The sequence below is a fragment of the Cottoperca gobio genome, chromosome 11 (assembly GCF_900634415.1).
Source record: "Cottoperca gobio chromosome 11, fCotGob3.1, whole genome shotgun sequence".
Lineage (NCBI taxonomy): Eukaryota > Metazoa > Chordata > Actinopteri > Perciformes > Bovichtidae > Cottoperca > Cottoperca gobio.
Genome location: NC_041365.1, coordinates 18,070,530 through 18,214,708, shown reverse-complemented (window position 1 = coordinate 18,214,708; position 144,179 = coordinate 18,070,530). Strand labels below are relative to the sequence as shown.

The 144,179-nt window shown below is 40.1% G+C and overlaps 7 protein-coding genes across 12 annotated transcripts; 3 read left to right on the top strand and 4 right to left on the bottom strand.

Moving 5' to 3' along the window:
• Window positions 1-29,733: 29,733 nt before the first annotated feature.
• On the top strand, window positions 29,734-37,037 carry LOC115015906 (E3 ubiquitin-protein ligase RING2-A-like). Of its 2 annotated transcripts, none has more exons than XM_029443531.1 (7): window positions 29,734-30,042; window positions 31,287-31,388; window positions 31,837-31,997; window positions 32,564-32,788; window positions 33,476-33,796; window positions 34,492-34,744; window positions 35,729-37,037. In XM_029443531.1, the coding sequence occupies exons 2-7, from the start codon at window positions 31,311-31,313 to the stop codon at window positions 35,888-35,890; spliced, it is 1,200 nt and encodes a 399-aa protein (XP_029299391.1). In that variant the 5' UTR covers window positions 29,734-30,042; window positions 31,287-31,310; the 3' UTR covers window positions 35,891-37,037. The 2 variants fall into 2 exon arrangements, with proteins under 2 accessions (XP_029299391.1, XP_029299392.1); XM_029443532.1 differs by having other exon boundaries at window positions 29,736-30,042; window positions 32,564-32,779.
• Window positions 37,038-37,486: 449 nt separating this feature from the next.
• Window positions 37,487-40,364, bottom strand: rps18 (ribosomal protein S18). The gene is made up of 6 exons (XM_029443540.1): window positions 40,289-40,364; window positions 39,149-39,247; window positions 38,905-38,991; window positions 38,409-38,510; window positions 37,991-38,082; window positions 37,487-37,608 (listed from the first exon to the last, which is right to left on the bottom strand). Exons 1-6 carry the CDS (start codon window positions 40,289-40,291, stop codon window positions 37,533-37,535), a joined length of 459 nt encoding a protein of 152 aa, XP_029299400.1. The 5' UTR covers window positions 40,292-40,364; the 3' UTR covers window positions 37,487-37,532.
• Window positions 40,365-40,573: 209 nt separating this feature from the next.
• Window positions 40,574-61,548, top strand: vps52 (VPS52 subunit of GARP complex). Of its 2 annotated transcripts, none has more exons than XM_029443526.1 (20): window positions 40,574-40,712; window positions 43,780-43,861; window positions 44,249-44,301; window positions 44,671-44,746; window positions 45,053-45,120; window positions 46,140-46,315; window positions 46,398-46,548; window positions 47,322-47,422; window positions 49,048-49,180; window positions 50,136-50,193; window positions 53,054-53,187; window positions 54,671-54,826; window positions 54,970-55,088; window positions 57,581-57,704; window positions 57,804-57,899; window positions 58,752-58,859; window positions 59,034-59,099; window positions 59,478-59,589; window positions 60,047-60,165; window positions 60,474-61,548. In XM_029443526.1, exons 1-20 carry the CDS (start codon window positions 40,617-40,619, stop codon window positions 60,618-60,620), a joined length of 2,175 nt encoding a protein of 724 aa, XP_029299386.1. In that variant the 5' UTR covers window positions 40,574-40,616; the 3' UTR covers window positions 60,621-61,548. The 2 variants fall into 2 exon arrangements, with proteins under 2 accessions (XP_029299386.1, XP_029299389.1); XM_029443529.1 differs by having other exon boundaries at window positions 40,655-40,712; window positions 43,783-43,861; window positions 60,474-60,620.
• Window positions 61,549-61,559: 11 nt separating this feature from the next.
• igldcp (Ig-like domain-containing protein) lies at window positions 61,560-68,172 on the bottom strand. Its single transcript, XM_029443538.1, is given in 8 exon segments — window positions 61,560-62,564; window positions 62,674-62,727; window positions 63,870-64,048; window positions 64,655-64,745; window positions 65,358-65,400; window positions 65,402-65,718; window positions 66,656-66,699; window positions 68,051-68,172. Coding segments are annotated over 8 exon segments (840 nt in total). The 5' UTR covers window positions 68,077-68,172; the 3' UTR covers window positions 61,560-62,478.
• An 8,782-nt stretch (window positions 68,173-76,954) lies between these two features.
• LOC115015908 (uncharacterized) lies at window positions 76,955-79,803 on the bottom strand. Of its 2 annotated transcripts, none has more exons than XM_029443537.1 (4): window positions 79,733-79,803; window positions 79,405-79,474; window positions 78,224-78,557; window positions 76,955-77,792 (listed from the first exon to the last, which is right to left on the bottom strand). In XM_029443537.1, the coding sequence occupies exons 3-4, from the start codon at window positions 78,554-78,556 to the stop codon at window positions 77,283-77,285; spliced, it is 843 nt and encodes a 280-aa protein (XP_029299397.1). In that variant the 5' UTR covers window position 78,557; window positions 79,405-79,474; window positions 79,733-79,803; the 3' UTR covers window positions 76,955-77,282. The 2 variants fall into 2 exon arrangements, with proteins under 2 accessions (XP_029299397.1, XP_029299396.1); XM_029443536.1 differs by having other exon boundaries at window positions 78,224-78,645; window positions 79,733-79,775.
• Window positions 79,804-81,709: 1,906 nt separating this feature from the next.
• LOC115015907 (uncharacterized) lies at window positions 81,710-90,912 on the bottom strand. 3 transcript variants are annotated; one of them, XM_029443534.1, is made up of 8 exons: window positions 90,767-90,912; window positions 89,476-89,730; window positions 86,972-87,235; window positions 84,575-84,643; window positions 83,970-84,002; window positions 83,775-83,888; window positions 82,859-82,915; window positions 81,710-82,774 (listed from the first exon to the last, which is right to left on the bottom strand). In XM_029443534.1, exons 1-8 carry the CDS (start codon window positions 90,840-90,842, stop codon window positions 82,584-82,586), a joined length of 1,059 nt encoding a protein of 352 aa, XP_029299394.1. In that variant the 5' UTR covers window positions 90,843-90,912; the 3' UTR covers window positions 81,710-82,583. The 3 variants fall into 3 exon arrangements, with proteins under 3 accessions (XP_029299394.1, XP_029299393.1, XP_029299395.1); XM_029443533.1 differs by having other exon boundaries at window positions 89,476-89,733; window positions 90,767-90,903; XM_029443535.1 differs by lacking the exon at window positions 83,970-84,002 and having other exon boundaries at window positions 89,476-89,733; window positions 90,767-90,903.
• A 17,345-nt stretch (window positions 90,913-108,257) lies between these two features.
• On the top strand, window positions 108,258-131,412 carry atf6b (activating transcription factor 6 beta). The gene is made up of 17 exons (XM_029443530.1): window positions 108,258-108,592; window positions 114,557-114,636; window positions 115,837-115,918; window positions 116,565-116,624; window positions 116,715-116,794; window positions 117,412-117,598; window positions 118,283-118,438; window positions 118,537-118,706; window positions 119,328-119,507; window positions 122,187-122,269; window positions 122,462-122,656; window positions 124,683-124,790; window positions 125,487-125,586; window positions 125,890-125,957; window positions 126,328-126,427; window positions 126,721-126,805; window positions 127,310-131,412. The coding sequence occupies exons 1-17, from the start codon at window positions 108,520-108,522 to the stop codon at window positions 127,597-127,599; spliced, it is 2,097 nt and encodes a 698-aa protein (XP_029299390.1). The 5' UTR covers window positions 108,258-108,519; the 3' UTR covers window positions 127,600-131,412.
• Window positions 131,413-144,179: the final 12,767 nt, after the last annotated feature.

The window sequence follows — 144,179 nt, the reverse complement described above, 5'->3', positions numbered from 1 at the left end:
TGGTCTCATGTCAACAGATTATACATCATGTTAGTCAAAGTGCTTAAAAAGTGCATGACATAAGATCTGTTATCATAAAATTCTAATTGGAAAGACTATAAATTAAAGCATGTTCACAATTAGGACGTCAAACTCAGATATATACATGGTAATTAATGAAATAATAAATAAATGCATTATTAATTAAGTTAAATTCTTCAGTCTCTTCATAAAAGATACTTAAAGTGTTTACAGTTTCTAAAACTGGGTGGTATTAAGTCCCTTGTCCAGTTCTTAATTCCAAATAACTGCAGTAACGACTGCAATGACTAAAAGGAAATTTGTTTTGTTGATGACTGCAGAGGAGGCAGCTGTAGTAGTTGTTGATGGGGCCACTGTGGTTGCTGCCGGGACCACTGTAGTTGCTGCTGGGGCCACTGTAGTTGCTGCCGGAGCCACTGTGGTTGATGCCGGGGCCACTGTAGTTACAGCTGCGGCCACTGTGGTAGCTGCTGGGGCCACTGCGGTTGCTGCAGGGGCCACTGTGGTTGTTGCCGGGGCCACTGTGGTTGCTGCTGGGGCCACTGTAGTTGCTGCCAGAGCGACTGTGGTTGCTGCCGGGGCCACTGTAGTTACAGCTGCGGCCACTGTGGTAGCTGCTGGGGCCACTGCGGTTGCTGCCGGGACCACTGTAGTTGCTGCTGGGGCCACTGCGGTTGCTGCCGGGACCACTGTAGTTGCTGCTGGGGCCACTGTGGTTGCTGCTGGGGCCACTGTGGTTGCTGCCGGGACCACTGTGGTTGCTGCTAGGGCCACTGTAGTTGCTGCCGGGACCACTGTAGTTGCTGCTGGGGCCACTGTAGTTGCTGCCGGAGCCACTGTGGTTGCTGCCGGGGCCACTGTAGTTACAGCTGCGGCCACTGTGGTTGCTGCTGGGGCCACTGTGGTTGCTGCTGGGGCCACTGTAGTTGCTGCCGGAGCCACTGTGGTTGCTGCCGGGGCCACTGTAGTTACAGCTGCGGCCACTGTGGTAGCTGCTGGGGCCACTGCGGTTGCTGCCGGGACCACTGTAGTTGCTGCTGGGGCCACTGTGGTTGCTGCTGGGGCCACTGTGGTTGCTGCCGGGACCACTGTAGTTGCTGCTGGGGCCACTGTAGTTGCTGCCGGGACCACTGTAGTTGCTGCTGGGGCCACTGTAGTTGCTGCCGGAGCCACTGTGGTTGCTGCCGGGGCCACTGTAGTTACAGCTGCGGCCACTGTGGTTGCTGCTGGGGCCACTGTAGTTGATGCCGGAGCCACTGTGGTTGCTGCCGGGGCCACTGTAGTTACAGCTGCGGCCACTGTGGTTGCTGCTGGGGCCACTGTAGTTGCTGCCGGGACCACTGTAGTTGCTGCTGGGGCCACTGTGGTTGCTGCCGGGGCCACTGTAGTTACAGCTGCGGCCACTGTGGTTGCTGCTGGGGCCACTGTAGTTGATGCCGGGGCCACTGTGGTTGCTGCTGGGGCCACTGTAGTTGCTGCCGGAGCCACTGTGGTTGCTGCCGGGGCCACTGTAGTTGCTGCTGGGGCCACTGCGGTTGCTGCAGGGGCCACAGTGGTTGTTGCCGGGGCCACTGTGGTTGCTGCTGGGGCCACTGTGGTTGCTGCCGGGACCACTGTAGTTGCTGCTGGGGCCACTGTAGTTGCTGCCGGAGCCACTGTGCTTGCTGCCGGGGCCACTGTAGTTACAGCTGCGCCCACTGTGGTTGCTGCTGGGGCCACTGTAGTTGCTGCCGGGGCCACTGTGGTAGCTGCTGGGGCCACTGCGGTTGCTGCTGGGACCACTGTAGTTGCTGCTGGGGCCACTGTGGTTGCTGCTGGGGCCACTGTGGTTGCTGCCGGGACCACTGTAGTTGCTGCTGGGGCCACTGTAGTTGCTGCCGGAGCAACCGTGGTTGCTGCTGGGGCCACTGTGGTTGCTGCCGGGACCACTGTAGTTGCTGCTGGGGCCACTGTAGTTGCTGCCGGAGCCACTGTGGTTGCTGCCGGGGCCACTGTAGTTACAGCTGCGGCCACTGTGGTTGCTGCTGGGGCCACTGTAGTTGCTGCCGGGACCACTGTAGTTGCTGCTGGGGCCACTGTGGTTGCTGCCGGGACTACTGTAGTTGCTGCTGGGGCCACTGTGGTTGCTGCTGGGGCCACTGTGGTTGCTGCCGGGACCACTGTAGTTGCTGCTGGGGCCACTGTAGTTGCTGCCGGAGCCACTGTGCTTGCTGCCGGGGCCACTGTAGTTACAGCTGCGGCCACTGTGGTTGCTGCTGGGGCCACTGTAGTTGCTGCCGGGGCCACTGTGGTAGCTGCTGGGGCCACTGCGGTTGCTGCCTGGACCACTGTAGTTGCTGCTGGGGCCACTGTAGTTGCTGCTGGGGCCACTGTGGTTGCTGCCGAGGCCACTGTGGTTGTTGCCGGGGCCAATGTGGTTGCTGCTGGGGCCACTGTGGTTGCTGCCGGGGCCACTGTGGTTGTTGCCGGGGCCAATGTGGTTGCTGCTGGGGCCACTGTAGTTGCTGCCGGGGCCACTGTGGTCGTCTGTGTGTTGCCTGAGGCTGTTCAGCAATGCCATGGATTGATCAGTATAACATTCAGATTTTGATCCTACATTTCAAACTTATTTCTATAGCATATTTTATTGGGAATTAATTACTTAAACTTACCAACACACAGAAGCAGGAGGACACAGATCTTCATCATAATTATGAGAAGGTGTTTTTCTGTTTAAAAAAGATAACATTTGATTTTGTTTAGATTAATTTTAGTAATGACGACAGTGTTTGCTTTTAGAAATGTACTAATAAAAATCTTTATTTGAACTACTTATTGATGTTTACAAGTCTTTTTCTTAATAGCTAAATTATTCAAATGTTGCATCATGTTGTTATTGAAAAGAGAAGGACATACAAATTGTATTGTTTGTTAATATTATTATTAATAATAATAATAATTATTATTATTATATTATTATAATCTTCAACTTGTGTACGAATTATCAGTGATTATTATTAATATTACTATAACGATAATTATTATGGATAATTAAAGAGCGACAAGAAACACAACTTTCATTGATTGATTCTTATTCTTATTCCTATTTGTATTATTAATTATAATAATATAACAATCACCAATGATTATTTGTGTAAGAAATATCAGTGATTATTATTAATATTATTAATATAATGATTTTAATTATCATGGAAAATTACATTGTAATTAAAGAGACCAGAAACACAACTTGCATTGACTGAAATTGGACAAATATTCAGTATTGACATACTTACAGATTGCGTCTCAGTCGTTGACTTGTCTTCACTGCAGTGACTGAAGTTGTGATGTTCTGATTCTCAGCTGTTCAGTATCCTTTGCAGTTTGTTGGTTGATGTCCTCCAGTTAACAGACAGTAGCTTTTATATCCACACAAAGCAGGTAAGATGACATCAGGCTCTAAAGAAAGACGTACAGGATGAGTAAGAGGAATGTTTTCCCTTTTGAGGGTGTGGTCACCCTTTCATTAGATCAATCAAACGTCTTTTTATGTTTCCTATATTTTAAGGAAACCGGCTCAGTAAAATTCTACTTGGATATGATGTTGGATTTGATGTTTTTGGGAGGGATTGTTGTGGTGTAATTGTAAAGCTTTGGCGTACGTGCAGATGCGAAGTATCTACGCTTCTATATCTATAAAGATTGGCAAGTGAGCTCAGGGGTAAAAACGGTGGTAACATTAGTACTTGTGACTCGTAGGTTGTAGCGTGTAGCTGGAAACTTCAGTGTCACATTCACAAATAGGAAGATTGTGCGTCTCTCTATCAGACGTTGTGAAACTCTGAGTATCTTTTTAAAGGACACATTTGTTGACTTTAAAGACTGTTTCAATACTTCTAAAAGAAAGAAATAATACCATTATAGTTAGAGTCACTCATTTCTAGTCTCGCCGTGCACTTCCTGTTTTATTTTATACTTTCCTCTTGTCCCTCTTTCCAGATCCCTTTACTTCCTTCCTTGGTGTGATTGTCTCCCTGATTGTTTCCACCTGTGCCCTCTCACCTCATGTTTAAATAGTCCTGTCCCCCACCCCCCTTGTCTTGTGCCAGTTCGTACTTGTTCAGGTGTCGTGGGTCTAGTCCAGTGATCAGGTCAGGTTTTTGTCAAGTTTATTTTTCCCATGTGGCTCATTGTTAGAGACTTTGTTTTGTATTTAGAGTTTGATATCCTCTTAGAGTGATCTTCTGTTTAATACTGTGTTTAATTAGTTGTCCTCCTTGTGAGTGATTGTTTATTTGATACTTTGTTTGTAAATCCTCCCAGTGAGCGCTATTGTTTAGTACTTTGTTTTCAGTAAAGTATTTTATATTGTTACTTTACATCCGTCTCGGAGTCGTGCATTTGAGTTCACGTGTCAATCTTGTGACAGAGTTCCGTTACACTTGTGTTTGACCAAAATGACATGTTTCTGATGGCTCCACCGTTCCATCAAATGGAAATACTCAACATGTCTTGTGCATCATTTTAGACCTGACATATTTGATATTTTGGGAAACTTTATCTCTAAAAGTCACACAGTGAGTTTGGTACATAGCGGTAAAACGAGCTTAAAAACAAACAGAACTGATGTGGCAAATAAAGTAAACATTGTAACATTTTATATGACCGTCACATTTGAAAGTGACTCAGAAGTGTCGGTTGGTAGAGAAGGACAAACAGGAATGGTCGACGTCATGCAGCATTGTCCTTTTGGTAACCTGTACATGTAAAGGTAGTGACGTGATCGACACCTTGTTTCCCTAGGGCTATGAACAGAGCGCGGACTGAAGAATAGTTCTTTGTACTAATAATAGGCTCTCTTGTCAGAAAATATGTTGGGTGTTTTTACCACCTCAATCACATGCTGGATCTATTTGTTATCTACCAACGCTGTGGTCAAAGTGTTCTCGAGAGATACTGAACCACAAATTGCTCTCGCTTGAACAGCTGTGTGAGTGTCCTGATGAGCTCCTTGTGTACCAGCCTCTGCCACCAGAGTATGAATGTGTGTGACTTGCTGAATTTGACTTTGAGAGTCACAAAGACTAGGAGCGCGCTGTATAAATACATTCCATTTACCATCTTATCTGAAACTAAAGCAGCTGCTGGGACAATAACCAAACAGTCTTGTCTCAATGCAATGTTTAGACTCAATGCAACGTGTTCCTATAAATGTAACTTAAAAGTCTTTCATCAACACTGAACCCTCGATGAAACTGAGCCACAATTGTACCCAACAGGTTTCATGGGAGTTTTGTAGTTCCACATCTACAAATTCTGACTTTTTTTCAAGTTGTGACGTCAGTAAAACCCAGAGAAAATATTTAAGTGGTTCAATGATGAATATAAAAAGGTATCGTGTACATTGTGATGTTGCTGAACTAATGTTCATTATAAATGTGATGTTAGTATGAATATAGAAGCATTGTTTTGATGATTTTATTATTTTGAATAGTTAGTTGAAGTATTTCTGAAATGCTAGACCATAAAGCAGTCATGTTGTCCTGTAGATTTATTATTATTATTATTATTATTATTATTGTGATTTTGTTTGTTTTCTAATTTGAAGTAATGGTGCCAGGATTACATTAATTAAAATAACGAACGTTTGATAGCGAACATTTCTATAGTCACATAATGTTTTATACTGAATGTGTCTGCAAAGCGCTCACTGAATTGTTTTCCTAGAATATATATTTTACAGCAACTAAAGCATAATTTACATCTTTATTGTTGCCAGAGCACATAATCCATTGTGTGTGTGTGGTAATAGTGTAAAGCACTGGGGTTATAATGTAGAGATTAAATGCACTCTGCATTAAACAGCTGCTGGTGCTTCTATCCTACAGAGCTTTGATCATCAGAGCTGAAGGAGTGCCCTGTCTTTGGTAACATCACACTTTATTGAAGGTAGAAGAAGTTCAGGATGATATTTTCCACTTGACTGTATTCAGAAGCTAAACTTAACATATTTTGTTCATCCCAGCCATGTTCACATTTAATATTAATCTCCGTGTTCATACCATCCCTTCTCAAGTATTTGTGACAAACCTTCTAAAGCAAGCACACCGTTGGCTTTTCTGTTGTTGTGGTCTGGCAGACATCAAAAGATATTTGTTGGGACAGGCGTCAGATATGTTCTTCAGTGATGAGTGCTGTGCTTACTTCCTGAGACTTGAATTCTACATTTGGAGAACATGTTGTCTTTTTATAAATACATTAGAACAAATGCATCAGTAGTGCAGATTCAGGGTCATGCTTCAGTTTACAAGTGTATCACTTGGTTTAAACTGCTGTTCACAGGCGAGAGGGATTATGTTGTGAGGAGCCCTCCCCTCACAACACAAATGTCGGTAATTTTATTTACTCATTTGACATTGTGCTTTTATTTTCTTGGATTGAAGAACCACTTTTTAGATTTGTCCTGACTATCTTTCTGTCCTTGGCCCTCTGGCCATCAGGGGCCTCACTCGTGGGTTTGCCAGAGGTTGATGTCCACATGATCAGTGGCTCCTGGGCAAAGGCTCCATTATCCTCAAGTGGTCATCCATTCTAGTTCATACAGATGGAGCGAGTCATGTCATCTTCTACACTATGCCAACATTTGTTTCACTTTTGAATTGTAAAGGTTGTGTTTCACAATTTATTTTCACAACAAGGCAGCTTCTACTTAATAAAAAATGTTTTGTCACCTTCAGGAGAAAGGGGGGGGGGTGCCATGGTTTAAAATGTTTTGGAATCACTGCTCTTGTATTTCTGGTTGGTCCAACTTTCAGATGCAGTGGAAGTTTTTTCAGAACAAAATCTCACACAAACAAAATTTGCTAGTTTTGCGAGACTGACAGGAAACATAATCTGGATTTATATATTTTGTTCAAAATCTTTACTTTAGAGAAATTCTTGTGAGAAATTTTATTTTCTAAGGATGTTTTAGCACCTCAGAGCCAAGACTGCAAAGATGTCCAAAGACGAAATTTATAAAAAACAGTCCAGTCCTGATTTTTTAGGATGCTGATGTAATTGCAATATATCTGGGTCAAGACTTTGTCTCATGTCATTCTTTCTTTATTCTCTGCTCTACTCTCTAATAAAGATTATAAAATGTAAAAAAAAAGAAACTAATAAAATCAAGCATTGGAGTATAAAGATCACACCTTGTACATTACAGTTCATATTTAGCTGACACTTTTGTCCAAAGCGACTTCCAAGTGCAAACAATCATGAGGATACAACTCCGAACAGCAAGAATCTTGCAAGTACATAATCTTCAAATTGGTGAAATCATTTCAGTGCAGAAAAATAGCTTCAAAGTGCTACATACTAAAAATAAATACCTTTTTTTTTGTTTTATTGGTCAAGGTGCTGTCAAAACGGGTGGATTTTATTTGAGGTAGAGGGTGTGAAGACTTTCTGCTGACCATTTTGGAACCAGGACAGCAAACAAGCGGGTTTTATTTGAGGGGTATCTGGGTCGCACTCAGTGAGGGAGTAGCGAGCCAGTAGACAATCGCCAGAGTTTTGAAGCAGATTCGGGCCGCCACTGGTAGCCAGTGAAGGAAGCGGTGTAGTGTGGGAGAACTTGGGTAGGTTGAAGACCAGTTGGGTTGTTGTATTCTGGATGAGCTGTATAGGTCGGATGGCACATGTAGGCAGTCCAGCAACGAGGGAGCTGCAGTAGTCAAGGTGTGAGATGACAAGAGCCTGGACCAGAACCTGTGTCGCCTTTTGAGTCAGTAGGAGACGTATCCTCCTGATGTTGTACAGAGTGTGTCTGCAGGAGCAGGTTGTTGCAGCAATGTTGGGACTGAAGGACAGTTGGTCGTCCAGTGTCACACCCAGAGTCATTGCAGTCCAATTCGGGGAAACGGAGGTGTTGATGGTAAGGTCTTGGAGGGGAAAAGACAGAATCAGTTGAACTGATTGTCTTTTCCCAGATCTGAAACCCAGGTGGAGGCACGGATATTTACAATTAAAACTCGTTTTAATTGTAAATATCTTAAGAATGAAAGCTGTGGTAGGAGAAGCCATGAGAGTAAATGACAGATGATCACACATGGTCACCAGGTGGCGTTGTAGGACAGTGAGAGACACTAACAGGCATCAAACCTTTCTTCATCCCCAAGAAGTAACAATCACAAAAATAAACACTAAATTTAGACATTTTTTGCAGTTCACTACAAACTGCATGTGTGAGAGATTATATTTAATTACATTTCATCCATCCATCGTCCACCGCTTATCCGGGATCGGGTCGCGGGGGCAGCAGCTCCAGTAAGGAACCCCAATCTTCCCTTCTCCGGGCCACATCCTCCAGCTCCGACTGAGGAGATATAATCTCTCCACCGAGTCCTGGGTCTTCCCCGGGGTCTCCTCCCAGCTGGACGTGCCTGGAACACTTCCCTAGGGAGGCGCCCAGGTGGCATCCTTACTAGATGCATCTCTTTTCGTCACAACGGTGCGGTAAAGTGACTGTAATACCGCCCCCGCTGCTCCGATTCTCCGGCCAATCTCTCGCTCCATTGTCCCCTCACACGCGAACAAGACCCCGAGGTACTTGAACTCCTTCACTTGGGGTAATGGCTCATTCCCTACCCGGAGTAGGCAATCCACCGGTTTCCTGCTGAGAGCCATGGCCTCAGATTTGGAGGTGCTGATCCTCATCCCAACCGCTGCACACTCGGCTGCGAACCGATCCAGTGACTGTTGAAGGTCACAGACCGATGATGCCATAAGGACCACATCATCTGCAAAGAGCAGCGATGAGATCCTCAGGTCACCTAACTGCAACCCCTCTCCTCCACGACTACGCCTCGATATCCTATCCATGAAAATCACGAACAGGATTGGTGATAAAGCGCAGCCCTGGCGGAGGCCAACATTCACGGGAAACGAGTCCGACTTACTGCCGAAGTATCCGGACACAACTCTTGCTTTGGGCGTACAGGGATTGGATGGCCCTCAAAAGTGACCCCCTCACCCCATACTCCCGCAGCACCTACCACAGTATCACCCGGGGGACCCGGTCATACGCCTTCTCCAGATCCACAAAACACATGTAGACCGGATGGGCGTACTCCCAGGCCCCCTCCAGGATCCTTGCAAGAGTAAAGAGTTGGTCTGTTGTTCCACGACCAGGACAGAATCCGCATTGTTCCTCTTCAATCAGAGGTTCGACTACCGGCCGAACCCTCCTTTCCAGTACCTTGGAGTAGACTTTATCAGGGAGGCTGAGAAGTGTGACAGGGATGGCTGAAAAGCTCCGCCGGAGGTGTGAGTTAAAGATCCCCAGGACAGGGGCTTCCTCCAGACGTTCCCAGTTCACCCGCACTACCCGTTTGGGTTTACCAGGTCTGTCCAGAGTCTTCCCCCACCCCTTGATCCAACTCACCACCAGATGGTGATCAGTCGACAGCTCCGCCCCTCTCTTCACCCGAGTGTCCAAAACATGCGGCCTCAGATCAGATGATACGATTACGAAATCGATCATTGACCTTTGGCCTAGGGTGCTCTGGTACCACGTGCACTTATGAGCATCCTTATGTTCGAACATGGTGTTTGTTATGGCCATTCCGTGACTAGCACAGAAGTCCAACAACAAACGACCATTCAGGTTTAGATCAGGGAGGCCCTTCCTCCCAATCACGCCTCTCCAGGTGTCTCAATCGTTTCCCACGTGTGCGTTGAAGTCTCCCAGCAAGACTACGGAGTCCCCTACTGGAGCCCCCTGCAGGGCTCCATTCAGGGTCTCCAAGAAGGCCGAATACTCAGAACTGCGGTTTGAGGCATAGGCACAAACAACGGTCAGAGTTTTCCCCTCCATAACCCGAAGGCGTAGGGAGGCGACCCTCTCGTCCACCGGGATAAACTCCAACGTAGCGGCGCTCAGCCGGGGGCTAGTGAGTATCCCCACCCCGGCCCGACGCCTCACACCTTGGGCAACTCCGGAGAAGAATAGAGTCCAACCCCTATCCAGGAGTACGGTTCCAGAGCCAAGACTGTGCGTGGAGGTAAGCCCCACCAGATCCAACTGGTAGCGATCCACCTCCCGCACTAGTTCCGGCTCCTTCCCCCACAGAGAGGATGACGTTTCACGTCCCCAGAGCCAGCCTCTGCTGCCCGGGTCTGGTCCGTGGAGGTCCCTGACCATCACTGCCACCCGTGTGACAGCGCACCCGACCCCAGCGGTTTTTCCCATGAGTGGTGGGCCCACAGGATGGATGGATGGGAGGCACCACGTAGCTTCTTCGGGCTGTGCCCGACCGGGCTCCGTGGCAAACCCGGCCACCAGGCGCTCGCTGTCGGGCCCTCCCTCTGGGCCTGGCTCCAGACGGGGGCCCCGGGCTTCCTCCGGGCAGGGTCTTTCCTTTCCCTTTCTTTCATGAAGTCGTTTTTGAACCATTCTTAGTCTGGCCCCTCACCTGAGACCAATTTGCCTTGGGAGACCCTACCAGGAGCACTAGGCTCCAGACAACACAGCTCTCAGGTTCATAGGGACACACAAACCTCTCCACCACGATAAGGTGATGGTTCCCAGAGAGGTAATTACATTTCATTAAATATCATTATTTTACATTATCTCTAATTACATTTCAGATAATGTAAAATAATTATATTTATTTCAATGTTATGTAGGCACATGGTCACAGGACATTTTTTGGTTTTCATATGATTTAATCTAAGAGAACGTCTTAACACTTAACATTTTTTATTTTGAAGAAATTGTCAGATTATATTTTAAGAGAAAATTTTCCCCTGATTATGCTCACCATTGTTGGATTTGACATCATTTAGATTTAACTCATTAAATCTGCATGTCCAATTCTGCCTTTATAATACACTCTTAACTGTAATTGAATTATACAAATAGTTGACACTCTGTGAACTTGACGATTGCCGACGATTGTCTTTGTTTTTCGAAATGTCACGTTTCACTTCATTCCGTCAATCCACTGAGTAATGTAACGTAATGAGTTCAGCCAGATGTATGTCGATAACTTAGTGACATATTAAATGTGGGTTTCATCACAAACAATGGTGTACGTACAGTATTACTAAGTGTGAGTTGCCTGCATTGTTCTGATAAAAACAGGTGTGCCTTGTGAACCACACCCTGAGCACAGCAGAGTCAACAAGGTGCAGCTACTGTTGGGGTACTGCAGTTTTTGTTTTCTTCTCCACCCACTTACCAGAGGTAGGAAAAGTATTCAGATCCTTTACTTAAGTAAAAATACTAATACTCGCTGTAAAAATTCTCCACTTCAAGTTAAAGTGCTGCATTCAAATCCTTACTTAAGGAAAACTATGGAAAGTATCAAAAGTAAAAGCAACCATTATGCAAACTTAACTTTTTGACAGATGAGTGCCTTGGCCCTTTCTTCTTTTTCATAATTATGTTACTTCCAACAGCACCTGAGTACAGCAGAATACCATGAATGTCAATAGCGCTGTTACATAACTTGATGCCGGTGAAAGTGAAAGCAGGCCTGAAACTGCTTTAATTAAATATGTAAATCAGCTTTGACATTTTGACGTCTCGCAGGTGTGTTTCTGTAGAGACAAGTGACCTCGCAGCACGATGTGGACTACAGCCCCGGTTAACATGCCCAGTGAACACGGATGGATCAGCCCCACATCAAGATTATAAAACAACAGTGTTTTTTGACCGGCTCTCACAGTTTCAGCAGTTAATATTTGTGATTAATAAAGGATTACATATTTTGTTGCTGTGTTTGTTTTAGGGAACCTTGCTCTGCTTAGCATCATGCCTCACAACACCCCTCACTTTAATTTACAGCCTCTTGTGGCTAATTGCTTAATTTGAGTTTCAACATTACATATTCTTCAGGTACTAAGCACATGACCTTTACAAAATGTTGTATATCATTTATGGTACAATTTTGTACGGAGCAAAGATCTGGATTTTACACGACATAACTATTATATCCATGATCGTATGATTTTCATTGTATTGTATTTGTGACTGTGTTTCTGTGGACACTCCTTATTGTGTGTACTATGTGATTATATGTTTATTTGTTGTTGCGCGCACCGTAACAAGTACTGCTGTTATGGCAATACATTTATGAATCTTAAATCTTGATTGCTGTCACAGATGTCATTGATAAGTTAACATAAAATAAGCATTGTTGATCTTTGGCATTTACACAAAATAATCTTTGTCACTTAAGAAATGTGGCTGGAAATGATCAAATCGTAAACTTACTGCTTAGTAATTTATTTAACAAGTGGATGTTAAAACATACACACAATCTCGTCACCAGAACTTTACAAGTGGAGGAGGCTTTGAAACACCTTTGTCACTTTATAATAATAAGTTTCCTGTGTAGGGAAAATAGAGAAAAAGAGAGACCAGAGACAAATACACTCAGTGGCCACTTTATTAGGTACACTTGTATAATCCAATACAATGTTGGTCATCATTTTTGTTATTTATTTTACTAAACCATTAAATTATTTTATATTATTTTTCATCCTATGCTAACTCAACGAAACACACTCACGCACACGCACACACCACATACTACACGCCCATTAGTCTGAACCTATGTTGTATTCTTCGCTTAGGGCTCTTGTTGTTGTGTCATTTGTCTTTGTCTTACTTTGTATGTTCTCTTTTGTCTGTTTTGCATGTACTTGTCTACACTTGTACTGTAATCAAAACTAAAAAACAACAGATAAAAATAAAGATGAAACAAGGAAGCTACATTGTGTCCTCGGGTGTGCACAGAGTGTCCTTGGCTGTGCTCTGTGATCAAACCAATTAACATCTGTCATACCATACCATTAGCTGAAATATTCAACGGTAGTAAAATGCCAAATTAATGTGTCAGAACACACCTCACTTTCAGTGATGGCCATTGAAAAGTATTTGTATTGTCTCATATACAAGAGCAATTGAAACGGGTAGTTTTATCCTTTATGTCTAGGTCTCCAGCGTCACTCATGTGTTGTGTTGTAAATGCCACATGACCTCTGACACAGGCCACCCGCCTGTCTCATGGAACAAAAATAATCTAAAAATAACAACTACAATTTTGTGTACAGTAAATTGCCCTTCTCAATCAAGTAGCGCCTTCTTTCAAAAATAAAATACACTTGGTGACGCCACAAAGGCTACGTCCATATTTTATACTGTCTATGGACTGCACCTTGGCCCATAATATATTTTTTTAAATATTATATAATTGTCTCTAAATGGAGCACTTTAAGTAAACCTGCATATGTGTAATGTAATGTAATGTTTTCTTTTATTACACAAGCTTTTTTCATTAACAGTGCTCAAGCATAACATCAACTGGACTAGGGACAGATTTAGATATTCAATGTGATATGCACATTAAAATACACAACGAGAAACTATTGTAAATTAGGTAACATGTAAGAAATCTACACTGTTAAATGACAATATATCTTTGACACAAACAGCTAACAGGATAAGCGATAGGCAAAAAGGCTACACTGCATTCAGGTGCTGGTAAATCCTGAAATTCTGCGCTGTCTTTTTGTTGTTCTTCTCTTTTTCTTTTTTTTACTGGGAACAGTTCACCCATCATGAATACAATGTTTGCTGCTCTCCACATATATAAAAATGAATATTCAAAAATATTTCATGGTATTTGCAGATGCAGTAACGGAAAACAAATGTGTTTTTTTGGGTAAAGCTGATGTTTTTAGATTTACCAGACTTCTTTTATTGATATGATTGGACGTGGTCCTGTGATCAGATCGTCCTTAGCAACGGTTTGTTATACATAGCAGCGGTCTGCTGTACAGAAACAAACCGTAGAATGTTGAAATTGACCAATCAGAATTGAGTATTCAACTAAGTAATTTTAGTAATTAAAGTAATTTAATAACAAATGCTACAGAAAGCAAGATAAACAGTATATACTCCATAAATTGAAGTAGAAAAACCTTGTATTTCAAACTAACGATTCTCGTATAGCGTGAAAGCAGATGAACGTCAAAGCAACTGACATTAACTGACAGAACTGACAGTAACAGTCATACTGACTGGATGAGTGGACACATACGGATGACCTCCTCAATATGCGACAATCACAAATTGTAAATAATACAGTATGGCACTGCGCTACAAAGCAAGAGAAATAACAAAGTTCAAACTAGCTAGCAAGCCGCTAACAGCACAATGAGCAGGGCTTAAAGATAAATTATGGAATGTTAACATTATGATTAGTGTTTATCAATTTCATTTGTTCACAAAACATTCAACACAAAATGAAAGTGACTTTTAAAGTAAAGTTTTGCGTTTTCTTGTAGACTGCAACATTTTTAGTCATATAGTTACTGTATATTATTTAGTCTTCCCTTCTTCCCTCTTAATACCAAGTTCACCAAACTTACCTAAAATAAATTATATATTAGGAAATATTCTCCCCTTTTTGTCGTGTGTCAATTCTGATTCAGATTGATTTACTCTAGACATCTATGGAGCTAAATCCAGGGCAAAAGTTGTGATGGAGTACAAACAGTGGAAAAAAACAGCAATATAAAGGTAAACAAGCTGGAATAGAACAATAGCACAAACTAAGTGATTTAAAGAGAGGCAAAACATTATTTAGAAAAGCTTCTTATTCTTGGGTTATCTGTCTGCAATAAGTAATCTGTCATGTAAGTTTAAACATAGACTGATGGTTTACAAAGTCATTGGTACTCCATGCAAATCAGGTTTTTTAAAGTTGAGATATTTTATTATAAAACTAAATGATCAGACAAAAGTATCAGTTTCCCTTAATGTTCATGGAGACAGAGGACACTTGGATCCAGCTCAGTTGTGCCTGCCAAAGGAGTGGCTGCACGGGTAGACACAGTGTACTTAACTACTGAACAAGTATAGAGACAAAGAAACACAAAAAACACAGTAACTGCCGCCTGTTGGACAATGTCCATTAAACAAATGACTTCATCTTATACAAAAAAAGAAGAAAAATTCATGTGATTCAATGAAAGTCTTATCTTTCTTCAGCGAGCTGTCAGGAGTGTATCAGCAGTGACAGAAAGGAGAGACATGCTCTGGGAGTCAGTATAAAAACATCTGCTTCGTTTTTTGATGTTTCAATACTACATTTATAGGATGCAAAGAGTATTTGTAAAACAAGTTTAATTGTTACATCAATGTACATATAATATATTTTAATTTCTATTATTATTAGTGTGTTTTTTTTTACTTGAATAGAAAACATTTTCTTAATCCATTAATGAGCTAGATTAACTGTAATGTAATGTAATTAAGTTAAGATGATGTTTTAAATGCCCCACATTTACACTTTCCTACAAAATCCGATTGCTGTTATAAATGAGTTGAGTGAATGACCATTGTGACCCTGAGCAAGGCACTTAACCTCGAGCTGTCCCTGTAGTTAGTTCACTGCAAGTCGCTCTGGATAAGATAATGTCGTTTCTTCTAGGAGACAGGGTTGAAACAAGTTTGCTGACATTGATACACCCTCTTCCAGTCTTCTGAGATCTCTTCTTTCCCTCTTATCTTTGTCAGAAGAAGGATGAAAAAAGAGCAGTTCTGGCTACAAAAATAATTCATGAAACAACGAACATTTTATAAAATGAGACACAAGGTATCCAAGCTATTTTTAACTTTTAAATTATCGATTTTTTAAACTATTAAAATGTTCCATTACGATGACTACATGAGGTACCGTTTAAAAGTAAACGTGTGTTGCTGACATTACAATACCAAAACAATACATTTCTTAATTACTGGTTGAGGTTATTTTCTAATGGCTTGTAATGTCACTCGACTAGTTATGCATCTCTGTTAACAACTCCGAGTACACAGACAAGCATCAGCATCTCAATGACATGCCTGTGGGCTTCATGTGAAGAGAAAAGGAAACACCTTCATCTAGGAAGGGACAGTATGTACGGTCTATAATCATGATAATTATTAATAATTACTCATTAAACTACCGTGACGTGAATTTTTCTTATATAAAGACCGAGAGACAGAGCAAAGTTAAACTCAAGAAGAAGAGAGATACAGCAAGTGACACCTCGGACACTGCATCATTTCACTTTACTTGACTTCACTACAACATCTGAGTAAGTATTTCAATTTAAAATCACTTTGCTTTGTAAAACATCTGATTCTTATCTGATTAAATGTTTTATTCTTATGATTAAGCAATTATATGTTTTTGTTTTTTTTATTTAGTTTTTATATAATCTATGTGTACAATTGTCTAAGTAGATGTTGTTGCTGATGAAAATAAGCATAGAGGTGAGATGATAATATGCTTTTTTCATAAAAATGTGTGAAGGGCTTGGATGGCTTCATTAGCCCACAAAACCTATTTTAAATAATTTTTTGTAATCTTTGAAATACACAAATCTGGACTTTCTTTGGTGAGCTTCTTTTTCAAAATTCCCTTTAATTTACTGAACAAATGTTTTGCCTAAGTTTTGTAACTAAACATGTCAAGTATTAATGTGAGATAAAGCATATCTACCAATATTCGTGTTTCAACAATTTTAGATTTTTTTATCATAAATAATTTTAACTTAATTTCTTGTTGTGTTTAAGAATAGCAAACATTTGTTGGGTCTAGCTTTTCTGATGTGAGAATTTGCTGTCAGTCTACTGGAAGGCATTACTTCGGAATCTTTGTCATTTCTTACTTTTAAGAGATTTTATGCATTATAACCAAATCTTTGTCATCCCCCAAATCCTAAATACAACACCACAAGAGGTGCACAGGGAGGGGGCTGTCTAACTTTTCCTTACATATTTGGTTGAATATTTATCGGATTAGAAGGAATTGAAACATTTCTAAATCTGTTGCAATTAATTTTTCATCCCTTTGGCCTGTATGAAAAGTTGTCTGTCTGTAGGGCATTGGGATTTTTTAAGGATGGCCGTGTTGTGTCCCCCCTCAGTCATTACATTCAGTGTACACAACTACAAAAGGCTGATGAGATTTCTGTTCTTCTTTGATGTTTTCTAAGTGGTCTTTCAGCCATGCATTTTGTGCAGCTGCTGTTATAGCACTAACATACTATGAATTCATAGCACCACTCATATCAGGAGCGGTCGCTTTGATTGTTGTCTCTTTTGCTTTGGGTGTAGCTGCAATAACAGTATTAACTATTACACCTGTGATTGAGAGCTCTGGAGGTGTGGGTGCAGGAAATGAAGACAGCAAAGTGTTGTTGTATTCAGTCTTCTTATAGAGGTTAACTTAACTCTCTTCAGACAAACAAAACAAATATTTAAATATTATATATTTAAATCAATACCGAAATCAAATCTTCTTTTGTAACACAACTAAAAAACACCTTTTCTCTCTGTACACCTCAGTCATTGTCCCTCGCCCATTTTAGCTGCCTCACTAGGGCAATCGGCTCATATGGTTGAGCAGGGCAGCAAACCTTGTCCTGACTGCCCTGCTGACTGTGGGTTTTGTAATCTGGTGGTTTGTAGTTCTTGCTGCATCCAACGGGAGGGAATGTATCTCATATCTATGACACTACCTCTCATGACATCACACACCCTTAAACTTGCAGAGCTTCCTTTAGAACTTTCTAGTACTAATGTAAACCACAGTTACTCACTTCAACAAGAAAGTATCACTTTTATGTCCACCTGCAAAGGAAATGGGCCAATTTAATAGAAGAGGAAAGGGTAATAAACATTATTTTATAATAAACAATGTTTATTTTCAAATTGAATACTTTTGATACTTATACAGGGACCGAAAAATTAACCCTCAAGAGAATCCCAAAAACAATACTTTTTTCTCAGCATCTTCCAGGATTTTTTCATTGTATTGCCACATACTATGTTGCATGTGCTTATAAACTACAAACAGTGAAACCTCAAGATATACCCTAAGAGGAAGGAAGAATGTTAATATTTTGCTAACAATCTGCATGCAAAGATTAAACATTTAATTTCATTTTATTTCAGGAGATGATCATATCTAGTTTTGGAAGAGAAAGCAGAGGAGAACAGAAACTAATCAAAATGATCATCAAGACCGTTATGGTTGTCATTATACTTATTGGTAAGTAATAACAGTATTATATTTCAAATGAAAACAACCACGACATGTGATAATATATGACGGAATTCAGACCAAACTCTTCATTTGAAACAGCATCCTACAGTCAGCCTGCTGATGGAAGCCTGAGAGACAAGTGTCCCACAAGAACAACTACACCTACAGCACCAACTACAATGACAGCAACAACAGGACCATCACTAGCATTAAAAGCAGCAAGTGCAAGAGCAACAGCAACAGCAGCAGCAATAGCAGCAGCAGCATCAGCAACAGCAGCAACAGCAGCAGCAGCCAGTACTGGACCCCCCGCTGTAGCAGCAGCAGCTGCCGCAGCAACAGCTGCTACAGCTGCACAAGACGCAGCAATTGCTGCTGCAGCCGCAATAAACGGCTCCCTATCACCAATAATGGCAGCAAAACAAGCAAAACAAGCAATAGAAGCAGCCAAGCTAGCATTAAATGCAACAAGGAAAGCAATTGAAACAGCAGCAATAGCAGAAGAAATAGCAGAGGCAACGTCAAATGCATTGGTTGCAGCAGATAAATCAGCACAGGCAGCAGAAATGGCTGCATCTGCAACGACAGCAGAAGGTGCAGAGGCAGCTACAGCAACTGCAGCAGAGGCAGCAGCAGAGGCAGCAACAGCTCTATCAGCACTACAAGCGGCATTAACAGCAAATAAAAACCAAACAACTGCAGAAAATCCAGAAACACCCATAATGCAACTATCAGTTGTAGCAGCAGAAAAAGCAGCAGAAGCCATTGCAGCTGCTGCAAACACAACAACTGAAGAAACAGCAGCTAAAAAGGCAACAGAAGCAGTTGAAAGAGCTATGGAAGCAGCAACAGCAGCAGTAGCAGCAGCAGCAGCAGCCGTTTCTGGAGCAACGACTCAAAGGCCTACACCTACAGCACCAACTACAATGACAGCAACAACAGGACCATCACTAGCATTAAAAGCAGCAAGTGCAAGAGCAGCATCAACAGCAGCAGCAATAGCAGCAGCAGTATCAGCAACAGCAGCAACAGCAGCAGCAGCCAGTACTGGACCCCCCGCTGTAGCAGCAGCAGCTGCCGCAGCAACAGCTGCTACAGCTGCACAAGACGCAGCAATTGCTGCTGCAGCCGCAATAAACGGCTCCCTATCACCAATAATGGCAGCAGAACAAGCAAAACAAGCAATAGAAGCAGCCAAGCTAGCATTAAATGCAACAAGGAAAGCAATTGAAACAGCAGCAATAGCAGAAGAAATAGCAGAGGCAACGTCAAATGCATTGGTTGCAGCAGATAAATCAGCACAGGCAGCAGAAATGGCTGCATCTGCAACGACAGCAGAAGGTGCAGAGGCAGCTACAGCAACTGCAGCAGAGGCAGCAGCAGAGGCAGCAACAGCTCTATCAGCACTACAAGCGGCATTAACAGCAAATAAAAACCAAACAACTGCAGAAAATCCAGAAACACCCATAATGCAACTATCAGTTGTAGCAGCAGAAAAAGCAGCAGAAGCCATTGCAGCTGCTGCAAACACAACAACTGAAGAAACAGCAGCTAAAAAGGCAACAGAAGCAGTTGAAAGAGCTATGGAAGCAGCAACAGCAGCAGTAGCAGCAGCAGCAGCAGCCGTTTCTGGAGCAACGACTCAAAGGCCTACACCTACAGCACCAACTACAATGACAGCAACAACAGGACCATCACTAGCATTAAAAGCAGCAAGTGCAAGAGCAGCATCAACAGCAGCAGCAATAGCAGCAGCAGTATCAGCAACAGCAGCAACAGCAGCAGCAGCCAGTACTGGACCCCCCGCTGTAGCAGCAGCAGCTGCCGCAGCAACAGCTGCTACAGCTGCACAAGACGCAGCAATTGCTGCTGCAGCCGCAATAAACGGCTCCCTATCACCAATAATGGCAGCAGAACAAGCAAAACAAGCAATAGAAGCAGCCAAGCTAGCATTAAATGCAACAAGGAAAGCAATTGAAACAGCAGCAATAGCAGAAGAAATAGCAGAGGCAACGTCAAATGCATTGGTTGCAGCAGATAAATCAGCACAGGCAGCAGAAATGGCTGCATCTGCAACGACAGCAGAAGGTGCAGAGGCAGCTACAGCAACTGCAGCAGAGGCAGCAGCAGAGGCAGCAACAGCTCTATCAGCACTACAAGCGGCATTAACAGCAAATAAAAACCAAACAACTGCAGAAAATCCAGAAACACCCATAATGCAACTATCAGTTGTAGCAGCAGAAAAAGCAGCAGAAGCCATTGCAGCTGCTGCAAACACAACAACTGAAGAAACAGCAGCTAAAAAGGCAACAGAAGCAGTTGAAAGAGCTATGGAAGCAGCAACAGCAGCAGTAGCAGCAGCAGCAGCAGCCGTTTCTGGAGCAACGACTCAAAGGCCTACACCTACAGCACCAACTACAATGACAGCAACAACAGGACCATCACTAGCATTAAAAGCAGCAAGTGCAAGAGCAGCATCAACAGCAGCAGCAATAGCAGCAGCAGTATCAGCAACAGCAGCAACAGCAGCAGCAGCCAGTACTGGACCCCCCGCTGTAGCAGCAGCAGCTGCCGCAGCAACTGCTGCTACAGCTGCACAAGACGCAGCAATTGCTGCTGCAGCCGCAATAAACGGCTCCCTATCACCAATAATGGCAGCAGAACAAGCAAAACAAGCAATAGAAGCAGCCAAGCTAGCATTAAATGCAACAAGGAAAGCAATTGAAACAGCAGCAATAGCAGAAGAAATAGCAGAGGCAACGTCAAATGCATTGGTTGCAGCAGATAAATCAGCACAGGCAGCAGAAATGGCTGCATCTGCAACGACAGCAGAAGGTGCAGAGGCAGCTACAGCAACTGCAGCAGAGGCAGCAGCAGAGGCAGCAACAGCTCTATCAGCACTACAAGCGGCATTAACAGCAAATAAAAACCAAACAACTGCAGAAAATCCAGAAACACCCATAATGCAACTATCAGTTGTAGCAGCAGAAAAAGCAGCAGAAGCCATTGCAGCTGCTGCAAACACAACAACTGAAGAAACAGCAGCTAAAAAGGCAACAGAAGCAGTTGAAAGAGCTATGGAAGCAGCAACAGCAGCAGTAGCAGCAGCAGCAGCAGCCGTTTCTGGAGCAACGACTCAAAGGCCTACACCTACAGCACCAACTACAATGACAGCAACAACAGGACCATCACTAGCATTAAAAGCAGCAAGTGCAAGAGCAACAGCAACAGCAGCAGCAATAGCAGCAGCAGTATCAGCAACAGCAGCAACAGCAGCAGCAGCCAGTACTGGACCCCCCGCTGTAGCAGCAGCAGCTGCCGCAGCAACAGCTGCTACAGCTGCACAAGACGCAGCAATTGCTGCTGCAGCCGCAATAAACGGCTCCCTATCACCAATAATGGCAGCAGAACAAGCAAAACAAGCAATAGAAGCAGCCAAGCTAGCATTAAATGCAACAAGGAAAGCAATTGAAACAGCAGCAATAGCAGAAGAAATAGCAGAGGCAACGTCAAATGCATTGGTTGCAGCAGATAAATCAGCACAGGCAGCAGAAATGGCTGCATCTGCAACGACAGCAGAAGGTGCCGAGGCAGCTACAGCAACTGCAGCAGAGGCAGCAGCAGAGGCAGCAACAGCTCTATCAGCACTACAAGCGGCATTAACAGCAAATAAAAACCAAACAACTGCAGAAAATCCAGAAACACCCATAATGCAACTATCAGTTGTAGCAGCAGAAAAAGCAGCAGAAGCCATTGCAGCTGCTGCAAACACAACAACTGAAGAAACAGCAGCTAAAAAGGCAACAGAAGCAGTTGAAAGAGCTATGGAAGCAGCAAGCAGCAGCAGTAGCAGCAGCAGCAGCAGCCGTTTCTGGAGCAACGACTCAAAGGCCTACACCTACAGCACCAACTACAATGACAGCAACAACAGGACCATCACTAGCATTAAAAGCAGCAAGTGCAAGAGCAACAGCAACAGCAGCAGCAATAGCAGCAGCAGTATCAGCAACAGCAGCAACAGCAGCAGCAGCCAGTACTGGACCCCCCCGCTGTAGCAGCAGCAGCTGCCGCAGCAACAGCTGCTACAGCTGCACAAGACGCAGCAATTGCTGCTGCAGCCGCAATAAACGGCTCCCTATCACCAATAATGGCAGCAGAACAAGCAAAACAAGCAATAGAAGCAGCCAAGCTAGCATTAAATGCAACAAGGAAAGCAATTGAAACAGCAGCAATAGCAGAAGAAATAGCAGAGGCAACGTCAAATGCATTGGTTGCAGCAGATAAATCAGCACAGGCAGCAGAAATGGCTGCATCTGCAACGACAGCAGAAGGTGCAGAGGCAGCTACAGCAACTGCAGCAGAGGCAGCAGCAGAGGCAGCAACAGCTCTATCAGCACTACAAGCGGCATTAACAGCAAATAAAAACCAAACAACTGCAGAAAATCCAGAAACACCCATAATGCAACTATCAGTTGTAGCAGCAGAAAAAGCAGCAGAAGCCATTGCAGCTGCTGCAAACACAACAACTGAAGAAACAGCAGCTAAAAAGGCAACAGAAGCAGTTGAAAGAGCTATGGAAGCAGCAACAGCAGCAGTAGCAGCAGCAGCTAGCAGCCGTTTCTGGAGCAACGACTCAAAGGCCTACACCTACAGCACCAACTACAATGACAGCAACAACAGGACCATCACTAGCATTAAAAGCAGCAAGTGCAAGAGCAACAGCAACAGCAGCAGCAATAGCAGCAGCAGTATCAGCAACAGCAGCAACAGCAGCAGCAGCCAGTACTGGACCCCCCGCTGTAGCAGCAGCAGCTGCCGCAGCAACAGCTGCTACAGCTGCACAAGACGCAGCAATTGCTGCTGCAGCCGCAATAAACGGCTCCCTATCACCAATAATGGCAGCAGAACAAGCAAAACAAGCAATAGAAGCAGCCAAGCTAGCATTAAATGCAACAAGGAAAGCAATTGAAACAGCAGCAATAGCAGAAGAAATAGCAGAGGCAACGTCAAATGCATTGGTTGCAGCAGATAAATCAGCACAGGCAGCAGAAATGGCTGCATCTGCAACGACAGCAGAAGGTGCAGAGGCAGCTACAGCAACTGCAGCAGAGGCAGCAGCAGAGGCAGCAACAGCTCTATCAGCACTACAAGCGGCATTAACAGCAAATAAAAACCAAACAACTGCAGAAAATCCAGAAACACCCATAATGCAACTATCAGTTGTAGCAGCAGAAAAAGCAGCAGAAGCCATTGCAGCTGCTGCAAACACAACAACTGAAGAAACAGCAGCTAAAAAGGCAACAGAAGCAGTTGAAAGAGCTATGGAAGCAGCAACAGCAGCAGTAGCAGCAGCAGCAGCAGCCGTTTCTGGAGCAACGACTCAAAGGCCTACAACTACAGCACCAACTACAATGACAGCTGCAGCTTCAACATCCACATCAATAGCAGCAGCAGCAACAGCAATGGCAGCCTCAATGGCAGTAGCCGCTGGCACAACAACATCCGAAGCAGTAGAAAGGGCAGTAAGAGCTGCCCAAGTAGCAGCTATAGCTGCCACATTAGTAGCAACAGGGAACGCACCAGCAACATTGGCAGCACAAGCCGCCAGAAATGCAGCAGACGCAGCAGAACTAGTTGCAATAGAAGCACAATTAACAGGGTCATCAGACATAGCAGATGCAACAATGACAGCAGCAGTAGCAGCAAGAAAAGCAGCAAATGCAGCAACAGATGCAGTTAAAAAAGCAACACCAGAAACAATTACAGCAGTTGCAGAAGCTGCTAAAACAGTGGCAGACGCAGCACAAGGAGCATTGGAAGCATTATTAACAGTCTCTGCAGAAGAAGCAGCAAAATTGTCGGAGCAAACACGTTCAGCTATTGTTATAGCACAAGCTGTGGCACATATATCAGAAGCAACAGCATTTACAGCAGAAATAGTAGCAGAATCTTCAGCAGCAAACAACATAGAAATAATGGCGTCAACAGCACTAGCGACAGCAAGAAGTGCAACAGCAGCAACAAATGCAGCAGAAGCATTACTGCCAAAGGCATCTCAAGGGACAGTCACAAATGTAACCCCAAGACCAACTACTATAAATGCAACATTGACCAATACACCAGCACCAAATGGTAATGGAGCAACACCAGTGGTAACAGTACCCATTATAGTAGCAGCAACAACAGCAGCGACAGCACCAGGAGCAGCTAATCGTTCTAATCTTGCATTAGGGCCGATAACGGCTGCAATAGCAGCAGCCTCAGCAGCCTCAACAGCAGCAGCAGCTGCTGGACCAGAAGCAAGAGTAGCAGCCGAACTTGCAATAAACGCTTCAAGAATAGCAGCAAGTGCTGCCATAGAACTTGAAAAAGGGTCAATAACAGTGGAGATGGCAGCAGATAAAGCAAGAAAAGCAGCTGAAGCAGCAAACAGAGCAGCACTAGCAGCAATACAAGCAGCAGCAGCAGCATCACCAGAATCAGCACGACTACGAGCAGCACAAATAGCTATATTAGCTTTAAAATTAGCAGACGCATCACAAATTGGAGCAAATGCAGCAACAATGGTAGCATCTTCAAATGCACTGCCAGGAATACTTTCAAAAGTTGCACAAGCTGTCAAAACAGTGGCCACAGTATCAGAAGAAGCAGCAGCAGAATTACAAACATTTTTATTAAACAACACAGGGTTAACACTAGCAGAGGAAGCATCAATTACAGGTGCACAAATGGTGGCGGAGATAGCAAAAGCAACAGCAATGGCAGCATTATCAGCAGTAGAGGTACCATCACAAACAACAGGACAGGCGGCAGCATTAGGAGCAGCAGTAGCAGCATCAGCAGCAGGATCAGTATCAGCATTAGTATCAGTAGCAACAGCGTCAAGTGCTCCCTCTGGCAACGTGGCAACATCTTCAACAATAGTATCTGGAGCTGGAGCAGGAGCTGGAGCAGGAGTTGGAGTAGGAGCTGTAGCGGGAGCCCCCTCAGCAACTGCAGCTGCAATCAACAACAAAATCAATCTTATTTCTGTCACAGTGGCTGTCATAGCTGCCGTGCTTCTATAAAAAACGACATAATACAGCTACATCCGCATGACAGGATTGATGGACTCATAGTTTACCTGTTAAATACAAAGATATAGTTATTATCTAAATGTTTTATTTTACTCATCCAATTTATCATGTGTATGTCTAAATTATGAATCAATAATTGTTTTTAAAATGTCAGAGAAGGCAGGTCAAAGAAAGGAGAGGAAGGGTCAACTACTCTAAATCTGGGTACAGTGATCAAAATTTGAATTACTTTCTGTAATCAGTAACAGTGGCAAACGTGACTGATATTTAATCTTTTAAATTGCCATAAATTATTCTATTTATGTTATTTATTGTGTGCATGTGTTAGATTGTACAATAAGTGAACAACAGAAAACAATATCTCGATTAAGTTCAGGTCAAGCTGTTGTACTTCTGTGTGTGTGTGTGTGTGTGTGTGTGTGTGTGTGTGTGTGTGTGTGTGTATGCAAAATATGTCACAGTTCTTTATATTGAAGGAAACTTTGTGATTATATGAAATTGTGTTTATAATGTATTCTATTGTTAACTGTAATAATTATTATTTACCTTGGGAATATTTGTTGTAAAAAGCTGCGCTATGAAATAATATGCTCACATCTAAATTAATAAATTGATGATACCTTAATTTTTTGCCTCATTCTGTTTCACTTTATTTGAAATTCTAGCGGAGATTCAAGTTTTCAAAAACACCAAATACTGTATGTCAAAAAACATTTTGGGGAGTCTCATAAAAACATCATATAGCTTCAATGAAGAGCTGAAACATATATATTTACATATATATGTATATATATATATATAATTACATATATATAAACTTTAAATGTCCTGGTATCTTATTATAAATCCTATATATGGCGTCATAAAACATTTATTATGCATCAGAAGCATTGAATAAGAACTATTTAACATGCTATTTACACTGACTTCCCTCTGGCCTATTGGTAGATTGTGTAGCCCAATCTATTATCAAGTTATTGTCCCCACTATGTAGGCTACTAGCAAAAGGATTTGCAGTTGGCACACTAACATCCATGGTCTGGTCAGTTAGGAGTCACAAAAACTTATGACCTCCAGCCCTTCTTCTTGCCAGGTTTTAAGGCTTATGTAGCTAAGTTTTTTAAAAACCTGTAGTGCCTGGTAGTATCTTGCTGGTAAGCCTAACTAATTTATCTCAAACCCATACCTGCATTCGGCTAACCTTTAGAGCAGAGGTCTTCAACAGGGGGTCCGCCACCCCTTGGGGGGTACGTGGAGGTACTGCAGGGGGGTCGCAAAATGTTTGGTTGATTAGACCATTTTTTCCCCCATAAATTGAAATGTCTTTAAATACACATTAACATGAATCCAACATTCTAGAACCGTTGCTGCTGCTGCTTCTCTTGCGTTTTGTTACTGCTGCTACTGTAGTTACTGCTGCTGTTGCTGCTGCTTCTGTTGTTTTTGCTGCTGTTGTTGTTGTAGTTGCTGCTGCTGTTGCTCCTGTTGCTGCTGCTGCTGCTGTTGCTGTCGCTGCTGATGCAGTTGTTTCTGCTGCTGTTGTTGCTGCAGATGTTGCTGCTATTGCTGCTGCTGCATCTGTTGCTGCTGATGTTGCTGCTGCTGTTGCTTATGCCACTGTTGCTGCTGCTGTTGTTGCCACATTTGTTTCTGCTGCTGTTGTTGCTGTTGCTGCTTTTGCTACTACTTTTGCTGCTGCTGCTGTTGCTTCAATTGTTTCTGCTGCTGTTACTGTAGTTGTTGCTGCTGCTGTTGTTGCTGTTGTTACTGCAGCTTTTGCTGCTGTTTCTGCAGTTCATGCTGTTCCTAATGCTGCTGCAGTTGTTGCTGCTGATTCTCTTGCTGAAAGAAAACCAATCAACATTCCTAATATCATTCCTTTACTAACGACAGATTCACTTGTTATGACACCGACCATTACACAAGAAAAAATAGGTGTCCATTCATTAGAAATGACACCATTGTGTGAAAAGTAAATGTAATTACGGTTCAGGACTCCTATCCGTTGCAGCGGATGGAGGACTGTATGGATAACTTGGGCCCCGTTAAAAATGTCAGCAGATTGGATCTACTGAAAGGTGATTGGCAGGTAACTAACTAAGGTAACTAAACACGCTGCCGAAAAATCTGCGTTTGCCACTTACGTTTTATGATACACAGTCCTAGCTTTTGGCTTGTGCAACGCTCTAGCCACCTTTCAGATATTGGTTGTAATAATTGTTTTGTTGTTGGCCCTCCAGCATTTTGAGGTGTATATCTATCATAACCCTCTCGTTTTTTTGTCTCGCATGCACAACCACAATCAACGACTCATGCGGTGGGCGCTGATTGTGCAGGACTACAATTTAGAAATTCGCCATAAAAAGGGCTCAGAAAAAGTGTTGGCGAATGCTTTGTCCAGGTTAGAAAATAACATTTGAAGTGATGGGTTTCGTTACAGGAATCTATAGGTTAGGTTTTAAGGGGGGGAGTGTTACGGCCACGGCCAATGCCGTCTGCCTTAGGTATCTGTGGGGGTTATTATGTGGATGTCTGCACCTTGTTTCCCTATTAGGTATGCAGATTAGGATGTGTGATCCCCGGCCCTTGATTGGCTGCAACGATGCCTCTCCTCCCACCTTGATGACGACCGAGTTGTGATTGGCATGTACCTGTTCCGGTTCACCAATCCAAGGGACGCTGGAGAGACCAGAAGCTACAAATGCCTAGCCAGCTCTACAGTCGGGGCTGCTGGTGTTGACAGCCATATGTATTTCTGTTTGGGTCTGTGATTGTCGCGCTTGGATATAGGTTATTGAACGTAATATATTGTACATGCCATTTCGTGTTCCATGCAAATTGTCCGTTTTGTTTAGTTGGGACAGTTTGATCGTCAGCCTGTGGAACAAGCTGTTTGTAGAGCTTTGTTAAGCACGCTAGGTGCTCCGGTGCTATTTATGCTTTGTTTGTACGAATCCAGTTTTCACCCCAAGTTTTGTTTTAGAGTTGTTTAGGTTGGGATTTAATTTTGTTAGTTTGGCCTTGACGCCTTATGCTCTTATGCTAAGAGCCCTCCCTGTGTTCCATTTTTCTATTTAAAAGCAATTGTTTGCCAATCGTCCATATTATATCAATAAATATATCTTATTTTACCATAAACATCTGGTGTATGTTACTCCCCTTTCCCTCGCCGAGCCGGGTCGTAACATAAACAAGACCAATCGTCTTTCATATTATGTGCTTGTTACCTGCCTGTTACTTGTCTGTTACCTGCCGTGCTTCCTGCCGTGCTTCCTCGTGTCTACCCTGTGTTTACCCTGCTTCGACCTCTGGTTCGACCTCTGGTTAGTTTTGTGTTTCTTCAGTTTATTTGTTACTTTGTATTTCCTGATTCAGCTTTGTTTATTAAAGCCTCGCTTTTTGTTATAACATCGTCTGTTTTGCTGCAATTGGGTCCTCTCCTGTACCATACCTGGACATAACCGTGACAGTTATTTTGATTTATGGAAGTAAAGTTTTGTTTATTCTACACTTGCGTTTGTTTCTGGAGTCGTGCAATTGAGTCTTCCTTCCCTGTGTCTGAGTCGTAACAGATAATAATAATAAGCTTTTATTTGTATAGCACCTTTCATACAAGAATTGCAGCCCAAAGTGCTTCACAGCAAAAACATAAAAATTAGTACAAGATTAGAGCATTTACAGTACAATAATCACAGTGTTGATGTAAATGAGTACCATTATAAAAATAGCAGAATTAAAATAATATAGAATAGCATTGGAAATCATGCCTAGTTTCCGTATCTGTGCCGTACTTAACGACCCTCCTGCCGGGAAACCACATTCATCACACCATTCTTGTAATTGTCTTAATTTATCAGAGCCATATCTTGAAAGCATGATCACCAAGTTTAAAAACTTTTTAAAAAACTCCCCAAATTCACATTTTGCATGGTGTGATGGAAATGACAAGGACCCCAAGGGACAGGGTGTTCTTTTTATTTAAAAAAAGACATGAAATACTAATATATCTTACAACATATGACACTTTTAATTAAAATGGCCATTTATGTGTCATTTGCACATACAATTAATATTAGGTCAATATTAAATTCAGGTTTGAATATCCAAAAGTGATATACAGCAAGAACAACACATAAAAGGCTTTTTATGTAATACAAATAATGACTGATCTATGATTTAATTTTGATATGTTCCTTTTGGTGTTAATAGTGGGTGCACGTGTTCGAGTGGAGGGCAGGGTTTGGGTGCTTGGCTGCTGGAGGTGTGCTGTGCGCTTGTTAGACCCGAGGTGCTGGTCCCCTGGGTGGGCTTGAGTGGAGGGGTGTGTCGCATGGGGGTGTTAAGTGAGTGTCACAAAAATAAAAAATAGGAAATTTGTTTTTGTTTTTCTTATTTCTGCCAGGGACACAAAAATGACGACAGTTGAAGAATAACCCTTAGACAGCACTTTACAAAGTGGAAAAGCCTATCTGTCTGTCTGTCCATCCATCCATCCATCTGCATGGGTTTTCTGTTGTAATGCAATGACTGACCGCTGGGGGTCACTACCGGTGAGAAAGGGGCAAACAGCCGGGGAGAAAGCGAGTGGTTCCGGGGAGACGAAGGAGAAAGATGGCCACAGCTAACGTTAGCTAGCTGATTCCTGCAGGGGCTCAAAAAATGCTGCGCTCTTCATCTTCTTTGTCTTATTTTCTCTTCGAGTGACACACAGCCATAGCTAAAAAGCACTCTGCGGACATTTACTGAGAAATAGTCACTAAACTGTTTGATTAGAATGATTTAATAAGTTGTTTTTGGAAGGCTGTGTGTGTGTGTGTTAGTGCAGGGGGGAGGGGGGTCTCCTCGGGTCAGCTGTCCCGTCAGTTTAACGTCAGGTGAGTTTCTAGATTGATTTCCTGCTTTTTATACTCTCTAGTTTAAAGCCTCCATCGTGGAATATGAAACTATTGCTATTTATTTGTAAATCCTGTTCACAAATACAACTTTGCAAACTTATTTTTTATGATTAACATCGTGATGAAGAATGACTGTTTTGTCCCTTTTACCAAGTTTGCTGTTCGGTGTGTTTTTGTTTCCTCTTATATCATCAATACACCTGATGGTCTGAGCGTGTGTCTGTCATACTTATGTGTTCTTATTCTAAATGTGACCTTTGCAGTATGTAGTACTTCATTCATGAATTCACGATCGGTAATTAAACATATCTTATTGCAGTTGTATGTGTTAACATTTCAGTTAATATTAAAGTGTCTTTTCCCCTCATTTTTAATGTTACACAGCCAGAGCTACTCATTATTACTATTACTATTTACTATACTATACTATATATACTATTTCCCTAAAGTAAAAGTAGCAATCCCGTAATGTAAAAATACTGCATTACAAGTAAAAGTACTTATTAGGCACGTTTCAGAATTTTATTATATCACTGAATTCTAATGAGAGATGTGTTAATGTATAAGCGTCACAGATGTTGCAGCTAGTTTATTAGCTGAATCATATTTTGTATTATTAATCTGAATACGAATAGCCTACTTTCTGACTTCCTGTCTGTGGCTCTAAACTCTAATGTCCATTGGTTCCTACTGAAGACTTAAACTCTTTTTAAAGTCTCAATTATTTCCTAAAACAGCTGGTCACTGTAGTTTTTATCTAACAAAACAAGAGGAAATAGTCCATTTGTTGGGGACTATTTTCAGCGTCGTATTAATCTGCATTTGGTGCTGTACTGAGTGTTTGTCAGCAGGACAGTGTAGACAGTAGTGTGTGTGTGTGTGTGTGTGTGTGTGTGTGTGTGTGTGTGTGTGTGTGTGTGTGTGTGTGTTCATGGTAATGAAGGAACATGTCACCCAGTGCAACAGTGAGGCTCACTGATGTGTGTTTAATAGTTTTTAGACAACATTGGAGCTCCATGGAGGGAGAAGATATATCAGGCTTTGATACACACACACATACTACTTGTTAGGAGATTACATTCACTGTTGTTCTGAGTCTGAACACATTTTGGAAAATCTCCATGTGTGTTATGTTGTTAGGGACTGAAGGCACCCACAGTTTCATATATATATGTAGTGTGTGTGTGTTTTATCGTTCTCTCTCTCTCTCTCTCTCTGTCCAGTGAGGATTGTGGGAACCAGTCGTCATGGCAGCGCCGATAAACATCCAGACTCCCAGTAAGACCTGGGAGCTGAGTCTGTATGAACTTCACAGGAGCCCTCAGGTGTGTGACTGCGTCTGCATGTGTGTGTGCATGTGCATATTGCTCATTCTGTCAAAAAAAAATGATTTAACCAGGAGAATCCCGTTGAGATTATGAACCTCTTTTTCAAGGGAGACCTGGCCAAGACCGGCAGCAGAACATACTTACAAAGAGGAAGCACACAAAGGGAGACAAACAATAAAAGGAACCAAAAATCAATTGTAGGGAATAAAGTCAATTTCATGACTAGGTGAATTAAAAAAACCTCTAACTCTTACATTTTTGATTTAAAAGATTTCAACAAGATCAAATCATTGAGTTTCAAGTGTGGCTGAAAGATTCCATGCCGAGGGTGCAGAAGACGACACATTTCTTTTTTCAGTACATCGGCAGATATATCATTGAGTTTGGCGGCTGTAAATGTCCTTCCAGTATGATTTATGTGTGTTGTGTGTGTGTGTGTGTGTAGGAGGCGATCATGGATGGGACAGAGGTGGCTGTGTCTCCTCGCTCTCTGCACAGTGAGCTGATGTGTCCCATCTGTCTGGACATGCTGAAAAACACCATGACGACCAAAGAGTGTCTGCACCGCTTCTGCTCCGACTGCATCGTCACCGCACTGCGATCGGGGTGAGCTCAATACAGCAGCAACACGTCGTTATTTGTTCTGTTGGTTAATCAACTGTCAACTGACTAATCTGTTAATGTGACACCACACACACACACACACACACACACACACACACAACATTGTCTTTGTATGATAAGTCCTGTACAAGATCAACATGAATCATAATAGGAAGGATCCCAGCCAGGTCATTTATGTTACAGCAATAGAATAATATAATTAGGATCTTACGGAAACTAAATTTGTATTGAGTTGGAGGTTGTGCTAGGCTTGGTTTTTACACATGGCAGCCTCTGTGTGGTGAACATACATACACCATCAGAGTGTCTGCCTGCTAGTTTTAATAGATGGATTTCTGGACATTTGTTACTTTAAATAGTGTAAATGCTGCTGAAGCTACAGAAACCATTCAAATATCAAAATGTTAATCAGAGCAGAGTATTTTTCCATCCTTTAAAATGTGTCTGTCTGAAGGCGATCTTTAAGAGACAACAAAAAGTGAGGAAAAAAAACCGGAACCAGATATGAGCTCAGAATTATCACGGCACCATATCTCGCCCCTCCCCAGGAACAAAGAGTGTCCGACCTGCAGGAAGAAGCTGGTCTCCAGGCGTTCGCTGCGCCGAGACTCAAACTTCGATGCGCTGATCTCGAAGATCTACCCGAGTCGGGACGAGTATGAGGCCCACCAGCGCCGCGTCCTGGAGCGACTCAACAGACTGCACAACAAAGAGGCGCTGAGCTCCAGCATCGAGGAGGGACTCCGACAGCAGGCCCGCTACAGGTCCGAGAGGTGGGGGAGGGGAGGGGTGGGGAGGGGCAGATTCATATTATAACAGGGTTGAATTCAATAATCTAATAATAAAGCCTTAATCGGTGTTAAAATGTCTTAAAAATGCTAAGAAATGTGAAAGAAATATTTTTTTCTGACGTCTCATTGTCAAATCTCAAAATATTTCGAAAAATGACCGAATACCTCTCGCATTAAAGTCACACAGATGTTATTGCTTTGCTTTTAAAGTAGAGTTGGTTGATGTGATTATTGTATATATTATATGTGATGATGTTTACTCCCACAAATGGAAACCTTTTAGACCTTATTGATGGTTTTTGCATCAATGTGAAGAAATACTTGATTTGTCAGGGTTAGGGTTATGTTACTTTTATCTTAAATAGTTTCTCAGTTAAATATTCCAAATATTTCCAATAATACGATAAAGTATATCAACATCATAATACCAAATACACATCTACCGCAATTTCATTTTTCACCCAACCCTACTACCAGGTGAAGTAATGATTGAATCTGATTAGAAACTAAACAGTATTGTTTTGCCTTCCTTTATTCTTCTTGCATTATTGCGATCAGTAATAATATCATTGCATCGCACCGAGTTAATATGTGAGATCTGGCAACACGGTGACATCAGCAAAGAGATGTCTTCAAACAGATTAACCAGGATTTACCTCCGCCCTGCAGGAACCACCGGGTGAAGAAGCCGACTCAGGAGAGTGACAACACCACCTTCAGTGGGGGGGAAGACAACGGCGATGCCCGCTCACACCTGTCTCATGACTCGGCGCCCTCACACATTCCTCACCCCCCCGGTCAGACCCCGTCAGAAGCAGGGCCGAGCCGCAAGCGGCCGCGAGCATCAGATGACGGCTCGGGGCCCGAGGCGGACAGTGGCAGCCCCACCCCTCCACCGAGGTGTCACAAAGAGGGGCCAGCCTCAGAGATAGAGCTGGTGTTCAGACCACACCCAGAGCTGGTGCAAGCCGAGGACTACAACCAGACCAGGTGAGACCGGACCAGAGGTCGGACCAGCCAATAAAAGTTGCATTTTAGTCTTTGTCAAAGAAAACACGTCAATATTTTCAATATTTTCATATTGAAAATATTGAAAACTGTTTAATTTGAGTGTTTTTAAGTCCTTTTGTTGTCATTGTTAACTTTAACTTCTGAGGTCCCTCCATGTCCTCCTGACTGTGCTGCCGCTGTAGTCCTGGTATGGGGGGGGAAAAAATGAAGGCTGTGCCGTCACGTCATGGGGAAAAAAGGGCATTGACCAAAAATATTTAGTCATCGATGTCGTTAATAAAACATCTATAGTATATTGTTTCATGTGTCATTGGTTTGTGAAAAAATCATTTGATAGCAATCACAGACTGTTCTACTATTTATTCCTACAAATGGAAACCTTTTAGACCTTATTGGACTGATGTTTTTGCATCAATGTGAAGAAATACTTGATTTGTCAGCCATTTTTACGACGTTTCCAATATGTTACTTTTATCTTAAATAGTTTTTCGGTTAAATATTCCAAATATTTACGATGTCACGATAAAGTATATCAACATCATAATTCCAAATTCACATCTACTGAGATTAAATTTTTCTCCCCAACCCTACTGCCAGCTAAAGTAATGCCCAAAAAATGGTTTGGTCCGTTCTTTATTTCCCCTAATTTCTTATCAAACGCTCTTCCTTTGCAGATATGTGAAGACAACAGCCAACGCCACTGTGGACCATCTGTCTAAATACCTCGCTCTGCGTATCGCCCTGGAGGACAGACAGACCAAAGTAGAGACAGGGGACAGAGGAAGAGAGGAGGGAGGAAGAGGAGAGGAAATAGGAGCAGGAGGAGAAACTGGAGGAACAGCAGGAAGTGGAGAGGGCTCGAGTCTGAGCACCATCAGTGAGAAACAGTACACCATCTACATCATGACGAGAGGAGGGCAGTTCTCTGTGAGTCACATAACCAACAATCTGCCACTGTTTTAACAGGAATTTTGGGAACGAAACATTTTGGGAATATATGCTTACATTTAAGCGTCTGAATTCAGGCAGGAATGAGAATAACTGTATTTCCCAAATTTATCGGAATAACCGACAATTAAATATTAATATTTGTAGAAAATCAGGTTGATTTTGAACTTGGGTTGGTGTTTAATAATTCCAGTGCTGCAACTAACAATTATTTTCATATCATTTAATGTACAAAATGATCACAAAACTTCACTATTGCTGAGCTGAAAGTCGGGAGTGTTTTTTGCATTTTTGCTTGATATGACAAAAAGTAGTTGTCAATCAATTGTTCTATTTATAGACTAATAGTTTCAGCTCTAGTATTTATTTATGTGCAAACTACAAAAAAAAAAGAATCTCAAAAATAAATACATAAAGCTCTTAACGGAACAAATAACAATTTTCAAAAATAGAAATACAGTAGATATAAAATATTTCTGAAGTGCAGAAGTATAGAATTGAACATCTTTTAATGTACCCAGCCTTAAGTCCATAAACGATGAATCCTTTTGTTTTTAATGATCGCATTACCTTTCTTCTACTCCACTCTAATGTTTACCTCTAAAGCTCTTTAGTGTGTTCTCCTGCTTTTCTTTGTTTTATATCTTTGGGTTTTGGACTTACAAAACATTTAAACACCTCACCTCGGACATTTTTCACTGTTTTCTAAAATTCTATGCAAAACCATTAATTGATTAATGTAGAAAATAATGGGCAGATTAATCCATAATGAAAATAATCATTAGCTGCAGCTATGGAATGTGTTGTGGCGCTCCAGAAATGATGCAATGTTTCTCTACTTGCTACTAAATAAAGTTTCTAATATTTAATATAAGCTGTGTTCTGTGGAATTTAACGCAGTTTTTCAATCACTTCTGTTTCACTCTTTCATTATTTAACTCTCCCTCCCTTTTTTCCTCTCAGACGCTGAACGGCTCTCTGACTCTGGAGTTGGTCAACGAGAAATACTGGAAGGTGAGGAAGCCTCTGGAGCTTTACTACGCCCCCACCAAGGAACAACAACAACAACAACCACAGCAGCCGCAACAGAAGTCTCCCCCTCCACAGAGGGAGGGAGTTCAGTGAGCTGCTCTTCTCTCCAACCACACATCTACTTCTGAAGTCACTGCAATTTCACCGCTTTTTATTAGCGTATCTTTTTAAACATGTACTGGCATTAAGACGGTCTTGATTTCATTTGCAAAGGTGAAATCTGACCTGAGGCCTGATTTTTTTGAAGGATTCATCAAGAAGAAAAACAAACTTCTAAATAACAGCAAATACATTTTTTTTTTGCTTTTGTGTACTTTACCAGAAGCTGCTCTGGTAAATAACCCAGCTTCATTTGAAGATAATGTTCTGACAGTTTACTGCTAATTTGTTAGTCAGAGATATTTGGGATATAAACTCACTGTAGCTGATGGACCTGAAGATGACGAGCGGGACTTTTTCCTTTTGTTTTCCGTCAGTTTGAATATCTTATTGCTTACAAATACTTAACTGCTTACATTTAAAAAGACAAAGCTCTGCTGGGTATCTGAAATGTTTTTTAGTGCTGGTGCCAAAATGAAAATTTTAGTTAACTAATTACAAAAATTGGATTGTTTTTCAAATACTTTGCTGTAAACGAAATACTGCAACTGGCAAAGGTAATACCTGTGGCAGCCTGGTTCAGTCAGAGAAACATAAGAAATGATAAGCACATTAGCTGTTTACAAGTTAAGTCACAATTATACTTATTCTTGACTTTGAGCTGGAAAGTCTAAATTTTAACTTCTACATTTATTGACTTGTTCAAAATGGTAAAATGTATTTTAATTCAAATTTTGTATTTCTTCAGGCAGATAGTCCATTAATATATTGATAACGTTTGAGAATTACGATCCGACTAGTTATTCGGTGCAAAAGTTTGTTCCTGATCGTTCAAGACTTAAGGTCTTTCTCTCCAGTAAGATCAGAGAAATTACAACTGTCAGTATTTGGTTGTAAAAACAATAAAAAGGAAAAATAGTTCAGTCTTAAGTTTCAAAGAACATGACTGAAGCCCTGGTCTACTCTGTTGCATCAGTCAGAAATTAATTAAGCCAAAGCTTTAAAAAGGAATTATTTTCTTAACCTGTCAAGGGCTGGAGCCTATCCCAGAATGCACTGGGGTAGGACAGGATGACACATTTTAGGAGCAATATTAGTTGGTAAAGAGATGTCGGGTATATAAAAAAAAAAACAATCGTGAGACCTTGTTATGCAGATCCCCTTGTTGGTTTTATTCCTTTCATGTGCAGGTGACTTAATGTCTGCTATATTTTCTAGGATAAACAATTCTCATTTCCACCTTAAAGCTGTAAAATTAACCGTACCCGTTTATTTCAACATACTAAGTGTTTGGTAAAGTTTGCATGAACTCCACAGGGTATTCCTGTCGGATTTAACCTGACTTTTTATTTGTCATAATGCACTTTAGATTTCCTGCAGCCATTTAAGTTTTCCTAGCTTACCTCAGTTTTTAATGAATATTTGTATTGTAATGTAGTATTTCCTTCTATTGTATAATTATACTTCAGCGATGCGGCATAAGAATTTGAATAAATTCACATTTGGTGCAAAATGTGATTAGTTTTAAATGGAACATGATAAGGATGCTCCGTTGCACCAGTATCTTTAACATCAAGTGGAACAGACAGATTTGTCAACTGTGGCTTTTATTGAAACAAGGGGGAAGCAGGGGAGTTTACTTCTTCTTGGACACACCAACGGTGCGACCACGACGGCCGGTGGTCTTGGTGTGCTGACCACGCACACGCAGACTGGAAGGTAAAAGAGAAGATAGTTAAAATAAGAAAATGTATTCTGTAAAACAAGCCAGAATTCAGCAAGACATCGCTAATAGTATGTCATGTGCCACTTTTACTAATGACAACTGAAGGAATTGATATCCAACTCCTGAAATAAGAAAAGCAACTTCAGCTTTCTAAAGTAACACTCAACAAATGTGACGCTAATTTCCTGGACATTAAGACTGAGCAGCTTCACAATACAGATACAAACACTTCAGCTCAGGGAGAACATTCATCATTTAAAAATATATTTTCATAAAATGTAGTGTCATCCATAGATATGATTTAACAGTGCAATCTCTGGTAAAGAGGACAATTATGTCCAAACTGGAGACAGAGTCAGATCTCTTACCCCCAGAAGTGCCTGAGACCACGGTGAGCCCTGATCTTCTTCAGCCTCTCCAGATCTTCTCTCAATTTATTGTCCAGACCGTTAGCGAGGACCTGAAACAAGACAGTCAGAGGTTTTTCATTTCATACAACAAAGTAGTCTCAAGAAGTATGCCCTGGAAACACATTGCGCCAGCGTCTTTCAAATCTGGATGTTAATTTGACGCATCACCCAACTTAACAAATTATCCAAATGTAGTCTTTAAGGCGTTTCCCTGACGTCAAAGTAAAAAGAGAAGTTATCTGCTCAGCACACTGACAAAAACAACCTGTTCAGTCATACATTTGTGATACAGACATGTAAAGGATGTTACATCTGCTCATAGAACTTGAAACTAAAAATTTGACAGAGACTCAATGCTTTACTGGTGGTCACATACCTGGCTGTATTTGCCATCCTTGACGTCCTTCTGCCTGTTGAGGAACCAGTCTGGGATTTTGTACTGGCGAGGGTTCTGCATGATGGTCACAACACGCTCAACCTGGAAAAAAGAAAAGTGCCAACATTGAGATCACAACAAATCGTTTCCATAGACGTTTAACAGTAAACACACATGACATTAAAGCATATGCATACATACATCTGTGTTGATAGTAATTATTAGTAATTATTAATACCAAAGAGAATGTTTGGAAACATCGGCTAACATTTCACAAGTTTCCCAAAATGTGCACCAACACCACAGAATCAAGAAACATTTGGCACTATGCATAGTCAAAATAAAAGTCATGTAGTATGGTAAATTATCCATCTGGATGTGTTGCAATAATCTAGCAAATTAAAACGCAGACAAAAGCATTTAGTCTGGAGCCGTTAAACTTAATAGTTTGTCGTTTTATTGTAGGAATCCTCTTCAGACCCCATGCTCTCCTCACCTCATCATCAGTCAACTCCCCAGCCCTTTTGTTGAGGTCGATGTCGGCCTTCCTCAGGACGACATGAGCATAACGTCTGCCAACACCCTGAGACAACATAGGAAAGACATCAGGAACCAGCAAATTCACAAATGAGATGTGAAAATACATTAATTATTTAACACTGCAATTCAAGAATTACCAATTGGTTTCAGTCTTATAATGTAAATATAAGAAAAGAAGCTTGAGCATGAAAACACCTCACCTTGATGGCAGTGATGGCGAAGGCAATCTTCCGCCTGCCATCGATGTTCGTGTTAAGAACACGAAGAATGTGCTGGAACTTCTCAGGAATGACCAGAGACTAGAAATAGAACATAAACATTATCAGGGGTGCATAAATCTCACTATCGGCTATTAATGACCATTAGATTAGTTACATGCTTGCTCAATACTGATGGCAGTGACAACACTTATAAGTATCTTTTGGTTTGAATAAGTGTTGGTATTAGTAACTGTGCTCTGGGTGACCGTAAGACAACGTTTCTTTCAATCACTACTTCGCATGTTTACCTTCACACGCCAGCTCTTGGACTGAACACATTAATTTCATGAACAAGAAACACCTAGTACCACATCTGTAAAACCAGTGCAGAGCCAAAATAAACGTTTACATAACAATACCATAAAAAGCTAATGTTATTTATCTTTTTAGCCTGCATCGTACAAAAGGGGTTTTGGGTCTGATCAGATGTTGATGTGGGCCAAAAACTTTACTGAAACTATAGTATGTGTGCAGCTGCAGCAAACATTCTTGGCTCCAGTTAGCAGCTATTAACATTAGAGCTGTACTGTTCTAACCAACAACTTTTGGGCATCTACAAAACCTTCAAAATCACTCAGATCAATGGACTTCTCTAAAACGCAAACCAAAGCAACTGATCCGGCTGCCTGTGCATATTCACCGGTGTAACATGCACTTTGTCTCCAAACATGCTAGCCACAGGATAGTATGAGGCTAATTAGCTTTTTACAGCTAGCCGCTTTGAATTATGAATGTTTCTTCCACTTTAACAACACCAGTAAGGTAAAAGGTACTGTTACAGCTCTGCTTCAAACTGGGGATAAACAGAACATATTAATTATTAGCATTAAGTATTAGCCTCGGACAGAAAATACTAAGGGCTAGTTGGCTGCAGTCAGTCCATACACCTCAGCTCATCGTTGACAGTAAACCGCGTTAATACGTCAATTTCTGCGACCAATATCCCAAAAATTCAACACCACTCTGCTCGCACATACTGTGTAATATTTATTACAGGTATACTTGTAATAAATGAGTGTGATTAAAGCTTGATGATTATAGATTTCAAAACGATACCAGATTGACAGAAAATGTACTCACCATCTTGGAAGTAGGTTCCGTGCGAAGAGGAAGCTGCAAGGTTCTCGCGAGAGTTTGACACTGCCGGTAAACGGAAGTCAGTCCATCACTTTTATTCAGTCCAAATAAAGTTAAACACCGTAGATAAGACAAATAAACAATCAATTTCACAAATAAATATAAGTTTTGTTAACGCAGTCACGCGAAATGAATATTAACTCATTTAGTTGGCACTTATTTATTTCACACAGAATGTATTCGTATTAATATATTGTTTCTGTTAATAAACGCTTCATCGTTTTTGGGGCGGAACTTTACATTTGTAGTTCTTTAACGTAAATTCGCTTCAATGGCGGAGGTCGCTGCTGCGGCTGGTGCAGTTGGTCCCGATGTAAACACAGCTGGAAACCCAACAGAAATCGCTATGGCGTATTTACAAGATGAGGTGACATTTGATTACTTATATTTGAACCTTCAGTTGTTGTGAAAAACTAAAATATTTGTTTTTGCGTTCTTTCATTTGTGTATCCTGTTAGCATTCATAACAAGAGGCAGTCATTATATATGAACTGCAGCGTTACTTAGCTGACTGAAGTGCATCTTGCTAGATGGACAGCCAAGGAGTTGTGGTCGTAAACAAGATGTTCCCAAATTGTGTATTTTGACAGTGTATTCATGTTGCTTGAAGTTGAAGCTAATGTAGCGGTTAGCATCCTGCCAAAACACTGAAAAGCTCAATGAGTTCCTGAATGCATCCCGTTGCAACAAAGTGTAACGTCACTGGCGTTGAAAGAATTAGCCGAATAGTCGATTGACAGAAATTTGGTCGATGCCAAGGAATATTAATTAATCATATTGCTGAACCACCGTATTTACTGATTTAACGATTAGTTGATGAATTAGTCGATCATGACAACAATCTTTAGTTGCAACTGAGGTTGCAAAACTCCTGGAATATTCAAGGTGGACGTTTTCCAAGCAAATTAACCTTTTATCAAATCAAATATATTATATAGCCCAATATCACAAAATTACACATTTGTCTCATTTGGCTTTACAGACTGTACAACACCCTCTGTCCTTAGACCCTCGCACCACACAAGGAAAAACGTCCTAAAAGAAACCCCACAATTAAAGGGGGGAAATGGAAGAAACTTCAGGGAGAGACTGAGGAGGGATCCCTCTCCCAGGACGGACAGACGTGCAATAGATGATGTGTTTACAGGATAAACAACATAGTAAAAATAAAACATCCATGTGATGTTAAAAAAAAGTCAAAAAGGCTTCCCGGTGTTTCCAAAAAAAGGACCAGGGCAGCACGCGCATCCATGATTTATGATCCAGACATAATCTTTAACTGTGGCAACCTGCCACATGAGAGACACAGAATCTCCGCCAGTGCAGAGCAGCTAATACAGGAGTAATATGATCCTATTTCCTTGTTCTTGTCAATACACTTGCCGCAGCATTTTGGATCAACTGAAGAGTCTTAAGGGACTTTTCGGGACAACCTGATAACAATGAGTTGCAGTAATCCAGCCTTGAAGTAACAAATGCATGGACTTATTTTTATTTTTGCAATGTTACGTAGATGAAAGAAGGCAGTCCCTGAGATTTGATTCAAATCCTGATCAAAGACGGTGGAGGCCAAATTAATGCCACCCAGAGCTTCTATGTCATTAGAAAATGCGTTTCGGAGGCGTTTAGGGCCAAGTATAATAACTTCAGTTTTGTCTGCGTTTAACATCAAAAAGTTGCTAGACATCCAAGTTTTTATGTCCTTAAGGCATGCTTGAAGTTTAGCCAATTGATTGGTTTCATCTGGTTTAATTGATAGATATAATTGGGTATCATCCGCATAACAATGAAAGTTTATAGAGTGGTTCCTTATAATATTGCCCAAAGGAAGCATATATAAGGTGAAGAGAATCAGTCCAAGTACAGAACCCTGCGGAACTCCAAGACTGACTTTGGCTGTCATGGAGGATTTATCGTTAACAAGTACAAATTGAGATCGCTCAGATAAATAGGACTTGAACCAGCTTAGTGCGGTTCCTTTTATGCCAACACAATGTTCCAGTCTCTGTAGTAGAATGTCATGATCAACAGTGTCGAAAGCAGCACTGAGGTCTAACAAGACAAGAACAGAGACAAGTCCTTTGTCTGAAGCCAATAGAAGGTCATTGGTTACATTTTTATCATATCATAAAGAGATATAATCCCTTTTAATATAAATTAAAAAATCCACTATTTAGTTGACTTGAACTTTAAAGCTAAGGTGCGTAATGTAGTATATATCGCTGAAAGCTGGCTGTTTTTCTGAGAAATTCATGAAAAGTTGACTTTTTTGAGATGCATGGTTCTCACAGGACAGCTACAAACATATGATGATCTAAAATTAGCACAACCTTAAAAATCTACAGCAGTAAAATGCAACTTACATTAAAGCTAGGATGGATAATCTTTTGTTATATTTGTTAAAAATTATCTTTACATCCCAACAGCAATCAATAAATCAAATGCTCTGACAAAAAGAAAACAATCTGGTATCTGTGGCTGTAGCAGGACTGTAATAAGATAGTAAAATAAACAACCTGTCTGTCTACCTGCACTCTGCTCGTGCACTCATTGTGTGTCAACAGAGTCTTCCACGAGCTGCAGCTTGACAGTTGTGAGAACTAACAGGAGCCATGTTTGTTGTTTACGTTCATAATAATCATTTTGGGGCTTGACTTTGGAGGGAAGGCTGAAGGGACGGGCTGTCAGTGTTGCAAACTTTCTCATTAGATTTTGCGACTTTTAATCTAGTTTACTCTTGTGTTTTTCTCCATTTTTACCTACCCATGCTTTAAATACATCACTTGACTCATTTAACATTGTATTGAACTTTCATTGAACAACAGCAAAAAAACATTCCCTATGAGCCCCCTCCAAAATGTTATTTTCCTCTCAGGCCTCCATTTCCTCTCCATGGACTTCCACGATGCACACTCTGATATTATGTGTATTTCCACAAAATAAGTTCACTGTTAAAACTTATTGATATTGTGAAAAATATTTATTTCCCAAAATTCCAGAGCTTAACTTCCTTTGGAAAATGTCCCAAGCCTGTGCAAATTTAAACATCCTTTACTTATATATGTTACAGTTTGACCCACCTGAAATTAGCACCTGCCACCTGCCAAATACAGGATAAATGTTTGCTGAGGCAGGTAAATATTTCAGGTCAGCTGCCACCATGGCAGATAGGTTTTCCCTATATTAAGAAAAAGCAATTCCTAAATTGAAAATAGTGAGGGATTAAGATTACATGATATATTATATATTTCTACACAGTGTTTACAATTCTAAAGCGTTCTACATAGATTTCAGAAGTGGCGGACTATAAAATTGAGTGGCCGGTAGAAATGTTCAGCGACTTGCCACAGGTGAGAAAAAAACCTGCCCACCACCAGACAAATAAAGTGTCCGAAATAATAATTTGTGTGCAATGATGTCTGTTTTTAATCTAGAAGACTGATGGAGAAATCACAAACCTCAACCTGGGAGAACTGGACCTCACCACTGATGAGTTCATCTTGGATGAAGTGGACAGTAAGGCAACATTTGCATTAATATGTCTCATCATGTGATCGGGATACAAAGGAGATCAGCACCGATGAATGGAGCTTCCTTGTTGGCCTGACACTATTAGTATTAAACAATACTGTATTTAAATCTAAAACAGATAAATATAGCAACATATTGCACCTAGGATTTAGCATTAGTACAGTTTTAGTTGCCACCTGCAGATATTCAAAGAATATCACATTTTCAATGTTTTTACAACCTGCTGCAGCTCCTTGCATTTCTTAAAGCCACATCCAGATCTTATAAAACCTCCTACATGGAGCAAACTACAAGTTCATAACATTTTTTGGTCCAGAGTTTCTCTTGGAAGTTTTATTTGTCATGACTGCTCTTCCTCTCTGTCTCCTTCAGTTCATATCCAGGCCAATCTGGAAGATGACCTCGTGAAGGAGGCGCTCAAAACGGTGAGAATATCATGGCGCTAATGTTTGACCGGCAGAATTGAACTTGATGGTCTGAGAGAGTGAGGAAAGCTGTTTTCTAAACAATTATTACCTGTTAAAAGACATGTTTACATGCTCAGCAGCTGGTGCTGGATTTGTCATTGTTATCTCACTTATTAACTAAAAACATAATAAGTCCAGTTTTTGTGATTTTCAGTGAGGGTGAAATCCCCGCCACTTTCTTAGATTAATGAAAACAAATACAATTCTATTAATTGAAGTCAAAACTGCATTGATTATTATATTATAATACTGGGCATGTTTTCCCCAGGGTTTCCCAGTACGCTGTTTGTATTATAAATGTGTGACAGTGCCTCTGTCTGTGTTCAGGGCGTTGACCTCCGGCAGTACTCCAAACAGGTGGAGTCAGAGCTGCAGAGGATTGAACAAGCCTCCATCAAAGACTGTATCCTTGGAATGTCATGGTTTTATACAGTTTATGCAGTTTATATTGTCAGCTTAAAAATAAACCAAAATTGGTAGCAGTCCATTGTTTTTCAGTATATTTTTCTCTTTTTTTCTAAGAGTATATCGTCTAATGCAACAGCCCAAAATACAGAAGGAATATAAATCCTTATGTGTATCAGCTGATGCACAATATTAAGGTCTGAATAAACTGGATATGAATATGAGTTTTACCAAAACAATGTTGGTTCAACTTTGAGAGGAGATTGAGAAGTTTGTTTTGTTTTCCTGACTGTTCATCTGTCAGACATCAAGGAGAGTCAGAACATCGCTCTGCTGCACAACCAGATCACCGCCTGTGACTCCATACTGGAGGTAAGACGAGCTCCTACAATCCACTGCAGGACGAGGTCCGTGTGAGTCAGTAGAAAATATAAAGAGTACAGGAAAGTAGATCTGGACGTCTGCATTTTATTCAGCTTTGTCAGCTCAGTGTTCTCTGTATGATTGATTAGTTTAGATCAGGGGTGTCAAACATGCGGCCCGCGGGCCAAAACCGGCCTGCCAGAGGGTCCAATCCGGCCCAATCCAGTGTAAAAATGAGTTGTTTTGATCATAAAGTAAAATACTGTTCCTAAATTTCCCTCGGGATCTATCGATCTAGATACCTGTGACAAAATGTTTTGTGCCTTTTGTAGATGCACTGTGGTCTGTATGTTGTAATGCACATGTGTAAATGATAAAATGAGGCTTACTATTGTTCAAATTGCACTTTCAGGTTGTTCATAATGTTTTGTAAAAAGATAGTTCATTAAGTTTGAACATTTTCAGAATGTACTTGTACTTTATTGCACTAAAACGAAGGGAAACATTTGGAGTTGTGGTTATTTATAGATTATTATGATATGATTTTACTGGTTCGGCCCACTTGAGATCAAATTGGCCTTTATGCGGCCCCTGAACTAAATTAGTTTGACACCCCTGGTTTAGATGATGATGTAATATAGTGCTTCCAAACTCCCTGTCACCAGTTCTTAAAGCTAAATGTTTTGTTGACTTTTTTGTTTCTTACTGTTTCTACTTCCACTTTCATCTTCTTCTCCTCACTCTTCTAATCTGTCTTCACTCTGTGGAGTGTCTGTTTCCAGCGGTTTCCCCTAAAAAATATTTACTCAAACCTTTTCAGGCTGTTAAATAAACGTGTATTATACCAACAATTTACTTTAGCAAGGAACATAAAGCCCTCCTTCCTCCTCCCATGTGAAACACAGCAAGTTATCTTTTAAAATAAGATCAAATAGAACTTCAATCATCTAGATTCTAGATTCCAGACATTTTTGTAATAATTGTTTAACTCGACGGTTGTTTTCTGTCTGTTTTTTCCGTTCTGTCAGCGTATGGAGGGCATGCTGAGCGGCTTCCAGAGCGACCTGTCCTCCATCAGCAGTGAGATCCAGACTCTGCAGCAGCAGTCGGTCAGCATGAACGTCCGGCTGAAGAACAGGCAGGCGGTGCGCAGCCACCTCAGCCAACTGGTGGACGAGCTGGTGGTGCCCGGAGCCATGATCTCGTAAGTGGGACGGAGAAAGCTTGAAAATGTCCGGTAGAAGTGTGAATGAGTGTTGCTCTGATGTTGTCCCGTGTCGATGCAGTACCATCCTGGATAGTCCTGTGACAGAGCAGGAGTTTCTGGAGCAGCTCCACGAACTCAACAACAAGATCAACTTCGCCAAAGAGCTGAGCTTCAGAGAGACACTGGCCTGCTCCGACATCCAGGACATCGTCGACCGCCTCAAACTCAAGGTGAGACAGAGAGGAGGGTTTATAAGAAACTCCTCACCAGTGGATATGTAACATTGAATCACAATATCCAACAATGACGTCATCAAAGTCTTGTTTTGTCCAACCAACAGCCCCAAACCCTAAAATATTCAATTTACGACAATGTAAGACCAAACAGAGCAGAAACCCCTCAAATTTAAGAACTGGACTTATCACATTGTTGGTATGTATGCTTGAGAAATGACATAAACGGTAAATCGCTGATCAAAATAAAGGCAGATTAATAATCTCTGTTTGCCGTCTGTGTTGCAACTCTAAAGATAAAATAAGTCAGTTGGATGAAAAACTATCAGTAATGCAAAAGAACATGAAAATTGAAAGAAATACTGTGTGCAGCACAAACATTCTGTAAATTGGTTTTAGTTTATCTCCATCCATCCATCGTCTACCGCTTATCCGGGATCGGGTCGCGGGGGCAGCAGCTCCAGTAAGGAACCCCAATCTTCCCTTCTCCGGGCCACATCCTCCAGCTCCGACTGGGGGATCCTGAGGCGTTCCCAGGCCAGTGAGGAGATATAATCTCTCCACCGAGTCCTGGGTCTTCCCCGGGGTCTCCTCCCAGCTGGACGTGCCTGGAACACCTCCCTAGGGAGGCGCCCAGGTGGCATCTTTACTAGATGCCCGAACCACCTCAACTGGCTCCTTTCAACGTTTTAGTTTATCTCTCTTTTTAAAAAAAGATTTCCTCTCCTGATTGACGTGAAAACTATGTTTATGTTTCTTCCTCACTTCAGGCGGTGTCAAAGATCCGAGAGTTCATTCTCCAGAAGATTTACTCCTTCAGGAAACCAATGACAAACTACCAGATCCCACAGAACACTCTGCTGAAGTACAGGTGAGCTCAGCTGCACCTGCCACTCAAAGACTTTCTTAAAGGCCCTGTCGCACATATCCGTATGACAGAAACGTATGCCGGCGCATACGAAATATCGGCAATACGTTGATATAAATTAAGGGTAAGTTGTGATCGTTTGAAGGACGCAGACGATACGGCGAACACGCCAGACACACGGCCCTGTCACACAGCTCCGTATGGCAGAAACATGCCGGCGTATATGAAAAGTAGCTCAAAATGTGTCCGAGTCCAAATATGTCCAACTTTTCCACAGCGGTGTTGTAGCTGACGCATACATAACGAATACATAACTAATTATTATACGTATGTCTAACCTATTGATAGCGTATCACTTACTTATACAACACGTATCAGAGCGTCTGGCCAACGTCCGGTAATTTTGAACATGCTCAAAACATCAGCGTTCAACAACACACCCCAGCGTAACACAGCGAGCTCTTAACGAATACTACTTATACCTTACCTTATATCAACGTACACCAGCGTGTTGACGATATTTTGTATACGCCATGTTTTTGTATATCTTATGCATTCGTTGGGTATTCGTCTGATACGTTTTGTATAAGTAAGTGATGCTCTATCAATAGGTTAGACATGCGTATCTGGATATGTTCACTTTTCTGATCCGATGAAAGTTGGACGTATTTGGATTCTGACAAATTTTCGTATACGCCAGCATACGTTTCTGTCATACGGAGATGTGTGACAGGGCCTTAAGCAAGTGAGATGTATCAGCTCCTCTTCTCTATTCAAGTTCTTTATTGGAAGTTTTATTGTGTGAAAAACAGAAAGTGACAAAATGACAAAGTCCAGGATAATAATTCCAAGTATCCACAGAAATGATCATGTTTTTGAAGTTCCTGCTTTTACACTACATTAGTTTTGGTTGCAAGAATTGTAACAGAATACTCCTGCAGATTCAGGCCAATAACAATAGAGAATACCTTTTTACAGCTGTTAATTTCTGATCAGAACCCTTCATGGTATAAAACAGATCAATCATGCTCAGACCTCTACGCACATTCTCACTCTCAGGGCATGTCTAAATGAAGTTCAGATCTGGCAGTCGAATCATTTCCTTTAACTGAATACGGACAAATCGGAAGTGATTGTCACGGGCCCAGACACCACACGTCATCACATCACACCACAACGTAGTTCATCCAGCAGTATCACCACTGGCTGCAGACATCTTGGTGTCACTTTTGATAATAATCTAAATTTCAATCAGCATTTTAAAATGATTGTCCAGTCTGGTGTTACGCAGAACCTCTACGTTCCGGTCCTTTCTGTCTCTCAAGAACCCGGAGATTGTCATTCATGCATTCATCACATCCCGTCTAGACTACTGCTGCCCGACTCCTCACTACCTCTAACAATAGTACATATAACCCCAATTTTAGCTTCATTACACTGGTTACCTGTGTGTTTTTAGAATACATTTTTAAGATTTAGATGTATCACATTTACATTGCTGTTGTGAAGCACTTTGTACTGTATGATTTAAAATATGCTCTACAAATGAAAAGTGTTATTGTCATTATTCATACCCTGAACATTTAAACTCTTTCTAACTCTTTGTGCTTTGTTTTGTCTCGCTGTAGATTTTTCTATCAGTTCCTTTTGGCCAATGAGAGAACAGTTGCAAAGGAGATCAGAGATGAGTACGTGGACACAATGAGCAAGATTTACTACAGCTACTTCAAGTCGTACAGTGGCAGGCTGCTCAAAGTGCAGGTCAGTGGATTCAAACGGGAAACAACAAGTGTTTCATCAATCTCACACATGTACAGTTATATGAATCCTTACACAACAACAAGATTCAGATTAGCCTGGTTTCCTGTGCTGTATTTTTGACAAGGGCTTCTTTTAGCAGTCAACAAGTGCTTTATCCTGATTTAGAGCTTCGGGATACTTTTATAACACTTTCATACAACCTTCCTCAGTTAAAGGAATAAGTCACCCCGAAATGATCCTTTGTCTATGAATTTCTCACCCTGTGTTACCTTGAATGCTTAAAGAAAACTTTAGTTTTTCTTGAACTTGTGCAGTATAATCCAGTTATGTGCTCACTACAATATTTTAGTCACTTACGGACTATTAGCGCACCTGCACAAGCGTGAGGATGTTTCTGAGGAGGTGTTAATGGTAAATGGTAAGATGTTAGCATAATGCAAGTGATTGTAATGAGCAGGCGACTGGATAAATGACACTTGGATTATACTGCACAGGTGTGTGAGAGTTTGTAAACGGATGTTTTGATATAGTTTTGCCATTTACTTTAATTCATCAAGAACTTTCTCAGTTTTTGGATTCTTCGTTCAACGTGGAGGCATGCGAGAAAAACAAAGTTTTCTTCAAGGATTCAAGGTACCACAGGGAATAATTGATATACAAATGATACCTTTACTGGGTGAAGTATCCCTTTTGAAATGTTTTTTTTTGTCAAATTTAAGGAGTTTCTTAAAATACATGTATCAGAATACACTGTGTACACATGTTGAACTCAAATAGAGAAGCAGTCAGCTGATATCAAGTGAAATGAAGAGATGATTTGGTTTGTCTGGCAGGGATATTGTATCAGCAGTGGCTGTAGCAGCACTGTGTTTCTATCACAGCACCGCTGTGAGCGCTACAGATTTTCTCTCTGTTTATTTGTGACATGATGTTTCCTGTCCTGTCCTGTCTGCAGTATGAGGAGGTTGCAGACAAAGATGACCTTATGGGAGTAGAAGACACAGCCAAGAAAGATATCCTTTAAACTGAGTGTGTGTTTCTGTGTAGGCATGTATGTGTGTGTATCCATCACTCACAGGACACATGCTGGTGTGATGCAAGCAAACATGGTATGTAAACAATGCAGGATTTAAAATACTTAAAGGGATAGTTCAGATGTTTTGAAGTGGGGTTGTATGAAGTACTTATCTATAGTTGGTATATTATTATTATTATTATTATTATTATTATTATTATATTATTTAGTTTGGATTCACCAAAGTCGCACAATGACACAAAAGAACTAACCATTAGAAGCAGCAGCTCCCGTTTTTCTCAAACATTAATTAAAAAAATCCAATGTTATGGTTGCTAATAAAAACAAATATTAATATTTTTTATATATATATATTTTTTAAATTATATTATTATGTATTTATTATTATATTATATATTTTATATATATATATATATAATATAATATAATATATATATATATAATATAATATATATATATATATATATATATAATATAATATAATATAATACCTCTAGAGGAACAAGTGGTATTACAGACTGGACGGAGTGCAGCTAGCTGTTAGCATGCTAACTTCAGTAAATATCTCTGCAACACAACACAGAGACGTCAACACTGTTACCTCTTCACTGTTGATAATGTTAGTTTATTTTAAGTAAAAATTCTGGCATATCTTACACATTGAACCTTTAAGCGTACAATATGTTATTTTCTGCCTCTCAATCAAATCAAATTTATTTGTATAGCCCAATATCACAAATTATACATTTGTCTCAGTGTGCTTTACAGACTGTACAGGTTACGACACCCTCTGTCCTTAGACCCTCGCATCGCACAAGGAAAAACTTCCTAAAAGAAACCCCATAATTAAAGGGGGAAAAATGGAAGAAACGTCAGGGAGAGCAACTGAGGAGGGATCCCTCTCCCAGGACGGACAGACGTGCAATAGATGTCGTGTGTACAGGATAAACAACATAGTACAAATACAACATTTGACAGAAATTATGTTGTGTTGAAAAAAAAGAAAAGTATGGATGAATCCAGGAAAATGTCAATAGGTGTCTAAGCCTATAGCAGCATAACTAGGGGCTGATCCAGGGCAAACCTGAGCCAGCCCTAACTATAAGCTTTATCAAAAAGGAAAGTCTTTAGCCTACTCTTAAATGTGGAGAGTGTGTCTGCCTCCTGAACACAAACTGGAAGCTGGTTCCACTGGAGAGGAGCTTGATAGCTGAAGGCTCTGGCTCCCATTGTACTCTTAGAGACTCTAGGAACTACAAGTAACCCTGCAGTCTGGGAGCGTAATGCTCTAGTTGGTTTATAAGGTACTATGAGATCTTTAAGATATGCTGGAGCCTGACCATTAATTGCTTTGTAAGTCAGGAGAAGGATTTTGAATTCTATTCTGTATTTTACCGGGAGCCAGTGCAGAGCAGCTAATACAGGAGTAAGATGATCCCGTTTCCTTGTTCTTGTCAATACACGTGCCGCTGCATTTTGGATCAACTGAAGAGTCTTGAGCGACTTTTTGGCACAACCTGATAACAATGAGTTGCAGTAATCCAGCCTTGAAGTAACAAATGCATGGACTAGTTTTTCTGCATCATTTTGAGACAGGGTGTGTCTTATTTTTGAAATGTTACGTAGATGAAAGAAGGCAGTCCTTGAGATTTGTTTTATGTGGGAGTTAAACGACAGATCTTGATCAAAGATGATGCCAAGATTCCTTACAGTGGTGCTGGAGGCCAAGTTAATGCCATCCAGAGCTTCTATGTCAATCAATCAACACAGTAACAAAATATGGAGCTTGGTGGTGTCGTGAAGCAGCGTGGGATCATGGGAGTTGTTATCTTCACCGTCATTGCTGTCATTGCTGTCAGCTTGTGCTGATTTAGGATTCCTTTAGTCTTCGTTCAGGAGGTTTTTACCTGGAGCCGAGTTATCCGCAGAGGTCTCATCCTCTCTGAAACAAACAGGCCTGCTAATTTAAACCCATTTAAAGCTGTGTTTCTCTGGCGCTGTTTGGCTACCACTAACATTTAGCTCAGCTTGTTTCTCTGAGAACTTAAGATCCAGACGTACAAGGACTAAAATCCTTCATCCAGTTGAAATATATATTTCAAAGCCACCAAGATGTAAAAAGTGTCCGGTTAAAAGTCAGTTTATGAAGCTTCTGGCAGACAACCACAACGCTGACGCTGCTCAAAGGGGATACGACGCCATGACAGGGAGAGAGAGGAAACACACCATTACCTTCATTACATTTCTCTGTGTTTGAAAATAGTTTGAAACATTTAGGACAATGTAAATACACAACTCAACTAAATGTGTAACTTGGGTCTAATCGTTTTGAGACATATTAGTGTGGAAATGTTACATAGTACTATGTTAGATAAGAAAATGATTATTCTTTTGCCTTTTTGACCTTTTTATTGGATAGTACAGCAGACAGAAAAGGGGGAGAGAGGGGACGACATGAAGCAAAGGACCACGGGTTTGAGTCGAAAAACTCGAGACGCTGCAGTTAAGAACTCAAACAACATTTGTGACAGAAAAATAGATATTCTCCCCAAACAGAACATAGAATTATTCCATTTGAGTGACCCACCCCCATCGAAGTGAAGTGAAACGGACAGAACTGAAAGTAAACGTGTTAAATTGAGCACACATTCAGTAGGTGTGCTTGAGGGTGAAGTTCTTTTATGTACTGTACATGCTCACCTAATTTTCCTAGGCGTGTCTCTCACATACCGAACATAAGCACGCGCAGATCACATATCTGCTCATTACTGACTCGTGAGGGCATCATGTGACATCAACTGAAACTAAAACAGATGCTCCTTGACTGCCTGCTGCAGGTTTCTTCTCCAAACCATCTCTGAAGAGCAGGAACACCATCTTCACTGTGGGCCAGAGAGGAGCCATACTGAGTCCTGCCGAGCTGGAGGGGCCCATCCTGGTTCCACACACAGCTCAGAGAGGAGACAGCAGGGTGAGACGTCACAAACAGTTCAAAACCCAACATTTTTAAATCTCCTGCTTTGTAGGTGATATTCGCCTCACTTTAAGTCTTCATCAGCTCTTAAAATCGCCTTAAAACGCTACATTTTCTGCTCACTTTGTGGTAAAGACTAAAAGAAACTTCAGGTCCTACTGTCAGAGATCAGCTGACAAGAAAAAGAACACGTTTAGCATCATCATAAGTCGTGTTAGAAGACCTGAAACAATTTGAAAATATGAATAATATTAGAGCTGTCAATGACATTTCATCAGAGCTGAGCGGTAGTGTGACAGAAATGAGCAGCATGTGAAATTCTTTCTAAAGCAAATGGCTAATACGAGAAGAGGTCACGGAGCAGTCACTGAGATATTAGACGGGATGATGTTCGCTAATGTTAAAGCTGAGTGAGAGAGGTCTTCCAACAACTACTGACTAGTAGAAGCTGCTGGGACAAAAATAAATGATAAAAACTCTTCGTAAATTGGCAGCTGTGATGATTATGACGACATTGAGAACAGAATAATATTGTTGCATTAAGTTTGTCTTAGTTATATATTTTGTTTTAGTTGATTTCAGTATTATTACAAATCCAAATGAATTCAGATAGAAGACATTATTATTTCAGGTTGAATAGTTTCTTTCCCCCTGTGAAGAAAGGCAGACAGTCTGTACTCATGACCTGAAGGACACTTCTAAATACCATAAATCAAGAATTGGATGAATGTTTCAAATGATCTTTGTATGACCGGTTCCTGCATGAGGAGTTTTGGGCCATAGAAACAGAAAGCACCACATTTTATGTGGGAAACATCTAAAAGAAATACAGTGGAAGAACTTAAAGTTCTTGTTGGAACCTAAAATGATAAGTGATCACAGATGTAGGAAGCCACTTGTAGGGCAACTAAATAAACTAGATAAAAGACGAGATGTAAAGCTTCACTCAACGTGTACTGAGGTGTGAACTGTTGATCAACACTGACATCTTGTGGCATCACAAGAAGCCTAGATATTGCTGCTGATGCACAGTAATCCTACACAACAAGTCACAGTTGTGTCAAGCATTTGTGTGATTAGTTTAAAAACCTGTTTTACTTGTAAGTTTGTGTAAAATTAGCACGTTTGTGAGAAATAAAAATGTAGCTATGTATGTAACATTTATGTATGTTAATGTAACTTTTATTTATGTAACAGGTAGCGTTTCATTTTTTTGTAGAACTTTAAGTTGTTGTTCTTAAAGTCCCTGAGGAATACAAGAAGAAATTGAGTTTAATGTGCAAGTTTACCATGAATAATTGTTACTTTTTGTCTCAGGATACTGAATCCAGAATCACTTTTAAATTCTGAACTGATTTTAAATTGAATCATGACTCCAATAATAAAAATTCAATCAAATTGTGAGATAACAAAATATTGACACCTCTAATAATCAGTGAGTGATATTACATTATATGGAATACTCATATTTCTCTTACAGTATCCCTATGAGACGTTGTTTCGCAGCCAGCACTACGCACTGCTGGACAACGGCTGCAGGGAGTACCTCTTCCTCTCTGACTTCTTCATGGTGGCAGGAAATTCCGCCTTTGACCTCTTCAACAGCATCATGGGAAAAACGCTCAGCATGTTCCTGGTACGCACAACACACCTTCTCTCCTCCGGTCGCAGGTTTGGTCCCTGCAACCTTTTATTGTGTTCAAGCCTCAAGTCCACTTCCTAAATATTGACAGCATGTCATATTGTGACATTCAGTCTGCGTCTGCTCCTTCCCTGCAGAAGAGTATGTCCACGTACGTGTCCGACTGCTACGACAGCATCGCCGTCTTCCTCTGCATCCACATCATCCTCCGGTTCAGAGCCATCACCGCTAAGAGGACCATCCCTGCTCTCGACAAGTCAGTGTCCCATTAATGATTTCATTTATTTTTACCTGTCGAAAAGAAAACTATACATGCCTGGGAACAAAAACATGCTTATCTCTATAATCACAGCTGTTTTTGGAATTCAGCAGTGAATCAGTGTCAGTGCCTCTAAGATCTGGAAACCCACTCAGCACATTTTTCACCCAGCAGCAGTAAGATAGAAGATAGAAGATAGTAAGTCACTTAGTTGTGTCTGCAGAGACGATGCAGACACACATCCTTAAAATTCATTAGTGTATTTAGAAAAAGGTGGTTGAAATCAGTGGTGTAATATAACTAAGGACATTCACTCAAGTATACATTTAAAGGTACTTGTACTTTACTTGAGTATTTCCATTTTATACAACTTTATACTTCTACTCAACCACATCTCAGAGGAAAATGTTACGTTTTACTCAACTACATTCATCTGACGGCTTTAGTTACTTTACAGATTAAATGTTTATCCCCTTCCTGTCCAGTGAGAACCATGTGTCTCCAGATGAGATCCATGTTTGTGATGAGCTGAAGGATGAAGTGTTGCTTTACGTGTTGAGAAGATTCTCCTCCTTCTTCAGCTAAATAAAGTCTTTAAAAAGCCTCTTGGATCAGCTGGAACACACGTCGTCACAAAGCTGAAAACAGGCTGTTTTTCTGAGCAACTCATGAAAAGTTGAGTCTTTAGAGACACGTGGTTCTCACAGGACAGAGAGCTACAGACGTGATGATCTATATGAGCATGATGCATTGTGTAGATTAAACTACCAACAGGATGTAAAGGAGAGCAACCTTAAACTACTGCAGTCACATGAACATGCACATTAAAGCTAGGGTGGGTATTGTATTCTAGAAACGTTTTTAGTTATATTTGTTGAAAATCTCTATACATCCCAACAGCAATCAATAAATCAAATCCATCCATCTTCTACCACCCACCTGAGAAAACCCATTTTGGCCGCTTGTACCCGTGATCTTGTTCTTTCGGTCATGACCCAGCCTTCATGACCATAGGTGAGGGTAGGAGCGAAGATCGACTGGTAGATCGAGAGCTTTGCCTTCTGGCTCAGCTCTCTCTTCGTCACAACGGTGCGGTAAAGTGACTGCAGTACCGCCCCCGCTGCTCTGATTCTTCAGGCCAATCTCTCGCTCCATTGTCCCCTCACTCGCGAACAAGACCCCGAGGTACTTGAACTCCTTCACTTGGGGTAAGGGCTCATTCCCTACCCGGAGTAGGCAATCCTCCAGTTTCCTGCTGAGAGCCATGGCCTCAGATTTGGAGGTGCTGATCCTCATCCCAACCGCTGCACACTCGGCTGCGAACCGATCCAGTGACTGTTGAAGGTCACAGACCGATGATGCCATCAGGACCACATCATCTGCAAAGAGCAGCGATGAGATCCTCAGGCCACCGAACTGCAACCCCTCTCCTCCACGACTACGCCTCGATATCCTGTCCATGAACATCACAAACAGGATTGGTGATAAAGCGCAGCCCTGGCGGAGGCCAACATTCACTGGATCCTTGCGAGAGTAAAGAGTTGGTCCGTTGTTCCACAACCAGGACGGAATCCGTATTGTTCCTCTTTAATCACAGGTTTGACCCTCCTTTCCAGCACCTTGGAGTAGACTTTACCAGGGAGGCTGAGAGGCTGTAGTTGACACACAATCTCTGGTCCCCCTTTTTAAACAGGGGAACCACCCTAACCCTAACCCAGACTTCCACGCAGTGTTGTCGAGGCGTATCATCCAAGACAGCCCCTCAACACCCAAAGCCTTCAGCATTTCTCATCAACCCCTGGGGCCTTGCCACTGTGGAGTTGTTTTACCTCAGTGACCTCCATCAAGGAAATTGGCGATAACCTTTTCAGTTGAAGTCAGCAGGGTCCCCCCTCCTAAGGTGCCGGACGGTTCTCCAGAAGTACCTTGGTGCCGACCGAAAGTCCCTCTCTACCGTGCACTCTGGCCGTGCACTCATTGTGAGTCGCAAGAGTCTTCCACGAGCTGCAGCTTGACAGCTGTGAGAACTAACAGGAGCCATGTTTGTTGTTTACATTCATAATAATCATTTAGGAGGAGTGGCTTTGAAGGGACGTGCTGTCAGTGTTGCGAACTTGCTGACTTTTTCTAGATTTAACAAACTTTGGAGCTACTGCTGCTGGCTACTCTCATTGGAAAAGAGATGGCAACATTGGGCAGTGTTTTTCTGTTGGGTAATTATTTATTTTTTTAGCTTACTCTTGCTGTCTTCGCTAATGTTACTTACCCAAGCTTTAATGCAGCAGCCCTGTTAATCCAGAAACATCTTGTAGAATAGTACCGCACTGACAACTGGAACATTTTACTTTAACTTAAGTAAGGGTTTGACTGCTGAGTACTTGTAACTCTGATGAAATCATCCTGAAAAGATGTAATTATAAGTGTGTGTGTGTGTGTGTGTGTGTGTGTGTGTGTGTGTGTGTGTGTGTGTGTGTGTGTGTGTGTGTCAGGTACTGGGAGGCGGTGTTGGAGCTCCTGTGGCCGAGGTTTGAACTGATTCTGGAGATGAACATCCACAGCATCAGAAACACAGACCCTCAAAAACTGGGAGTACTGGACACCAGACCACACTACGTAGGTCTACAAACACACATTAGTACACACACCCTGCATGTGTCACACATGTATCACCACATACACCAGTGTGTTTGAGCGTGCGTTTGCGGATTTCAGATCACTCGTCGTTACGCTGAGTTCTCGTCGGCCATCGTCAGCATCAACCAGACGTTTCCCAACGAGAGAACCCACACTCTGCTGGGACAACTACAGGTACACACACAACCAGGTCTAATTATCAAAGTATTTACGTAACAAATGAAGGTAATGGCACAGCAGGGAAGTTTGAAAATGTATGCAAATAATTATGGACTTAAAGGGACAGGTCACCGCAAAATCAAAGTTACAGTTACTCTCCAATATAATGGAACAAGATGGCCCTTCGGCTTCTGGGGCTCAAAGCGGCTAAGAAATCCTGACCCGGTTACTCAAGATAATCCACAGATATTGTTGTGAGCAGTTTCACAAAGGAACTATTTTCTTTCTATCAAACTACCAGCTCTCTTGTGCGTCGTATGGTTGGGGAATGTAGTTCCGTGGCATTAAACTTGTGAGATGGCGAATAGCAGTGACGTTAAAGCTGTGAGTAGCAGTGCAGCGTGTGTACAGTTTATTTGTCGATAAATAAATGTTTCAACTCCTCAAGACCCAAGGCAAGTTCCTGTGTCTTCCAAAAAGTCACAGTTCAACCCAAAGTCTACAGCCGACGGCCAACGACTTGAATCTAATCAAATGCGTACAGTGGCACTCTGTGATATCAGCAAATATCGTATCGTTGTTTACTGGCTCTTACCAGTTTCTAGATCTGTTCCATAGCTTCATTTTTAAGAACACACTAAAGCCAAAGTATAAGTCTGTTCCTAGAGTTAATTTACACTTTTAATATACCTGCAAGTGTGTCAAAATAAAAGCTTTGAGCACAAAGAGGACACCGTGTCCTGTACTAGAATCAATGAAATGGTGGCATACCATGTTCCACAGAAGTGAAGAATATCTGTCTTTTCTTTTATTCCTCTGTCACAAATGGAACTTGTCATAAATGATAAAACATAAGTTTCTGTCCAGGTTGAAGTGGAAAACTTTGTGCTAAAGATGGCGGCAGAGTTTCCCTCCAGAAGAGACCAGCTCATCTTCCTCATCAACAACTACGACATGATGCTCAGCGTCCTCATGGTGAGCCTCAACACATGTTAGTCCATGTCTTGGTTTTGTTGTAATTTCCTTTCTGTTGTCATGTGGAAGCGTTGATCAAAAGTCTCATCATGCTGCCTCTTACCTGTGGGAAATTAAAATCTTCTACTTTTGTTTAAATCCTCGTGACCATCATTGTTTTCCCTGTTTGTCCAGGAGAGGGCAGCAGACGACAGTAAGGAGGTGGAAGGTTTCCAACAGCTGCTCCTGGCCAGAACTCAGGTAAACATCACAGAGGGGTTTTTGAGTCTTTATTTAACTTCGTTTGTCCCATTGAGATCAAATATATTTTTTTACAAACAGGAAAGCTTGGATCCACCTCATCACTCACAGCTCCGTCGGCAAATCCAAATTGTAGTGCACCCATATACTGAATATACATACACTTGACATTCACGGTAAATGCATTCACACGGCCCAGATCAAGCTGAGCTAGTGACGGATTTGGTGAAGTTAGCAGAAGGATACAAGTGTGACTACATGAAGTTTCCTATATACAAAATACACAAAAGGCTCAAATCTTTCTCTAGTCGTTTGTTTTCACATTTGAATAAAACTGAAGGACCCCAACTGGCATGTTATTATCCGCCCCCCCTCCAGGAGTTTATAGAAGAGATTCTGTCTCCGCCCTTCGGAGGGATGATCGCATTTGTGAAGGAGGCCGAGGCTCTGATGGAGAAAGGGCAGCTGGACCGACTAAAGAACGAAGAAGGTGAGAAGAGTCTATTTAATTTTTCTTGAATATTTTCTCTTTGTTTTTAAATGAACATTATATTTCCCATTTGAAGTGTAATTAAAAACTTTATTTAATATGTTTGAAGAGAGAATAATATCTGGAACAAACCAAAGCTTAGAAATAACATTAAATGAAGGATTACAACACTGAAGAACAGAGCAGATCCTTAATATAGTTTCTTTAACTCTCCAACATCCTGACAGTTCAGCGTGAGCGCAGTTCTTTCAGTTCATGCTTTAGTTTTGTTTTACTGAGTAATGAAAAGCTTTCATTTCAGCCTTCCTCTCAGCTGTTTCCCCCCCGCCTGCTGTTGCACAACTTCTTTCTCATCTCCTTTTTCTGTTCTCACTCACCGCATCATTGCTGCAGTTCTTTTTATCGTGTGCGTGTGTGCGTGTGTGTGTGTGCGTGTGTGCGTGTGTGTGTGTTGCAGCTCGTATCACTCAGCTGGTTCGGGGTTTTTCCAGCACGTGGAAACAGTCGGTGGAGTCGATGAGTCAGGACGTCATGAGGTCCTTCACCAACTTCAAAAATGGAACCAGCATCATACAGGTGAGACAGCAGACAGGTGTGTCACACTTTACTCCAGTGCTTTCATTACAGTATATTTATTTGATTGCAATAGTTACAAATTAGTTTCATACTTCACATTCCAAACATAGAAATACAAACAACCTCTGCAATTTTTACAAATGATCAGGTAATACTAGTACTGTGCAAATATGGCTTTAGTTTATGAAATGCATTACGTTGTTTTACATTTAACTACCAAACAGTATATAACTGGGATAAATGTGCGTGCGTGCGAGAGAGGAAGTAAGTGGTGTATAAAATCATGAAGCCACATGTTTGTGCTGCAGGGCGCTCTGACCCAGCTCATCCAGTACTACCATGGCTTCCACAAGATCCTGAACCAGCAGACGTTCCGCAGCCTGGCTGTCCGCTCGGAGCTCATCAACCTGCACCACCTCATGGTGGAGGTGAAGAAGCACAAACCCAACTTCTAATGGGGCGGCTTCATCAGCAAAACCAGACTGCTTGTGTATTGACACACGAACATGACACTCCTCCCTCCCTCTCATCATATGAAGAAGTCATATTGTACATTTATTTTGGAAAGCGTTAACAAAGCAGACTTGCTGCAGGTTCTCTCCAGCTGTAGATCAAGTCGTATCTTTGACCAGTAAGTGTGGATATGAACCGAGTCATTGAATGTTTCTGTTTAATTTAATTCATCTTTAGTGGAATGTGGGGAAAAGCAGAAAACCCCAATAATAATAATAATAATCCAGCTGTGCAGCCACTGCTTGTCTGTAAAACAGATGTATGAGTTATTTTAAGAGTTATGATCCTGAAGCTTTCAGTCGCTGGTGGTAACTGCAGCTGTGTTTTACTGCATTAACAGTGGATCCAATTCCACACAGTAACAATGGATTCCCGTCTGTGATGGCAATTTGAATCTAGCACAGGAATGTCAGACCCCGCCTCGAACAATGAAATGAAATCAAATTGTGGACTGAACAGACGCGGTTATGTTCTTTTCTTTGGGAGGAAATCATAAACTGATCAGATTTGATTCATAACATTTATAAGACTGCACTAGTGAGAGAAGCTCTGTGGGGTTTGTTATCCATCTGTGTTGCAGCTTCACTTCACCTCAGCACGTGAGACTGACCGTTAAAGGCTGAAGCTGTCGAGCAGAACATGCATCAGGCTTTGACACACACAATACTTTACGTTACTTGATACATTCAGTGTTGGTTTGACTGACTATAAGAAGAATACAGAATATCACTGATCCTTTAAAGATGTATTCCTCACTTAGTTGTAACACACTTAGGGAGTGAATCTTGAAGTTCTTGTGTGCCTTTTCTCATTTCTGTGTGTGAAGTCATTCCAGTCTGTGGGGTTTAACAATAAATAATGGAAATACGACAAGATTGTGTTAGCTTGTTTTATTTTATTTTATTCATTTTTTAAATGCAATCGGTTATAGTTTCATACGGCAAGCTAAATATGAATAACATCACACCACCAGGTTATTGGATATAGACATGAGGTAGGTCAACTTAATTTTCACAATACAAACCAGCTACTATTTAATGCAAAACATGAATTATGTCCTAATTAGATACATGCGCACGTGCACATATATGTACATGCATACACGTGCGCTTGTGCATGTGTATGTATCTAATTAGGACATAATTCATGTTTTGCATGTACGTACATACACACACGTAGATACATACACGCGTGTATGTATGTATGTACAGACGTGCGTATGTATGTATATACACGTATACATACATACGCACACGTGTTTATACATACACTTTTTTCAGTGTCAGATTCACCAAACGCATTTTAATTTTGTCAAGAGTCTTGATAATTCTTCAGTGTGTTCTTAACTATTTATCATGAAATCCTCGTGTTATTACATTTTGCCAAGTCAAGAAATAGTCCTGCATATATCCTTCTATCAAATCATTTTTCTTACTCTTTTTTTAGATGTATGGATTTGGATTGGATACATTTGAATAGATGGAGCATGTTAATTATTTAGCCTTGGTTGGTGTATTTCTGGACTAGAAATAGCCAGAATAGCAGTTTACCTCAGTTCTAACTCTTACATATGTGAATCAGCATATTTTAAAGAATTATTCTTATAAAACACATTTAGTTTGAAAACTACATTTGACTCCAAAGTTGTTTTAGAAGTCAGCCTGTTGAACAGAAATACAAACTTAAAATCACTTAAAATCAACACAATACCACACGCATCTTATCCGGCTAAAGCTCAGAAACACGAGTATGATATCTGACAGACAGAGAACATCTACATTGTTTGCTGGCTACAGTTTCTCAGAGGAGATGAAGAAGAATTTGGAAACTCGTGACGAGAACAGACAAGATTAGAAGAGCTGAACAGCTGCTTTTGGCAGCTCCATCTGGAAGACATCAGAAGGTGGAGATCACATTTATTTAGATATTTCTTACACATTTTTCCCTTAATATCTTTAGGTCTGGTTAATGTGCTGGAGTAAAAAAAAATCTCACCAGCTGGTACTTGATTGTCGAGAGTCTGGTAGAGTTTGAGAGCCGTTGAGCCTTCTGTAAAAACAGTTAAGAGTTACATCAGTTACGTGTGATAATGATGCAAATCCTTATTCAATTCAAAACATTTTGAGGAAGGATTTCATGCAATAATACACTTGCTGTACCAGTCCTGACAAACTGCTGTAACAACACCAGGAGTGGAAGAAAAGCCACAACTCAACCAGACCGGTCAGATAACATGTTCAGCTTCACCTTTAGCCAGAACAAGTACTATCGATACCTGCATCCAATCCTTGTACCCAGATCTACTGCAGCAGCTCAAACCTGTACAGTCTGTGGTGTGGTGAATCGAGAATGGTTTATTTAATTCATATTTTAATCATTTAAACACTTTCTAAATGTGTTCTAGTAAAAATCATTGGTGGTGGCACTTTCCGCAACTGAATGCTTCCATCAACGTGATGGGTGTGAAATGAAGTACTCTATTGGTATCCTCCCTCTGAAAGGTTAAACATGAGAAGAACAACCTTTCAACAAAACATTTCTTCAGTCTGTCATTTCCATCCTTATTCACAGTGGAATGCAATTACCTGCGGACATTGTGTGATATTCACTCCCCATGTCCGTGTTTCACATTGCAAATGTTCACATTTACTGTACCAATCCCCTAAAAAGCAGAACATCCTCACATTTCAGCCTTGTCTTCTAAAAATGATATTCCCATAGTCTGTTACGTCACGAGATTTCCTCCAGGATCACGTTTGTTTTTAATGTTTTTAATCACCAATACATTTCTAATTAAAATCTGCGTCTGCATGGGGAAGACATCGGGTGGCTGGATGGGCCAAACAAACACAGGATCAGGATTCATTTCATTTACGTCCATAATTGGAATAACAAACATACTTATTTTAAACCAAAACCATGCTCTTTAGTGTAAACCTAACCAAGTAGCTTTGTTACATCTTAGTTTTGCTTTGTTTTAATTTACATCGTTAACCACGTGTTTAAAGCTGCGACTATAATCCGGGAGGAAATGCGTTTCCCTCTAAACGTAATTGAGAATGCAGTTTAGTTGTGTGGGAACAGAACTTTGTGGGACAAGCTGGAATCAGAGAACACTGGGCATTTGTTTTAGCTTGATGAATGACACAAATATCAGAAGAGATGGACTAATAGATGAATCATCTTCTCACCGTTAACTAAGAGCTGCACGGTGCTGACAGCGAGGCCATGTCCATCCAGAACTTTGTACGTTCCTTCATCTGAGCTCTTTAACTTCATTATCTTCACCTGCTCCTTAAGCTTATCTTTTTCAAGACGCTGACTGTTTTCATCCCCCTTCACCCACAGGTCCGACCACTCCGAGTTGTTCCTGTGGAGCACAGTTCAGTGACTGTTAGAATGAGGCAAAACTATCTTCAATATATTTTCACAAAGGACAATTTATCGTGCTGCAAGTATGTGCAAACAATGAAGGGACCACAGCTTAATAAAAGCCTGAAGTGACTCATTAAAGGTTTGGTTTACTCTGAAACAAGCAGTTTGTAATGATTACATACAACCATCTGGTTCCTGTGTCTGCTGTGGAGCTGAAACAAAACTAAAGTACAGTACATGTCCCGGCAAACGGTACATGACAAGCTCAATACATGACGTAAACATCAGTAGGGGAACACTAATTTACATTTAATTCCAAAATGAGATCTACCTACTTTGGAAAGTTCTCCTACATAAAGTATTTTGTTTCCAAAATCCACATGATTCATTCTCTCTTTCGCCTCTATTTTATAAGTAGACTTTATTGCATGACTCATAACTAATCTGTGTTACTTTGATGAAAACAGTAATTTCGTAGGAGTTTGGGGGGTGGCAGCACAGACGAGAAAATAAGAGATGAAAGTGGGTGAAACGTGAAAAGAAGAAAAGACGAGAGTATACATGATGAAAAGGTCGGAGGATGTGAATGTGAGCAGCTCACCTGCCCTGGAAGACTACTCTCACAGAGTGACGGGTGTGGAGATCCAGAACTAAGTCCTCACCTGGAACTCGAGACTGAAGGGATTTGTGGTCTGAGAGAGATAACAAAACCAAAATCAAAAGAGTGAAGCATCGTTAAAGACAAATACAAATGAGACTGCATGAGATTCAATGAGAAAAGAAGATATAAGATGACAGCAGACGAGAACGGAAAAAAAGTACAAAAAGTTTACAAAGTAGAATGAGAACTAAATATAATGAGACATGATGGCCTAGTGGTCTGATGGTACGTGAGGTCAACACCAGGGCTGCCACCATTGTGCCCCTGAGCAAGGTACTTAACCCTGAGCTGCTCCAGGGAGACTGTCCCTGTAGTTAGTTCACTGTAAGTCGCTCTGGATAAGAGCGTCTGCTAAATGACATGTAATGAGACAAGACACGGGACAAGAGGAGAGTAAATGACTAAAGATTATTAAATTGAGAAAAACAGACTGAGGAGAAAGATGGAGATGAGGTCTCAGGTTATGAGGTTAGAGAACACGAGAAAGGTTGAAGGGGTGATAAAATGAATCACAAAATTAAGATAATAATAAAACAGAAAAGGAAAGAGGAGAAGAGGAGGCATACGAGAACAGTAAAACAAAGATAGAAATGAAAGTAGAGGATATGGAATGAAGGAGAATCAAAGAATAACCTCAACTAACCAAACACAGACAGCTTGACGCTCTGAATGAAGACCCTGGTTTTTAGTGGACCTCACTCCATCCACCACCATGAAGCTCTCGTATATCCCCATGTCTCCAATCTGAACATCACTGATGATCAGAGAACAATCCCCGGACTGCAGCTTCCCCTCAGGAACCTCCACCCTGCCCTCAAACTCCTCCGCCTGCCACTTCTGTACACCCTGGAGCTCGAACACGGTGTCGTCCGGGGTCATCCACTGGACGTGGCAGGCGGCCGGGGGCACCTCCCGCAGGCGCTGCTTCCAGCTGCAGGGAAGCACCGCCTGGTTCCCCACCTTGGAGGTGACGGACAGGGTGGTGGAGGACAGGGAAGAAGACTCTGGAAGAAGAGGAGGAGAAAATAGAGCTAAATGTCCTCAACAACGGGGAGTATATTAATTTACCTAATTTCTTTATGGATATTTGTTCTATGCTTACCGACATACTGTGTACCTGTATCTAACTGTGTGTTGATTTGTTAGTGTAGGCTGGTTAAAGTTATTTTTAGATGTTTGATACAAACAGGCTGTGGTTTGAGTCCATCTAATCTGTTAGATTAGCGTTGATAAATGTGGTGCTTAAAACCCAAGAAAAAGATTTGCACGCTGCTGGTTCCTTGTCATGTGTCTATGAGTTTTGAGCAGTTCCATCAGAGAGATATTTCCCATCTAAACTTGTCAGATGGTTTCACTTCTACAGGCCCGAAAGGTCAAATTATAATTCTTTCTTCTTTCCTCTCCCATTAATCTCACAACCCATGAAATGTATCTGGTGACCCTTTGCAGGGGCCTGAACTAAAGTTCAGTGACCATAACACTAAATGAGAATTTAGAAACGCCACTGGAACAATAAACAGAGTGTGATTTATCCTTTAGTTGCACTACTCTCAACACCCGTTTAAAATTATATCATAGAACATTGTGTCCCTGAAATAATAACTCTGTCTCCTTACAGTCTACTGCAGTATCAAGCATGTGTCTTATTTATAATTTAAGACAAACATTATTTTGTGAAATATAACCTTGATTCGATGATATTTAGGTGATTCCTGCAGAACACAGCAGCTGTGTTTACACTAAACAACAGGTGCAGTTTCTGAGGACACATATCTTTAGTTTAAACAGTGGGTTTAAGAGACGGTGTGATTTGTTTCCAGACAGCACAGGTTTGAACATGTTAACATGTTAACTTAAAGCGAAGCTAATGGTAGAGAAACAGCCCCATAACCTCTGTAGTGGAATTAACTGTGTTTGTGTTCATCTCAGGCTGATACTCACCAACTAAACTGCCAACCAGGAAACTGTGTAGATATATGAAAAACCTGAAAAAATCAAAGGATTTATGAGAAAAACAAGAGACCACACCTGCTTTTACTTTTCCTAATCTGTCACACATGCATCAAAACAAATAAATACGATAGTATATGTGTTTTATAAAGGATATAAGATTTAGTGATGATAGAGTTTATTGATATTTTTCCCCTCCGCAGGTGTGCAACACAACACAGAGACGTCTTTGACATAACGTCAACACTGTTTTAATGTATTAAGTTTAAATTCTGGCATATCTTACATATGGTACCCTTAATGTAAAAGACATTCATCATTTAATCTTAATCATACAGGAAAAACTAATAGACATTATTGAAAATTACATATTTATTCAATATTTGTCCAGAAGATTTCTACTTATAATGTAAGGGTGTGGTTCATATGAATATATATATATATATATATATATATATATATATATATATATATATATATATATATATATATATATATATATATATATATTCATATATATATATATATATATATATATATATATATATATATATATATATATATATATTCATATGTATATATACATATATATATATATATATATATATATTCATATGTAAATATATATATATATATATATATATATATATATATATATATATATTCATATGTAAATATATATATATATATATATATATATATATATATATTGTTGGTTTAAAACAATTAAATACGTTTTCAATTAAAAAATATTTTTTGATATGACTGTATATATTGTTTAAAACAGATGTTTAAAAACATAAGAAACATAAAAAATGACATCATGTGTCAGTAAGGATTGAGAAATCCTGTTCTTAGATGTTTATTCTTCCTATTTACATTTCTGTATAAATATCTATATTTGTATGTACACACTAAGCTGTACTCTGTTGCTTCATGCTATTCTCTACATTTAACATGTGTGTTTGAACAGAATTGACTTCATACTGATTTAGAAAAATGTATGTTTACTTTTATTATTTGTTCCTATTATTATGTTGTAATGAGCATCATTGACTCTAGTTTCAATTCAGGAGCCAGTAGTAAGTTTCGTTTTACACTCAAAAACGAAACAGCAGCACCACCTGCGGTCACAACATGATGCAGCCGTACACTGACAGATTACTGCTGTGTGTATCTGAATAAAATGATTTGCTGATGCTTTTATTCTGCATATCTTTTCAATCCTGTATCTGATTTACTGCCATATTAAATGAAATACTTGGATTATTCTGCAAGCACATATGGTAAAATAATAAAAATAATAATAAAAACAGTAAAAAAAAAAAAATCAAACTCACTGTGAATGAAGCTTTAAGTTTCAACGTAAAGTGTAATATGTCTTACCATTGTCGCTGTCTGACTGTTTTCATGATGTCTGCTGTTTTGGAAAATGAGTTCAGTCCTCTTCTCTGTCCTCCGAAGGACGTTTTTTTAATGTGTGGTTTATTCTCGGCGCTGATAGCATGTCAAATGAGCGCTGAATATCGATTTCCGGTGTAGCCTACAAAATAAAGGTGGCATTTTATTTTTTTTAACTCTGGAATCCAAGATGACGGATCAAAAGTTATACAAATAACAAATATGTTACAGATAAAAAGTATTAAAAAGTTTTGTTTTACGACATAGGCCTATTAAAATTATTATTATTATTCTGTTCTTGAGCATCACTGGATTGATAAATCAATGTGTGAAAACATTTTCTAGAAATACCCAGAAATGTCATTTGCAAAAAACAAACAAACAAAAATATATTTACCATTCTGTGAATGTTGCACAAACAAAATATTAGTTCATATAAGTTTAAAAACAAAATAAAAGTTGATTTCTTGCCTATTGCAGTGCTTTTATTTTGAAGCAGTTCCGGATTTTATAAAATACACAGATGAATTGACGGATCTCCGCAGAAACGAAACCTAAACTTCATCAGTTTCAGACTGAGGGAGAGAGTGTGAGCGTGTGCGTGTGTGTGTGTGTGTGTGTGTGTGTGTGTGTGTGTGTGTTTAATGGAAAATATTCAGTGTTCTGTTTTTTCTGCACCAATTATGCTGGTGGTCTCTTCTCTGTCTTGCTTCACAATAAAGTACCCGCTCACTTCCTCTCACTAAAGTCAGTTTGTTCTCTTAATGAACTGATCAGTACTCTTGCTCCTGCAGCTCGTGTGGGCTACCTGGTTACTAAATGATGGCAGGTGTCACACGGATCCTAACCTTCATTTGTAAGTTAATGATTATTTTATATTTATTTGCTGGTTTAAATGCAGGGAGGGCTCCATGCTTCACATGCTCACTTTTGATGTAAAATTAAAGGGCGTTACTATTACTTCCAAGGTGCTGTGTGGAGAAATTCAAGGACTTTTGGATAAAATGGATTTGGATAAAGCCTTTTGGATAAGGCTTAATTTGGAAGATTGTTTTTTTTTTTAAATATTATGTCTGTTTTTGGTTTATTTTGTCTATGCTCATGATTTTGACTCATGATACTCATGAACCAGGTGGTTGTGGTGGTGAAGTCATTTATTTCTTATTGGACAGACCTGTCTGTCTACCTGCGTGCACTCTGCCTTTGCACTCATTAGTGGGGCAGATATGTGAAAAAGATGTTCACCTGTGGCAGAAAGCATGGCAATTGGTACAAAAGTGGTTTAATGTATGCTGAATTGAAATAGATCTGGAGACATTGGATACGCACAATGTAACCTGCTAAAAAATAGTTTTTTTTGGGGAGGGGGTGTTTTGACCATTTTTGACGAAATATATACCTAAACACAAGGTGTTCTCTGTGCATCAGGGAGCAGCGTCTTCCTACTAGACATTACACAACTGTGACACAATCTTTTGAATTTTAGGGATTGATGCAATAAATAGCTTTTTACTGCATCATTACTCCACTGTTGCCTAAAAGTCATCACTCTCTTTGGGAAATAATATTGTCCATCCATTGTGAAGGAGGCATCGGATAGTCATTTTTTGTCGCCCCCTGATACATTGTGACGGCCCATTAGGCAGAGAGGATGTGGTCATGGATAGCCAAGTGTGTCGATGTTGATTTATGCCTCTCTGGTGTAGCAGAGAAAGACTGGAGGTGGGGCTTCATACTCTTCTGCAGGGTGACCTCTAGTCACAAAAGAGTTTAGTTTCTGCAATTTGTAACTCTCACATCCACTCACTGCAGAAGGAAACAGCCTTCCATGAACACTGCATGGCAGCTGGCTGCAAGCCACACTTCTTCACCTCTTAATGTACATTTGGCATAACAACTTATCCCTTCCATTTTCAGTTGGACTTTTTGTCGTCAATATATAACCCTAACCTTTTGCCAAACACCTTCACACTAGGACAAAACCACAAGCCGCACAGCCACTATCGATAGATTTTTTTTAAGGCAATATACCTCACCTCGAGTGAGTGGCCCAGCCCTTCATATATTTTTCTGTATGTGGCCGTCAGTGAAAACGTTTTGGACACCCCATGCCATAGACATACTAGGGATCTTTTAGAACTAGAAGGTGACTATAAGTTCAGTGTGTGTGTGTGTGTGTGTGTGTGTGTGTGTGTGTGTGTGTGTGTGTGTGTGTGAGAGAGAGAGAGAAAAAGAGAAAGAGAGGGAGAGACAAATGGACAAAATGGTTTGGAAACATCTCACTATAAGTCATATATCAGAGCCTGACAGGCCCTGGTTTTGTAATATTTTGATTTTCAGCAATGCTTACCAGTGTGGGATTAGTGCATATCTGGAAAATGAATACAACCTCAAAATTAAGACTTGAAGAAGTGAAATCAGCGACATAAATCAGTCATTGTAGGGATCATTGATCCTGGATGGTGTAACTTGCACCACCCTCAGTCCTCAACACACAAACATAAACTTCTCTCAACTAGCCATGAATCTTTCAGCTCATTAATGGTTACAGCAAGTTATCTAACAGAGGTTGATACATTATTATGTATTATACTGTGGAGCAATATGATTATTCTTACAATGATCTGGTAGTTAAAGAAATTGTTTTTATTTTTGTGCTTCGCACATCCATTGAAGAGGACAGAAGCAAACACATAGTATGGTCAGCTCAAATCCAACTGTTTATTTTGTATAAAGGGGAAATTAATCTACTGCATGAAATATAATATTACAACCTTGTCAAGAGATGTGCGGGAAGAGTGCTGTCTGCCTAAATTGGGAGTTTGGGAGAGAACATTTAAAATCTCCCAATTTCTCTGTACCTCCCACAGCCAGTTTCCAGAAGATGAGTCCATTATCTCCCATCCACACACAAATAGCAGTGTAGTTTTCAGATATCATAAATGATACCTTTGTAGGAGTACTACATTTATTTGTTTTGCTCAAGAGTCCTTCAGTGAAACAGGGGCCATTAATTCCCTCTTTGTAGCAGAGTGAAAAACCCCATGGGTAGTTTCTAAACCAATTAAAAAACTCATGAAGGGCAATAAAGTCAATAAATAGTTACACAAGACAAACGACTTAAGTAGCAGGGTGTCACGCAAACCCAGTTTGGGCCGGATTGTTTACCTAGAGACACTGAACACTGCACTGCAAATATTGATGAAGAAAATCCCCAAAACAAATTAGCTGACTAATGTTCGGAATCTGTAATGTTAGTTCGCTACCAATCCGCATCGGTAAAAAGAAGCTGTCCATATTTAAATGCTTTTGGTACTTATGTGTACAATATCTATCACATGGTGATCTATGAAACATGACCTGAAAGGTAATTATATTCCCATTCCAAAAATATACAAGAGAAAATGAACAAAGAAGCCATAGTGAGGTGACAGGCCAGGAATCAACCACACCCCCAAATTGGCTGGCACGAAATCGTCAAAAATGGCTAAAACACCCCCTCCCCCCAAAACTTATTTTTTAGCAGGTTACTTTGCTCGTATCAAATGTCTCCAGATCTATTTCGATTCAGCATACATTAAATCCCTTATCTACAAATTGTCATGCTTTCTGCCAAAGGTGAACATATTTTCTTAAATTTGTGACATATCCGCCCCACTACATTGCGCGTGACCAGAGTCTTCCACGAGCTGCAGCCCGACATCTGAGCAGTGACGTGCAGTGAGGTTCATGGTTGCGGAGGCACCAGGGACGTGCGGTCAGGGGAGGCAGCCCCCCGTCATCATGAAAAGTAAAAAAACAAATAACAATAACATAAATCTAAATCTATATTTGTCCACTGGTCTGTGCTATAACTGCATGTTCTGTATGATTCCAATCATTTTGATAATTTTTATAGTCAAAATCCCTGAATGTGCGTATTCTCTGTTCAGATACAGGAGAGATGCGAGCTGCAGGCAGCGACGATGCTGAGCCTCCCCTCGGATTGCGCAATCCCATGCAAACTAGGTTGGAGCGCATGCATTATAATAACAATAAAAGACATCTATCGATCTATCTCATCTCTCTCTCTCGGCTCTATTAGCGAGGCTAGCGAGGCGAGCAGCGCGCTCGATCGAGAGTAAGCGCTTCGCTGAGCAGGCGAGCGCGAGCGCGAGCGCGCGCCGCGAAGAGATCGAGCGCGGCGCGAGCTCGCGCGAAATGCGAGCACGAGCGCTCGGCGCGCGGGCAGCTCGCGGCGCGCGCGCGCGCCGTCTGCGGCTCCTGATCCGAGCTATCGCGCGCGCGGGACAGCAATCGAGAGCGAGCGCTCTCTCGAGGATCATGACTATCATCTCTCGCGGCGATGCGTCTAATCTCTCGCTCTCTCTCTCTCGCGATAATCTAGCATCGTCCTCGCTCGCCTTATCGAGAGCTCTCTCTGCTCTCTATCGCTCTCTCGCTATATACCTCTCTCTCTTATCTCTCTATCTCTCTCTCTCTCTATCTATCTCTCTCTACTTCTCTCCGCTCTCTCTCTCTCTCTCTACTCTCTCTACTCTCTCTCTCCTCCCTCTCTCTCTCTCTCTCTCTCTCTCTCTCTCTCTCTCTTCATATTAGTATTTCCGCTCCTGTATTTGTTTTCATGCCTGAAATGTGAATGAAAATAGAAATATATAATAATTATATTAGAATTTGAAAACTGCGCGACACTCTTGTCTTTATTTTAATTCAATTTCTTCCACAGAAGAATGACAAATGTGACTAGAAGAGTCATTAGGCACATGTACTGTATATCCTTCACCACTAGACTGTTTGAAACTCAGTGTCCTTAAGATCCACACATGCAACACAAACCACCATTAGGACTATGAATTATAATCAATCAACAAATGTTTGATACAGAGGAGGATCTCCTCATTCATTCAAGAGATTTCTATGTTTTACTCAAATTCAAGCACATTAAATATTTTATGACTTTGATCATCCTTTAACAGTCCAGAACAGCTGCAGTACACAGACGGCTGTGGAGCTGTTGCTGGAGCATTGATACTATATATGTGTAGCAAATAACACTAATTATTATTATTATATATACATTTTTCTATTAAATGTACATTTCAGATATCCAAACATAAATACAGGGCCAAAAACATACATGGAATCCTGTGAATAAAATGAGATGGATGAATTTCAATTAACACATAAAAACCTAATTGTACAGGGTCTAAAGGATTTGTTTTGAGTGAAGCCCAGTGACAGGTTAAGTGATTGAGGATAGAGGACAGAGTACTCGAGGAGGGATATTGGGATGAACTCTAAACTTTAAAGGAATACTTCACCGCCAAAATGATCCTGTTATTGTGTTTTTTTTAATTTGTGAAGAAAACTTAATTTTTTTTCTTACATGCCTCCGTGGTGAGTGAAGAATCCATAAATGGAGAAAAGTCTTGATGAATTGAAGTAAATGGGGGCCGCGTTTAACAACAGCAAAACTATATCAAGACAGCCGTTTACAAACTCTCACACAGGAACAGACGAGTAGCACGCCTGCACAAGTGTGAATCTGTTGATGCGGAACATTGAAGTTTAAGTGAAAGTGCATGTGTTTGTGAAGTAGTGAGCATGGACTGATTAAATGAGACTTGGATTATACTGCACAAGTTGTGTGAGAGTTAGTAAACATATTTATTTATTCAATTCATTAAAAACAATCTTAGTTTTCTTTTCTTTTTTCACATGTGAGGAAAACAAAGTTCACAAATTGTGGGGTGATTGATATACAGATTATTTTGGGGGTGAAGTATTCCTTCAAGATTTCTTTTCATTGGAACCAAGAGGCCCAAACCATTAAAAACAGCCCCAGACCAACAGTACACTATAGTTCATGTACATGGGTGTCCACATACCTTTGACCACATCTTATATATTGTAGCATATATTGTCCACTATAAATATAAAGTACTCCAATATTTAGTTGCAGGTCAGCATCAGCCTCATGATTCTCTAGTCTGATCTCTCTCCTCACCTCTCCTCAGGTGTTGCAGGATGTCACCTGTCCTCAGCCTCACCTGTTCCCCGTTCTGCCCTGGTGGTCGAGGCGGGGCAGAATGTCTCGCTCAGCTGTAACGTGACGTCCATCGTGGAGATCACCTGGTATGTTCTGCGCTCAGATGAGCTGCAGGCTCTGCTGACGGTTAGAGCAAGTAAACTGGGAGGAGATACCGTCAACTCTTACAATGAAGACACTTTGCCTCGCTTCAGCTACGTGGGTGACATGAAGAGTGGCCCGCTCACTCTGCAGATCCTGGAGGTGGAGGAGAAGGACGCAGGGCTTTATTTCTGCACCAGCCGTGTTGAAGGAGCTGTTAGTTTTGACAGAGGAATTCATCTGGTTGTTGATGGTAAAAATGTCATATTTCTTATCTTTATTTTACCAAGAATGTTCTTGTTGAGATTCAGAATCTCTTTTTCAAGGAAGTCCTGGTCAGACAGCAGCATAAAAGATTTCACATAAAAGAACGAACAACCGACTTCAAACATAACAGCAAAAAAGAAAAGTTAAAACAAACAGCAGATATCATCAAACAATGAACTAGTGTTCAGTAACAGGACATCAATCCTCTTTTTATTTCAAATGTAGTTTTATGTCTGAGTTATGTCTAGTTTTATGTCTGAGGTCAAAGGTTAAAATAGTAGCAGAATTTTTTCAGATAAGAATGAACTTGAAAACTGTATACAAATCTTAAATGTTATTATTCTTGAGTTTAAGAAATGTATTTTTAAGACAAATAAAAAAAGAATACACTGATGAATCAGGATTAATGCTTTAACAGGACTAAAGGTGTTGAAAACACAAACAGCTAAGGCTGATGGGAATGTCGTTAGTTTTGCAGTTAAAACAAAAACAATTGGACACATTTAAATTTGATCTGATGAAAGTTATTAAAGTTATCACAATTCAACCGTGAGAGGAACATGAATGTATGAACCAGATGCCATGGCAATGCTTCTGATAATTGTTGGTATGTTTTTTTATCAAAAGCCACAAATATCAACCACATGGTCGCGCTAGAGGAAAAGTCAGAGGGTCACCAATCCAATAGGATTCATCCTCTGGGCATCATGAATAGTTGTTGATATATCAGTCTGAACTAATGTGTTGGATCAACCAACTTCCTCATTCCTTTTCAGTGTTCATGATTTAGAAAAGAGCTTTTAATGAACCAATAGTTACAATGTGACAGTCAGGTAAAACCAAGCGTAGGTGTACATCTGAAAAAAGGGCGACAAGACGTGATAACTTGAACCTATTGAATAATTTCCCTAAAATTAAATATTTTAGGGAAAATTAAATTAAATATAATAAAGTTCCCTCTAAATGCTAAAATGTTTCAACTGTATGAATATATATTATTGTCTGCCAACTATATATGTGGTTTTTACTGAGTGAAAGTGTCAATCATCCATTTTTATGTACCAATACATCAAGAATTGAAAATTAATTATGAAGATGAAATGCAAAGGGGAAATGTCCAGATGTATTATGTTTCTGTCATCTTTGGTATCTTTGGAAGCGTTAACACAGTCACAGCTTGTAAAGTTTGTAAAAATTGACACATTAGTATGAAAAGTTAATTGTTATGATAATCATACACATTTGTGATAACATAAAAAAACAATCAAAGAAAGTCATTCATTCACAAAAGCTAATGATAGATTGAAATAGTGTCAAGTTGCAGGCTCGCTATAGATGTTGCCCAGCTCAGATACATGTCATGGTTACATTTCTGTGGGAAGCAGAAGTTTCAGTAGAGACTGGGTTTCCTCTAATGTGGTGACGAGCACCATCAGTGGTGTTGGGTTTGCAGACCTTACAGATGTTTCTCAAAAACACTTTCAGATTTTCAATATTCCTACTGAAATTATGTAAGAAGCAATTCTTTGTTTTTCCCACTGGAGGTGTTTGGGATTTATTTCATCAGTTATATTTAAGAAATATTGAATATTGGAGTTCCAAAGGAATCAATCAATCAAAATCAATTGATAAGTGGATAAACTCTTCCTGTATTTTGTGTTTCCAGGAGTTGACGGGGAGCCGGCCAGGCAGCCATGTTTGAGCCTGGGGATCTGTGTTTTTCCAGCTTTACTCGTCCTCTGCTTCGTCTTCGTCGTTGGATTCTTCTCGTGCTCAGGTGTGGGGTTGCTTGTGTCTAAGTGTCCTGTACTTCTATCTTCATGAAGGCAAAAGTTTAGATTGAGAGAGGGGCAATGTTTGGAAAGTGTCTCCACCAATTGGTGTAAAGTACTCAGAACATGTACTAAAAACACTGCTTAATGGACAATTTTGAGGTACTTTACTTGCAGTAATTCCATGTTATGCTACTCTATTCTTATTACATAGCAGCTTTTGTTACTAGTTGCTTTATAGATTACAAATACATAATTAATTTTGTATATAGTTCTGAATATATATATATGGAAATAAAGGATAGAGACAAATAAACACATTTAAACTCTCAGACAAGTATCAAAATACCTCATAACATTTTCATTGAGCAAAAACACAGAACCCTCTTCATATCTTTGTGAAGCGTAACATGTTCAATTACCTTGAATCTATAACACTAGAATAACCAAAGCACTTTTAGGCATTGATCAACACAGTTTAATTGTTGATTTTGTGCAAAGAAAAAAAAGCAAACAATTAAAATGATCTTCAAAGGAACTAGAATAATTCAATGTCACTACTTTGTCAAAGGTTTGTTCAATATGTAGAAGCTACAAGAAATCAGACAGTTGACCACTAGATGGCAGCATAAATCAGTCTTTTCTTGCATTTAAGCAAATCATGTAGAGAGCTAAACTGCTGATTCAGATTTACTGCATGTTCACAGATGAAACCACAGCCACAGGTTCATTTTGTTTTTATTTTCTAGTAGTTACACCCATCAATTGTAACACTGCTGTTAACCATAGTTAAATAGATTTTTACAGGCAGCTTATTTGACCATAGGTCAACAGGATGTCCCCAATATAGTAAATCAAGTAAGGTTGCCATTTGAGAGGAAAAGCAAGAACAGTTTTTAATAAAATGTAAGGATAAAGGGCAGACTGATATGTTGGCTATTTATACACCCAACAAACATACATTTACTTGATTTCATTTTGTTGATGTTAAACACTTCAGATTTAATTAATTTCCCTTATACGCTTAAGATGTGGGTTATAAGCTTTGTCACGCCTGCATCAGCAGCAGCCCGTACGGTCGGATGGACTCCTGCACGATGGCCCTCGTCTGGACATCACTGCAGCCTTTTGGGACGTAGACCAACCAGATGTCCTCCCTCTGGCACTTCACCCTCTTCTCTGGGTTGATGCGGTTCTGTAGAACCACTTTGTACGTCTTCCCGTCCACTTTGGACTTGAACCTCTTGCAGTACTTCTCCGCCATCTTGATGTCTGGCGTGGAGTACACCCCTCTGCCCCTTGTTTCCCCAGTGATCACATGGGCTGCGGCAGCATCCAGAAACTTTGGCTCATCTTCCAGGCTCCCGCCACGGGTCAGGATGATGCCGAGGGAGCCGTCCATGTTCTGTCCGTGGTAGGAAACAGGCCAGGCGTCTTTCCCTGTTCCGAGCCAGATGTCCCCGTCATCATATTTCTGTGTGACCCGCAGGGCGACCCGGTTCCACCCACAGGGACGAATGTATTGCTCATCACCACGCAGGAACGTTTTGTTGCCATCCTGGGGAGGTGGACAGAGGGGTCAACAGGGTCAGAGCTAAATGCTAATGTGCTACATGCTAATCACAACATTTACTGCATCATTTCCTCCCGCATTCACCCACTCACTTTGCCTCAGTCACTCCCTCTTCCTCACTTTACCGTTGTCTACCTCACTCATTCCCTCCCTCACACCCTCCCTCACTCCCCTTTTCCTTTCCTCAATTTCACTTCCTCACTCCCATATTTACTCAATCCCTCACTTTTCCTTCTATTCGATTGAGAGTTGAGTGCGCGGAACAAAAGAGAACATCCAAAGTGATATCTATAAATATATTATATAGCCTACGTAATCATGTTATTCATCTTAATCCATTAATGAACTAATAATATTACCAATATTCTCGTAGAAAGCAGAGAATTAAGAAAGCGATAAAGTGCAAGTAAGTGTACCTTAATGTTTCTGAAGTCATAGTCGTACTGAGGGTGGAAGAAGTCCAGAGGATTGATCTTGAGCTTAGTTCTGAGGCTTTGCTCCGGCCCGGCGATGCCTTCGGTCAGCACCAGGGGGGAGCTGTACATGTCCTGCTCGTCAAGTTCGTGCAAGGATAGAGTCCCTATACTGGGATACTCTAGCTCTTTAAACCCCTCCTGCTTGTAAAACTCCTTGAGGGCCACGATGTTGACAAAGTCCTGTGGGGTGAGCTGGGAGGCTCCGCTGGTCGGCTCGACGCTGCAGTCGGAAAGAGCCGACAGGGCCTCCAGACACAGCTGAGAGTCAGTCATGCTGTTAGCAGGAGGAGGAAGGCAGAAGAGTGGATCGTTGGCTTTTCCCTTAGAAATAGTCTTTTTCCTCTTCTCTGGGTTGCCTTTGTCTTGAAGAAAGGGTAGAGAAGGAAGAGGCAGAGATCTCTACACAAACAGCTCGCCCTACTTTACTTTCACTTTCACTTCTCAGTCATTTACTGAAAGTCTCAGCCTAGTGGTGGGCGGCTCGATCATAAATATCGATGTATGTATCGATCAATACTTGCGTGATAAGATCGATACTTTCAGTACACAACTCCCGTTAAATCATTGTGGTTTTGCATGTGCACTGCAAACTAAGTAAGTATTAACACCGCTCCTCTCGCTCACCATTATCACTCTGCCCCTGCTCCTCCTCCATCCTCAAACAAATCTCTGGTATCGGATCGATAACACATTTTGCAGTATCGCCCACCCCTATCTCAGCCTGCTCTGCTCTTTACTGTCCAGGACACATTCAATGAGCTCATTTACCTATAGATTCAGTAAGGGTTTCAAAAGGACTCATCAGAATCCAGTTTAGAATAGTTTTCACATACAAGGAATTTGCTTTTTTGTATTGTGATTAATAAACATAGTAAGAGCAATTATCAAGAAAAATAAATATAGAATAAAATAAATGTAAGTATATTAAAAAAAAAGCAACATAATAGGAAAAAAATGCTATAAAATATGTACACTATGTCAGAATAAAAATTAAAAAGCTGTGCAGTTTCATATTTGATAACTAGATTCATAGTCAGTGAAATTCTGTTGAACCCCAGTGCTTTTTAAACTAGATTCAAATAGATCAACGGTTTGGCAGGTGGCTTGTGTAATCTTCCCACCTCAACTTCAATCACCCTCTCCAACATCTCCAATGTCTCCAATGTCTCCAGGTAAAGCAGCCGTTTGCTGCTGTAATCCAGTGAGAAGCATCACAAATCAGAGGGTCACAGAGGTCAGTAGATGGTGACACGTCAACAGTCCTCCTCTACCTCCTCATCCCTTTTTCTCTTCACTTCTTTTACACTTAACATACTATAATTGTCACATTGTGGTACAGGGGAGGACCCAAATGCAGCTTGCTAGACAAAAAGGGTTAACAAAAAGAGAGCTTTATTTCTAAAAGCTTAAAATACAAAACAAGGTAAAACGTAAAGTGAAAACACAAACCGGGGAAGACACAAGGAAGCACGAGGTAGCACGAGGCAACATGGGTGAAGAACCAACAAGGTAACACTGGGACAGACAGGGATATATACACACACACAGACACTAAACGAGGGAACGAGACACAGCCGGGGGAGAAAGGCAAAGACACAAGGGCAGGGTGAATGGACACAGGAGGATCAAATCAACAATCACAGAAGGAAAACACACAGACAGGAAGTACAACTAGACATGACACAAGGGGAGTGAGTTTTACTAAATAAAACAGGAACGACAAAGCCAGAATCGTGACAATAATAGTCTGTAATGACTTACTTGTCATTTAATTAAGTTAAACTAAATATTTTACCCCAACAAATATATCTAATAGCTGGTGATAAAAATTAGTTTCTTCCCTTATTCTTCCCTCCTTTCTTTCTTTCTTCCTTCCTTCTGTCTTTACTTTGCTTTTTCCTTCCCTGACACATATTGTAGCTTCTTGATCCCAATATTAAGGAAGCCAAGTGAGAAAAAAAATATTCTGGTTTTCTATTTCCTAATAATGATTTGATTTGCTTTCAGTCCCGTTTGTTTGACTTAGGAGCAGGCTTCCACACGTGCTGACAATATTGATTGGATATGAATGAAAGTTTAACTGGGAGAAATCGACGCGGTGTTACAGAGTGGAGGTTAATTGGTTTTCTGTCTCTGCAGGAATTGTCTTTGCACTATTCTACTCTGAAGCATGCAGACAAGCTCCGCCCTTCTGGCCAAGGAGGGACAGGATTGGTTGAAGAGGACGTCATCTACTCCGCAGTGACCAGTCGCAAGAAGCCAAAGGGATCACATGACCACAGATAGAGCGGCTCATTTGATTTTAGTATAGAGAGCTGTAGGGATGACATATTTTTGTAGGCTATTTTAGCATCGCCCTGGTTCCCTCAATAAAAATCCAATAGGATTTTTCCATTGGATTTTGGACTATTGCAGAAAATCAGCTCTGTGGCAAACAACCGTTTTTTTGATACTTACAAGTTTTGATCAGCGGGATAATATTCACAAATGAACACTTTTATGATTTTAGAAGCGTAAATGCAATTGCCAGAAGCAATAAGCTAACGTTAGGCTACAAAAGAACTACATCATGGTCACATGACTTAAACGTCACCACCACCAAGATAAAGGCGGGCTTTTGTTGGGCGTGATGTTTAGTAATCTTATTCAGGCACTTCTAAGCAGCCGCCTTCTTTAAGACACATAAAAGCTTCAAAATTCACAAGTAGGGTATTTTATTTTATGACAAAACATTAAACTCTCGCTTGTGTTAACCACAGACCTTACTTCAGGCATCTAACCAAAAACCCATCGACTTCGAGACGAGGGAACCAGAAGTGCAAAAAAGCTAAATCATTTCTGGGTTTCAAGACTTATTCCTGCAGAGCTCTATTCATGTTTTAACAGAAAGAAAACTGAATTAATTTGAGATTTCATCAACAAGTTTTTAAATACAAGTTTGACCAGTTTATAATATGTGATTCCATTAATGATTAAATTCAGTGTCAGGTACTTAAAACATTTATATACAAAGGCTTAAATTCTTAATATGCTGGAGAAACAAAAACACTGTCCTCTCTGTAACTGTAATGTTTCTTTTAACTATGATATATTATGCTATTTCACTCATCTTTTTTCATAATAAAATGCAATAGACAATATATGTAGAAATGATGCTCTACTTTGCTTTTACTTTCAGAGAGTCTACATTTTGCTTCCTTACAATAATTTACGTGCCGACTACACCGCAGAAGAATGTTAAAATGCTACTTTAACACTGTTACTGCTAGATAAATGCACAGTGATAGAAAGTTTAATTTTACAAACCATATATAGAGTAAAATGAAGCATATCAAGCATCCACGGTCATGTGTGTCTCACTGTTTTACATATGTATCTGTCAACACTTTAATAAATACATTCTGATATAAAAATGCTCCTGTCATGTTGAATTCTTAAAACCCGTCATTTATTAAATGCTTGTTATACACAAACACGTCCTGAACACAAATGTAGAACATTAAATTAAAAACATTTGATCAGGGTTATTACTGATAATGACTTGTGCAATACTACCTTCTGGCTCATATTTTCAGATTCAAGAGGAACAAAGAAGAGTGAAAGACACTTTTTACGCACTGATTTGATAAAGTTGTTTTGGTGCTAAAACAGTTGAATAAATTTGAACAATCTCCAAATTTCTCAGGAAAATCAAGCAATCGTTTTCATTGCAAATAATCTTTTACAAAATGAAATAAAATACTGAAAACTACAGTGAGATCAGTGAATTACTAATAATAACTCAAATTCAAACAGTCAAATTTAAAAATGGTGTTTATCAAACCTTTTTTTTTTTTAAGAGCTGAAGAAAATTCTTGTAAGTTTGAAACGTTTGTTTGTCAGTAAAACGTTCTAGTAGTGAACTTAAGCCTACAAAAAGATAACCATTATAATAGAAGCTAGCAGCCGGTTAGTTCAGCTTAGCATAAACACTGCAAACAAGGAGAAACCTGCTTGGCTCCGTCCAAAATCAAAAAGTACCAAAATCCGCCGACAAGCACCTCGTACAAAAAGTGCCAAAATGACAATTGTGGTTTTGGTATCAATCTTCTCCCTCACAAGAAAACGAGTACGCCTAATTCTCAAAATGTTAAACAATTCCTTGAAATATATGCGTTATGAATGTAGTTCTTAAGTGTTGTTAACAATAAAGTTAAGTGAAAAAAATAACAATACACAATATGTAAATCAGTGTTAATCACATGCATATGTATGGTTAAGAATAAGGTTTCATATATAACATTTCGTTGCCCTAGATATGTTAGAGGGCAGGATGCAGCAGAGGTCGTTTCTGTTTGGCAGCCGGTCCGGTGATGACAGAAGAGTAGATGACGTTGTGGTCGCTCTGGTCCGGTGGAGTCCTGCTGGGTCTCTCCCTCCAGTTCTGGCGGCCCAGAGAGGCATAATGGATAGTCTCCTCCGCCAGAGACGGACTCTCGTAAACCTCACACTCTGCAGAGATACAGGTGTATGTATGTAAGGTGAAAACAGACCTGTATTAAACAAACAAACAGAACAAAGGTATGATGGTGTTACCAGTTTGTGTGTTGGACTTCTTCCACGGCTGCAGCTCCGTGTCTTCCTGCATCTGTGCTGCAGACAAACAGAGAAAAAAGAGTTAAGGAAGGACATAAAGATGGCAGCAGTTTGGTTGTATCACTGATAAAGAAATATATCCAACAACATTTGAAATGTTTTTTTTACCATGGGGTCGAGAAGGTTTCTTGTTCCTTCAATTAGATTTAAAACACGGAGATAAAACGTTTTAACCCCAAAAAAGATGTCACATTTCACACATATGGAAGACTGGATATACATATATGAATGAATCATGCAGTGAATAAAAGTATAAAATTGAACGAAATGCAGAATTGTAATTGAGCAACAAAGTTGCAGAATGTAGAAGATAAATGAAAGGAAAGTGTGTGAAGTGATCAGACTGTTGAACATGAGTTCAGGTGCCTCCCATTTCTCATGATCGTTGTTTCTACACCTTGATTGGAGTCCACCTGCAGTAAATCCAACTGATTAGACATGATTTGGAAAGGCTCCCCCCTGTCTATGTCAGAGCTGCCTGCAGAGGTCAAAGTCAAAGTCAAGTGTTTGGATCTTGGGCAGGCTACAAAAACAATTCTCCTGCATTTGAAGGTTTTGCAAAAAGCACCTAAAGGACTCTGAGACTGTGAGAAGCTAAATGATCTGGTCATATGAAACAAAGATGGACCTGTTTGGCCTCAATGCTAAGCATCATGTCTGGAGGAAACCAGGCACTGCTCATCACCTGCACATTACCACAGCAACATTGAAGCAGGGTGGTGGCAGCATCGTGCTGTGGGGGAGTCACTGGGGCCCTGGTCAGGGTGGAGGGGAAACTGAACTTGTAGATTAAGTGAAGATGAAATGAACCACATTTCGAAACAATGACACATGTGGCTTTCTCTATATCTGATACCTGCACATCTGTGTTTCTTATTCCTCCTGCACTTCATGATGGTCAGTAAAACACAGACGACGGCCATGAGGAGGATCATCAACCCAAAGCCGACAACAGCAAGCATCAGCAGGACTGAGAGACCACAGACAGAACATCACTATCTGTAAACAGTAAACCTTCTGTATGAGACAGCAGGGGGCGGTGCTGACTGACCATTCTCAGGTCTCTTCTTTATGTCCACTTCATCTGATAAACGGAACACCAACAAATTAAAACTGAGCTCATATGATATTAATACAGTTTATTTCATTATACTGATAAAAAAACAAACCATAAACATTATTTTTCAACTGTGGCCAATTTATTACAAGATTGTAAGTTATGGATATGCACATGATAAGAAATAATATTAAACTCCAGATAAAATTAGATAAAATGTAAACAAAAACTAATTTTACTTCAAACAACTAACATAATACATATAAAACCAACTGATTTAAACTAGTCCACTTTTTCTGCTCCATATTAGATATGAATATTGCATATTTGTTAATGTGATGTGCATGCTATAAGAAGCATGTTTATTCATGGTAAATCACTACACGTTCAGAATTCAATACTGTAACCTTCATCTTCTAATGTGATAATATTTGGTTCCAATAAGATAAAATAGTATATGACTGGTAAAGTAAAGTAAAAATAATTATGGTTAAAGTTAATCAGCTAAAAACAATTCTATTAAAAATAATGCCAGGTATGGGTCGATAAATAAATTAAAACTGAGATGAACTAATTGATTGTGTGTAAAGAAATCCTACCTGTGTCCATGACGGCAGCTGTTGCAGTTGTACTGGTGGTTGGGTGGAAGCTGGTCGTCTCTGGCTGCACTGATGATCAAAAAAGACATTTTAAAATGAGTCCTATCAAGGCTGATGCAATACACACCTACCTGCTCAATATATTCCTTTGGTTGTGAACAGAAGACGTTTTGCTTTTGTACAGGTCAAAGTCTCAGGTCACAATCAACAAATAAAATACAAACAGTATATACAATACAAACAGTTACTGATAACCATAGTTCTGTCAGTTGAAGTATTTATCTGTTGACTGCGGTGTAAATTAATGATCTCTCTTTCAAGACGAGTCATTGCAATGATGTATAATGTGTATAATTATATTTTAATGTATATAATAACTACTACAGCTGTAACATTTACAAATTAAAACACCTTGTTCCTTTATCACAGTGTAAATAAGAGTTACAATGTACTGTAAACAAATCTAATTTAGTGTATTAAAAACTGTAAATTCTCAAATTAAAGCCTGTAGTAAAACAAAAGGCAGCTCTCTAATAAAGGCCGGCCTCAAATCATAGACTGTATATAAGAGGTGGACAGAGTCACCGTGACGTCACCCGTTGCTTTGTGCACTTTGGTTTTTCGCATCGAGTTCAGTGTAGCAACCAGAAGTGACCCGAGAGGGGGGAGCTAAGTATAACTGAACAGCTGAACAACAACAATAACAGTAATAATTTGATTTGTATAAGTGCTCAAAAGGCGCCTCCCTAGGGAGGTGTTCCAGGCACGTCCAGCTGGGAGGAGACCCCGGGGAAGACCCAGGACTCGGTGGAGAGATTATATCTCCTCACTGGCCTGGGAACGCCTCAGGATCCCCCAGTCGGAGCTGGAGGATGTGGCCCGGAGAAGGGAAGTTTGGGGTTCCTTACTGGAGCTGCTGCCCCCGCGACCCGATCCCAGATAAGCGGTAGACGATGGATGGATGGATAGTGCTCAGAAGGTACTGAAGGGCAATGTACATGTTAAAAACAGCAACAGAAACAGTAAAAGCAATGAGAGTTTCACTCACATATTAAAGCTGCTCTAACTAGATGGGTTTTGAGTGCAGTTTTGAAAGAGAGGAGTAAGGGACGGTGTCTGAGGTGTTGGGGGAGATAATTCCAGAGAGGAGGGGGCAGCAGTGGAGAAGGCCCTGTCCCCCCATATACGATGCTTGGGCCGGGTGAGTGGTATGAGGAGGCTGGCGTCTTCGGTTCCGAGGTTGCCGGTGGGAGTATGTCGGTGCAGGAGGTCAGTAATGTAGGAGGGGGCTAAGTTATGGAGAGCTTTGTAGGTGATGAGGAGAATTTTAAACTGGATTCTTTGTTGAATGTGGAGCCAGTGGAGGTTTTGAAGGACTGGAGTGATGTGCTCTCCGTTGCAGGAGTGAGTGAGCAGAATAGCAGCAGAGTTTTGGATGTAGTTCGTTAAGGGTTTCGGTAGATGTTCCCCACATGAATGCTATTGCAGTAGTCAAGTCGTGAGGTGATGAAGGCTTGGATGAGTGTTTCAGTGTCATAGAAGGAGACGGAAGGGCTTGAAACTAGCCATTTAGACCTTAAACTCGTTAGGATAATTAATCAAGTAAGAAGTAATTTTTCTCATCGACTTCTACACAACCTTGCTCCCTTTGGCAACTAGTGGAGTCGCCCCCTGCTGGCTGTTAGAGGGAATGCAAATTTAAGGCACTTCAACATCGGCTTCACTTTTCAGACATGGAGGTTGCCGCCTGCCTCAAATATAGGACTGGGGTAGAAAAAACATGATTTAAATTTAAAATATGATTTAATCAGGTTTAACAATGTATCCTTCATGGTGCCACCCAGCCTAAGAATGCAATTACTGGTACCGTTAGCCGTTCTTTCAATTTGGACAGCCTTGCATAAGCCTACTGTAATCTACAGTAATACACTAAGTATTAAAATAATATGCATTCCGATAAATGTGTTTTAGCAGGGATCATACTGACACAATCGTGGTGATTTATTCTCAAAAAAGCCTTTTTATGAAATGAAGGGATTCTGTCGACTGACAGCTTTTCATTTGAAATGGAGGAAGTGTTGAGTTTGTATGAGTTTGTAACAATACAACGCAATAAATTCAACAGTAGATTCAGGAGCGGATCAGAAAACAAGAAAGTCATATGACCAAATATACTTCCATAGTTCCATCTAACAGAAGGAATTAGAAATATATATATAAATATATATCTGATATATCCTGCTTCAGATAAAAGCCTGGCACCCTCTGCAGCTGAGGTGAATAAAGGCCACTATTTACGTTTTTTTTGTTTTCCAGAATAGATATTATTTTGTAGATCAACTTTTATAGGAACATTTATATGAAATAAAGTAATTAAATTCCAGCTAAACAAACCACCTGTCAGGATGGTGAGTCTGGCCTGCGGAACTCCGTTACACAGATACTCTCCAGTGTCCTCTGGCTGCAGGTCTTGGATCTGCAGGGCATCGTTCCCGAGGCTGAGCCGGCTCCTCTTTGGTTTCACTGTACCGTTTCTGAACTGGGTGAGGATGGCCTCCCACCTCCCTCCTCCCCTCCGGTGGAACCACTTCTTTTTTACTTTGGAGGAATTGCTGCAGGGAAGAAGCAGCGTACGACCTGCAGACACCCTGAAGTCCTGGCCTGAGGGGGCAGAGACGCAGAGTTATTATTTCTTTGTCATCTGTGTGTGTGTGTGTGTGTGTGTGTGTGTGTGTGTGTGTGTGTGTGTGTGTTGAGCGTGATAGCATCGCAACCGTGCAAGACGTGGTCACAAAACCTTACAGATGTTTGAAGATGGCCTGAGCAGCGAGCCCAATTTTGCATTTACAGTTGGTAATCAGTGACCCCTACAAAAACAATACAGGCACAAACTACGGGTGTACTGCGTGTGTTCGACTACATGTGGGATTAGTTTTTCATGAGTTAATAGCATTGGTTATTATTATTATTTTAAATGTAGGCTACCATATTTTAAAGATGTAATCAGAAATCCTTTATTAGTCCCACAACAGGAAAATGTACAATCAAAATGTAATCAAGATATCCTTGACAACGTCATTTTAATCCAATAACACAATTTCAAATGTAATCTGGGTTGATTATAGTTATCAGATTACTTAATCCATAACTAATAATAATCCAACCCTGTTGGTATATTGAAATTCAGTCATCAAACTGATATGCACAGCCTGACAAACACTGGATATTTTAGGCTTATTCCAATATCAATATTTTGGAGTTCACTAATAATGTTTACATTAACACATAATATAACCAAAACAAAGATTTTTGGGGACATATCATGAAAACTCACTTTTTCAGGCCTTGTGCACATACATTTGGATATCTGGAGTGCCTTCCAACCCACACACTTTGAAATAAGACAGTCCGTTTTTTGTGGGCTGCCTCGGTCAGAAAGCATGGATTCAACAAGCTATTCAGATTTGGCTCCCTTCCTAAATCACATGCAGTCGCATGCACGCATGGGTTCAGGGTGGCAGAGTTTTTTTGTTTTGTCCTTTGCGCCGACATAGTAGCCTACTGCTTTGTCTGGAGGGGGAGTGTGGCTGCTTGGATTCACAGGTAAAAACCCCAGCACCAGGAGTCACAGGGAGCTGAACACACACAATTGTTCCGGCAGCAACAGAACGTTTGACAATCTGGCTGGGGGTCGGGATCAGAGTCCTGAGGCTGAAGTAGCTCTGGCTGAATTTGATCTATCTGCTAACTGCTAACAGAAAATATTTCAGTCTCCTAGCCACCGCACGCTCTACTCCCAGTGAAGCAGCCTCCCGCTGACGGTAAGGACAAGGCGAGGAAAAACTTTAGTTTCTAATTTCTGCCACTTTCATCAAAACAAAATATCCAGACATGGGATCATGGCTGAATTATTGACAAGCCAACCAGCCACTGTAACCTCTTCACATTATGTCATTTTAGATTTAAATTTGGACACATCTTACACATTGCACCTAAAGAATTGTGACCAAGATATGTACTGAGACTGACAGTGCTCTGAAAAACAAAACATGTTATGGAGACACAATTTAGATTTCTGTACCACTATTTCTTATAGATTATATATATATATACAATATATATTTATATATATATATATTGGCCTACACCAATATATCTGCAATGACCTAATATCTGTCAATAGCAAACAAATAAAGCGTTAATTGTTGATAACTTTCAGAACGTACTGAAACAAACTTAAACCAGCGTCTGCCTGGAGAAATCTCTGAAGTGATAATATGATTTGAATATTAGTCATCAGTAGGCAAAAGGTTAGAGTAGTTAAAGGTATAAAACATACAACTGTATCTTAAATTATTTTTCAGGCATGTTACCCAAAATATAGCCAATCAGTCCAACTGTTTAAAAACACACATCTAAATAGTGGCGGGCGGATCGATCTTAAATATCGATGTATCGATACCAACGTTGGTATTGGTTTCGATCAATACTTGCGTGATAAGATCGATACTTAAGTTTCAGTTTCACTTCTTTACGTTCAGTACACAACTCCCGTTAAATCATTGTGGTTTTGCATGTGCACTGCAAACTAAATAAGTATTAACACCGCTCCTCTCGCTCACTTCACGCTCATCATGATCACTCTGCCCCCCTGTCGCACGGACCTCATCCAGGGGAAAATTTATCTAACTAACTGGCCCCCTTTGAATTTTAGTTGAATACCCCTGCTCTACATGATAGTAGATCAGCTGCTTTTCTAAGTAAAAAGTATCGGTATCGGTATCGGCAATACTGGCCCTGTATTTACTTGGATCGATACCAAATTTTGCAGTATCGCCCAGCCCTACTTCTAAATATGTCCCTCATTCCCATAATGCACCACTCCATAGCTAGCAGCGTACCTGTTAGCAGCTGCAGCTCGGCCACCAGCTGCTGGTTACATTCAAACTTCCCGCCGTCAGAGTCGTCGAGCCGCAGGAGGCAGAGGCCACCGTCAGAAACCAGCTGGTAGCGTTGGTGGTCCTTGTTGGTCTCGTAGCGGCCCTGTCGGGACACCAGAACCTTCCGGTCCTGATGAGTCCAGATTACATCAGAGCTGTCAGATCCACCACACTGCAGACAGATGTGGTGATCCTTCGGGACTGAAAACTGGATCACTGCTGGAGGACAGAAACAGATCTGAAACTCCCTTAGACCCAGGGGGACTGTCCAACGGGACGTTCAGGGAAGACTCCCGAACAGCTGATCCATTCCTGGCCAAACCGGCCAGTGGTCATAACGTTATTATGCGAGCATTTATTTTTCTTCAGAATTAAAAAATGTACATGTACAGGCGCAATAAAACACCTGCTGGGCCCGCACACGGTAAGAGGTTTTAAACCAGTGCGACTCCTCAGATGTCCCTGTTTGGTTTAGACAGACATATACGTACAGTGCAACACATACGATGCATATCCTATTGTAATTATAGATTTAAACACATGACGTGTCTTTATGACAGCACCCTATCAGCAAACAGAAATATTCTGCTGTTTTCGATGTGACCTGTGTGACTGACATCCTGCTGATGGTCCGTTTTTAGCCTTGTTTCCTGTTTTATCTCATGGAAACAAGCTCCAGTCATGTCATCCAGTCAGTCGCAAATAACAATGCAGGAAATAAACTGTCAGATGCAAGTGATTGTTATTCATGTGAATTTGAACATTTTAAAATGCAGAAATGTTTTTGAATAATCATTTAAAGTTATAGTTGGTATGGGGAACAAGATGTAAGGGCTAATACTTAATACAAAAAATAAATGTTATAACAATATTAATATTAATAACAATAATAATAATAAAAACATAATCATAATACAGTTTACATGTAGTCACAGAAAATATTGGCAATAAATGTTAGTTGAGTTTTTCCTCAATGTTGCAGTCTAAATAATAAAAAACTGTTACAAAAACGTATTTTCATTTAGTCAATGTATTTTTTGGTGTTTCATTGCAACAAACTACTTTAAATAAATAAAAACACATTTAATCTGAAGTATTTAAAGACATTTAACGTGTCTTTCATTTAGACATGAGGATTGTGAGGCAACATATTTCCATATGATACATTTTACACACCACTTCCAAAGCAAATACAAAACTACAGTTGTTAAAATACAAAATGCTACTATATGAATATGATACCCAGCTGTACCTGTGTAGTTTCCACTGCAATGAATCAGAACCGTGTGCAGGAACACAACTTCACAGAAGGTCATGAAACAGAACATTTTCAGATGAAAAGTATCAAACTGCTGAGCTGCTGCTGCGGATCTAAGCCTGAAGTTTCAGTGTGTGAGACACTTGTCCACTTGTTCATCTTCCTCTTCCCTGTTTTCCACTGAGCGTCATCATCCTGGAAAATGTAGGTTTGTTTTCACAACATTTAGCTGACGCCTTCAATAAGGACTGCAAATCAATGAAATGTTATGAAATGAACATCATTTTATCTGAAGACAACAGATGCAATATGTGACCTTTAAACTTTAAAAGGATTCTGAATTTAAAAGGTACAAAAACTATGAAAATACCATATCTCAATTGTAAACGACATTTCGACTTAAAATAGGGTAGGCAATTTATTTTGGGAATTATTGGACAAAACAGTGACCTGTACGAGTACTAGTCACTCATTTCATACATCATTCATGTGCTGATTTTGATTCTGCGTTTCAGAGTTGTAGAAGAATGTTGTAATTGTTTAGTCTGCTTATAACTGCTGTGCTGCAGTCAGAGAACACACAGAAGGCTTAACAATTATTAGAGAAAACTATAGAGATGAGAAAATGTTGCTAATAGTTTACCTGTTGCTAACCGCTAAGCCGTAGCGACCGTAACTTAAAAGATGGTTTCCATGATATGAAAACATGTCTAAACTCAAACAAGAGAACAGGACGAGATGGCAGGTTCACTTTTTATTTCTTTAGAAAAACATGATTCTTATCGACAGGTCAGAATCTACAAACTCATTTATTAGCGACCTTAATAGGGACACTTTAAGGCACTCTTTAAGTATTTTTTCCCATGCAAAAAAGTTTATTGAACATTTATGTTGAGATTTTACATGTGAAACAAAGTGAATGACACATTTTTACATCACAGCAGAACAATATTAAGGTCAAACTATAGACATTGCTCCTTGTTGTTTCCAGGTGCTTTGGGTTTCTCCAGTAAACTATATTCTGCCAGCTGTGACAAACCTGTGGGCCAACACACAAATACAGTCAACAGAAACATTATCTCCAATTTTAAAAGTAGTCTGCCATTTTACATATATCATGCTTTAATGGCTGTTTGTTAGTATACCTACAGTGCATATGTATTTACACAGTTCACATTTAATATCATGCAAAATTCAGAGTTACGTTTTTTATTTCCATCAATAAAAGTGTTGCTAATCAAGGACTAAGGGGACTCATAGTGGTGCAGGCATGACGTTTCTTTGTAGGCCGACCCGACTGACAAAAAGTCAATGGGATTTTGGATTATAATAGAAAATAAGCTCTGTGGCAAACAAGTTTATGATACTTATGGTTTTTTCAGAAAGATAATTTTCATAAATGCCACGTGATGATGTTTAGCAGTCTCACTTATCCAAAGGGATGAACCGGAAGTGCTCAAATGTTAACACACATATATACATATATATGTGTCTATATGTGTATATACACATATATATATGTATATACAGATATATGTATATACACATACACATATATGTGTATATACGCATATATATGTATATACACATATATGTGTATGTGTATATACACATATCTGTATATACATATATATATGTGTATATACACATATATATGTGTATATACACATATATATGTGTATATACACATATATATGTATATACACATACACATATATGTGTATATACATATATATGTGTCTATATGTGTATATACACATATAGACACATATATATGTATATACAGATATGTGTATGTGTATATACATATATATGCGTATATACACATATATGTGTATGTGTATATACACATACACATATATGTGTATATACGCATATATATGTATATACACATACACATATATGTGAATGTGTATATACATATATATGTGTCTATATGTGTATATACATATATATGTATATATACACATATCTGTATATACACATATATATATATATACGTGTGACCACACACACACACTAGAGTTTTTGATCAAATGTTGACGAGAGCTTCATCTTACCGGTCTGCTCCACCGGTGGAAGATCAGGGATGGTGCAGTATGTGGGATCATTTTGGTTTGATTCTTCTATTAAAACATTTGACAAAAAAGCATTACTAATGTATGTATACATATGTACAGTATATTTATATGTCTATGTGTATATATATATATATACACATGTATATATGTATATATATATATATATATATATATACATACACATGTATATATGTATATATATATATATATATATATATATATATGTATCTACATATATATATATATATATATACATGTGTATGTATATATATATATATATATATATATACATACACATGTATATATGTATATATATATATATATATATATATATATATATGTATCTACATATATATATATACATGTGTATATATGTATATACAAACCCAGACGTTGTGTAAAACGTAAATAAAAACTGAATACAATGATTTGCAAATCCTTTTCGACCTATATTCAATAGAATACACTACAAAGACAAGATATTTAATGTCAAACTGATAAACTTTATGTTTTTTTTTTCAAATATTCACTCATTTTGAATTTGATGCCTGCAACACGTTCCAAAAAAGCTGGGACGGACATATTTACCACTTTGTTACATTCCTTTGAACGCTCAATAAGCGTTTGGGATACTGAGGACACTAATTGTTGAAGCTTTGTAGGTGGAGTTCTTTCACCTTGTTGCTTGATGTACGACTTCATGCTTCACTTGGATGGCAGCATATGTTGCTCCATTAATGTTGCCTTCACAGATGTGCATGTTACCCATTCCATGGGCACTAACACACCCTCATACCATCACAGATGCTGGCTTTTCAACTTCACGCTGATAACAATCTGGATGGTCCTTTACCTCTTTAGCCCGGAGCCATGCTTTCCAAAAACAATTTGAAATGTGGACTCATCAGACCACAGCACACTTTTCCTCTTTGCTTCAGTCCGTCTCAGATGAGCTCGGGCCCAGAGAAGCCGGCGGCGTTTCTGGGTGTTGTTGATATATGGCTTTCACTTTGCATGCTTGAGTTTTAACTTGCTCGTGTAGATGTAGATATGAACTGCGTTAACTGACAATGGTTTTCCAAAGTGTTTCTGAGCCCACGTGGTAATATCCTTTACAGAATGATGGCGTTTTTTAATGCAGTGCCGCCTGAGGGATCAAAGGTCACGGGCATTCAATGTTGGTGTTCAGCCTTGCCGCTTATGTGCAGAGATTTCTCCAGATTCTCTGAATCTTTTGATAATATTATGGACTGTAGTTGATGAAATCCCTAAATTCCTTGCAATTGCACGTTGAGAAACGTTGTTCTTAAACTGTTGGACTATTTGCTAACGCAGTTGTTCACAAAGTGGTGAGTCTCGACCCATCCTTGCTTATGAACGACTGAGCCTTACGGGGATGCTCCTTTTATACCCAATCATGACACTCACCTGTTTCCAATGAACCTGTTCACCTGCGGCTTTTTTGGAACGTGTTGCAGGCATCAAATTCAAAATGAGTGAATATTTGCAAGATAACATAATGCGTATCAGTTTGAACATTAAATATCTTGTCTTCGTAGTGTATTCAATTAAATATAGAAACACACATCTACTGTCCGGAGAAGTCTGGCCAGAAGTGGTCTTCATGGAAGAGTTGCGGCCAAGAAGCCAAACCTCCGACATGGTTGAGTCGCTTGGCCTTGTTTCCATGTCGGAGGTTTGGCTTCTTGGCTGCAACTCTTCCATGAAGACCACTGACTGTGTGCACGTCTACCTGTAAGAATTAATGCTGGTTTGAAAGATTTAGATTTTTCTTTTGTTCGCTCACTTATCATTTTGTAAATTGATAAAAATAAACAGTTATAATTTATATTTTAGAATGCATTCTTAGTTTACAGCACTTTTTCACACCCGCCTAAACTTTTGCACAGTACTGTATGTGTGTGTATATGTACGTTTATACATACAGTATATGTATGTACTGAGTACATACATATACTGTATATATACACTTACATATACACACACATACAGTACTGTGCAAAAGTATATGTATGTACTGTATGTATATAAGTTCATATATACAGTATATATAAATATATCCATCGTCTCCATCGTCTACCACTTATCCAGGGTCGGGTATATAAATATATATATATATATATATATGTAAATATATATATGTATACATGTATGTATATACAGTATATATGTATATATGTGTATTTGTATATATATATATATGTGTGTATATGTATATATATATATATATATATATATATGTATACATGTATGTATATACAGTATATATGTGTATTTGTATATATATATATGTGTATATGTATATATATATATAATATATATATATATATATATATATATATATATATATATATATATAAATGTGTTATGTATATGTATATATAGTATATACTGTATATGTATGTGTATATATATATATATATATACATATATATACTGTATACCGGTAATCTCAATACACCTTATGATAAAGCTTTTTAACTTGACTGCTTCTTTAACTATCATCTTTTGCATCTGGAGTTGCACTTTGGGAAACAGGTTAAAATTGTTTATCATGTAGCAGAATACATTTTTTTGGATTCAAATGGAAAGAAGAGTCCGTCAGAAATGTGAACATACCCATTGCACATGAATGCAACCATAAATAACAGTGAATAACAAAATATTACATCGGTCTCGATCATAATAGAAAAAGCACATTGTTTTTCACTTCTTATTTCTCACCATTTGTAGCCTGAAGCATGAATCCATCCTGTATCTCAGCGTAGACAGCATATGTTTCATCACTTCCTGTGAAAATGATTGTGAAAGTGATTATTAGAAATCCATTGTGTAATCACTGACATGCTTTAAAGCCTCTTAACAAGCACAGATAGCTCTGAGTGCAGCGTTGTGTATATGAAGAACAATGTATCAATTTAATTCCATTTTTATGTGAGTTTAAAGAATATATTAAGTCTCTCAAACTTAAAAAAATAAATAAAACTGCCAAACTGTACAGTTAACTCTTTAAAGAAGAATCTTTTTTATTATAATTTAAAATGATTGAAGTTGATTTATCCCAATTCAGTTTTTTAAATAAATTGTATTTATATAAATTCATATATTTGTTTATTTTTACCGAGTTATGTCGAGTACATGTCTGCAATGTTTGTTTGAATGTTTTGAACCTTTCAGTTATAAAATCTGTCTGTTTTTCATGTTTAAAGTTTAATCAGTAAATCTCTAACAATGTGTGGGGAGATCTGGGAACAAAGCGTCCTGGGATTATTCTGAAACTAATTATTTAATCTTGGTATTTGGAATTTAATTAAAACATTTTTCAAACTAAAGAGAAAGGATATTTTTATATAGGCGACAAATAAAAGAGGTACACATTGTGCTCTCTGGTCTATCAATGCTCTTAAAGATTATTATCTGTGTGTCACCAAGCAGTTTTATTTTTTTAATAAACTGCTCAGCAAATCTTTTCAAATGTGTTTTAATGGATTGCATTTTTTCCCCTTGGTGTTTACAGGTCCAGTTTTATTTACCTCGTCCTTTAAAGTAGACGATGATGATGATGATGATGACGAGGAGGAGGAGGAAGGAGACAACTATTCCAAACATCAAACCAAGAGTTTGTTGTTGTTCTTCAGAAGCCACTGGAAGACAAAGTAAGATGAATAACTTGTATACTGTATGAAGAGTCACGACACATTAGAAACACAGCAGTCAGAACAGATAACATGTCATTAGAGGAAGAATTTCCACCTTTTAGGTGGACGTCCAATCAGTTTTGAAATGAAGTCGATTGAAGCAACACATTCCTCAGTGCATGTTATATTGACAGTGAAAGCTCAGTTCGCAGCCACACAGCGTGTTGGTCTTCCTGCATCCAGCAGCATGAAAGGAAGAACTACAGGCTATCACAGCTTGGAGTTCTAGTCTCCGTCTCTGGGTACATTCCTACGAAAGTTGCTAAGTGGCGCATTAGGTTAAAAAAGAACTTGACTTCTGAGTATAAACTACCCAGATCTTCCACATACATGGACCCACAGAACAAGTGCATCAGAGTTTCCTTTTAACGTCGCCTCCAAGCCGCTCCATCTCGTCTCATTCACAGCAGCGCGAAAATAGCTCTGGATTCGGCTTTTAGTGCATTTTATAACACATGCTATTCAAGTGTACTACTGTGTAGTTGATAGTTCAAGCCTGGGAGACTGGCAAGAGGTTATGGTCTGTGTCAGAAGCTAGTGTGCAATGCATCCTCGTAACTGTAGGTATTTGCGGAATGGCTCTGCCAGCAGGAGAACTCAGCTTTGCAATAAAGCATGCAAAATAAAGATAAAGTCATTATATAAAGTACAGTTAGTTGATTGCATGTCATTTCAAGACAATAACATACACTTGATTCTGTATCTTATAGCTTAGAATTGATGGTTGCATGGTATTTGATGTAAATTCTGGAGGGAGGGAGGGAGGGAGGGACTGAGTGGAAAAGTACAGAGGAGCAGCAGATAAGGAGAGAAGCGGACAGACAGTTTGTACACATGTTCTGTCTTGTTTTCCCAGAACGACTTTAGTCCTACCTGTGTTTACCACCGTTGTTGCTGTTGGTGTTGTTGTTGGTGTTGTTGTTGGTGTTGTTGTTGTTTGTGGTGGTGGTGGTGGTGGTGCCACCTTCTTACCTTCTGTGTGGGACAACCGAATACATAGTGGAGTTTATATTTTCAGAATTTACATTTCATCATATTAAGATCTGGTTCAGCTTACTCTTCTTGCTTTTAGTTCCATGTTTCTTGCTATGACTTTCTTTCTGTGTTGAAGTCGTAGCTATATTAGTTAGAGGTGATGTTAAGGATACAGGTGTTGCTGCTGGAGGAAGTGCGGTTGCTGTCGATGTTGTTGTGTGCGGTGCCTTCTTTCCTTCAGAGTGACAGAGGACACATTACAGGGCACAAAAATGCACTTTACGACAGAAAGTCAATTTATAGGCTGTGATTTTTTTTGCGGTGTGACATAAAAGAGTTTTCAAGACTTGATCCAGTTGAATGCAGAGGATGCTGTTTACTTGACTTGTCGTGTTTAAAATACCAAGTACCGTTAAACATGCCCTCTTGTTTGAGGTTATTTTTCTGCATTTAATTTTAAGATTTAGGATTAATACAACTCATGTCTGTACGGTGAATATGAAGCTACAGCTGGTTAGCTTATCTTAGCATAAAGACTAGAAACAGGGGAAACAGCTAGCCTGACTATTCCCAAAGATAAATAAATCCACCTACCAGCACCTTTTTATAGCTCACTGATTAATATGTTGTTTGTTTAATATATGCAACAAAACAAGTGTAAAATGAGGTTTTAACAGGAACTTATGTGCTGGACAATCCTTGAGGAACTCCCTACTGTACTTTGCCTGACTTCTACCCATATTTCTATGTTCCTCTCTGACTTCTTGTCACTCACCTTTGGTCACATTCAGAAAAACAGCTGGTTTTCCATCACAGTAGTAAACTCCCGAGTTACTAAGCTCCACGTCAGTTATAGTCAATGCATAGTCAAGAGGTGAAACATAAAACCCTTTTTGTTTATGTATTTCATCAGAGTCTCTTCTCCATTTTGAAACCTTTGTTCCTCCATCATGAGGGCATTTCAGAGTGACGCTGGTCCCCTCAGTAGCATCAAGTCTGATTGTTCCTGAAAACAACAAACATTCATGTTTTTATAATGCAGGTTAGGAACTCTGTTGAATATTTAAATGAATAACTAAACTTGACCATATCAATAGCTAGTTGAAAGATTAAGTCATTCTTTAATAGTGTTGGCGTTGCCATCTTAAGGGGAGGAATACCGGCTTATTTATACACATTTCACCGGAGAATAATCACATGTGCTCATCATCGCTGCTACAACCTGAACAGAGAGCCACCTTTACTTTTGCACATGCACAGTTGTACATCTCTCTCAGTAAGGCATCAGTGTAAGAGCAGACACAGCATCTTAACACTCCCACCTGCTCTTATACTGTAAAAGTCATATTCAGCAGAGCAGACTGGCAGAGCAGTTTGGCGTTGGACTAGTCTTTTTGTGAATAATTTCACAAGCCTGTGTTTAAGGACTCTTGCTGTAATTGTAGTTTGTTGCTCAGAGCATTTAAACAACGCGTTGATGTCTGTGTCTGAGTTGTTCCGACTTGAGGGTTTGTTCTCTTGAATTTTCCCATTCTGGAATTCATTTTCTGCTTATTCCGACGCCACATGAATGCAGCAGAAATGCTTTATCTCTATAACAAAGTGTTTGTGTATACGCTTTCGATCCTAGCAACATTGTATGTGTTCTTCCTTGGCCCATGCTACATCCTTCCACCGAGTTTTATGAAAATTGGTCCAGTAGTTGTTCTGTAATTCTGCTGACAGACAAACTAAGCTGAAAACACTGGCGGAGATAATAATAATGTAGTAATGTATTGTATTTTTACTGAAGCATGTTAAAAATCTTTATAAATGTTAAATAGAATTACTAACTTAAAACAAATATCCAGCAATGCAGAAGTACACCAACAAGTTTTTTAACTACAGAACCAGGAACAAAGAACATTTTCAGATAATTGTTTCTATTATTAAAGTTTAAGAAAACTGAAGAATAGAGACATATGGGAAGAGGAATAGAAAGCAGAACAACTTGTAGTTTATTGTTACCTGATGGGATCACCGTCAGCTCCATAGCTGCTTCACTATTACACAAGTATCTTCCAGAGTCGGAGAAGGTAACACTGTGAATGTACAGTGACTTATCTGCCAATGAACTGTATCGTCTGCCCGGGTCATCGTGTCTTATTTCCTTTTCACCATCAATTGTAAATATGTCATGTTTGTTTCCATTACGCTCTCTGCTCCACGTCACTTTACCCTCCACAGAGTGAGCACAGCGCAGAGAGGGTGATGTCTTTTCATCCACAATTTTATGGATTATTGCTGCAAAATAAACCAAATTTACAATATATAGGCATTTGTTTTCAGAAGGGGTTTACTATGAGAGTTAATCACATTGTGGAGTGCTGACTGATTGTGAATTTTAACTTGGTATTCCTACATCATAACCACACTTTCAGCAAATATCTGAGCAAATGAGGAGTTTAGAAAATATTTGTTTGTTTGTGCACAACTAATCTGAAGTGAAACGTAATTGTCTGTATTGAGTGAACGAGAGTAATGTGCTTTCACTCAACACGTAACCGTGACGATGGGCTGTTGAATTTCTCACTAACATTGAGTTGAACTCCAAACATCACACACTAACTAATGATAATAATTAAAAGTCCTTACCTGCAGTGGCATTACAGCCCAGCAGTAAAGCAAACATGCAGCTACAGATGTTCATATTCCTCATCACACAGACTGAATGGACTGAGTGACCACAGTCTTCAGCTGAAGAGAGAACAGGAACTCTGTCTGGCTGCAAACGTGTTGTTCCTCAATCGTCTACTTCTCTTTTAGCTCTGGTTTGGTCTTCACCAACTACTGAGGGAAATCTCTGACTGAATCTCTGAATCTTTCTCAGTTTTTCAACACAAATATTTAGTGGGTCCTCTCACATAAATACCTCCATATGGGTCTCTGTCATACCTGTCAACCCTCCCGTTTTTCCCGGGATTATCCCGTATTTTTACTTCTATCCCGTTATTCTCCCGTTTAAATATTTTCCCGTATCTCCTGTATTTTGAACCTTTCAAAAAAAAACAAATAGGCCTAATTTAAAAAAGTGTAAAGTGGCCTCCGGTAGAGCAGGTGGCAGTATTATGTTTAACTTTAGCTGAAAAACGTTATCCGCCAGTAAACACACAGAAGAAGAAAACAGGAACAATAACACAGAAGAAGAAGACGAGAACATATGATGAGAGTCACAGTGAACGGGAGATAGATGGAGACTGTCAGGTAAATTAATCCTGATCTTCATTAATCCACACTGGAAAGACTATCACATGTATTTGTCCTACCTCAATCAATATGTATTACGACACTACGAATATGTTTCTGCACTATTATGTATTTTCTGCACAATTATGTATTTTCTGCACAACTATGTATTACAAACATAATAGGGGCACTTCCCCTTTAAGAGTAACAGGTCAACAAACCATCACTTCCGGACTGCTGACGGAGGAGCGTGTAGGCGCCAAACTGGGACCAATGAGGAGAAGGTCAACGCCTACTCCATGTATTAGATGCGAATTTTCAAATGTTTGGGCACACCTGGAGCGGAGCCGTGAGACCGCAACGATGGGGCTTTTTGAGCCATGCGGTCTATGGAAACGGCGACGCGAAATGTGTCCTCAGCTGAGAATATTTTCTTTGTTTGACTTATTGCGTTAAATAAATATATAGATTACATCAGGAGATTGCTGTTTTGATTCGACATTTAAGCTCCGAGTTCTTCAGCTTTTTCCTACCCTTTAATTGGCGTCCCTGGGTGGGCATCCCGAAAGGAGAAGTGAAGAACGATCGCCGAGTATCGTTGACTGGTATTCATTGCACGTGCAAAAGATCAGGTGAGGGTGAACACCGGTTAAAAACAAATATTCACTGCAGGTAGACTAGGAAAACTTATTAATGAATGCCAGCAACAATGTTCGACGGTCATAGCTAATACAACTGCTGTTAAACGATAAAAAGCAATCCTGAATGTTGAAATACAAGCGATAAGAGCAAGCATCGAAGATATTAATGATGTTAACGATATGTATGAAAAGCCTACGGAGGGTTCCAGCGTAGTCTGGTTAGGGCCACGTGCTCATATTACTCAAACAAATCCCAGAGTGGGTGTCCGGTCTGGTACCGGATAAAGCTTATGGTAAGCTTGCATTGATATAGTTTAATACGAAAACACCTAAGGAAGGTAGCTAAGAAAGCTTAGTTAGTTTAATGTTAAAGAAGTCCTTTGGCAGGCAGATAGGTATAGTTTAATTCAAAGACTTAAGGGAAGCGTGGCTTAGAAGCTAGTGTTGTTTACCAAAGAAGAATAGTGATTATAATCCTGAATTACGTGAGAACCGATGACGATCGCCTCATAGTCTCAGATGTTGTATATCATCTTCTTTGCGGCAAGCATAGTGTAAAACATGTAAAGATTTGTGTATTGTTGTATTGCTGTGAGTAAAGTGTGACTAAAGCAGGCCTAAGGCGAGGCTAAGCTAGCGTTGATATTTAGCTAATGCATTGGAGTTTGTAGAACGGGTGAAAACTGTTCAAACTGACTGGGGGACGGTTGTGAAATCAAAGAGAACCGTGGAGTGTATGTGAAGTAGTTTTAAGTTGGAAAAACGTGAAAGAAGGAGACGTTTTTGTGAAAGGCCTCAGAGATTAGGACCAGCTAACGGTGGCCACGTGATGCTGGGTCGCTAATTCCGCCTATGATGTGATGTTACGAGGCATGTGAGAGTAAATTGTGATAAACTAAACCTTGAGTCTTATGCTGGAGCAGTTTTGGGTGGAAATAAAATGCATAAGTGATGTAGTGACCGAGTGATTAAAACCAAAAATGCGAGTTTTCTCCAAACTGGAAGGAGAGAAAATTTAGAACAAAGAAACCTCCATTTTCTCTTCATCCGGTGGGAATTTAAAAAACCCACATCCGGTTGATAGCTAAATGCCTCTGGTGGACAAAATTGAGACTACAACTAAAAGTTTATAGAAACTTTACAAAATTTAAACACCTCCACCTCCTGTAGGACGGCAATTAAAGCGCACCTAAATTTAAAACCGTGCACCAGCAGACAAATTGGTAAATTACAATTAAAATCCAATTGAATTGAGGAAAGCTAAAGAGAAGACAAAGGTGAAACCAGAACCCCAGACTGTAGACCGGACGTGAGAAAAAGGACTGACGTGAGAAAAAGGACTGACCAGAGAACATGACTCTCCAGCAACGGGGATCCACACTTCCGGAACCAGGTTGTATATCTGCATTCACACACACTATCATAGTCAATTAAAGGAGGCTGAATTGTAAAGTGTAGAAAACTGTCTCTTATATGTTTTTGAGAAAACATGTTTAATAAGTGTGTGGATGACAGATATGTAGACTTTTTGTGTAATTCTGGAGCAGACAGAAATGATTAGAACAGAACAGAGCCGCAAAATACCAGCTAATGATAGATTACGTTCAGAATAATAAATAATAATAAAAGACTTTAGTCAGCATAACTCATTTAACACACACGGTCACGGCTTCTTTGTATCCCTCTGTAAAAGGCCGGCGTGATTCCCTCTTGGATGGCTGTCCGTTCCCACCTCTCCCAAAAATATTCAAACCTCATGACATTTTGTGAAAGACTATAATCGTCGACAGACGAATAGTAGGGAGATAGAATCTTCTGAGAGTTTAGTCTAAACAGTGTAGGGAGCTAGAAGCTCCTGAGGGTCCGATCGTAAATGTCATAAGGAAGAAATATGGTGAAGAGAGTTTGTAAGATAATAGGGAATGAAACAGCTGACAAATTATTTAAGAAAATAAAGTTTTGGTAAACTCATCTGTTTTAGAAATACCAGACTATAAGAAGCCTTTTATTTAAACAGCAGACTTCATGACATTAGTATTAACACAGAACCATGGAGATAAGAGTAGACCAGTGGTTCACTACTCTTCACAACTAGACCCAGTAGATAAGGCGATGCCTGACCGCACATGAGCAGTAACTGCAGCTTCAATGGCAGGTCAGGCCTCTGCATCAAGTGTTATTCAGGCCATTGACTTTAACAGTGACACATGCAGTGTCAGTTTCGTTTTCACAACCGCATCTGACTATAGAATAATGTACAACTTTGATCCATCTACATTATTTCCAACAGCTGAGGACGGAGAATCACATGACTGAACGACAGAGACGGACAAGGAACTTCACCAAGACCAGACTTGACTGACGTTCCCTAAGAGGAACCAGAGATAGAAATGTTTGATAACAGATCATGTAAAGTAACCTAGAGGATCCGAAAGTGACAAGATCTCTGTAGTGACACAGACAGACGTATTAAAAGCAGAAGCTCTACCCAATCATCTGTCAGCAGAGCAGCAGAACTGATAGCATTGACAGAGACATGCAGATTAAAGAAAGACAAAGTTGTAAATATCTACACACACAGTGACTATGCATGTTCAACATGTGTTTGCTCAACAAGTACAGCATAAAGGTATGGTAACATTGATTAACAAACATATTACTCACTCTAATAGAAGACTTATTGAAGGCAGTACAGCTACCAAAGTATATTGCTTTATATAAAGGCACAACACATATGATAAGAACTGATCCAGTTTCAGTAGACAACAATATGTAAATGAGAAGACAAACACACCAGAACACAAGACAGAGATATTGAAAGAGATGCAGAATGCAGCTCTAAAGTAAGAACAAGCCGTTTGGACTAAGAATAATTACATACGAGACAGAGACGACTGACGAAAGAACACTTGACCAGAGAAGAACTCAGTACGACCAAGAGCATGTATAAATGTGTGTATTGAGACACGGTATTTGACCATGTCTCAAAAGGGGGAGTATTATATTGAGTATTATATTAATAAGAGTATATTCATAGCATTTGATTCAAAGGCCAAATGCCGACTCCAATAAAATCCATGCAGATGTGCTGAAACGGATATTCTGAACTAAATAAATATGAAGGAAATAAATATAGTTTAACGATTATAGACGTGTATAAAATGAGCTGAAGTATTTCCAACACATACAGTAGACGCTATGACAGTAGCTAAAGTGTTTACAGCTAAATGAACTGTAAAATAAGGTAATGTGTGTAAAGGATGATGATGATGATAATAATAATAATAATAATAATGATGATAATAAGCTTTATGTAAGAATTGCAGGTCAAAGTACTTGCACTGCAAAGACATAAAACATTAGACAGAATAAGAACATTTACGGTACAATAATCAGTGTTGATGTAAATAAGTGTGAAAGACTAATGGTATAAAAGAACACTGGAAATCATGCCAAGTTTCCCTATCTGTGCCGGGAAAACTATCAGAGCCATATTTAGAAATATACCACCATTTGGAAAGGAAGAAGAGGGAGAGAAAAATATATCCTGGTGACACATAAATATATCACCACTCCTGTGAGAGACACTGGACTCCATGAAGCAGAAACTGGACCTCTTCGTGGTGAAGTCTGACTACACAGGGAGGTGGTACCCATAGGGGCGCTTGCCTTTAAGACGCAGTTGTACCTGCCAAACAAGTTAAATATTTATGGAAGTACCTGAACAAATGAGAGGAGACCTTCCCTTATTTAATAAAAGCAGAGTCGGGCAAACTCGTGCTTTTTGTAAAGTGTGCCATTCAGATGTTAGCATCGCACACGGCGGAATAAGAGATGTTCACCAGCATGAACAATCGTCCAAGCAGAAGCACGAGCACGTCAAGAAGCACAAAAACATACACTGTCAATGACTTCATGTGTGACAAGAACTGTGTCGGAGGCAGACCAAGTGACCAAAGCTGAGGGAAAGATGTCGATGCTTTGCGTCAAAGATAATGTAGCCTTCAGCTTCTGCGGTGATTTCAGTCGCAGTGTAGCGGACATGTTTCCAGACTCTGACATCGCAAGGAAGTCCTCGTGGAGGAAACACAAGCTCATCAATCATCAAATCAATTGATGATAATGACTCATCAAATAAAAAACATAAATCTTGTAAACATGTCTGTACAAGTAATACATACTTTAAATAAACATGTATTTCCTGAATGTATATACCCGTCCCTTATGTGTTTACATTTACATTGGTGGCTGACAGCTGTTAAAATATGGTCCGGCAAAAAATGTCCCTTATTTTGAAATTCCAATGTTGACAGGTATGGTCTCTGTGATCTTTCATAGACACACTTAACCGGTGTCCCGATGAGATCCACTCCAGCCTTTCTTTGAACTGTACCTTGGGATGTCATTTTGTATATAAACAAACTAAACTTCCATATTTCGTCTCCTACCTTTTTTTCAGACTGTTGTGGCAGATGAATTCACACCCTTTCTTCTGTACGAACATAATTTACATATCACAGTTTCAAATGTGAGGTTTATGACCTGAACTTGACTTTATACATTGGTTATGGTGACACATGATTAAGTAATAATTCCAAGGATCAACACAGCTGTACATGGTACAAAGTATGCTCCTTTGCCATGTTTATGCAAAAAAATGACTTGTAATTAGGAGAACTAACACTAGGAATTCTGGGTGTTTTTATTAGTGACTGTGGTCTTGGCACTGCCTGCTGGGGAGAGTCGGGAGTGGCTCAGCTGGGGATAAGACAGCTGGACACAATCAGGTAATCAGCAACACTATATAAGATGATGGGAACCTGGTTCTGGTCTCTTGCAGTAGACTGAGTCCTGGAGAGCCGATAAGAGAGGCTTACGGCCACACCACCCTGAACACAGACTGAGACACCTGAGCTCCTCCTGGGCAGAGGATTGTCGTTTTAGCTGCCTGCAAAGCTAAGCATTTATATAAATAAACTTTTTTTCCGTACCTCCTCTCCCATGTCATTTTTACCTGGCTGTGGACAGGAGAACTCCACAGTGACATAGGCTGTAGTAATACACCTGAAACATATGAATTAATGAGTGCCTATTTACACTTGGGTGCAAACATTAAAGTTCAGTTCAGTCACTCTATTATCCCAGAGACGAGACTTGACTTGCAGTAATGGGCACAAGTTAAAAACAACACTAGTACACAAATCTCTAGTGTTAATTGCACGAGCAGATTAAGCAGGGTTATTGCACAGAGAACAACCGGGGTAAATCTACAGCCTGGAGGAAGACTGTTCAAATTAAAGTAAAGGGATTGGTCGGAGCTGTTCAATATAGACTTGGCCCTGCGGAGAACCTGCTTGTCAAAGTTAGCCATCAGGGGGTCTGTGGGTCATCTATTACTTTACAGCCACGCTCACAATATAGCACAGGTGGTTGTTGTCCCTGATGTTCAGGTCACCTTACTAAGCAATCGTAGAAAAAGAAAGTAAAGATACATACAGTACAACACCCAGGTGTAAATAGCTACAGTGTTTAAAGGGAATGAAGTTATTATCGAACAAAGACATTTCCATAAATATTTCTACATCCAAAACATTGGATCTAATTTTTGCAAGAGATGCACATCAATCAGCATCGAACAGAGCTTCAGCTCAATGCACAATTCAAAGTACATCTTATCTTATTTATCACTGACACACACTTCAAGACCTCAAAGTATGCAGGCTGCATTTATGAATTATTATTATTGACGTTTTTATTATTAATGCATTAAATAAAGTTGAGTTTCAGATTATAAACAAGTTATATTCAATCCCAGTTTAGCAGAAGAAAATGTGACCAATAACAAATGTATTTTAACAGGTGAAGAGTTACTGATTAATATGAAAGGTTTATGCAATGACATTAGCCGAGTAGCTGAAGATATTCACCCAAGATATTCATCTTCATAAAAACTGAAATAATTCAGTACACATAAAACCTGTTTGAAAAGATAGTGGTAATTACAAAAATGTTAACACAGACAACTCGCATGAGACATACCGGAGTTTAAGTCTTACCATAACCCAATGCTTATTCCCTAATTATTGTTGGAAAAATATGCATTTTGTATGTAGCCTAGTGGTTGTTTCATTTTTCTGGCACCCACCCATGTGCTAATTTGTTGATCTTTGCAGCTTGAAGTTTAACAGAATGGAAATAAACTTTGTTCATCGAATAGTTCAACATTTTGGAAAATACACTAATGTGCTTTCTTTTAAACAATACATGAGAAGATCAATACCAAATTCGTGCCTGTGCATCAAGTGCAAAGAAGAGGTATGAGCTGCTTGCTGTGTGACAGCATGTCCTCATAAAGCTCCTCACTGGAGTTATGTAAAAACTCCGCCTCTCCACCCAAACATTAAGATTAAAACATAATAGTTCCAGCAGCAAGAGAGTTTAATTCAAGCATCCACACAGTCGACCGGTTTGTTTGTGTAAACCATTTTATTTTATTTCGTGTATAATCTCACAACGTAGTTTGATTGTACAACGCTTGAATCAACATGATTTTCACAACAACAGTTTGTTGCTCTGATAAACTGTGATTGCCTCGCGTTGCATGTCAATTCAACGCGGACCCTCGCGTCTATTGGTTAATTATTCCTGTCCATCAAAATGTACTGTTTCGATTGGCCCAAATCACGTTTAAAACCCCCTCTTTCTGCATCGCCCTCAGCAATAGGCTGGCTGGCGCCCCAATTGCACTTTTTGAAGCATCTCATTGGTCGCTCAGTAAATCACACTATTCTTTGCCGTCATTGGCTGCTGTGTCACAAATAGGTGGTAACTTTCCAGAAAATGCATTTCCTTGTCTGACATATGCGAAGCAAAGGGAAGAACCGATTGATCGTGCGGAGATACAAACTGAATAAATATAATCACCTTTCTGACGGAGAAAACACGCCATTCCTTTGAATTATAAATGATATACATGCACAATATCACCCGGGTACCTTAATGCTACATTTCGCAGCCGTGTTGCATCTGTGTTTGTTTAGCTAGCTGTTATCACGTCGCTATCTGACTGCAGCCCCCTGCTCTCCAAACACACCGCCTTTGTGGCTATGAGTACGGATTTACTATCTGATTTGGACAGTCGTTTCTTCGCCGATAACCTCCTGACAAGCGAAGACTGGGGTGAGCTAACATTTAAAGCCTTTATACACGTGTATTTAAACGCTGCAAAGCTAGCGGTGTATGATAACGTGTGTGTGTGTGTGTGTGTGTGTGTGGGGATACCCCTCAGACCAGCAGCTGGACGGTCCGGGAGAAGCTAGGGCGTTAAAACGGTTAAATCCCGCCTCAAAATCTACATTATGGAAATTAAGGCTTTTATTTGAGAAAGATTAGATGTTAAATAATGTGCGAGATGCACGTTGCACGCGGTTGCGGTGTGTATGCGTGTTCTTCCTCGGTCAGCAGACCCGGATATGTCAGTGTATCTTTAGGACGGTGGATGGAAACATGATCACACATTACTACAAGCCCTTGTTCCTTATCTTCCTTTCGCTTTGTAACACCTGCATTTTATTGTCTTGTGTTGACATGTTGCTTTTTTAAAACATTACACAAACTACGGAATATGGTTTGTTATGTTAGTCTGGGATACATAAAAAACAATACCTGCACCTAACAACAATGTAGTTTTTTGCCAATTTACTACTTGTTTAAATATGAACCTACCAGGTATGGACCTATACCTGTTTGATATATATATATATATATATATATATATATATATATATATATATATATATATATATATATATATATATATATATATATATATATATATATAAATATAAGATTGGATTAGATTAAACTTTATTTTCAATGCACTGAGTACACGTACTGAGACAGCCAAAAGCAGTTTAGCATCTAACTGTTAGTTGCTAAAAGATTCTAACCAGAACTGCAAAAAGTAATGCAGAGTAATGTACAGAATAATATCCAAAATAAAATATAGATTTAAGAATAAGTAAGTAGTACAGTATACAATATGAGCAATGTTAATGTGTATGAATACGCTAAGATATATACAGTATGAACATAACAGGCAGTCCAGGTAGGGCTGGGCGAAATGGAGAAAATCAAATATCACAATATCTTTGACCAAATACCTCTATCGATCGATATAACAAAGATTATGGAAGGGTTGATCATTGTTGATTTCACAAGTAGTATATAACAAGTAATTCTAATAAGTAGATATTATTTACAGACTAAAGAGCTGGAGGTATGATATGAAAATCTGCAATAGATCAAATATGAATTCTCCATAAGTCAGTACATACACAGACAGTCGTATGTGTATGGCTTTATAGTATCTGTCTGTCGGTCTGAAAACATTGTTATTATTATTATGTGTGAACCAGACAAGTGAATAATAACCACCAGCTGCTGATGAATATTAGCTGTTACCGTTTTGTTACTAAATTTGACGGACAACATTGAGATTTACCACCTCCTGTATCTGACTGGCAAAAGTATTTTACTCTTCTGTTGTTGGTGTTCTGCTGTCAGGCACTAAACTCAATTAGAATAGATTAGATGAAACTTTAATGATCCCAGTGAGAGAACTGGGTCAATGCAGCAGCAAGACATAATACAGATGAAAGGCTAAAAACACAAAAGGCATTAACAACAGAAGAAAACACTGAGGATAATTAGAAGAACATATTAAACAAGTTGCACTGTTCTTTTCAAATGGTTCCTTTTAAAGGAAAAGGCTGGTTATTGTATTTTTAATTTTATTTTTAAATGTTTTTGTAATTTGATTTGTTGCCTGCAGCTTCTAAGATTAGTTTTTGCTTGTTTTACATCTTTATAAATTGACAGTGGTGGAAGTAATCATATATTTTTACTTGAGTCAAAGTAGCCTTATCTCAGGGTAGAAATGATGATGATGATGATGATGATGATGATGATGATGATGATGATGATGATAATAATAATTTAAAGAAAAAGTAAATATGAAGTATTTATTGAAACTTCATATTTTAACGTAGAGGAGCAGTGGCTCTACTCCGAGTCTCTCACGGATGGCTGAGCTTCTCACCCTATCTCTAAGGGAGACGCCAGCCACCCGTCTGAGAAAACCCATTTCGGGTCCCCTCTCGTCCACCGGGATAAACTCCAACGTAGCGGCGCTCATAATAATGCATATTATATTATTGGATTACAATTAATTAATGACATTTATTTCATGTCGTTTTGAGGAAAAACAAAAGTATAACATAAAACATAAGATAATTATGTAGTTGTGTGGTAGACTACATACAGTACATTCAATCCCCCAGTGTTATGACATTTGAAACTTTACAGAGCAAATATTAGCTGATTCACACCTGCTCTCTTTGACAGGGTGTTGGCTAAATAAAGGGCCTCAGTGTTTGTTTCTGTTTCAGAGCCCAGAGTTGTGTTTTCACCTCTGCATCATCAAATCAGGCAAGGCATGATGGCAGAACTAATGTCTGGTAGCATCATGCTAAAAACCGCTCTGTTGGTTTACTGGAAATGAAGTGTATGAAGAAGTACACTCTATCAACTACCTCAGTGTTTCTACAGTTTAGAAATACTTCAATTATGATGCCATATAATAGGATTTAGCTAATTAACTATTCAATTTACCTTGTTGAACCTTTGCCTCTCCGTTTGTGTTTGTGTCGTTATTCTGGCTGTAGGCAAACTTTGGTTTTGTTTGCCAGGTCTGATCTTAAAGGCCGATCGTTGTTTGGTAAATGGAACCATGTCTGATTTTAAATGTGATTTTTACTGTGAAATCACCTGCTGTCATGTTGCTGGCATGTTGTCCTGCAGCAGAGGTGCTCATCATTCACTGTAAAATAAATACAGATCATTAGAAATATTGACACTTTGAAATACCCGGTTGTATATATCATGTTTCACATCTCACACAGGATATGAGGAACAATGGTTGAGACCCCCCACACTGAACCTTTCCCTGTATAGAGACCCCACACTGTGCTCACAGTTCAGTTTGTTTATTACTGTAGCTCACTTGCTTTGGGATGGACAACTGTTGAGAATATATAATCTGATACCTTGATAAAATCATAAAACACAGACACTCTGCCCAAATTACCAACGCATGTACAAAAATAAAAACTCAATATTAATGTATATTATTATTTTCCTTTTTTATTTAAAATATAATAAAAATAAATGTGAGCCGCTTACAATTCTCAACTGGATCAATTCCCTCTTGGTAAGAAAGAAAACGGTCTGCACCTCATTCTCCATCATATTCACTTTCTAGAATAAGTGTAAGAGCTTCTTCTCTTCTGTGTCTGCGCCTTGATGCCATTTTTGAAAAATAAAGAACTTTGCAAAATCAACAGTTGGTCCGTGCACTCAGTGGCTGGTTGTCTCCGAACTGCGCTCCTCCGATAAATGAATGACTTGCTATGATCGTCGAGGCTTCTTGCCTTCCGATGTCACTTCCTGTTCATTTGCATCTCAAGTAGACAAATAAAATGTATAAAAACTGAATAACAACTATATATGAATAGAATGCTCACTACGTCCTGGGAGCATGCTTTACAATATTATCCAAGTGTGCAAAGGATAATCTACACACTCAGAAACAGCCCCTGATTAGTCAACGGACTTCACGCAATGCATCATGGGATACATAATGCCTTCAGAACTCTTCATCTATCGGCTAATGACAACAAACCCTCCTTTCAACACGGATAAATAATCACCGAAGACATCCACTGTCAGATATACAAGTTTATGAAGTCTCAAAAAACACTTTTGTTCCATGATGAATTACAAACCGCCTGAAAGTGGAACGACCGCACCGCACCATGTATAAGAGAGGCACAGCGCTGATGTTGTACATGTTGGAAGTGAGCCCGCTGTCTCCTACAGATATTCTAGAAATAGTAAATGTAGTATTTTGTTGTCCTCTACGACCTCATCGACCTCTAAAAAAATCATAACCTTTTTTATTTATTTTTTCTTCTATGACATAAGGTATTGTACAGCTGCTTATGTTAAGACAACTTTAAACAGTAATGAATAGCAGCAACAATCATTCAATTAGTCAATCGTTATGATCATCATCGTAAATGATGGCAAAAATAGCAACAATTCACTGGTTACTGTTTCGTAAATGGGAATCATTTCTGTGTTATCATTTCTTTTTATCAGGGTTTTGGTCTCTTGGTGGGACCAAAGTACATTTGCATTTCATTGAATGATGTTTATGATTGGACTTGTTTGTGAATCTGTTAACTGCCATGTGAACGGATGATATTTCAGTCCAAGAAAAGAATGTATCATGGATTTTATTGTCATTCTGCAACACAGGGCTGCACAACAAAATGCAGTTGTAGCTTAGTCCATTTATACTACACACGAAAAACATGACTGAATTAAAACTGTAGTAGTGTATTCTTGAAGTGCATTATGTGAATTTGCAACAGGAGGAATGTAAACGAGTCTCAGATCTCTGGGTTCATAACATCATCCGGCGGCAAACACACCGAGCAGTATTCACTGTCTCTAGCAAGTCATACATCGGATAATTACATTTTGTTTACTATAGTGGTATGAAACCAAAACTAACAGATTATGCTGTGATTTATATGGGCTTAAACATATCAAATGGATGCCGAAATAACTACATAATGATACCGATTTAGTAAAACGCCTGAATGAATGCTTTATCAAGTCTGTACGCAAGACGACAAGCAACAATCTTTTTAAATGCTTTTTTTCTGAATGGAGGTCGGTTCGATCAGGGCTAGGCTAAGCTAACATTGTAGCTCCATCAACACTTAAAATAATGTTATTTGGGCATAAATACAACAGCGACTTTAATGTTTGTACCATAGACAGTCTATAGTTTATACACATTTTCGTCCTGTCTCTGTACATATATGTGGTATTGTAGCGCTCTGGGTGCTAACGGCCAACGGCTACTGTTCCCTCTGTTTCTGATTAAATAACGGCAGGTTAAGTTGACATTTTTCAACTCAAGTGAATTTGCGTCATTGGCCACAGCTTGAAGAGGGACGCCACAGTGGAGCCACACAGTCCTGTTGCTAGTTTAGCCAGAGTCTTATTTCCCTGCTACAGGACATGGGTTCATGGGAGCGCCCCGCCGTCCCCATAGCAACCTGCTCTCTCTGTTTGCTGTTGTGATGTTGGACATTAAAGATTTGATGTTGGACATTAAAGATGTGTTGTTGTGATGTTGGACATTAAAGATGTCTTGTTGTGATGTTGGACATTAAAGATGTGATGTTGGACATTAAAGATGTGTTGTTGTGATGTTGAACATTAAAGATGTGTTGTTGTGATGTTGGACATTAAAGATGTCTTGTTGTGATGTTGGACATTAAAGATGTCTTGTTGTGATGTTGGACATTAAAGATGTCTTGTTGTGATGTTGGACATTAAAGATGTGTTGTTGTGATGTTGGACATTAAAGATGTGTTGTTGTGATGTTGGACATTAAAGATGTGTTGTTGTGATGTTGGACATTAAAGATGTGATGTTGGACATTAAAGATGTCTTGTTGTGATGTTGGACATTAAAGATGTGATGTTGGACATTAAAGATGTGATGTTGTGATGTTGGACATTAAAGATGTCTTGTTGTGATGTTGGACATTAAAGATGTCTTGTTGTGATGTTGGACATTAAAGATGTGATGTTGGACATTAAAGATGTCTTGTTGTGATGTTGACATTAAATATGTGATGTTGGACATTAAAGATGTCTTGTTGTATGTTGGACATTAAAGATGTCTTGTTGTGATGTTGGACATTAAATATGTGATGTTGAACATTAAATATGTGATGTTGGACATTAAAGATGTCTTGTTGTGATGTTGGACATTAAAGATGTGTTGTTGTGATGTTGGACATTAAAGATGTCTTGTTGTGATGTTGGACATTAAAGATGTGTTGGAAGTGACAGTAGAACTCTTAACCCGTGGTTGATGACACATTTAGCATTTTCAGATTAGCATTTCACATTTTGGGGGGATTTTTACTTCAAGTGCAGAGTAATATATTAGATAGAAATAATGTTTTCTGTCTTGTGTTTGAATCCTGTGTCTCTTCAGATGCCTGCCTGTACCAGTGTGAGAGCATGGAGGAGGGAGAGGACGCAGACGTCAGCCGAGGGTTGAAATACGAACCATCGGTACGTAGTGGGACAAAAAGAAGTGTCACTGCTCATAGCTCTGGTGTCTGTCCGGGACTGAGAGTCAAACTCATGATCAGCCTTTTGTACAAAACTGCACATTCACACAGTTCAGTTTGATGAGTCTTAACTTTTTAAGTTAGATTTAGAGTTAGAGTGGACACCATTCACTCTCTTAGAGTAGTCTTAGTAGTAAATACTACTTAGTTGAATTTCCATCACTGGCTGAAACACCAGAGGCTATGGAGTCATCTGCACAACAGCTACTGTTTGTTTGGTTTTATTTAGTTTATGAAAGGCAGAATCCACATTATCCTCATAACAAGGCCATATTCTTCCTCATCTGTGAGGGTGTAATATTATTTGCAGTGGTTCCCAAACCTTTTCTACAGGGACTGACTTTTGTAGATAGACATATTTTCAGGCCTCCCACACACCTACATGCACCCACATAAACAAACTCTTAGACATGTCCTTTGTTTGCAAACTCCCATCTCATTTATTTGAAACATTGTCTGTAATGAATACATAACTGCAATTTGATTGTGTGACATCTTACTTGAAAAAGCACAATAAGGATCAACTCACTTGCATAATGGAAGCACTGCAGCATGCATCTTCTAAATCTTTACTGTGTGACAGCATTCATTGCTTTCAACAGATTACAAAAAATTGTTAAAGAAAAGTTTATTCTTGGAATAAACAATAATCTGATCATTTGTTCTGCAAGAAATAGACTACACTTGTAGTCCCGTCTGAAATAATTGTAGTGGAGTAGAAGTATCAAGTAAAGTTCAGTATGTGTACGTCACAATTGTATAGTACTTGAGTGCACTGTATTTTCACAAAATGTTGAATTTGACCTTTAACTCTGTAATTTAAAATATCGTTCACAGCCTAAATTACATCTTTTCACCCCCCAATAAATTCAGATGATGGGTCAAAAGATAATCAGGCTAATTGTTTGTCAGTCGGCTGAGTTTCACACACACACGCACACACACACACACAAAGGTTCACACACACACACACACACACACACACACACACACACACACACACACACACACACACACACACACACACACACACACACACACACACACACACACACAGAGGTTAACACACTGATTAATCCAGCAGTTGTTTGGCCTAGTTTTCCACCTGACTCTCCCTCTTTCCTCTGCCAACCTCCTGCAGTTTGACAATGACCTCGTGCTCACCCTCGATCCTGACAACCCCACGTCGCCATGGCAACACCTTGATGACAACCGTCTCACAGGTAACAGGCCAGCCCACTGGAAACCTTAAACCTCCTGTGGTCAGCGTTTTGCTGTCACGCCTCAAAAGTCTCTGAAACAGGAGACCCTTCATCCTCCCTGCTGCCACAGCGGCTGGTCAAACGTGTGACAAATGTTTAACGAGATTATGAGCAGCAGCAGTAATACATTTCATAAACATATCTTTGTTCCTAGATAGATCAGGTTTAATGCAGGAAGGAAAGAATAATGCTGGCGTTCCATAATCAACCATGTGTTAGTCTGTCTCTCAATGCTTTTCTGACTTCCTGTCTGGCTTTAAGCTCTTATTGGTTGATGTCATACACTGTTTATTATATGAGTTATTTATTTTGTATTTTTTTCAGTACCTCAGATCTTCATGGAAAGTTGCTAACCTGAATTTAAATCTATTAATTATTTACTATTAGTATCACTTTTTTTGGATTTTGGTGGCACTTAATCTCCAGACAACAGTGAAGTCATTGAGTTATTTGAGTGTGAAAATGATCAAACACCTTATTTATATTGTATTGCAGTGTGCAGTCTTTTGAAGCATTTCAAGTAAGCCTTATAAGCGTGGGTTTGACAGTTTGACATCAAATCATCTCTTTCTCTTGATGTACGTCTGTGTGTCATTTTTCTCTGAAGGGGAAACTCCTGTGATCAAAAATGAAATGACCATCACTCAGCCGTTACCAGTGGAAATGTGTAAGTTCTCCAGTTTCCTTTCAAATCGAACTCCTCTATTGAAGAAAAAGAAATTTGCCTTCATTTGCATGTTTTTGGTTGTGTGTCCAGTGTTCCAGGTGAAAGCAGAGCCTCCCTCTCCTGCATCCTCACTCAGTTCTGATTGCTCTGCATCATCCCCAGACCCACAGGTGTGTGTTGAATAATGACGTTTGAAGAGTTTTAAAGGCATTTGGCTGTTTTTATGTACTTGGGTACTTTTATGGCTCATGCCAAACATACACAAGTATAAAGCTTGTGATCAAAAGTCACGTAAAATCCCAATACAACTGTTTTTTAATCAATCCAGTCGGTTCTTCTTTGTCTTACTGTTGATGGATGTTAAGCTACCATCAAAAACAAACGCATAATGATGCTTCTTCACATTAAAAGTCTTCCTATTAGACTTTTAATGTGAAAAAGCTGGAGAAAGTGTTGAGTTTCATGCATGGGTTCTTACATTAGATCTGTTGTGCTGATGGAATTAGACATGGAGGAAGTTTGCATTACCTGAGGGAATTAGAAATAAAGACCTGTCTCTAATATAAGCCTCCGAAAATGAAGCCACTGAGGTAAATAAACTATTACTACCACTATTGAGAATTAGTTTCCCAAAATGTCCTAGTATTCCTTTAACTCTGTAATTCAACATATTGATATCTGACGTTATGTTGGCAGCAGCATGAATCAGGTCTTTTAACCTCCCAGTATGTTCAGTTCATAAGACGTTCTACATGTAGTTATCCGATGCGTCTTCTCTCCCGTCCAGATCACAGTTAAAGGTGAAAACCCTCCGACTCCTCCGTACATGTACGGAGACGTGCTGTCTCCTCCGCTGGGGTCCTTGGAGGTCACCGTGGCAACGTCAGCTGTACCCCCACCACAGACGCAGCTACACACGGCGTTACCAACACATATCCCAGCAGTCATCAGTGGAATACAGACGCAGGCTGCAGGTAGGTGAATGTGGCAGGTTGTAGTTCAGGAGGGAGGCTGCTGCCAAAATACAACAAATTGCTTCCTGGAAAAAAACTTTTTTTAATTCCTTGAAACGTTAGGAAATTATCTGAATGTATCTGCTTAAATGTGTGTGTGCATGCACACGGTTCAAGTTTAAACTCAAATAAATGTGTGCGCTTATCATCTGGAAACTTGTATTTGCATATCAAATTATTATACTTGTCCCGCAAGGTTTTCCACTTCACGGCAAACTAGGGCTATATCAAGCCCACTTTATCAGTCCCCAATTTGTAAAACAAAATGTAACAAATAAATATATAGATTTAAATTGACAGAATTGTTATCTATTATCAAAATAAATAACTTAAATTATTCCCACACCAAATGAATGCAGGAAAAAGGCCCTATTTCTCAATGTTAAGGAAAGTGGAACATAATGTGAGTATCCGCCCTGTGATTCGGATCCACTTTAATGGATACTTCCTTTGCCCATGCCCCTCCACCAAGTTTCATGACTTATTTTAACAAAGACGCAGCATTGCTCTGTTTGATCGGGGTGTATTAACCAAAAGAAAGTAGTGCGCTGCCCCTCTGTCTGATCAGGGCCTCAGTTACACCGTTGCTTTGCTGTGGGGCTGATTGTGAAGTCTGAAGTGTGAGTGATATTTGTTTTCTGCCAGGTTCGGCCACATTAAAGGCCAGCTCCATCCTGAGCACCAAACCTCCCATCCAGCCCAGACCAGTGTGTGTCACCACCCTCCCTGTCCCCCAGACCCTCACTCCGCCAAAGACCCTCATACTGCAAGGCCTCCCCTCCATGGACCAGAACAGACCTGGTAAAGAGCAGGTTTTTGGGGAAAACACAGAATTACTTTGGACTGATCAACATCTCAGAGCACTGATGATCCTTCTCTTCCTCTCTTTCCTCCTGCAGTCGTCTTGTCTCAGTCGGTCTGCCTTGGTTCAGCTCCGGCCATTGTCAAAATGGAGCCCGTCTCTCCCAGCATCCCCCAGCACTGCTCCAGCCCCACAGCTCCGCCCGCCAGCAAACCCATCGTCCCGGTGACGACAACGTTACCTGGCAACAACTCCAACGACATCGATGTGAGTAGTCTGGATGTATCAACTCGCACTGTTGATCAAATCTCAACCGGAAATCTGCTTGTTATCAAGTTAGTCGTGCAGAGGATCAGGTTCCTGCAGCAATACTAAGAGATGTGACACGTTTGTTGTTAAGAACACGTACCAAAGTACTACGTGTGTTCTACTTGGATACGTGAGAGAAATTAAGTCAGTTATGTTATTTAGTCAGAAACATAGCAGTATGTTCAGTGTACAAGGTTTAGTATCGTCCGACTGCAGCTCTGCGTTTCCACTGACACCTCTTATATAAACTGATGTATGAGCACTTGGATTATATCACCTGTTGAACCTTTGCTTTCTCTGTTTGTGTTCTCCTCGTTCATTTTTCTCTCCTCTTCCTTCGCCCTCTTCCTACCTCTGTTTCAACCTCCTTATCATCTTCCCTCCTCCTTTCTTTCTCTTCATCGTTGGATGTTCATTCCACCCAACCTCATCCATTGTCGCTCTCTCCTCCTTTTCTTAAAACACTTCCCTCTTCTGAGCTATTTCCATCTCTTCTTCCTCTTTCTTCTTCCTCTTTTTCCTGCTTCCCTTTTCTCTCCTCCATCTCTGCCCAATCTCCTCCTCTCCCTCCTGGTACAGATGAAGGTGCTGAAGCGGCAGCAGAGGATGATAAAGAACCGGGAGTCGGCCTGCCAGTCGAGGAAGAAGAAAAAGGAGTACCTGCAGAACCTGGAGGGTCAGCTCAGGGAGGCCCAGCAGGAGAACGAACGTCTCCGCAGAGAAAACCAGGCGCTGAGGGAGAGACTGGCGGGGAAAGAGGTGAGGGAGAGGAGGGAGGATATATCTCGTCATCTTTTTTTTTTTTTTTACGACCTCCTTCATTTAACCATTCGCCTCGCTTTATGCTCCAAAGCGGAGTATTGACTTTAAGGGCTCCAGAAAAAACACAGCTGCAAGGGTCGTAAAATAACTTGAACGATAAATGTTAAAAGCTGTGTAATTAGTATTTAACTACTGTTCGTCAAATATAGTGACGTGCAAATTTATTGCAAGGAAAAAACATCCCCTGTGTGTAAAGGCCTTTACTTGCAGGTCTAGTTTTCATCCACACATCTGAACAGGATGATGTCAAAAACAAAAGATAACCATAAAAAAACAGAGACGCAGATAAGATTAACATTCACAGGACAAAATATCCTGTTACAAACCTATTTCTGAAGATTCAACCGTTACTTTGTCTGTATCAAGTGCTGTCAAAGCCTCATGGGACTTTTTGGAATAATCTCAAAATATAATCTCAAAATAATCCAAATGAATATTTACTGTCCAGGACATCAGTAAAATACTTGCTTGATTTTAGACAGACAACGACAGCAGAGTAAATGCAGCATGGAAAGCTCGTGCAAGAGAAATGAACCTGAAAGCGAGCAAGAGGCTACCATCCCCCACCTCTCAGGATTTCTGATTCTGAAAAGGAGTAAGTGCCTTTCTTAGTCCCACAACGACGAAATGTACCTTGTTACAGCAAAAGAACAAGAAAGTAAAGTGGCGAGTACACAATAATGAATTAGAATAAAATAGAGTAAAAATAATATAAGTACACAGTCATTGATTTTTGTCAGGCTTGGAGATCATGTGTCAGAGAAGCATGATGCCCACTTTGGAGTTCCACAAGGGAGCTGCCTTGATCTATTACTGTTCTCCCTATACATGCTACCACTGGGGGACATCATTAGTGAACACAATGTGTGCTTCCATAGCTACATGGATGACACGCAACTGTACATCTCTGCTGAACCAAATGATGCTACAGCTATTAACTCCATCACCACCTGTCTGTCGGCAATAAATGCATGGATGAGCAATAATTTCTTAAAATTAAATGAGAACAAAACTGAAATCCTACTAGTAGGTCCTGTAACTAAAAGAGAGATGATGCTGAATGACATGGGGAAACTTACTCGTTGGATTAAACCTGAAGTCACAAGTCTTTGTGTTATCATAGACTCAGATCTAAGCTTTAAATCCCACATAAACAAGGTGACAAAACATCATTCTTCCACCTTAGAAATATAGCTCAAATCAGACAATATATAAATCAAAAGGATGCTGAAAAACTAATCCATGCTTTTATCTCAAGCCGACTCGATTACTGTAATGCACTCTTTACTGACCTCCCAAAAAAAACAACGGAGAGACTGCAGCTTCATCCAAAACGCTGCAGCGAGGCTGCTGACTAGAACCAAGAGGAGAGACCACATCAGTCCAGTGTTAGCTGCTCTACACTAAAATTGGGGATGCAGCCTTTAGCACCAAAGCTATGGAACCCTTTACCTGCAGACATTAGAGAGGCAAGCTCGCTCAATATCTTTTAATAGTGATATTTTATATCTCTTTACTTTAGTCTTTTAATAGTGATATTTTATATCTCTTTACTTTAGCCTTTTAATAGTGATATTTTATATCTCTTTACTTTAGTCTTTTAATAGTGATATTTTATATCTCTTTACTTTAGCCTTTTAATAGTGATATTTTATATCTCTTTACTTTAGTCTTTTAATGGTGAATTATTACTGGTTTAACATTGAATGTGTAAAGGTAACTAGGATACATTTTCGGAGTGTGTATTTTTGAAAAACTTGAGATCAAATAGACTGTTACTACGGGAACAAGAGGAAGTTTCTCTGATAAATGTGTATTGGAGAAAAACTGGCTTTAACCGAAGGGAGTAAACCAGTTGAAGGGCCACAGGGGCCCATTGTTGATCTCATGCTTTCAAAATATGGAAAGCATGAATGGTGTGATTAATGTGATTTCCCGGCAGTAGGGTCGTTAAGTACGGCACAGATAGGGAAACGAGGCATGATTTCCAATGTTTTATACTATTTTAACTATTATTTTAATTCAGCTATTTTTATACAATTTTTATTCTTCTATATTATAATTTAATTCTGCTATTTAATTCTGTTATTTATACTATTTAATTCTGCTATTTAATTCTGCTATTTTCTAATGGTACTTCAGACTCATTTACATCAACACTGTGATTATTGTACTGTAAATGCTCTTATTCTGTCTAATCTTGTACTAATTGTTATGTTTTTGCTGTGAAGCACTTTGGGCTGCAATTCTTGTATGAAAGGTGCTATACAAATAAAGCTTATTGATAAAAGTTGTAAAAGTGAATATTGCACATTGTAGTTCTCTGCAGTTTTCTCTTTGCTTTCTGCGGCAGAGAATAAACCGAGCCGTCACTAACTCGTCTTAAAACTAAAGTTAGTTCCGCAGAACCTCTAAAAGTCCACAGATGCTTTGTGCACAAAAAACCCTCTAAATTCAAAAAGTGACACCTGTGCCCTCCTTAAATGTTTTATTTTTTAAATTCACCTCAAGAAAAGAAAAGTCACAAAGTGTATATGTTTTCTGTATAGGAGTGTGTGCATGTGAATATACAGTATTGGTATACATGCAGCATACGCTCCCCTTTTTGTTTTTCAGGGCAGTGACTCTGCGAGCAACAAGAGAGCCGTGTGTGTCATGGCCGTCCTGCTGTTCATGACCTTCAGCTTCGGACCCGTCAGGTATCCTGCAAACTGTTTTTATTAAGCATCTTCATCCTCATCCTTTTTCATGATTATAGAGCTTTCTGTTTTGGGGTTTTACTTTTTGTAACTGACATGACAATGATGATACAAAATCGAATAATAATTTCTTGAAATCTACAAATTAAAAAAACAAGGTTTATTTAAGCTCGGACTTCTTCTTTCTTGCAGCATCACAGACAGGAAGCTGTCGGGCCTACAGGACGGCGTGGTGTCGTATACGGGACGACGACTGCTGGAGATCGAACAGCAACAACAACAACATCGGCAGCAGCAGGCGGCGGCTCAGCCTCTGAGTCCAGATGAGGACAAAACAGAGATGGAGGAGGACGGAGGAGACGAGGTTGCAGAGTCGTATCAGTTCAGGTGAGAAAATCAGATTTTCTCTCCGACACTTTAGAGTTGTTGATCAGATCCAAGTCATTTAACAATGAGTATCTGCAGACGGAGAGTCTGATCCAATACTTAGATTTACCTAAATGACATAGCTGCCCACTGAAAATGAAATAAGATAGAACTTTATTCATCATGAGATCATTTTTTATAATTAACTAGTAGAAGAAGATAAGAAATGTTGATTCAATATTTGTTTGTGTCACTGAAGAATTAATAAACTTTTCATGAGCAACTTGTTCCAACTACTGAAGTTTATAGGCCTAAATTACTGATCAGATGTGATGAAAGTTTAACTGGGGAGATGGGGGACGCCATCCTCTGGACAGCAGAGGTGTCCCTCTGTGGAGACGAGAGGTGTCCCTCTGTGGAGACGAGAGTGTCCCTCTGTGGAGACGAGAGGTGTCCCTCTGTGGAGACGAGAGGTGTCCCTCTGTGGACAGGAGAGGTGTCCCTCTGTGGAGACGAGAGGTGTCCCTCTGTGGAGACGAGAGGTGTCCCTCTGTGGAGACGAGAGGTGTCCCTCTGTGGACAGGAGAGGTGTCCCTCTGTGGAGAGGAGAGGTGGAGAGGAGAGGTGTCCCTCTGTGGACAGGAGAGGTGTCCCTCTGTGGACAGGAGAGGTGTCCCTCTGTGGAGAGGAGAGGTGGAGAGGAGAGGTGTCCCTCTGTGGAGAGGAGAGGTGTCCCTCTGTGGAGAGGAGAGGTGGAGAGGAGAGGTGTCCCTCTGTGGACAGGAGAAGTGTCTCTCTGTGGACAGGAGAGGTGTCCCTCTGTGTAGAGGAGAGGTGTCCCTCTGTGTAGAGGAGATGTAGAGGAGAGGTGTCCCTCTGTGTAGAGGAGAGGTGTCCCTCTGTGTAGAGGAGAGGTGTCCCTCTGTGTAGAGGTGTAGAGGAGAGGTGTCCCTCTGTGTAGAGGAGAGGTGTCCCTCTGTGTAGAGGAGAGGTGTCCCTCTGTTTAGAGTTGTTAGTGTAGAGGAGAGGTGTCCCTCTGTGGAGAGGAGCGGTGTCCCTCTGTGGACAGGAGCGGTGTCCCTCTGTGGACAGGAGAGGTGTAGAGGAGTGGTGTCCCTCTGTGTAGAGGAGCGGTGTCCCTCTGTGGAGAGGAGAGGTGTCCCTCTGTGACTCCGGAGAGGGTGTCCTCTGTGACTCGAGAGTGTCCCTCTGTGGAGAGGAAGGTGTCCCCCTGTGGAGAGGAGCGGTTGTCCCTCTGTGGAGAGAGAGGTTGTCTGTAGAGGAGAGGTGTCCCTCTGTGGACTCGAGAGGTGTAGAGGAGTCCCTCTGTGGAGAGGAGAGGTGTCCCTCTGTGGACAGGATCGGTGTCCCTCTGTGGAGAGGAGAGGTGTCCCTCTGTGGAGAGGAGAGGTGTCCCTCTGTGGAGACGAGCGGTGTCCTTCTGTGGACAGGAGCGGTGTCCCTCTGTGGAGAGGAGAGGTGTCCCTCTGTGGAGAGGAGAGGTGTCTGTCCCTCTGTGGACACGAGAGGTGTCTGTCCCTCTGTGGAGAGGAGCGCTGTCCCTGCTCATATTACACTAAACACAGTAGTGTAAAGAAAGGATCAGATTTTGATCTGCTTTATTTTATCCCTTTAAAACATCCCTGGGACATCTTCTCATCTCTTGCACTTGTCTAGAAAGCTCTGGAGTGCAGAACAAAAGTGTTAATTCTTAATGCTGAGCCTTAAATGTGAGTTAGGATCCAGTAAACCGTTTGAGAAGAGCGATCAGCTCCACAAACATGTTTTCAACATCTAACATAACTGGTTCTCCGACATCTTTAACTGCATTCTCGAGTGAAACAGAGTGTGGTTTTCTGCTGGAGTCAAAGTATTATTTCCTTCTAATGCTCACGAGTACTTTGTCATTGTATGTTCATAAATTAGTGTGTGTCTCTCGCTCTCTCTCTCTCTCTCTCTCTCTCTCTCTCTCTCTCTCTCTCTCTCTCTCTCTCTCTCTCTCTCTCTCTCTCTCTCTCTCTCTCTCTCTCTCTCTCTTCCCCCCCAGGAACCTGAGTGACGTGTTCAGTGACATGAAGGATCTGGTGCTGCAGGACATCGATCGTTACTTCAGCTCCTCAGACTGCAGACAGTTCAACCGCTCAGAGTCTCTCAGGTCAGCCAAGCACCACTTTTACAATAAGTTTGTGTTTGTCCTTCTTTATCTCCAACACTAACAACACACACATTTCACACACATCTAACTTAGCACACTTAACAGTAAAGGTGAGCTCAGCATGTTTTCTTTATCTTCATCCTCTAAAACAATAAACTTTGATTAATTCATTGATACACATAACAAGGAAACATTTCAAACTCTTTTTTTCTTCTTTCAACCCTTCATTATTTCAACCCTTCCTTCTTTCTGTCTTTCCTTCCTTCTTTCTCTTCTCCCGTTCAAACCTTCATTCCCTTTTTCAATCCTTCCTCTTTTCCTTCTTTCTTTCCATCCTTTCCAAAATGGCTACAAGCAGCTGTCCTTCAAACCCCAAACTGTGATACTATCATCACTTGCCTCAATGTTTGTGCAGGAAAACATACAATAAGGATTTAAAAACACAGTTTTACCCGTCTTTTTAACATTTATGATATGAAGAAACAAAAGGTAAGATTTTAATTTGACTAGGAAATTGTAAAGTAGACGCTTGTATTCCTGGTTTCTTTGCTGTATGAAGCTATTGTATCTTTTTCTGTCCTCCTTCCTCCATATCTGAGGTTGTGTTATTTGATGTGTTATTAGCTGTCAAACACAAAGTCATATTCTTGCTTTTGTCTCAGTTAATGTTGCTTGCTTTCTGCACATGTATTTCAGGCTGGCAGATGAGCTGAGAGGTTGGGTCCACCGACATCAGATCGACAGGAAGAAGTCTGGAGGAAAACCAAAAATCGCCAAGAAGGCCAAGATCGCACAGGTTCGTCGGGGGGGAGAAGGAGAGGGGAGAGAGAGGGAGAGAGGGAGAGAGGGAGGGAGAGAGAGAGAAGAGAGAGAGAGAGAGAGAGAGAGAGAGAGAGAAGAGAGAGAGAGAGAGAGAGAGAGGAGAGAGAGAGGAGGAGAGAAGAGAGAGAGAGAGAGAGAGAGAAGAGAGAGAAGAATATATTAGAGATACTCTATAGCTATCTATATATATATATAGAGTAGCTATTAGATCTTGAGATATATGGCTAGTAGCTCATTTCAGTTCATATTAATTATGTTTCTATTTGACTTCTTGCAGAAAGCTCAGCTGAGAAAGACTAACTTCTCCAGATATCTGCCGATCCAGGCTCACCGCTCCATAGAGAGGTACAGCACACATGCATTACACATTTATGGTGAAGGATATTCTTTATTTTCTTCCTGTGATAAGCTCATTCAGTCGTTCAGTTTCAGTCCAAGTGTAAAGAGAAATGCAAAGCTTTGTGAAACTGAAAATGTATTTCCATATGTTAACATGTTTCTTTTGGCTGTGTGAAGAGAAGAATGCATGAATAAATAAAGCGGAAGAAAAACGGGATACATTCAATGAATAACTGATAATTACTAAGATACATAAAATATTCCTCACTGTTTGTGAGGTAATGATGTCCACAGGTGAAATGTGAAACCAAGATGAGAACATGAGTAATATTTTAGTATGTGAAGGATTAATTTGAGTCTTTTATGTTGTCCACAGTCAGCTGCAGGTGCTTCCTGGTCCTGAGGTCACCTACAGCGACTTCCTGGACGCCATCGACCGCCGAGAGGACACTTTCTACGTCGTCTCTTTCAGACGGGTACGACACACACACACACGAGGAGTTACTGCACAGCGCCACACTGACCAAACCTCCACACACGCATTCTTCACATTTCTGTAAAATACAACGCTACAGTATGTGTTAATACAAAACGATGTTTAAACCTATTTAAATAGGCGTTTACTTTACTTTTAAAAATTTGTTTTCTTTCAATTTATCTCAATAAAGATGGTTTGTGTGGAAACGATTGCACCACCATATAGTTTAAAGTGAGACGTGGGATAAGAAAATGGAAATGTGATTTCTTAAACGCGACTGTGTCTCTGCAGGATCACCTGTTGTTACCGGCCATCAGCCACAATAAAACCAGCCGACCCAAAATGTCTCTGGTGATGCCGGCCATGTCTGTGAACGGTGAGTCCCTCACATTGTAACTGCTCTGTTGCAGCGCAGGATTATGAATTATAACATGGTCAATTGGAAAACTGCAGGCTACAGGAAGTTGAACTAGTTAAAACGGATGTTCGAAGAGTAAATAAACAGTATGGTTCCGTATGGGTTTTAATGCTGCAGTCTAAGTTTTAGGTAAACTGGTTTTTTCCCAAAACACCTTGAAGACACACGGTGACATTAAAAAGCATCTATGAGTTTATTTCTTTAGATTTGTAGAAGAAAAGTAAAATCCTCCGATGTGTGTGAAAACATTAGTTAAATAGCTTTATAATACTGAGGAGCGTAAAATATTAACATTTCTTTCTCCCGCCATCTGTTCCCCCTCTCTCCTCCCTCCCTGTCCTCCCTCTCTTTCTCCCCTCCCTTCTGCTGCACCCGTTTCCTCCTCCTTTTTGTCGCCTTACATCTCTCCCTTTCCCCACCTGCCCTCCTCTTCTCAACCCCCCCCTCCTCCCCCACTTTCAGAGAGTCTGTATAACTCCTCTCAGGGCTACGAGATGATGATGCAGGTCGACTGTGAGGTCATGGACACCCGCATCGTCCCCATCAAGTCCTCAGCCGTCCCGCCGTCTCTCCGCGACCCGCCTCGGCCTCCGCCCTCTTCCTCCCACCACAATCACCATCACCATGGCAACCACACCTCACTGAGAGGGCGCCACCACCATCACCCCTCCTCCTCATCATCTCCAAGGCAACCTTTACCCGCCCGCCGACAGACGGCGGAATATTTGATCAGCCAATCAGAAGGGGTCTGATGAGAAGAAAATGAGAAGAAGGCGGCGATGGAAAACAGAGAGATTAATTAACAATTAAACATTCAAGCCTTCAGACGGACATCTTTTAAAATGACTTCATCATCCCTCCGACAGGTAACACAATTCTCTTCTCTCTGGCAAAGTTTCATGCAGTTTTCTGGAAACCGAAAATTCAAGGAAACCTCCATAAAAAATGATTTTAATCAGTAATTCAAGGTGTTATTGTTTAAAAGCCGTTAACAGAGCCGTTAGTGTCCCAAACACAACCTCCTCGTTCAGATTTTGGCATTGAAAACGTAAATAAAAGCCTATAGAAGATAATGTCTTAATATATAAGAGTATATTCCTAAAGGTTGGAGGCAGACCCAGCAGCAAACCGCACTTTTAATATGTAATTGAGAAAGTGTACAGTTTGTGTGAAGCGTGGAGGACGGGAAGCTGTCCGGGTGCTTTCTGTGGCGCTGAAGTGATTTTAAGTCCAAACCTTTAACAAACTGTCACTGGCCGTCTCGGCCGACAGGTGGCGCTGCAGAGCTGCACAGTTACACGTTAAAAAGAAAACTACATATTTGTGATGATAAATATTTTTCTGCATTTCAACAAATCATCTGTTCTAGTTCATTCAGAGTTCAGCAATAAAGCAGTTTATTCACAATGGAAGCTAAAGTTGTAACTGTGTAGCTCCAGCAGGACGAACTGTTTCCCCTCGACACTGATGGTCCGGCTCTCTGCAGCGTTCTGTGGACTTGTTTGTGTTGTTGTGACTTCATGCAGCAGGAAACGTGTCGTCTGGAGGCTCCATGAAGCTGACGGCTGCCGCATGAAGCTGGATCTTAATGACAGCGGGAGAAAATGTATCTACAAGAGGGATATAATACAGTCGAACTAACGTTACACAATATATCAGTATCCGTCTATATTATTTAATATTGTGATTAACACATGCAGTGGTGGACAAACTCTGTAACGGAGACACTTCTTAATCAAACATATCGTTTTCTCATTAACCATCGGCCAACATGTGGATATTGATCCGCTTTGAAATAAACAATATTTTTTTAGTTTTAACATCTATTCATTCCCAACAGAAGCTGTAACAGCTGAAACCTTTTGTTGCTCCACGTTGAGCCTCTGCTAACAAACAGAAACTGAAGCAAGTAGTCGGTCGATTAGTGAATCAGTTGGAAATGCAAAGATTATAGTAGGAAAAAGTACTTTTAATCAAGTAAAAGATGTAATTTGGCGACAATAAAATACTCATCAGTGTCATTTACTGTCTCCAAGGATATGTTTATGCCTGATAATCTTCATACATGCGTAAATACATGTACGTAAACCTACACACACTGAATATAGAGGGTAAAACAACTTGATCAAGGACTCCTGGTGGTTTTGTTTCCAGCACACGAAACACGTCAGTAGATCACTTCATGTGACATCTCTCACATTTATTATTCATGTCTGTTTTTTATAGAAAAAGGTTATTGTTTTTGAATAGGGATTATTTAAAAGTTGTAAATATCAATGTTCCCTCTGTAGATATTTTGTTCGTTTTTGTCACCTTTTTATATATTTTTTTTTCTTTCTTTGTCTTTTGATTTTTTTGACAACAAAAAGCAAAAGAAAAAAAACAATTAAAGAAAGAAAGTTTGATGATGAGCCTTGCTGGGGGAAAACGGACTGATGTTGAATTATATCATTTTTTATTCTTGTGTTCAGTTCAGTGAAGCAACCTTCACTCACTTTGTGCTCATAGTATGAACTCAGGAATGTCTGTCCTGATAATACCACATATTTATGGAAATATATACACAGATTTCTTTTATTGTACAGAATAGACTTTACCCAGTTCAGTTCATAAACTGTATTTACAGTATATATGATCAGTTTTGTTTTTAAGAAAATACCGAAACCATCCCAGAAAAAAGATCATTAGTGCCAAAACAAGATACAATCTTTTTCTTTTTCACTTGTTAAATGTCTTTAACATACAATATTTAAGATTTCCTTTGTTTCATACAAACAAACTTCTTGTCATCAAATCTAAAAACTTAAAAAGAGTCACTCCAACAATTTTACACACATCAGTTTACTCTGCATCATGGGAAATGTAGGCTCTTCTGTGGAGAGAGCTTTCCAAAGTCTGAAGAAAAGCTGATGATGATGATGGTTTAACTAAAGATGCTGTTGAGTTGCATTATGGGGAATGTAGGATGCAGCGTTTTGTGGGATCTACGGCACATATTTCTTCTTTTTTTATGGGTCTCTTTAAGTTCCTCCTCAAATTAAATGGTTGGAGTGCCCCTTTTTAAGCAAAACTATAAAACACAACATTTGACAATCAAAGAATTAAAAACTTGAGATTTACCATTCACATAATTTCCATTTAGCAAACCTACCTGAATTGTTTGTATTTGCTAATACAATGTGAAAAAACTGATTCTGTAAGAGAAGAATAGTTAAATTTTCTTTTAAATTCATTTATTTGTTTTTCAGGCAGCTAAGAAACAGTCCGACACACAACTCCTCCATAAATTGTGGTTTTTACTCGGACTAAACAATGCTGTTAGGTGGGTGTCTTTTTGCTAAACTAGGCTAACCGCCATACAGTTTGGTTTTGATCTGAACATGTAACTCAGCAGGAAAGCGAAAAAGTGTATTCCCCAAAATGTTGAACTATTACTTTAACTACTACTAACTTTATCAGTCTTTATGTTTTGGCTCTGGTTTCCATTTTGTTTGTTTGTTTCGTCTGTTGTCTCCCGCCGGCTGCACTGCACGCTCTTCCTCCATGTCTGGAAAAAAAAAAATATGCTTTTGTTTTTTGTCTCTTTTTCTACTGATTGATTGAATTTGTTAGTTTTATTGTAAAGAAATGCAAAGATGAAAAAAAAAAAAAAGTGTATACGTATGGTGGGAAACAGCTGAGTCATGTTCTGATGAAACATCGCAGTTTTTTTCCTGTTTAAGGAAACACAGATTATATGCAAATGTTTTGGGCAATAATGGCAATATTTCTCATCTGGTGGGTGGTTCTGACTGACGGGAGAAGAGTTTTACTTCCTGCCTGAAACAATTGAGGAAATGCATTTTTGTGAGTTTTGACTCACTGTTAGCAACTAATGGTTATTTTTATTATTCATTAATTTGTCTGGTATTCTTTCAATACATTGTTTACTTATTTGGGTCATAAAATGTCATAACATATTTTTTTTTTAAATTGCAATTCAAATGTCCCAACGCTCAAATTGACGTGTAGGTTTTGTGAAGACGAAGCAGAAAAAAAAAAAGCAAACAGTGACCGAATTAATCAAAATAGATGCAGATTAATTCTTCTGTTGATAAACTAATCCAATAAGCGACTAATCATTGATGCATGAGATAAAATCAAAGTATTCCAAGTTAGCAGAGAGTCCTTGGATCATAACTGATTTGTAAACTGGAGTTTTAATAATTTTCTTTGCGCTTAAAGCAGAAAAACAAGGAAGACATTTCACACAAAATCAATAAAAAAATCTAAATGTGATGTTTTGATTGAGGCAAATCTTTGTTTCAGATCCAGTTAAAAATCAGTCAACATGTCAGATATTCACTTGTCTCATGTTTGTTTTTTACTCTCCCACAGCATGACTAAAGGTAACGATGTAAATATAGTAAATACAGTACACCTTTTGTTTTTTTATTTAAATATGTAAATACATCTTTCTAATTCCATCCTCCCTGATGAAATGACACATCTGAATTTCTGCCTTTTATGTTTGTAGGAAATAAAACGTTGAATTTGATAAAGATATAATAAACTAATGCTCCGTGCTCCTGTTGTTTCTTATTCAAATCATTCACCATGTGAAAAAGGTTTCACCGGGATCATAAACATTCTGTTTGATTATTCTGTTTTTGTTTTGATAAATTAAGAAAAAACTGAAATATCCCATTGACATTAAGTATTTAGAAATGTAAAGTTGATCTCAGGTGCCTCCCATTTCTCTCGATCATCTTTGAGTTGTTTCTACCACTTGATTGAAGTCCACCTGTGGGAAATTCAACAGATTGGATATGATTGGCACACACCTGTCTGTATGAGGTCTCACAGATGACCAGCCTCAGGGAAGGAGCTGCCTGCAGAGTTCAGAGACAGGATTGTGTTCTGGGGAAAGATACAAAAGCATTTCTGCTGCATAAAAGCTTCCCAAGCTTCCAACAACCAGGCTACAGGCAAATAGTCCAAATGGGCGCCCCACCAAACGGAGCAATCGGGGGGAGAAAGGCCTTGCTACCAGAGGTGACCAACAACCTCATAGTCACTCTGAGCTCCAGACATCCTGTGTGAAGAAACTTCCAGAAGAACAACCATTACGGCAACACTCCACAGTCCTGGGCTTTATGGCTGAGTGGCCAGACTTCTCCTCAGTGGAAGACACATGAAAGTGAGCTCGGTGTCTTTGGGACAACTCTATCTATCAGTATCAGCTAGAGGGCGACAGAGCACTGCAGACAGACGGTGGATCATTCTGCTGCTTCTGGAAGCTGATGGAAAACACTGAACTGATGTCAGACAGATGTAATATAAATATAGTGTGTGTGTGTGTATTAGGGATTTCACTGTTCATCCAGCTGTCCAGGTGATAAAGTAAATATTAGTCATAAACCTATTTCCTTTTCTTTTTTTCCAGATATAAACAATATTAACAATATGTGAATAAAACAAGCATGTAAAAACAAGCATGTAAAAACAAGCATGTAAAAACAAGTGCACTTCCTCCTGACCATAAAGACAACAATATAAAAAATAAAAGAACACTAATGTTTGCCTGTTGGTTCACAACTCTTTTCAACCGACATTAGGTTTCTGCTATAACGTATAAAGAACGCGTTGAAAAGAATTGCTTCATAAAACACATGAAGTAATCGGTATAACGACCACACACAGAGAAAAATAACTACAAATAGTAGCCAGTGGGTTTACGGCTTTTGTTTCTGTGACTGCCTCTTTGAAGCTACTTTCTCACAAAGTCCCTTATATTCTGCACCGTTCTTTGTGCTAACACAGGGCCTTCCACCAGCTTGCAGTGACTGCATTCAGTTTTGGTGGCCAGTTTTCCTTTACATATGTGATCTCTGAATTCAGCCTTAGACCACACTTTCGTTGGCCCTCTTCTGGACCCAATTTCTTCAACAGCATCTTTTCCTGGAAGATATGCAAAGTAGAAATCAATATCACACAAACAGAAAACTATGACAAGTCTTGAAGAATCGCGATGAACACGGATGTCGTGACCCATAACCCACATCTTATAACATCTTTGCTGTTCATCAATTTATGTGTGATACATGCGTGTACATGCATAAATATGTGTAATACATGCATAATTATGTGTAATACACGCGTGTACATGCATAATTATGTGTAATACACGCGTGTACATGCATAAATATGTGTAATACATGCGTGCACATGCATAATCATGTGTAATACACGCGTGTACATGCATAATTATGTGTAATACACGCATGTACATGCATAATTATGTGTAATACACGTGTGTACATGCATAATTATGTGTAATACACGTGTGTACATGCATAAATATGTGTAATACACGCTTGTACATGCATAAATATGTGTAATACACGTGTGCACATGCATATATATATATATATATATATATATATATATATACGCATGTACGTGTGTGTGTATGTGTGGTTGCGCATACCAGCTGATGTTTTTCACACTGTTGGCAAAACTTTTAATTTTACTTTTCACTTTGGACTGTGGACAACTGGATCCATCGGACTTGGACTGGTGAGCTGATTTTGGTTATTCTCAGTGCTCATCTACAAAAAAAAAAGGAACACAAGCAAAGAGATTAAAAATGACAAGAGTTCTCTCTTCCAGGGTTCTGCAGATTTGGAGATGAAAATGATAATCATGCTCATTGCACCGATAAGAAAAAGCCTTAAAAAAACTATCTGCTGCAATCATGAATGGTATACCATGTTAACATAGTACCTTATAAACCAACTAGAGCATTACGCTTCCCAGACTGCAGGGTTACTTGTGGTTCCTAGAGTCTCTAAGAGTACAATGGGAGCCAGAGCCTTCAGCTATCAAGCTCCTCTCCAGTGGAACCAGCTTCCAGTTTGTGTTTAGGAGGCAGACACACTCTCCACATTTAAGAGTAGGCTAAAGACTTTCCTTTTTGATAAAGCTTATAGTTAGGGCTGGCTCAGGTTTGCCCTGGATCAGCCCCTAGTTATGCTGCTATAGGCTTAGACTGCCGGGGGACACCTCCCTGCTCTCTTCCTTCTCTTCCTCTCTCCTCCCCTCCCTCTCTTCTTCTCCCACTCTATCTGTATACATTTATGTAAATGTATGTTACTAACTCATCATCCGGGGTATCATCCCCGGAGTTTCTGTGTCTCATGTGGCAGGTTGCCACTGATAAAGTTTACGTCAAGATCATGAATCGTGGACAGCGCCTGCTGACCTGGTCCTGCTGGATACCGGGAAGCCTATTTGACATTTTCCTGGATTCATCCATACTTTCTCTTTTTTCAACACAACATAATTTCTGTCAAATGTTGTATTTGTACTATGTTGTTTATCCTGTACACACGACATCTATTGCACATCTGTCCGTCCTGGGAGAGGGATCCCTCCTCAGTTGCTCTCCCTGAGGTTTCTTCAATTTTTCCCCCTTTAATTTTGGGGTTTCTTTTAGGAAGTTTTTCCTTGTGCGATGCGAGGGTCTAAGAACAGAGGGTGTCGTAACCTGTACAGTCTATAAAGCACACTGAGACAAATGTATAATTTGTGATATTGGGCTATACAAATAAATTTGATTTGATTTGATTTGAACATAGACAATGCACATATCTACCTGCAGTAGGTCACTATGATTTTTTTCATGGTTTTAATTGATTGTTTATTCCTATAAAATCCAAAAAGACTAAAACATGATTGATCTTTTGTTTAGGCCTGTACATGTTGAACAAGAATGATAAAAGACCTGAAGCTCATGAAGATTTGTCATTGTTTTGCATATTTTAAAAATATGGTTATCCCATACATATATGGGATTGTCAGTGCCAGGCCAACCAAGGTAGAATGTCTTCACCCTTCACTCCTGTATCTTCACCTCTTGGAACCAGAGGAAATACCCAGAGAGCAGGTCAGTGACTGATCTGTATATTTTGAGTCCACTCTACCGGTAGATGGTAGATGGTTTTCTACCAGATAGCCAGAGCCAAGTAGCAATAAAAAACACAACCAGATAAAACCTCAAAAAAGGAACCGTAAACTAAACAGCTCATCAAGTGTGTAAAATTAAGCTACAATTATTTTTAAAAATCAAAGTCATCCCCACCTGGAGGCAGGACCCTATAAACTGTACGATCCTCCTAAGTCATATTTAGGCGGGTCACTGCGCGACACACACACACACACACACACACGCACACGCACACACACACACACACACACACACACACGCACACGCACACGCACACACACACACACACACACACACACACACACAGATTATAGTGATTTATACTTTGAAAGGCATTTCATGAGAATGTCCTTACATACCATTGTCCATACAAACCATATTTGTATGGACAATCTCGAGGCCCAAGTTGTTCCCCAGCTACCCCTTGAGGCCCCAGCCCATGTGCTCCCTCTGTCCCACGAGACCCCAGCCCCTGTCCTCCCTTTGTCCATCGGGACCCCAGCCCCTGTGATCCCTTCGCCTCCCCAGACTCCGGTGTTCCCCTCTCCTCCCGAGACCCCTTCGCTCCCCTCTCCTCCCGAGACTCCTTCGCTCCCCTTCACTCCCCTTCACTCCCGAGAACCCTTTGCTCCCCTTTGCTCCCCTCTCCTCCCAAGACCCCTTCACTCCCCTCTCCTCCCAAGACCCCGGTGTTCCCTTCGCCTCTCTAGACGCTGGTGATCCCTTCGCTCCCTTCCTCTCAAGGCCCTTTCGCTCCCCTCACCTCTCCAGACCCCGGTGATCCCTTCACTCCCCTCCTCTCGAGGCCCTTTCGCTCCCCTCACCTCTCGAGATCCCTTCCCCAGCACCTCCGCCAGCCTCCAGCCCAGCCTCCAGAGCGACTCCGCCCGCATCCAGCCCGGCCTCTTCACCTGTCTCCAGAGCAACTTCTCCTGCCTCCGGCCCGGCCTCGCCTCCCCAGCTGTGTCTTGTTTCCCTCATTAGTTTCTGTGTATATATCCCTGCCTGCTGTGCCTGCTGTGCCTGCTGTGCCTGCTGTGCCTGCTGTGCCTGCTGTGCCTGCTGTGCCTGCTGTGCCTGCTGTGCCTGCTGTGCCTGCTGTGCCTGCTGTGCCTGCTGTGCCTGCTGTGCCTGCTGTGCCTGCTGTGCCTGCTCTGCCTGCTCTGCCTGCTCTGCCTGCTCTGCTCGTGTCCTACTCGTTGTCTACCTGGTTTGTCTCTTCACTATTATTTTGTTACTTTGTATAATTGTCTCAGCTTTGTTTTATTAAAGCTCACTTTTTGTTATACTCTTAGTCTGTTGTAAGACTTCTGCATTTGGGTCCTCCTGTACTATAGTGTGACAAAATCACTAATTTCATGGCAAACTATCCAATAATTGTCGACATTTCACTAAGAACCACAAATGTCAACCTCACGGTGGCGCTAGAGGCCCAGTCAGACGATCACCAAGGTCAGTATGATTCATCATCTGGAGAACATGAAAAAAATTCAAGACAATTTATCCAGATCTGGATCAAAGTGGTAGAACAACCGACTTCCATCTATAGAGCCACAGTTACAGTCCTGCCCACAATGTTTGATTGACAGGTGAACTCTGGGAAGTGAAGTCCAGACAAACGAAATCAAAGAGTGTCGAAGGTCAAAGATGGAGACAAGATTTAAATAAAAGACAGACTGCTTTTTAACACCTGTCTGTCTGTGTCTTTACAACTCTTTCCAGTCATTATCTGACTGCAGAGAGTGAATCTCAGAGGACTCAAATGCTTTTGATCTCGAGAGAGACACACACACACACACACACACACACACACACACACACACACACACACACACACACACACACACACTGTGAAATGACCTGAAGGACATTTATGTGAAAACTCACAAAGTAAAGATTCAGACACGTGTTTTCCCAGACAGATATAGTGTGTGTGCAGACTGGTTTGCTTTCTGTTCACACCAAATTACTTTTAAAGGAAGAAATAAAAAAATCAAAGCAGACGATTTGTGGTGAAATGGCCAAAACCGTGCACTATGGATGTAATCCCTAGGAATACTCTGCTGTATGGAAACTTTGGTGACCCAAATAAATGTTTCCCCAGAACAACAGGAATCTAAATGTCTCTGAAAGGTCTCCTATCATTAATATTATTACATGTAGGTCATATTAATTAGGATAGCAGGTATTGTTTTAAATGATTGTTAAAAGTGTGAAAGTACATTTCTATGATAGCTGAAAAATACTTTTCACCTGTCTTTATCTTCTGTTATGTCACTCCATGTGTATTGTAGAAAACGCAATATATGAGCCGCAGAAGTTGCTGTGTGGATAAAAAGTAAAATGCAACAAAGGTCAATAGATTAAATAAAATAATGTAAACACAGTTACTATGTGGAATATAATTAAAGCACGATGGCCTGATCACACACTATACATCTGTCTGGTTTGTGTAAATCAGACGCTGAACTGTAGCCTGAATCCAAACCTGCACCACGGCAGGTCTGCCTTTAACCCTCTGCATCTTGCATCATTTAATAAAAGGTTTTGGTGATATTTCTAACTCAGGAGCATGGCAGCCATGGCAGCTTTAATGTTTCCCTCGACCTCCTCAAAGCTTGTAAGTCTTCATCCCTCAGGAGCAACACAAGTGTAGATTTACACCAGCGTGAGCGTGTCTCAGTTACACCATCAGATTTAGGGTTTTGCTCGATGGCCAAAAAGTTCCTACATCCTCAAAAATGAGAGGAAAACACAGAAATTACAGTAGGAGTCTGGTTTAAGAGAATTACAGATGCTCTATTTAACTTGGCCTTAACTAAATGTGAAACCTGAACATGAGTTTCACAGAAGCAACTTGATATGACAACCATTCTCTGACAGAAACACTGCTGCAGCACCACTAACAGCTGCAGCCGATATTGGTGACTGCAAATATACATTATTACAGAATATTCAGATTTCTGTAACAGGACAGACCAGACGAAATTGAAGGAACAATATTAAGCTACAAACTGCTCAAGTTTACGACCCCAACTCAACTTGAAACAAAGAAACTGATGCTGAGTGTAAAATGAAATGCACTTTCGTTATTATGTTGTTATGTTATGTTATGTTATGTTATCTAACATGTTTTATTAATAGGATGTTTTATTAATAGGAACATTTTTCTTTATGATGGGTGGTGCTCCGAAGTATTAAATAATGTTGCTCAATATAAAGCATAATGTTTGTGATAGTTAAGGTTGAACACATTTTGTACCAATTCATTAGTTTATAATACATCCTTTTATATATTTTGGTATTAATTATAAAAATCTGCTACAAGCAATTCACGCTACACGGCCTACAAGTTAAAGACACAATTAAAGAGACCACAAACTTTCCTCTCACTCTTTTAATTGCTGTGTATTATTCTCACACTCTGGTAATTAGGACAATGATCTATTTATGAACAGCCATTAGGGAAATGTTTTTAAAAAATAACACAGGACCTCATGAGAAGCAGCTATAGCCTGCCTGTATATGTGATATACTCTATATATATATATATATATGTGTATACGTGAGAACTAGTGAACAGTATCTGTATGTGAAGACATTTTCCGTTATAAAATGCTGCGGTTTCTCAAAACGAGCAAATAAACATCCAGGCTTTGACAGCGTGCCAGTGGCTAAGAGTCATGGGAGGTGTAGTTGTTGGAGATTCACAAAATAATCTACTTTTGAATCTTATATATTTATCCTGTTTGTTATCACAATGACAAGATTTTCAAGGATAAAATACAAAGTTACAGATGCTAATAATGCTGTACTCCAGGAATGTAGTATTACACTTCTATAAAATGAAAGGGGAACGTCACCAATGTTTACACAGCGTGATGTGTTTCCAGGTGTTTCTGCATATGTTTATAAAGTAGTACAAAGCCTTTAAGCTATGCTCACTGTAAACCTTAGCGCTCAATTCAAATGTATTGCTCAGATCAGATTTGTTTTATTTGGCTGTTGTTTTTAAGTTTCAGACTCCAGTGAGAACCTGGTCACTGACCCACATATGCAAAATAAAAATAACAAAGATGTCACACGCAGCACACTGTCGTACTGAAGTGAACATGGAGGTCACTGAACAGCGTTTACAGTTTCATTAATAAGTTGATGTGCAGTGGAATAATAATACTATACTATAAAAATAATAATAATAACATCTTACTGTCCTTCCACTGCCTCCATCAGCATCCAGGTTACACTAGAAGCTACTAGACTGAATCTCATACTCGGAGTGTCGGTGGTCACGTTGCATTTTGGATAATGTAGGCGCCAGGTTTTTGACAAGGAAGACAAATTGAAATTTTAATTGGTAACACAAGCTTTCTGTTATGCATTCATAGTCTTCAAGCCCTGATGACATCACTATTACATCATAAGGGTTATTTGCTAAAACCTGACCCTCCTCCAGACCACAGAAGACCATACAACTGCTTTTTACCAACCTAGTGTCCTAAGAAAATGACAAACAACGAAACTGCATTGTCAATAACATTTTGAGGGAAACATGTTTGTTTTGGACATAACATAAATACATTTCTAATCAAAGTCTGCGTAGGCATGAGTTCGAGGTGGATGCATCAAACACGCAGGACTTTCACCCAGGAGGTGATATCCTGTTGGAAACCAAAAGTCATCGTTGACTTATTTTAATTTACATCCGTAACTTAAGTGACTTAAAGGTTTGTTGCGTTATTGTTTTGTTTAAATTTACACATTAAACATGTTTTCAAACTGCGACCAATACATACATACAAACTGCGAAAATACATTTCTCTCGCAGCGTAATTGACAATGCAGTTCAGTTGTATGGGAATGTAAATTTGTAGGATACAGGGTTGTTTTCACATGTTGAGTAGATATTCAATTGGTGGAGTGCTCATAAGGTTTTGCAACAGAAAAATGCAGATTATCTGTTTTTACCAACCAGCAGCTGTTTGTCTTCTTCTGTCTGCCCTAAAGCAGCTTCACTGTTTGTGTTTGTTGATCAAGGAGCACTTCAAGCTGTTCTCATGGCTTTTCTCATAACATCATCCTGACACAACACAGGTCTGCTGCTCACATTTTATCAAATGGTTTGAAATGGAAAAAGATGGAGCAGTTTTATAGTCGTTATAAACCAGAGAGAACAGTTTGTCTTTTCCTGAATAAAAACTATTTTATAGACACACAGAGGCATGTGAGCTGGATTCCTCCTCATAGTCTCAGCATGTTTGTTTTTGTGTGTTTGACGTCCATATCCCAGCTCTCAGTTTCCAAGTCGCTCTTCAGTGTTTCCAACAAGTCGTTATGTGAAGACAGGAAACGGAACGACGGGATGATTGTTTGCCAGATGGGACGATGAAACCATGAAGGAATAAACAGCAGTGATACACAAGTAAACAGCTTAATATCTTATAAAACACAGAACATCTTCTGCTCTTTCTCGTCAGTATGAGACCAAAAGTCAAATATATCACTTCTAATATAATCCCTGTTTTAAAAGCAGGTATTATGCAGCCAGTGATGGTCATTGATAGGAAACGCCTATCTGTGCATCATTTTTATCATTATAATTTGGATATGATATGCCATCTAAATTTTGTAAACATTTTAAACTTAATTTCCCAAAGGTTGTTAAGAGAAAATGCAAATTACTACATGTTTCCTTCCCCTTCTATTGTTTAAGCAGAGGACACAACGAGATGAGGTGATTAAAAGTGAGTCAAAGAGAACATAATGGAAATATGACTTTTCTGTTTCATGAATGAATGTGAGGAAGGTTACAGTCTCCTCATCGCGCCACACACATATCATGTTTGCAGCTCTTCACTTTAAGTCACATGTACGTCATTTATTCTCCAAGTCTGTTTCCATTGCACTTTGTTGCATTTCGCTTTTGCAAAAATGTACAAAGTATGTTATGAAAATCTTTATATCTTTAAATCAAAGTATCTATAAAGAGAAAACAATTCTAATCTATACTACAACAAATTAAATAAATCCAAGCCTGAAAGTCTACAGCGCTACAAATGAAGGATTCGTCACACTTATTAAAGCCTTATCAGGAGCTAAAAATCTGAAGTTTGTCATGTGGTCCAAAAAAAAGGGTTATTTCCTTTTAATATTTTCCGTAAATTTCATGGCAATTTGTCCAGTAAAGTTTTATCTTTTTTTTTACAAGTGGATGTTTTGGCTCGATGGCACAAGAAAAAAGCTCAGTAAAAACATTCAGATGCATCCTCCTGGGAGCAGGAATATAACAGAAAGTGCTGTTACAATCTGGACATTAGACCCAGTAGACTCATCATCCATGAGGTTCCACTACTTGTGGGGTAAAAGTAGAATAATATATTGACGTTATCATCTAGCAGTAAAAGTTAAATTCCAACCCGACAATGATGACAGCTGCCGGCTTTTCCGTCTGCCTGCAGCAACACTGAGATCAGTCAAAACTAATAAGAACTTACACATGTTGGCCGTCATGTGTAGACGGAGGAAAACAGATCTGTCTCCTCTGAGTAAAGAAAACACCAGGAATGGCCTCCCAATGTAGAGGTACAGCACCATCCAAAAGTTATGAATCACTTGTTAATGTTTTTCTTCTTCTCTTCCTGAACTTCCATTCGGTTGACGTCCCCACAGTGTTGCATCACAGGAGAATCCTGTTGGAACTTGGAGTTTGAATTTGTTTTCCAGTTCAGAAAAGCGTAAGTGACCAACAACGGTGCAATTAGGCTTTAAACATTGAAACATGTGTTCTGCTCAGTGGTTAGATTGAAGAGGTTTCAAACTGAGCCGGTATTCCCTGAAGAGCTTTGCTAGAGCAACACGTTGCCTGTTAATAGCAGCTTGTTTGAGGCATTATTGTGCACCTGACACTGAAACAGGAACTGATTCCTATTTAAATCTGCACACAATCTGATGCTAAGCTTCCTGTTTATTTTTCCAATGACTGCTGATTTATTCTATTCATATTGAACTGTTGCTCAGAGGGATCTCTGTCTCTCTCTGTCCTTTAAATTGTCAGTCTGGCTGAACCATTCCACAGCGTTTTGTTCTCCATAAGTTGGAAGGTCAGTGGTGACTTTGAAGTCGTGCCGTGGTGGTGTTTGTAGGAGAACACCTTTTAGTCGTTTAATGCCTTAAGTCATACTGCAGAACTCCCAACAGCTGAAATGTGAGTTTCTTCACAGCGTGACACACTTTCAGGGATAGTTTGATCCTGGAGCTCAATCTCATCAAACCTGCTGACAATCTGACCTTTCCTCCAACCTGGAAATAAACACATGATCTAATGCTGGCAGCAGGAAGAACATCCGACTGATTCATGAGGTGGAAACCTTTATGAATTTATCAACAACAGGCAGGTGTTTTATCTGCTGCTGTCTGAAAAAGACAAAGATCATCATCACAGCAATAAAAAAAACTGGAGACAAAGAGAAAGAAGAGGGGGAGGAAATAAAAACTCAGTGGCAAAGAAGTCAGTGAATGTCTGGCAGCAGGAGCCAGTAAATCAGTGCTAATCTGTTCCTGGGGCTTTTAAAAAGGAAATTAAGTCAGACCTTTGCTGCCCTGTAGAACACAATTATCACAGTTCATCTGCAGGAGCGTGAACATGTACCCAGCTCCAAACTACACAGTAACCCTAAGCAGGTTTTTAGTCTGTAGTATCTTAAAACGCTTAATTTCTGAAACTATTGGACTATTCTACTGTTGTGGAAATTAAAAGGAGGAAGCGCGGAGGAAGCGCGAAGGAAGCGCGAAGTGACATCAACGTAACTTGGATGACGAACGGACAAGGAACAATGGGACAGACAGTTATATATAGACAGACACTAATCACAAGAACAAGACACAGCTGGGGGAGAAAGGCAAAGGCACAGGGCAGGGTGAATGGACACAGGAGGATCAAATCAACAATCACAGAGGGAAAAACACAAGGACAGGAAGTAATACAAGATATGACACAAGGGGAAGTGAACATTTAAAAATAAAACAGGAAACAGAAAACCAAGATCATCAACTTACAGTTTCAATGTCTACATCTGTATATACTGATAAGTTTAACTATGATAAACATTTTAGTTTACAATTGAGCACAGGATTCTTAACCTTTTTCTATCTAAACTAAATATCCAATAACCAATAAATGAAATCAAACATTCTATTATTGATGGCTATAACAAAGGCCTTTGGAGATCATCCTGTCCTGAGCACTAGGAAGACACACAGCGGGCCTGTGCCCGTCATCGGGCCTGTGCCCGTCATCGAGCGTGGGGCCTGGGGCCTGTGCCCTGTGCCCGTCAGCGCAGTGGGTCTATGCCCATCAGTGTTTATTGAGGTTGTTTGGCTTGTTGCCCCCAGCTACCAGTTAAGCCCTCTGCGGTGACCTCATCCATCCCCATTTCCTGGGTCATAGAGATCCTCCCACTGCCACAATCCAACATTCCTCAAGCACGTTTCCAGACCGGGCAACCGAACTATAACTGTTTGTGTGGAGACCCACTGAGATTCTGACCTGAGGAGGTTGAAAGATGTAAAGTGTTACCTTTTTCTCATCTGAATTATAAATTATAATCTCTTAATTTACCAAACAATTTTTAATCAGTTTTTTTTGTGTGAAATTGAGTATGTGTAGTGCTGGAACATCACTTGTCACGACACCACAGGAAATCCTTTTTATTAGAAGCGTTTCCTCCCTTCCCTTTAATTTTCTTTAACATCAGCCTTTAAATAATCCATAATTAGTTTTGACTTTGTGCTACCAACCATTGTGTACAAGCAGTAGTCATTTATTGTATTCCTTCATGATGGAACAATCCTCTGGCACAAGCTCATTCCCTGCCGCTCAACTGCTTTATTATTTACTCTAATTACCATCTTATGCATCATTACCAGAACGGTAATGATGGCTCTGCCCATTACTGTCCATCACATACACATCACTGCACAGCAGCCCCCTCACTTGTATCCACATCCTTTTATTTTCCACTGAAGCTCCGACCACCGTGACCACTTCAATGTACCCCCGGTAAACCATTTGATGTCATCACAGAGCTGCTCCATCATTATTCATTATTATCTGCCTTATGTTCATTATATGTGAAAATGAACTCATGTTTCCTCAACATTGATTAAACGGAATGACCCAAAGAGGGCAAAGTGTTTCACATATCAGAGTTCTGTCTGCCCATGAAAATGTACCAGAGCTGGTTGGATTCACTATTAGAAGAACTTGCATGTACATTGTAATCAGACTTGTGATCTGACAAACAGAGACATATATTGTGAAGTCCCCCCCGCCCCTCCTCATGGTGA

Coding starts and splice junctions, on each gene's coding strand:
- rps18 (XM_029443540.1), bottom strand. Junction 38,511..38,904: donor GGGAGTTGACTGATGATGAG/GTGAGGAGAGCA, acceptor TCTTTTTTCCAG/GTTGAGCGTGTTGTGACCAT. Junction 37,609..37,990: donor GGTCTCAGGCACTTCTGGGG/GTAAGAGATCTG, acceptor TTTACCTTCCAG/TCTGCGTGTGCGTGGTCAGC.
- LOC115015907 (XM_029443533.1), bottom strand. CDS start 90,842: ATGTTCTGTTTCATGACCTTCTGTGAAGTTGTGTTCCTGCACACGGTT. Junction 82,916..83,774: donor TAAGAAACACAGATGTGCAG/GTATCAGATATA, acceptor GTTTGTCTGCAG/CACAGATGCAGGAAGACACG. Junction 82,775..82,858: donor GAAGTCCAACACACAAACTG/GTAACACCATCA, acceptor GTATCTCTGCAG/AGTGTGAGGTTTACGAGAGT.
- LOC115015908 (XM_029443537.1), bottom strand. CDS start 78,556: ATGACTGACTCTCAGCTGTGTCTGGAGGCCCTGTCGGCTCTTTCCGAC. Junction 77,793..78,223: donor ATGACTTCAGAAACATTAAG/GTACACTTACTT, acceptor CCACCTCCCCAG/GATGGCAACAAAACGTTCCT.
- vps52 (XM_029443526.1), top strand. CDS start 40,617: ATGGCGGAGGTCGCTGCTGCGGCTGGTGCAGTTGGTCCCGATGTAAAC. Junction 40,713..43,779: donor TGGCGTATTTACAAGATGAG/GTGACATTTGAT, acceptor TTTTTAATCTAG/AAGACTGATGGAGAAATCAC. Junction 50,194..53,053: donor AGAAGACACAGCCAAGAAAG/ATATCCTTTAAA, acceptor TGCCTGCTGCAG/GTTTCTTCTCCAAACCATCT.
- atf6b (XM_029443530.1), top strand. CDS start 108,520: ATGAGTACGGATTTACTATCTGATTTGGACAGTCGTTTCTTCGCCGAT. Junction 124,791..125,486: donor AACCGCTCAGAGTCTCTCAG/GTCAGCCAAGCA, acceptor CATGTATTTCAG/GCTGGCAGATGAGCTGAGAG. Junction 126,428..126,720: donor ACGTCGTCTCTTTCAGACGG/GTACGACACACA, acceptor GTGTCTCTGCAG/GATCACCTGTTGTTACCGGC.
- LOC115015906 (XM_029443531.1), top strand. CDS start 31,311: ATGGCAGCGCCGATAAACATCCAGACTCCCAGTAAGACCTGGGAGCTG. Junction 33,797..34,491: donor GAGGACTACAACCAGACCAG/GTGAGACCGGAC, acceptor CTTCCTTTGCAG/ATATGTGAAGACAACAGCCA. Junction 34,745..35,728: donor CGAGAGGAGGGCAGTTCTCT/GTGAGTCACATA, acceptor TTTTCCTCTCAG/ACGCTGAACGGCTCTCTGAC.